Raw genomic sequence first — 127,250 nt, forward strand, 5'->3', positions numbered from 1 at the left:
AAACTTTGAAGGGAAAAGTCAGAATTGGGTAACGTTTATATAGTGTATTAAGACTTACAAAGTGCCTTATGGTATGTATATGTGTGTATAATATATATATATACATATATATATATATATACATATATATATATATGTATATATATATATCTTTTTCTACAAAATTGGTTTATCAGGGTAGAAAATTTTATTTCATGGAACCATAATACTCAAAGTCAGAAGGACCTCTGAAACCATTTAGTAGAATGCAGAATGATAAAATAATATCTCAGAGTTGTACTGGATTTTTCTTAGAGGTAGGAACACAAGCCTCCAGGTTATCAGCCCCATCCTTAATTTCTACTTCAAGGTAGCTTTGAGAGTCTTTGGAAGTCAACCTTCTAGGTCTAGAAAGATAGTAGACTGTGATAAGTACTTCATAAATATTTGTTGAATATTCATTCATATTTGCATAAACAGACCTATCCAATACTTAGTTATCTCATGGAGCTAATGATCTATCAGGAAAAAACACAAATAACTATACTATGAAATAATAAATAAAGACAATAGCAAAATGCTTTGTGACATAGTGGGAACTTCCTAGGGAGTTAACACCTGGGGTGGGGCAGAGGAAAACCTCCTGGCAAGGTAACATTTGAGGAGGGCTTTAAAGATTAGATTATGAATTGAGTCATCAAAGAGATAGAGCTATACACTCTAGTTTTGTTACCTGAGAATCTCTTCATTTTTCTAAGTCTCAGTTTCTCATTTGTAAAATGCATGGGTTGAAATAGATCACTGTTGAAAATCCTCATCAACTTTAACATGGAATTATGTTTTCCTGGAATCCTAATATGCTTATGATGGGTATTTCATTTGACTACTCTTACAATGCCACCTGCTGGAAAACTTGGGAAAAGATGACCTTCTAATCTCCTGACCTATAAACTGCAGACAGGGTGAAGGTTTTTAAAAAAGAGAGGGGAATGGGTTACTGCTAAAAAGGCAGCTGAAGATTTGTAGCTGACTTTTCATCCCTGCCAACACAAGCACTGCTATCCTGTTTTGAAATACATCCAGTTCAGAAAATTGTACTGCTTCACAAGTTAATCAGCTTTTCTATACATAGTTCCTTTCTGGGTATATAATTACTGGCCTGACTTTGTAGTATTTTAAGAGAGTGTCAGTAGCTAATTGTTGTACAGGCTGAATGCTTTGAAATTTGCTTACATAGGAATGAGACTAGCTTAGCAAATTCTTTGCTGTGAGGGCTCCATTTCCCCAATGTCATTGTTCAGCTTCATCCAGAGCAAGGTCAAGGTCCCATGGGGCAGTGGCAATCCCTAATTCAAATCTCAAAGAGCTAAAACACCCAACCAGCATCACAAGGAACATCATAAACTGCAAGTTTACAATCCCACTCTGCAATCAATGACATTTTTAGGTAACTCCCAACACCTCATGCTGAAATGCAGCTAATTAAGGTATTCACACTGGAAATACCCTCACCTAAACTCAGATGGACTAGGAATCCCCTGAGGATGAATCAAGACACCTAAGCAGCTTCTGTAAGATGATCCCACAGTAAGACCACCAAGGCCAAGTAGGAAATGCATCTAAGGAAACAGTCTGTTTTTTTGTTTTGTTTTGCCTCAAAGCAGACAATGCAATAAGAAATTGTTCAAGATTCCAGAACCATAAAAAAAATGTTTATACCTTGGGCAAGTCACTTAACCCCATTGCCTTGCAAAAAAAAGTTTAATAGAAAAAAGAAATTAAAAAAAAAGAATTATAGAGCCATAGATGAAACAAAGCTCAGCATCAACCCTACATGTGTACTTCATATAGAACATCCAAAAAATCATTCCTTAGAGTTTTTATCACCCTAGTACAGCAATAAATCCCAAAAGTGATTTTTAGCATATAAGGGAAGGAAGGACCACTTTTTCTTCTTTTTTAAATTTTTATCCATATGTACATGCATATTTCCAAGTTACAAAATTTCCCTCCACCCTTCCTTCCCACCCCCCTCCCCTCAGTAGGGAACAGTCAGGTTAGCACTTTACATAGATATTTTGTTAAACATATTTACAAATTAGTAATTTTTAGCATGAGGAATTAGGATTAAGGGAAAGAGATGCATAAGAGATACTTTTATAAAGTGTTCATCAGATTCAGCAGGGATGTTTTTGTCTGTGTGTTTTGTTTTGTTTTTTTCTTCCTCTGGTTGAGGATAAAATAGTCCATAACCAGTCTAATACAGTTGTCCTAGCTCTCTGAATTGTAGAGAGGAGTTGCATCCATCAAGATTGTTCATTTCATTATGCTGTTGATGTGTTCATTGTTGTCTTGACTCTACTCCCTTCGCTCAGCATCAGATTCCTCAAGTCATTCCATACTTCTCTAGAGTCCAACCATTTCTGGCTTCTTATAGAACAATAATATTACCATAATGTGTTTAGGCAATTGGGTGGGCATCCCAGGATCACCATTTTTAGCAGCACAACCTCCTCTCCATATATTTTACAATCCAGTTATACTGGCATACTTGCTTTTCTTAACATATAATACCATTTCCTATCTCCATGTTTCTATATTAACAACCCCCCATGCCTTCTCTCCCTGGCTTCTCTAACTTTTTTCAAGTCAGCTCAACTCCCACCTTTTAAAGGACCCCTTTTGCCGGCCATTCCTGAGATTACCTCTTAATTATGTCTGAAGAATGGATTGAGATCTATTTTCACTAAAAGGTCAGGTGCTCTGTGTACTGTGGTCCCTATCTCAGCATGAAAATTCCAATAGTACAGTGACCATATTTTTGCCTTTCTTCAAATCTCTAATACTTAGCATGAAGCCTGATGCATAGTAAGAGTTGCTGATTTTTTTTTTGAGGCAACTGGAGTTAAATGATTTGCTCAGGGTCATACAGTTAGTGTCTGAGGCTGGATTTGAACTCAGATCCTTCTGATTCTACCCACTGCCATTTAGCACCTATTGACTAATTTTCTTTTTTCTTTTTTTTTTTTAAGATTTTTCAAGGCAATGGGGTTAAGTGGTTTGCCCAAGGCCACACAGCTAGGTAATTATTAAGTGCCTGAGGTCAGATTTGAACCCAGGAACTCCTGACTCCAAGGCCAGTGCTCTATTCACTGTGCCACCTAGCCGCCCCCTATTGACTAATTTTCAACAAAGTTCAATTCAACAAACATTTTTTAAACATCTGCAATGTGTAAGAAACTGATAGATGCTGGGTTATAAAAATACTAGTAGCAGCTAACACATAGAGTTCTTACTATGTATCAGGAATTGCACTAAGCACTTAATAATCATATCATTTGATCCTCACAACAATTATTCACTATTTTATAGATAAGGAAACTGAGGTAAGCAGTGGTTATATAACTTGTCACAGCTAATCAATATCTGAAGTCACATTTGTACTCAGTCCTCCTGACTTCAGCTCCTACACTCTGTCACCTAAGATTGAAAACAAAACAATCCCTTTTTACATGCTGCTGAAAAATATTACTTATATGCAAAGCATATATTGATTTAACAAAACTGTTTCTCTATACAAAATGAAAATCTTAATGCTCAGGTTCTCCACATTAAATTTGTATGGGGATTTAACAGTTATTGGTGTTTTGAAATATATAGTTGTAGACTAATTAGAGCATCTTGGACAAGGGCTTCAATGAATGTGATATGAGGTCAAAACTGAGAAAGAGGAAGATATGAGTCTTCACCACATTTAGCAAAATAGCATAAGACCTTCACAAATCTCAGTATTCACTGTGACAACAGATTCTTTTATTTAAAAATTCATTTTGAACTTTACTACATTAAAGCAAAAAAAAAGAACATTTTCATTACATAAAAAGGATTCACTATAAAACAATATGTTTTACACTTTTTAATTAAAAAACTACATAAAGAAGAACAAAGAAACACTGTATACAATAACAGTAATATTGTTTTAGGAATGACTTTGAATGACCAAGTCATTTTGACTATTATAAATACACAAATTAAAAATAAGTGACATATAAAAAAGATGCTATCTGCATCCAGAGAAAGAACTGATAAATAGATGTAGGTATAAAATAATTTTACATATTGTATAAATAATATATGTATATATATACACATATATATTGAGGCAGGAGGGAAGAAGGGAAAAAAGAAAAAAGAAATCTATATGAAAACTTTATAATATAATTAAATGTTAAGTCATACATAATAGAATTGCAGTTTGATGTACAATCATCTTTTTCATACCATATTATAGAGATGCTTGTTTTATTCCATGAATTAAAAATAATTTTCACCAAAAAAGGAAAAAAATTATATAATAAGAACCACATATTGTTTTTAAAACTACTCTGCTTTCTATGCTCACTTTTAAAGAAAGTCTCTCTTCTTAATACAAAAATTGTCTCAATGATAAGAATTATGGAACACCATAATCTCAGAAGAATTAGATTAGGAAAAAAATCCAAATCAATCAACAGATATTTTAATAAGTAAATATAATAGACTAGATCTAGAAAATAAAATAATCTCTATACATGTTGAGTTTACATTCACAAAGAAGAATATGTATCTGTATATACATATCTGTCTCTATAGACTACATATTATATATATATTTTTTCTCTATACTATTTATAGACATGCTTCTTTATATGTATATATATATATATATCTGTGTATGTGTGTGCAAATATGCAGTATAAATATAAGATAAATACAATATACAAAGTCCTTAAGTACAAGGTAGTTTGGAAGGGAAGGCACAAGCATTTGGAATCAAGAAAGGTTTCATGAAGAAATTAGTGCTTGAGATGTACCTAAAAGAAAGAAGACTCCATACAGGGAAGTGGGGAAGTATGTTACAGATGAATGTAACAGTTTATATCAAGGCATGGACACAGGAGATAGAAGTCTATGTATAAGGATCATAGGGAAAGTAAGGTTGATACCCAGCCCAAAGACTCCCCTAAAAAAGCCTCTTGTAATTTGGGTAGAACCTCTATTTACAACTGACTAGGCAACATACATAATAATCACACAGAAGAAAACTTGTTGGGAAAAGGAGTTGTATTAATGACATAAATAGAGTCTTCAAAGTATCAAAGCTAGAGGGGTGGAGCCATCATGGCAGCATGAGAACAGCCTTTCCTAGGAAGCTCTCTCCAAAATATTTCAAAAAATTTAAAATTATGACTAAATTTTCAAGAGACAGAACCCACAGAAGATACAGTGAGGTAATTCTCCAGTCCAAGGTAACTTGGAAGATCATGGGAAGGCTCTGTTCCACAGGGTGGGAGGGGGCAGCAGCACAGCCAGGTTCACCAAGGGAGGGAAGGAGCTCCAGCCTTCCAGGAACAGCCCACAAGGCAGCTGGGTCCCTGGGAGCTCTAGCTCCTGGCAGCAGAAGCAGTTTCCTGACCAACCAACCCAGGGAACACCAAACACAACTTGGAAGATCAGCAGGGGGAAAACTCTGCCAGAGCAAGCAGGAAGCCCAGGCCAACTTGGCCCTCAGTGCAGCTGCGGCCCTCTGTACAGCCTGGATCCCAGGAAATGGAAGCAAGTCCACAGAGCTGCCCAACAGGGAGCTGCCTGGCAGCTGCTCCCAGAGTGCTCAGCCCATGAAAATTAAGGGAGTCCCGACTCTGACCCCAGGACAGGATTCTTGTGCTTTGTCTATATTCAGACCCTGGTCACAGTCTGGGCCCCCATACTACCATAATGGAGCAGGGACCCTCCTCAGAGCTCCAAGACAGAAGGAAGTGCTTATGGTCATCCATAGACCAAAAAAATAGGCCAGGAGAACAGTCAGAGCCTCTCATAAGACCTTGAAGGAACTGAGGTCCTTGTGGGGGTATCCCCATATATACATACATATAGATATGTATATATGTGTGTGTGCTCAATATACTCAAATAATACTCAATAATACTCAACATAATTCTCAAAAGCTCAGGAAGATCCCAAAACAAGGGCACAAATTGGAGAAATAAGTAATCAGATAAAAAGGAATCTGACCATAGAGAATTACTTTGTTCCCATGGAGGATTGAAACTCAGATGATGACAAAGTTCAGCTTCTGTATCCAAAGCATCTGACAAATATAGGAGTTGGGCTCAAGCTATGACAGAGATCAAAAAAGATTTTGAAAATCAAGGAAGGGAAATAAAGGAAAAATTGGGAAGAAAAATGAGAGAGGTACAGGAAAAACATGAAAATGAAGTCAGCAGCTTAGTCAAGGAGATCTTTAAAAAATGCAGAAGAAAATAACATATTAAAAACCAGTTTACATCAAATGGGAAAAGGAATCCAAAAAAGTTAATGAGAAGAAGAATGCCTAACAAAGCAGAATGGCCAGATGGAATAGGAGATAAGAAAACTCTCTGAAGAAAACAACTTCAAATGTAGACTGGAGTTAAGGGAAGCTGATGCTTTGCGAGGGATCAAGAAACAATAATACAATACCAAAAGAATGAAAAACTAGAAGAAAATGTGAAATATCTCATTGAAAAAAACAATTTTTCTGGAGAATAGATCCAGAAGATATAATTTTAAAATTATTGGGTTACCTGAAAGTCATGTTCAGGGAAAGAGCTTTGACTTCATTTTTGTTTTTTAGGTTTTTGCAAGGCAAATGGAGTTAAATGGCTTACCCAAGGCCACACAGCTAGGTAATTATTAAGTGTCTGAGACCGGATTTGAACCCAGGTACTCCTGACTCCAGGGCTGGTGCTTTATCCACTATGCCACCTAGCCACCCTTTGGCTTCATTTTTAAAGAATTTCTACAAGAAGATTGCCCTAATATTCTAGAAGCAGAGGGCAAAATAGAAATTGAGAGAATCCACCAATCTCCTCCTGAAAGAGATCCAAAAAAATAACTACCAGGGATATTAAAGCCAAATTCCAGAACTCCCAAGTCAAAGAGAAAGCATTACAAGCAGCCAAAAGGAAACAATTCAAATATCATGGCGCTACAGTCAGGATCACACAGGACTTAGCAGCATCCACATTAAGGGCTCATAGGGCTTAGAATATAATATTCCGAAAGGCAAAAGAGCCTGGAATGTAGCTGAGAAACAACTACCCAACAAAACTGAACATCCTCTTCCAGAAGAAAAGTTGAACTTTAAATGAAATGGGAATTTCAAATATTCCTGTTGAAATGATCAGAGCTAAACAAAAAGTTTCATCTTCGAGTACAGAACTCTGGTGAAGCATGGAGAGGGTGGATGGGAAGGGTAAATTATGAGAGATTTAATGATGATGTGTATTCCTGAATGGAAAAAGGATACTGATAATACTCATGTGAACCTTCTAATTTATTAGTGCAGTTAGGAGTTTTTATATATGAGGCACAGGAGGAAGCTGAATTTGAAGGTATATTATATTGCAAAAATGGAGTCAAAATTGGGAGAAAGAGAAAGGAGAGGTAGAATGGGCTAAGACATTTTATGCAAGTGTCAAGAAATAGTTTTTGCAATGGAGTGGAAGGGGAGGAAGGTAAGGGGGAAATGAGGGAGCCTTTGTTCTCATCAGAAATGGCTCAGAGGGGAAACAGTATACATAGTTACTAGGGTATAGAATTTTAGAGTAAAAAAAGGAGAGAAAGCAGATGGGAGAAAAGGGACAGGGGGAGGGGGTAGAGGGATGTAGGTGATAGAGGAGAGGTAGTTCATGGGAGAGGATAGTCAGATATAACAAATTCTCTTTTTTACTTTTTGCAAGATGGTGGGATTGGATAGCCTCTCCAGGACCACAGGGCTCTGGAGTGGGATATAGGCTTGGGATCTATTGGTCCTAGGGCTGGTGTTCTGTCCACTATACCACTCAGCTGCCCCACAGCACACTTTTGAAGAGGGACAGAGTGAAAGAAGAGAGAAAATATAAAAAATGGTAGTGGGGAGGAATGGATGGAGGGAATTTCAATCAGCAACAGCAACTGTGGAAAAATATGGAATTAACTTCTTTGATGGACTTATGATAAAGAATGTTATCCACTCCAGAGACAGAGCTGATGGTATAGGAACATAGACTGAAGCACATTTTTTTCTGTTCTTTCACTTTATTTCTTGTAAGGTTTTTTTATTTTTAATGGGGGAAGGGGGAATCATGTTGACTCTTACAACAAGACTGTTTTAGTAATGTGTAAATCAATTTAAAAATATAAATTAAATTTAAAAGATAAACAAATAAAAAGAAATGCAAATTTAAAAATATATCAAAACTAGATGCTTGTGAATGTATGAATGAAAATGTGTGGTCCATCTGAAAGACAACATAAAATACATATTAGCAGAGAGTTAGTCCCTTTATTCCAAATGAGTTTTATAATGCTAGAAGTCTGAAGTCTGAAAACATTCACCCACACTGAAAATTACTTGACTCACTCCCTTTCATTTCCCCCAAAACTTACATCCTACCCATGTCACACATGCCTTGGTCTCATTCCATATTTAAAATAAGGGAGGCAAACATCTAAGTCTTTCCTTTCATTTGGAGGGAACATGAACTTTCCACAGTAGAGTAATTAATTACAATTTTAAAAAACCCTACTTATCAATGTGATACAGGTGAAACAAAGAGAAGTGGATTTGGTGATCTGAATTCAAATCTTCATTTTACCACTAATCACCTATATGATTTTGTATAACCTTCTGAACTAATCTGAGTCTCAAATTCCTCATCTGTAAAATGAAAGAATTAGACTAGATGAGGTCTTGACCTGAAACAGAGGTGTACTATAGCCAGCTCAAGACAACTGATTTAATTTTTTTTTAGTTTGAGTATTTATAACTCTGAAACTTTAAAATAAAAGATGTCTGAACCTAAAAAAGTAATGGAGAAAAATATTAATAATATAGATTAAATTTTAAAATGTATAGTGGGTACTTTTCTTTCTTTTTTTCTTTTCTGCAGAAACAGATGCTCTTTTCTAACTCTGAAACTATGAATTGCTTTATAACTACTGGAAATTTTACCACTTGCATAGACCCATAAATAGCTTTATACATACATACATACATATATACACATATATAATTAACCCAACCCACTAGCTGCTGTTACCTTATAGGGCTTTTGAGGATCAACTGAGATAAAGTGTGTAAAATAATTTGTAAGCCTAAGAGCACTCTATAAAGGTGAACTAATATAATTATTGTTCTGTATTATGTTTTAATAGTTTGATAATTTAAGGGTGTGATCAAGCATCTAATTGTAAATTTCATTCCAATGACTGTTAATTGGTCATTACGTGGTAGAAAAGATGACCAAATAAATTTAATTTCTTCTCTATTGCCAAGGCAGTCACCAATTACAGACTTCAGTTTATAACTAAACTAAAATTATTGCTTTCCACTAGTTGCCATTATTCTGAACTCAAAATCTATTATGCACTGTATTTTTTTTTAATTCCACCAATCATTGAGCTAGTGATAGAAAGATCTAACCTTAATGGTGATGGCGGTGATGGTGACTGTGGCTGTTGCTCATTCATTCAGTCACTCATTCATTCAGTCATTCATGACCCCAAGAACCATACTATTCATGGGGTTTTCTTGGCCAAGGTGGTTTGCAATTTCCTTCTCCAGTGGAGATTAAAAAAAAAAAGAGAGGTGTTAAGTGACTTGGCCAAGGTTGCACAGGTAATACAGGTCAAAAGTCAAATTTGAACTCAGATCTTCCTGTCTCCTGGCTACAGTTCTAGCCACTAAACATCTAGCTGTCTCCTAGCTTTTATTCAGCTTTAAAATATTCCTTTTTTTAAATAAAATATGGTTTTTACATAAGAAAATACTTTTTTTCAATGTAAAATATAGATTTGTAAATTAATTGCTTATTTACCAACTTGAGACTTCCCTAGTTTTCTAATATCCTATGAGTGAGACCAAGGCCTTAATTAAAAGTCCCTCTAACAATGAATTTCAGTGCCTCTTAATAGCTAAACATTATCCTCTGAACATGAAAAAATGTGACTAATTAAATTAACACATTTTGGCATAACTGCTTGGAAAAATACAAAAGTAAAGCAGGTTCTTAGCCACTCTTAAGTAAAACCAGATTTAGAACTTGGAAACTTTGGGAAGTCATGAAATATTTCTTTGATACTTTTAAAATGCTTCAACAGATTAGTGATCTCATAGAGGTGACTACACCCTTTTTCACCTCAAAACCCCATTCTTCCTTACATCCTTATTACTGTTGACTGAACTATTGTAATAAACTGTTGACTGGTCTCTCCCCTTTGTGGCCTATCTTTCACTCAGTTATCAGAATGAAATTCCTCAACCACAGGTGTAACCTCATCTCTTTCTTCTGAATAAACTCCAGTGGCATTTCCCTTACTTACCCCTTTAATCATAATGTCTCTGGAGTTGTTGAAGAGAAGTAACAAAATTTCTTTAAAACACAATTCCCACTAATGTAGAAGGTTTATATAATTTATTCATTTATCTTTATAGCAATCCTAATAGCAGTGCGTGTGAGTACTATTCTCAGATAATTTTTCCAAGATTAGACTTTTTTTAGTTGTAGCAAAAAAAGGAAACTGATGGAAATAAGAATGGTTAAACTTATATGGTATATGAATATAATAGTATGATATAAGAATCAAAAAGAATTGTTTCAGAAAAACCATTCAAGTCTATGTAGACTTGTATGAACTGATGCAAGATGAAGTAAACAGAATGAGAATAATATATGCAATAAAGATTATATTGAAAAGACAAAAAAAAACTTAAAGACATGATTCTAATCAATGCAATGACTAACAGTAATTCCAGAGAACTAAGGATGAAATTTGCTACCCAAACCCTGACAGAGAAGGAATGACTCAAGGTGTTGAAGGAGGCATTTTTGGAATAAGCCAATAGCAAACTTTATTTCTCTCCAACTCCATATATTATCTCTTTTACTTTTTGTTCAGGATAGAGGGATTATAAGAGAGAGAAAATAAATGCTTATACACTAAAATTTAAATTAAAAATCAAAGTTGTTTTCTTTTACATCACTGCTGCTATCAGTTAAATTGTTCTCTTGGTTCTGTTACTTGGAAAGAAAAGGGAATAAACATTTATGTAGTATGTACTACCTGCTAGGCACTATGCTAAAAATTTTTACAAGTATTACCTCATTTAATCTTGTGACACAATTGCTATTTTATTCCTACTTTTTACAGTTGAAGAAATTGAGAGAGACAGCAGTTAAGCGACTTGTTCAGGGGTCACAAAACTATTTTTTGAATAGTTTTGAATTCAGGTGTTCCTGACTACAGGTCTAAAGCTATATCTACCATAATACTCAACTACATAGTCAACCAACTTATATATTTTCTCTACTCAGGAAATTATTGACCACCACAAAGTATCTCCTTTCCCTATGACTAGTAGGAGATATTCTAACTGTTGAGGGCACATAAGGTTCTTCTCCATTCTTTGGAGAAAAGAAGCTGACTTTTTAATCCCTTAGATCATGAGAAAAATTTATACCTAATATTATGATATTTCATATTAAAAACAGCATGGAAGAGAGTAGGGAATCCTAAACTTACAGACAGAAAGACTTGGCTTCAAAACCTACCTTTATTTTTGTTGTTGTTGTTGTTGTTTTTTATTAAAGATATTATTTGAGTGTTACAATTTTCTCCTAAACTTGCTTCCCTCCCCCCCACCCCCACCCCACAGATAACAGTCTTTACTTTGTTTCCATGTTGTACCTTGATCAAAATTGGGTGTGATGAGAGAGAAATCATATCCTTAAAAAGAACAGAATTCTCAGAGGTAACCAGATCAGAAAATAAGATATCTGGTGGTTTTTTTCCCAAATTAAAGGGAATAGTCCTTGTACTTTGTTCAATATTCCACAGCTCCTTAACTGGATACAGATGGTACTCTCCTTTGCAGACAGCCAAAAATTGTTCCCAATTGTTGCACTGATGGAATGAGCAAGTCCTTCAAGGTTGAACATCACCCCCATGTTGCTGTTAGGGTGTACAGTGTTTTTCTGGTTCTGCTCATCTCACTCAGCATCAGTTCATGCAAATCCCTCCAGGTTTCCCTGAAATCCCATCCCTCCTGGTTTCTAATAGAACAATAGTGTTCTATGACATACATATACCACAGTTTGCTAAGCCATTCCCCAATTGAAGGACATTTACTGGATTTCCAATTCTTTGCCACCACAAACAGGGCTGCTATAAATATTTTTGTACAAGTAATGTTTTTACCCTTTTTCCTCATCTCTTCGGGGTATAGACCCAGGAGTGGTATTGCTGGGTCAAAGAGTATGCACATTTTTGTTGCCCTTTGGACATAGTTCTAAATAGCTCTCCAGAAGGGTTGGATAAGTTCACAGCTCCACCAACAGTGTAATAGTGTCCCAGATTTCCCACATCCCTTCCAACAATGATCATTATCCTTCCTGGTCATACTGGCCAATCTGAGAGGTGTGAGGTGGTACCTCAGAGAAGCTTGAATTTGCATTTCTCTAATAATTAATGATTTAGAGCATTTTTTCATAGGGCTATGGATTGCTTTGATCTCCTCATCTGTAAATTGCCTTTGCATATCCTTTGACCATTTGTCAATTGGGGAATGGCTTTTTTGTTTTAAAAATATGACTCAGTTCTCTGTATATTTTAGAAATGAGTCCTTTGTCAGAATCATTAGTTGTAAAGATTGTTTCCCAATTTACTACATTTCTTTTGATCTTGATTACATTGGGGGTTTTTTTAGGTTTGTTTTTGGTTTTTTGTTTTTTTTTGCAAGGCAAATGGGGTTAAGTGGCTTGCCCAAGGCCACACAGCTAGGTAATTACTAAGTGTCTGAGACCGGATTTGAACCCAGGTACTCCTGACTCCAAGGCCGGTGCTTTATCCACTACGCCACCTAGCCGCCCCGATTACATTGGTTTTATCTGTGCAAAAGCTTTTTAATTTAATGTAATCGAAATCATCTAATTGGTTTTTAGTGATGTTCTCCAACTCTTCCTTAGTCATAAACTGTTCCCCTTTCCATAGATCTGACAGGTAGACTAGTCCTTGATTTTTCTAATTTGCTTATAGTATTGTTTTTTATGTCTATGTCCTGTAACCATTTGGATCTTATCTTGGTAAAGGGTGTGAGGTGTTGGTCTAATCTAAGTTTCTTCTATACTAACTTCCAATTATCCCAGCAGTTTTTATCAAAGAGGGAGTTTTTATCCCAGTAGCCGGACTCTTTGGGTTTATCAAACAGCAGATTACTATACTCCTCTCCTGACTTTACACCTAGTCTATTCCACTGGTCCACCACTCTATTTCTTAGCCAGTAACAAACAGTTTTGATGACTGATGCTTTATAATATAATTTTAGATCGGGTAGTGCTAAGCCACCTTCGTTTGCATTTTTTTCATTAAGCTCCTGGCAATTCTTGACTTTTTATTTCTCCATATGAATTTACTTACAATTTTTTCTAACTCATTAAAGTAATTTTTTGGAATTTTGATTGGTAGGGCACTAAACAGATAGTTTAGTTTTGGTAGAATTGTCATTTTTATTATATTAGCTCTCCCTATCCATGAGCAGTTGATATTTGCCCAGTTATTTAAATCTGATTTAATTTGTGTGAGAAGTGTTTTATAATTGTTTTCAAAAAGATTCTTAGTCTGTCTTGACAAATAGACTCCCAAATATTTTACGCTATCTGAGGTTACTTTGAATGGGATTTCTCTTTCTAGCTCTTCCTGCGGTTTCTTGCTAGACATATATAGGAAAGTTGAGGATTTATGGGGGCTTATTTTATAACCTGCAACTTTGCTAAAATTGCTAATTGTTGCCAGTAGTTTTTTAGATGATTTCTTGGGATGCTCTAGGTAGACTATCATGTCATCTGCAAAGAGTGAGAGTTTTGTCTCTTCCTTCCCAATTCTAATTCCTTCCATTTCTTTTTCTTCTCTAATTGCTGATGCTAACATTTCTAATAAAATATTGAATAGTAGTGGTGATAATGGACACCCTTGTTTGACCCCGATCTTATTGGGAATGTCTCTAGCCTCTCCCCATTGAATATAATGCTTGTTGATGGTTTCAGATATATACTGCTAATTATTTTAAGGAACAGTCCATTTATTCCTACACTCTCTAGTATTTTTAATAGGAATGAATGCTGTATTTTGTCGAAAGCTTTTTCAGCATCTATTGATATGATCATATGATTTCTGATAGGTTTGTTATTGATATAATTGAGTATACTAACAGTTTTCCTAATATTGAACCAACCCTGCATTCCTGGAATAAATCCTACTTGACCATAATGTATTATCCTAGTGATGACTTGTTGTAGTCATTTTGCTAAGATTTTATTTAGGATTTTTGCATCTATATTCATCAGGGAAATAGGTCTATAATTTTCTTTCTCTGTTTTAACTCTTCCTGGTTTAGGTAACAGTACCATATTGGTTTCATAGAAAGAGTTAGGCAGAGTTCCTTCTTTCCCTATTTTTCCAAAGAGTTTATATAGGATTGGAACCAATTGTTCCTTAAATGTTTGGTAGAATTCACTTGTGAATCCATCTGGCCCTGGAGACTTGAATTTCTTTTTCTGAGATAGGGTTGTTTAGGTATTTAATCTCTTCTTCATTTAACCTGGGCAACTTATATTTTTGTAAATATTCATCCATTTCACTTAGATTATCAAATTTATTGGCATAGAGTTGGGCAAAATAATTTCGAATTATTACTTTCATTTCCTCCTCAATGGTGGTGAGTTCACCTTTTTCATTTATAATACTAGCAACGTGGTTTTCTTCTTTCTTTTTTTTAATCAAATTGACCAGAGGTTTATCAATTTTATTGGTTTTTTCATAATACCAACTTTTGGTTTTATTTATTCATTCAATAGTTTTTTGCTTTCGATTTTATTAATTTCTCCTTTAATTTTTAAAATTTCTAATTTGGTATTTGATTGGGGATTTTTGATTTGTTCTTCCTCTAATTTTTTTAGTTGCATGTTTAGTTCATTGATTTCCTCTTTCTCCAATTTATTCATATAAGCATTTAGAGCTATAATATGTCCCCTGAGAGTTGCTTTGAATGAATCCCATAGGTTTTGGTATGTTGTTTCATTATTATCATTATCTAGGACAAAATGGTTAATTCTTTCTGTAATTTGTTTTTTGGCTCACTCATTTCTTTAAAATGAGGTTATTCAGTTTCCAATTTGCTCTGGGTCTATATCTCCTTGGCCCAGTATTGCATATGACTTTCATTGCATTGTGATCTGAGAAAGATGTATTCACTATTTCTGCCTTTCTACAGTTGATCATTAGGTTTTTATGTCCTAGTACATGGTCAATTTTCGTATAAGTTCCATGTACTGCAGAGACAAAGGTATATTCCTTTCTATCCCCATTCAGTTTCCTCCATAAGTCTACCATATCTAATTTTTCTAACAATCTATTTACCTCCCTAATTTCTTTCTTGTTTGTTTTATGATTTGATTTATCTAGATCTGATAGCGGGAGGTTGAGGTCTCCTACTAGTAGAGTTTTGCTGTCTATGTCTTCCTGTAATTCTTTCAGCTTCTCCTCTAAGAATTTGGTTGCTGTCCCACTGGGTGCATATTCATTCAATATTGAAATGACTTTATTGTCTATGGTACCTTTTAGGAGGATAAAGTTTCCTTCCTTATCTCTTTTAACGCTATCTATTTTTGCTGCTGCTTTGTCTGAGATAAGGATTGCTACCCCTGCTTTTTTTACTTCAGCTGAAGCAAAATATATTTTGCTCCAACCTTTTACCTTTACTCTATATGTATCTCTCTGCTTCAAATGAGTTTCTTGTAAGCAGCATATTGTAGGATTCTGGTTTTTAATCCACTCTGCTATTTGCTTACGTTTTAAGGGAGAGTTCATCCCATTCACATTCAAGGTTATGATTACTAATTCTTTATTGCCCTCTGTGCTATCTTCCCTCTGTTTGTATTTTCCCCCTTTCCCCCCTTTTATCCATATTCCCCAGTATTTTGTTTTTGAATATCACCCCCTTCAGTATGTTTGCCCTCCTATATCACACTCTCCCCTTTCTTTCCCCTTTCCCCTTTTCCCTTTTCCCTTCCCTTCCTTTTGTTATTTCCCCTTATTTCCTCCACTCTCCCCTTTCTTTCCCCTTTCCCCTTTCCCCTTTTCCCTTCCCTTCCTTTTGTTATTTCCCCTTATTTCCTCCACTCTCCTTCCCTTTCTCCATCCCCCCTCCCCTTTTCCCCTTTTAATACTTGAAATTCTAGATGTTTTATAAGTTAACTGAGTATGTGTAGGTTGACTTTAAACCAAGTCTGATGAGAAGATTCAGGTGTTTCTCCTCTACTCCCTTCTTCCCCTCTATTACCATAGGTTTTTTGTACCTCTTAGTGTAATGAGATTTGTCCCATTCATTCCCCTCCCTCCTCCCATCTCTTTCCTGTCCCCCCTTTTAGGGAGGTAGTTATTTTTTTAGATCATTCTATCTAGGTCATAGAAAATTCTGAGTGTCTGTCCCTTCTAGTTCAGTATATTCTGTTGGATAGAGTCAACATTCCTGAGAGATATTAGAGTCTTTCTCCCAAGTGGGGTTAAAGCTAGTTACATCCCATTAGATAGCAGTCTCATGGATAGGTCATGGATGTCCATCATTTCTGGCTAGGTGTATTCTCTCTGTTACAGTTACTTTTCTCAGGATTTATGAGAGTCTCTCCCCACCCCCATGCTGGAATATAGCCAGTTTCAATTTACTGGATTGCATTTTTTTCCTTTTACCACCCCTTTTTTTCTTTTACCTTTTCATGTGTCTCTTGAACCTCCTGTTTGATATCCAAATTTTCTGTTTAGCTCTGGTCTTTTCATCAGAAATTTTTGGAATTCTTCCATTTCGTTAAATGTCCACCTTTTTCCCTGGAAGATAAGGCTCAGCTTTGCAGGAAAGTAGATTCTTGGCTGCATTCCAAGCTCCCGTGCTCTTCGAAATATCTCGTTCCAGGCCCTTCGATCCCTTAAAGTTGATGCAGCCAGGTCCTGCATGATCTTTACTGTGGCTCCTTGATATTTAAATTGCTTCTTTCTGGCTGCTTGCAGGATTTTCTCTTTTATCTGATAGTTCTGCAGTTTGGCCACAACATTCCTTGGTGTTTTCCTTTTAGGATCTTTTTCTGGTGGGGATCGATGTACTCTTTCATTAACTACTTTGCCCTCCGATTCCATGATATCAGGGCAATTTTCCATCACTAGATCCTGTAATATTAAGCCCAGGCTTTTTTCTCTTCAATGTTTTCAGGAAGTCCTATAATTTTCAGGTTGCCCCTCCTCCATCTATTCTTGAGGTCAATGGTTTCGTTGATGAGGTATTTTACATTTGCTTCTATTTTTTCTATTTTTTGATTTTGTTTAACTGACTCTTGCTGTCTCATGGAGTCATTAGTTTCTGTAGACTCCGTTCTTTTTTGGGGGGAGGAGTTTTCTTCATTAACCTTTTGCAACTCCTTTTCCAATTGGTCAATTCTACTTTTGAAAGAGCTTTCCATTTGACCAATTGAGGTTTTGAGAGAATTAATTTCTTTTTGCATTTGCTCATTTGAGGATCTGAGAGATTTATTCTCCTTTTGTGTTTGTCCAATTGTACTTTTTAAGGTTTTGTTTTCTTGTTGCAAGGTATTAATTGTCTCTCCCAAATTTTTAAGCTCCTTCCTTATTTCTTCAAGGAAGTCTTTCTGTGCTGGAGACTAGATTGTATTCTCCTCAGAGGTTCCAGGTCTCTCTCTGAGTTGGGGTCTTTCCCTTCCAGGAATTTTTCTATGGATCCACCTTTCTGCTGACCCTTCTTCATTATGCTAAGACCTTGAGTTGGGGGGGGGGGGGGCTGGTTCACCTGGACTTGGGATTGCTGAAGGCTTTACTGAGGGCAGTTTCTCTGGCTGGCCAGTAGGAGATGCTGGTTGCCTTCTCTGGAGTGTCTGTGACCTTGGTTGGGAGGCCTTCTCCCTTTGCCGGAAGGGAGGAGTTGGAAGTATTGAATTCTTTTGCCTTCAGTCAATTGTGGGCTTTACCCTGGCCTGAGGTCATTCCTCAGCTGGGCTGGTTCTTCTGCTCACACACCTGGGCCTGAGGCAGAAGCAGTTTGCATTTGTCTGGGAGGAGGCTTCTGTGCAATGGAGGCGTGGACTCAGAGTTTCTCAGACCTGAGGATCCCAGGGATGGTGTCCGCAGCTCTCCTGCACCAGACCTCTCCCCGCAGCCCCTTCCCCAAGCTCCAGGGGGACAGAACCAACACCAGTGTCTCTGCTTCCCCGCAGACCCAAGCCCCCTTCGTACAGCCCTACTGCTGATCCAGCAGGTCCGGCTCTCAGGCCCTCAGACTCCTGGCTCCAATTCAGCTGTTAATCTGGCTGATCCCGGGCTGATCTTCCCTCGGAGCCCAGACTCACCTGCCGGTACTCAGCCAAGGCTGCTGCGGGAGACAAATCCTGAGGTAGATTTTCCTCTCCTGGCTTTTCTTTCTGGGTTTCCTGGTTCAGAATTCTTTTAAGAGGTTTGTTTCATGTGATAGATGGGGAAGAGATCAGGAGACTTTAGAACTGTGCCTGTCTTCTCTCTGCCATCTTGGCCAGAAGTCCAAAACCTACCTTTAACTCTTAGGAGCTATATAATAGTGGTCAAATAATTTAAATTCTCTAATCCTCAGACAACTAACTCATTAAAACTATAAGCTAGAGACAGGTTACCATTTTCATCAATAAAGAGAACTTGTCATCCTTTGGTTCCCTTCCAATTGTTTTCAAGTTCACCTTTCTAGGTTTCTGCTGCTTGTGAAAAGATTAAGAACTGGTGTGTGATTTATTTTTAGAACTCTATTCTATCTAGATTTCAGCCTCGGATTTGATATTGTATAAAAAAGTCCATAAAGTATGGAAGTTATAGGGTGATGGAGCCAGGATGGTGAGTACCAAGAGACAATGTAGGAGAGTTTTCATCCATAATTCTTCTAAACAGGTAGAAAATGCATTAGACAGAAAACTAATGAGGAAATCCATAGAAAGTGATAGTGAGTCCAGCCCAGGTTAACTGGAAAGATAGAGAAATCTTGTTGACATTGGGGTTGGGGTCAGGTCAGGAGAACATTTTAGGGAACATCTCAGTGCTCAGCACCAGGGCAAGAAGAGGTCCAAGAATCCTATTTAGGCACTGTGATGGGTGATGTGGATTCTCTACACTTCACCATACCACCTCTTCTCATAGACAGTTAATATGGTCAAGAATCCCAGACCTAAAGGGAATCTACAATCCTTCCTAACTAATTGATAAGGATTGAGTCTAGCAGCAGTCTAATGTTGATCTAACTCCTCATACAAAGTCAGTAAGGACTTTCTGGGGCGGGGGGGGAGCAGTTTATTGGACCTAGTATGAAAATGCTAGTCATCCCCAGAGAACGAATTGATGGAATCTGAATACAGATTGAAGCATACTTTTTAAATTTTCTTTATTTTTCTTGGTTTTTATTATAGTCTATTTTTTAAACGAAGAATTTGCAAAAATGTTTTGCATGATTACACATATATAGCCTATATCAAATTGTTCTCAATGAGGGGGGAAGGGAGGGAGGGAGAGAATTTAGAGCTCAATTTTAAAACTAAATGTTGAAAATTACTTTTACATGTGATTGAGGAAAAATAAAATATTAAATTATTTTTAAATCATCTTTTCTTTTCTCCAAAGAGCAGCAGCCCAAGCATCTCCTGGCCATAGAGATGAGATACTTTGTGGTGGGTCAATGATTTACCAAGTAGAGATGATATATGCTAATCAGTTATGCAACTGGGTGGTATGGTAGATTTAGCACTAGGTGGATCAATGTTAAATGGAAGGAAGCTTTGTTACCTACTACCCATTTCTGGGTCACAGACCCAGGGTAGATTGAGGAGGGAACTTGTGCTATTCTCCTGTATGGAAATCTTACACAATGTATCAAGAAAGGCAAGAGGAATTCAGAATCCAACAGCATCAGTTTGGCTCAGACCTAGAAGCAAAATGGGATCTCAGTTCCAGCATCTGACCCAGTCTACAGAAGAAAAACCAGGGCAAGAATCCCAGACCAAAAGGAGCCTGCAGTCTAGTCATATGAACCAGTTTCCTAACTGACTGAGAGTCTAATGTTGCTCTAACTGAAACTCAGGTCAGGAACTTACAAAGCTCAGGACAGGAGAGCAGCAATGAGGCATTGCCTAGAATCAGACTACTTTAAGAGTACTGAAAGCTTGTAGGTCTCCAGTCTGTCCCTGAAATCAGGAATTATTATATAACAATAAATACTGCAAAAAAAATCTTCCCTTCAATAAAGCCACAGAATCTGGCCTTACTAAGTCCCAAGAAAGGATGTAGGCTGGAAGAATGAGCAAACCTTAAAAGAACCTCACCATAACAGGGTTTTAAGCCAGTAGGGATGATCAAGATAGAAATGCAGAAAAAAATTATTGAAAAGGATCTACAAACAATGCCTCAAAGAAACACAGCTTGGATAGAAACACAACTAAAATCCCTTAAGGAATGAAGATGTTTGTTTTAAAATTTTTTTATAAGCGAATTGAGAGTGCTTGAAGAAAAAAAAATTAAATGAGAGCTATAGAAGAAAGATTTGGAAAATGAAATAACAAATTGGAATGAAAGGTACATAGCTTTGCCAAAACAGCACACTTGCAAAAATATTAGGTAGATCAAATAGAAGTCAATGACTCCAGGAGACAACAAGAAATATTAAAACTATGTTGAAAGTCTGAAAAAATAGAAGAAATCTTAAGGTATCTCAGCAAAAAAATCCAGAAAACAAGTCAAGGAAAAAAGTTTCAAGAATCATTGAACTAGTTGAATGCCATTACCAAAATAAAAACCCTAGATATTCAATTTTAAGAAATCCTAAAGGAACATTATTCTGATCTCTTAGAACTAAAGGACAAAGTGGAGATACCAGACACTTCCTGAAAGAAACTCACAAATGAAAACTTTCAGGAGCATCATAGCCAAAATTCAAAACTTCAGAATAAAGAAAAAATACTCTAAACAGTTAGGAAGGAAGAATTCAAGTATCAAAGAGCCACAGTAAGGATCACACACAATTTAGCAGGCACTGCTTTAAAGAAACAGAGAACTTGAAATGTGATATTCCAGAAGACAAAGGATATATATATAATATATATATATATATATATATATATATATATACACATATATATGCATATAGATAGATAGAGATAGAGATGATATAAAGATAGAGATATAGAACTAGAGATAGAGATATAGAGATATAGAGATATAGAAGCTTACAACCAAGAACAACTTCCCCAACAAAACTAAGTATAATACTACAAAGGGGGCGGTAAGGTGGTACAGAATGTCAGGTCAAAGGAGAGGAAGATTTATCTTCCAGAATGCAAACATGACTTCAGACACTTAGTAGCTGTGTGATCCTGGGCAAGTCATTTAAACTTTTGTCTCAGTATGTCATCTGTAAAATTAGTTGGATAAATAAACTACAAACCACTCAATCCCAAAAGGGGGCAAAGAGTCACATACAACTAAAACAATTGAACAACAATGAGGAAAATGTATCTTTAATGAAATAAAGGGCTTTAAAGCATCTTGATGAAAAGATTAGCTATACAGAAATTTTGAAGTTCAAATAGAGAAATCTAAAATGGTAAACATGAAAAATGATAATTGATAAACAAGGATAAAATGATTACATTTTAATATAGGGAAATGATATATATATATATATCACCTCTGAGCCCTATCAGATGATCAGGGATCACAGAAGGAATCTAATTAGAAAAGGCCTAGGTGTGATCCTACTGCATCTTCTTTTCCCCCCCCAAGAAAATGGGGTTAAGTGACTTGTCCAGAGTCATACAACTAAGCAAGCATTAGATGTCTGAGGCCGGATTTAAACTCAGGTCCTCCTGACTCCAGGGCTGGTGCTCTATCCACTGTGCCACCTAACTGCCCCTTCCTACTATAATCTTTATGATCTTAAGATGTGAATGGGGGTGGCTAGGTGTTGCAGTAGATAAAGCACCGGCCCTGGAGTCAGGAGTACCTGGGTTCAAATCTGGTCTCAGACACTTAATAATTACCTAGTTGTGTGGCCTTGGGCAAGCCACTTAACCCCCATTTGCCTTGCAAAAACCTAAAAAAAAAAAAGAGGTGAATGGAAAAAGAGACACTGAAGGGGAGGAGGGAAAGGAAAGTTGCAGGAAATTATCTCATATAATTAGAGTATGCAAATAGACCTGTTCAGGTATAAATATATTATTAAACAAGTAGACTTGTATAAAATTTAAACAAGGAAGGGGGGGAGGTGGTGAGAAGTTAACATTTCAATCTCACTCTCCTCTGAGCTGGTTAAAGAAAGAATACACACACATTTGCATACTGAAATATATTTCATTTTCAACAGGGAGGTAGAAAGAAAAGGGAGAAAGGAGAGGAGGAATTAAAGGAAGAATAAATAAAGGGAAGGATCAGTCCTAAACAAAAGAATTCTAAAAATATTTAAACATTTATATCTCTTTTTGAGATGACAAAGAATAGAAATCTAAAGTATCTATAAACTAGGAAATAAATGAACAAATTATGGTATATTAAATATGATAGATTACTATTGCGCTGAACTCTTATCAGCAAAAATAACAAACCAAGAGTATAGAAAACCATGCAACTCAGATAGCACCTCTATCTCCTGATAGAGATGTGAAGAATTCAGAGAGGAGAATGGGACTTTTTTTTTTGGACACTGACAATGTAGAAATGTGTTTTGACTAATTACATATGTTTGTAAGGTGGTTTGTTTCTCATTAGGTCTCAAGGAGGAGAAGTTGGGATAAATGAGTCTGAAAGTAGATATTTGCCTATTAAAAATATAATTTTAAATAATTGAAATGTTAAAGAGATGGCTATAGAGAGGCAGATTTGTACTCAAGAAAGAACTGGGAAATCTAGTTGTTCAAAAGTGGATAAGGCTGGGGCAGCTAGGTGGCACAGTGGATAGGGCACTGGCCTTGGAGTCAGGAGTACCTGAGTTCAAATCCAGCCTCAGACACTTAATTACCTAGCCATATGGCCTTGGGCAAGCCACTTAACCCCATTGCCTTGAAAAATCTAAAAAAAAAAAAGTAGATAAGACTGTCTTGAAAAATACTGACTATTTTGGACCCTGAAAAGACATTTGAATAACTATCAGGAATAATAAAAGAAAAGATTTCTACATTGAATTGAAAAGTTCAACTAAATTATTTCTAAGATTCTTTTCTGTTCTCAGATTCCATAATTCTCTCAAAACCCATTAAATGCAAATGTACCTTCTACCAACTGCTGACATAGATATGACAGGGGAATTTTTCATCATAGTTCTCACCAAGTCAGAAATTCGGTCTTATAAAGTATGGTTATATCTGGTGTTTTCTTCTTGATATATCATGCTGGATACTGATTGAGTTTCAGGGACTAAGGTTACTTCCAGGATGAATGTCTGGCTAGCATGCAAAAGGCAGTACTTCTGGTCCAAGGAATTACCTCTGTGCAAAGCTATAAAAGTGAGCCTTTTGATGTTTTGGTTTTTTTTTCCTTCTTTTCCCTCTCAAATAACAGAACAAATCCAAGTCAGTAGACCTGTGGGAAGTAGGATATGAAGGGGGAAATGAAACTTATACATATAGACACAATCTTTCCTAACACCTTCCCAAGAAACTTTGTAGATGCCTTGGGACAGAAACCCCAAAATCCATAGGAGCCATGTGAGTTTATCCATGACTAGAACACAAGTCAAAAACTGGAAATAGGTTAATGGAATTTCCCAGCCTAAGGGAAGGCAGAAGTCAGAAGAATAGTAGAGTTCCTGAAGAAGCACATGACAAAAGTTGGCCCACTCTGACTGAAAGAAAAGTTAGTAGACAATGTTCCAGAAACCAATTCTATTATGTAGAGGAAGAGGGAATTTAATTTCCTATGCAACATGGTCCCTGAATTTAGCCTACTAGCCAAAAAAGACAGATACACTGGTGAGCAAAGTCCCATTGTTTGAGATTGCCTTGAGGTTAATTTCAAATTCAAGTTTCTGGAATCTAGTCTTATAGACTAGATTGTGTGTGATCCTAAGAGCTAGCCTTCTAACTGCAGAAAGGGAGATTTTTTTTTGGTCACTGTGCCTCAAAATTATCCCAAATTGGACAGTTCAGTGACCTGATTTCTAGAAAGAGAAAATTTCCTGAGTTTGTGCATCTCTGGGGAAAAAAAAAAACACAACATTGAGCCCTGTTCAAGGAGTAGTGAAAGAGGTCCATTACTTGGGGAAGAAACAGGTCTGGGCCTTGCCTACATAATCTCACTCCATCAAGATATTATAATGAATTACTCAAAAAATACAAGTCTAGCAGCCCTAAGGTGTGTTTTGACTTCTAGGTGAAGAATAAAATTCAAGGGACACTATGAATCTGGGGGCTAAAGAAGAGGGTGGGCCATGAGAATGTAACAATAGAAAAATTTGGATAGATGTCAAATTATACCTGATAAAGTTTTAGCAAAACAAAAACTTGGTTACAAGTCATCAGGGAGAAAAATAGCTAAAGAAAACTGTCAGGTTTGTCACAAAAGAGGAAATTTAACAAAATAAATATCCACTTTCTCATTATGGGAACATTGAGGGCCTTTAAGGGGTAGAGTTTCTCAGCTTTCTATAGTTATGTCCACAAATAATCTTTCTCCTAATTTTGGGGGAAATTTCTTTAACATTTCTAGATCATTCCACTTTTTTGCAGCTGTAGTAAATTTTCATTTCAACCATTTATCCACAGTAATCCACAAATACAATATAAAGGCTATTGTAGGATATCTATCTATCAAACAGGCCAAATCTTACTTTAATCTTTAGATTGACTCAACCTTTATCTTTTGCTTACCTTTTCCTGGGAGATTTTTGCTCTGACTAGAATAAAAATGCATTACTACCCTGGAGTTGAGCTCAGGAAGAGGATGAAACCTACATCAGAGGATTTCAGTGATATTCTAAATTTGACCTGAATTCTTGAAATAGGGAGTTGCTTTAGAACAAGGTTTTAAAATAATCTATGAATCTCCAAGTTTAACATTTCCAACCAGGTCACATCAGTCATGTTTGGATATAAATGGCAAAAGTGACTTATCTTTTTTGTCCCACTGCCCCCTTTTAAAAAGTACATACTCCTTTAGAACAAGGGCATAAAGTATTGCTACTTCCCTGAAATTACATAGATGTCGCCTCTTTGCAGGTAGTGGTTACAATGGTGTCCATTTGATCCACATGTTCTGCCATTTTTTGTTTTATGTGACTTGTTTAATTCTCGTTATTCCTTTCTTTATTTGGTTGCTGCCAAGCAGGATCTCTGGCACAATTTTTCTATCCAACTTTCTTCTAAACCAGCGCTATTGAAAATAAATTTTTTCAGTCATATATATATATATATATATATATATATATATATATATATATTTCCTGACAGGCCCACCCCCTCATCTTTCTTTCTGAATCCTTGGTTAACTATCCCAGATTCTAAGTATTTTGTGGGTCACAATCCTCTCTAGGTCATAGGTCAAATACATCAATGGATATATTTTATACCACAATCATAGGAGTTATTTAGGGCATAACAAAAAGATTTAATTAAATAGCAATATAAAGTAACAATAATTCACACACACACATTCATTTTGAACTGGTTTTTCCCACAAGTACATACACTGTGAGTGAAAAGAGTGGATGGTTTAGCAGAATTCCACACATGGGTAACACATTTGGCCAGGGTACATGGATGAAGAGATGCCCAAACAAGGAATATAAACAAAAGACATCCAAGGAGAGACAACTTGTACCAGGTTCGGGTTCTCCCAATGTCAGGGTTCCTACTCCCCACCAACTGACATCAGGGCCACTCCCCAGATGCTTTGCCTCCACTCTGCTAGAATGTTAAAGAATTCTTTCCATGATTTCCACCATCCACTAGGGTGGAAGAAGGTTACTGTGGTTCCTATACCTCTCAGTCAAACAGAAAAGGCTTGCCTGCCCCATGAGCCCATTCAGTCTTTCAAACTCCTTTTAAGCCTCACTATAATCCTTATCTGAGGTGCTGTTTTCTAATCATCCATCTACTAAAGGTGCTGCTAGTGTCTATCTTGAAGTTAAAAAAAAAAAAACCTCCTCCTGTCTTCAGTCAGAAGTCATAGCCAATAATCACATAGCTTTTATGGAGTTTTCTTCACTCAACAATGAAATTTTCTTCCATCTTCTCAACCAACCTCAATTATTGGCCATGAAAGTCTCCTCTCAACCAGGCTATATCAGAAGAGACAGAAACTTAAGCTGCCTTTTGAAGTCCTCTTGGAACTGTTTTAATTCAATTTAACATTTATTAAAGATCTATATAGTGTGCCCAACACTGTTCTGTGCTGCAGATAGACAAAGAGGAAATAATCCCGGCAGTCAAGCAATTTGCATCTCACTTGGGGGGGGGGAGGGGAAAGCAGAAATGTATACAGATATGTAAATTCAAACAATATACAAAAGTTACACTGATGGACTTCTCTTTTATTTTGTTTTTCTAAGGTTTCCCCTGAGTAATGCAATTTGATTTTTTCTTAACATAGGGAAAAAATATTGAATTGGTAGAGCTTCCTTAGCAAATATCCTGGCTGAAGGAAATCTCCCAGGAGCTTTGCTTCCTCAAATGGAAAGGGAACAGAGTGACACCAGTGTCAAGAAATGGTTTTCAGATCACCCCATCAGCCTCTCTATCCTTTGAATATAGCTGTGGCTGTGCTGGCCGAAGAATCCTGAAAAGCCATTGTGCTTTGTCCCACTTCTCCCTAGCAACAGATCTCACACACACCCCTCCCTCCCTCTCTCCCTCCCTCCCTCCTCCTTTCCCTCTCCTTCCCTCTCTCTCCTCCTCTCCCCCAACTACATGTGTAATGCTTCCCTGAACTTTATATGTTCTGCTGAAAAGCTTGCATCAGACTGCTTCCAAATTGTTTCTGAAGTCTTCTTCCATTTAATCTCAAAGCATTATTAACTGAAATATAATCTCAATTCTTTGTTCAAATTAAGTTCTCCAAGTAATCTAGGAAAGCTTATTTTTTATAGTCAAACCAAATTTACTTGGCTGAATCTCACTGACGTTCTGATTCCTAAATCTTAGGATATTTGCCAGAGCCAAAGCCAAAGCAACAGCAGTCACATCACTGAGGTAAGCTTATCTCAACCTAGGGAATGGTGATGTGAGTCCTATTCCTACATTGTTACCCTTATGAAATTTCTACCTTAGAAAAATCACTCACAGGTTATGAAGTAAAAAAGATATATTCTGTTTTCTTACTTCAGAGTTAAAGAATTTGCAGTATTGTAATTGTGAATTTTGTTTTAACCAAACAGATAATTCAACAAATACAGACAAGAAACAAAGTGCATTCATGGAAAACAGTTAAGCAAAACAAAACACAAGCGTGATTGTGACCAACTATACATGGAATTCTATATTTCTGTTACAGTGTTTACAATTAGTCAAAAAACAAAAACCAGGAAGACTTATGTGCCTTAATTTTAACAAGGTTATATTTTAAATATGAGTTTTGTGGTTATGATTATCCAGTCTGACAATGGAAATTTTTCTGATCTAGAGTTAGAGAATGTCACTTTAAATCTCAACTATGACACTTACTACCTTTGTAATCTAGGGTAACCCCTCTAATACATTTAAATTATTTCTTGAAAGAATGAATGATTATAAAGCCACTTAATGGGAATTAATTCTTAGTCTCTCTAAATTGAAACATTATCAAATAACAAGTATTAATTAGCTGATAACCATTGAATTTATGTAATTTTGATCATTATTAATATCAATTAACATGAAGAAATATCAAATAAAGGTAACACAAAGAGATCATTATAAGTTCCTTAAGTGTCACATATCAAGATGAGATGTAATAGAACTAATCTAACTATAGTTTCCTTTAAGTTTATACTGGTAGGGAAAAGCCTCTCTCCAAAACAGCAGTTTTTTTTAAAATAATTAGAACCAGGAGACATTAGCATTCATGGGATTAAAAGAGATATGTTTGGAGTAAGAATTCATAACCTTTTTAGGTCTTGGACCCTTTGGAAAGGCTAGTGAAACCTGTAGACCTCTTCTCAGAATAACAGTTTAAAATAAATAGTGGAAATGCTAAAATTTGGCTAGAGATTAGTGAAAATAAAAGTGTGATTTTTTTTCATCCAATTTCAAAGAACCCATTCAATATATCCTTGTGGAACTATGGGCTCCAAGTTAAACACTTCATGTTTTCTCACCCTTGTTCTTCCATAAATCCATCACAGAAGAGATGTATAATGTGTTTTTGGCAAAGATGGCAACATTATCATCACCATGATAGTGCTTTTTTGTTTGCAATGTACTTTTCAAATATCTCATTTTATCCTCACAACAACCTTGGGAAAGAACTATATGGAGCCTGAATGCAAATCACAGCATATTATTTTCACTTTTTTAATTTGTTCTTTTCTTTCTCACAAGTTTTCCTTTTTGTTCTGATTTAACTTTCACAACATAACTAATATGGAAATGTGTTTAACATGAATACCTCTGTCAGATTGATTGCCATCTTGAAGAGGAGGAAGGAAAGGAAAGGTAGAAGAAAAAATTTAGAATTCAAAAATCTTACAAAAATGAATGTTGAAGAATACCTTTACAAGTAATTGGAAAAAAATGTTATTAAGTGCAAAAAAAGAAAGTAAATAAGAAAAAATAGGAATGTGCTGAGGAAGCTGATGAAATGGATGGAGAATTAGTTTTACTGGAAGAGAGATTTTAAGGGGAGTAATATTAAATATGACTGGAAATATAGGCAAGAAGTACAATAGAAATATATCAAGAAGTGCAATGGAAAAATCTTGAGATTTGAACTCAAGTAGATTAGGTATAAATCCTGTCTCTATCACTTACTACACATTGTATGATCTTGAGTAAATCACTTACACTGGACTTCAGTTTCCTTCCTTGTAAAATCAGTAGGCTAAACTAGTATACCTCTAAGGGTTTCCTTAGGATATAAGTTTCTGATCCTATTACCAGGGCTGAAATTCCACCTAACACATACCCAGGGTCAGTCATTTAAATTAAGTACCACCAACCAGGAAATTCTCTAGGACTATCCCTTGCAGAATAGTTGTAAAAGAGTTCCGCCCCCTGGAGAAATCAAATCACATGTACCATGAAGGACCCTATGAAAGTGAAGAAAAATATTAGTTACAAGTGCAGTAGTTATTTCTAAATCAGCTTTAAGTATGCAATCAGATCAAGTGGTCAGAGCAAATGTCAATTTATAGCAAATTAGAAGTCATGAAAATTAGTTGCTCTGACTTGTCCTGTTTAAACATATAACCAACTCTAAAACATAAAAATCTATAAAGAAAAGTCACTGACTATCATCACATATTTTAAAATTTTTAATCAATTCAAAGTAATCACTACTAAAAAGACCGAAAAAATGTCCCCAGTCAACTAACTGCTCTTTTTATCAAGGTAAGGGATGAGGGAAATCTGGAGTCACAGTAACCAAGACAGCCTCTGTTTATTTTAAAAATTCACAGCCCAAACTTTATAGAGGAAAATGAGATTATTAGCAGTATTACCTCTTAAAACAGTAAAAAAAAAACTGAAAAGAAAAACTTAACTCTAAATAATTTAGTAGAAGATCCAACTAAGCTGCAACATCCTCAAATATTTGTAGATGATACTAGGTGGAAAAATAACCATGAAATGAAACAGATCTGCCTGGTACATCCCTTCTCATCCAAGAATAATGAATGATTCTTGTCATTCATATATTGGAACCATCATATTTGTGGTCACCTCAATATCTGAAATGAGGAAGCAGTAACAAGTAACATTTGAAGATTTACAATGCATTTTCTTACAAAAATACCAAGGGGCATTTACTGCAAATAATCTTACCTTTATTTTACACATGACTGAGGGGTCAGTTTAAGGTTCAGTTGAGGGCCAGGATGAATACCCAGGTTTCTCCTGATGCCCAAGTCCTGTGCTCTTGAGCTGAAGTCAGGTAGAGCAATTATACAGGATCATACTTAGAAACTTAGATATTTTTAGATCTGGATATATTACCTTATTGGCATAGATATATCCTTGATTGGTGGAGATTGTATCCACTCTAACCCTTCCTTCCCATCTTCTGTGATTTTTATCCCTGTCATTCTATAAAGCTTTGCAACCCATTGAAAGTCTTTCTCTGGTTGTATTACTATCTCAAGAGTATTCATATAACTTTGTACATCTGTTGTCTGTCTCATATTGACCCGTCCAAATCTGTATATATAAAAAGACATACATGTTGGAGGAGACGCAGTCCTAAAAGCAATCAAGGACTCATTTTTAAGATATATCAAACAGAGAAAATTCTAAAAAAAAATGGAAAAAGTACAGTGGTCAGAAAAAAAAAGAAATGGCAAAAATATAACTAACCACCCAGATCTATAAATACTCATGAGAATAGTCCTTAGGCATTGTAAGGTTATCCAAGGTGAAAACAAGATAAGGATGGGTAGACTTTCACAACTGATTTGCATTATGGTTTTATTTATTTTGTTAAATATTTACCCAAGTACATTTTAATCTAATAATATCTAGAAATGTCATAAAAATAGATTCAATTTATAACCACAACAAAAAGCACTAAACATTTAGAAATTAACGTAACTAAACAAATTATCTTGTTAAGGATACACAAATTTGTAATGAAGAAAATAAAGAAGGTCTAAATAATTGGAAGAGCAGACAGATTTGGTCATGATGGTGAAAATTACAAATATTCCCAAAATGTTTGATGCAATAACAAATAAAATATAAAGTTTATAGAACTAGATAAAAATCATGGAAAAATATGTGTGGAAAAATTAATAGGCAAACTTATCAAGGGATACAAAAATACTTTGAGACTTAAAACATTATAAAATATTTACCATCAAAACTACATACTGTTATCTAATCTAAAACCAAAAGCTGGCATCAGATCCAATGAAAATACACTAGAACCCTTTTTTCCAATAATATGGAATTAAAAACAAGATTGCCTACTCTCCTCATTTTTTTATATTGTTTTGGAAATGATAACAATAAGACAAGAGAAAGAAACTAAATGCAGAAAGGAGATAAAACTCTCTTTGCTAATGATATAGTTTATTTGACATAAAATACCAAGACAAAGGACATTTGGCCTATCCCTGAGGACTATAAACACTGCCTATCCTTGGGCTTAGAAATTAAGGCTGACCATCCCTGGATCTCCAGTTTCCCATATTCAGAGGCCATGGTATTGGCACACTTCTCCTCTGGAACTGGAAAGCTGTGGCAACAGCTAGAGAAATTAAAAATCCTAGGGAAGTTGTAAAGATAATAACAGAGACAATAATGCCAATAAAGTCGTAGGCTACAAAATAAACCCTCAAAAATCAAAAGCATCTCTATACCAAAATGCATCAAACCCTTGGAGATCGATTTATCAAGGTCACAAAATACTTGAATAGATTCAATTACAAAGTGCTTCTTAAAGAAATAAGGAATTACTTAAATAGCTATACCAATAGTCTATGCTCATGTCTGGGCCAGGTCAATATGAACACTCTCAATTTTTTAACTCATAATTTTAACACTATACCAATCAAATGATCAACAGGATACTTTATAGAACATTATGAAATAATAGCAAAATGTATTTGGAAAATATTTGTAAGCAATACTTCTAGTTATGCCTACCATTTGGGAATGCACAATTTGTGGTATATAAATTACTGAGCTATAAAAAAAAAAAGACAAATGTGTTTAATTCAGAGAAGAATGGAAAGAGCCACATAAACTGATAGAGGGAAGTAAGCAATGATCAAAACTATATACAATGATTATAACAATGTAAATGGAAAGATCATTCCTCTCCACACACACACACACACACACACACACACCAAGATTATTATGTCACAAAATTACAAGGATGGTTTGAACTTTGAGATATGAGAAGACACCATCACCCAAAACCATTGAAGAGATGAGAGGTCTACAAATGTACATTGCACATATTTTTTAACTTTGTGTTGATCAGTAATATTGATTTTTTTTCTCATTTTTAGTCTTAATAATGATGCTTTTCACATGGAAATAGCACTTTGGGAAAAAGGGAAGAGAAGATTTGGGAAAACAATGGTTATTAGAAATAAACATAATACTTCAGAATCTTATTTTGGAAAAACTGCAAAGTAATGGTCAAAAAAAATTAAATGAAAGAAAATAAATATTCCAGAAATCAGACTAAATAAATATAAAATACTATTGTTTGAAATAAAGAAAGTGTTATTTAATAAAAGCAATATAGAAAATAAGTTTACAATATGACAGAAAGGAGATATAGCTCTATATCTCATCCCATAAACTCCTGGTGGATTATTATTTAAATAAAAAATGATTTTTCAAACATTGAAGCAAATAAATTAATGTATCTCAATTATGTAAGTAAAACAACATCTTCAATAGATACTACTTAAAGCATAAAACTTACAAAAGAGGAAATATAAATAGCTAATAATCACTTGCAAAAAAAAGGTTCATAATAAATAAATGCAGATTAAAGCAACTCTGAGTTATAGCGTTGTCTCATATTCCTAAAATTGGCAAAAAAATAATTTTTTTTGCTTTTTGCAAGGCCATAGGGCTAAGTGACTTGCCCAAGGTCACATAGCTAGGTAAGTATTAAGTATCTGAGGTTGGTTTTGAATTCAGGTTCTCTTGACTCCAGTGCCAATGCTCTATCCACTGCTCCACCTAGCTGCCCCTGTAAAAAATAATTAAAAGCAATAAACTTCAATGTTAAGGAAGGAACAAGTAAAGAAACCAATATAATTTGTACATCATTGGTCTAACTCTAAACCTGCAGAAACTTTTTAGAAAGCAATCAGACTGTACTTTGCAAGGAACAAAAACTTTAGACCCAATAAGTTCATTGCTAATACCATACAGGTTCAGAGTCTATGATCCCAACTTCTAGTCACTCTGGATCTCCAGAGGACTGCTACTACTTTTCCCCTGAGGGGCTGGGGGTTTCTTTTTTAATGCTTATAAGCCCATATGAGAGTGCTTCCACCATGATTATAAGTAGATATCAATAAGTCAATGAATTTAATTAGTTTTTACTAAGGAATATTTACTAATATGGCATGATGAAAATCATTTACACAAACTATTCTCCACCAAAAGTCTGGGGAAAGTGGGTTTAACTTTAGAAGTGTTGATCATTAAGAGTGGCTGGGTGTGCCAACCTCCTGGAGGGAAAAGATTCACATTTGTGGAGGTCTTGGCATAACTGATAAGGCACAAGGATTCCTGAGTTTGTGAGGAGCCATCCCTCCTGGCAGGTCCTCCTGGTCATACCTCTTAATCTGATATTCAGCCCCATCCTAAGTTAAAGACCAATCCCTTCCTTAATGGAGAAGTAACTTTTTAGATCCCACCTTCTAAGAGTAAATTTATATTTTAAAAAAAGAAAAAAACTTTCAAAGCTGTATTCTTGGGAGTTTGGCTTTCTAGTCAGACCCTCAAAGACATACAATACAATAAGCTAAGAGAATGTTAAGGCTAATTCTATTTTGGTTTTTTTAAAGGCCAAACCCTGACCCTTCTTAGGACAAACTCTGAAGGCTAACACATTTAATTTATTATTTTTAAAGGCAAACTCAAGGAGGACCATCCTTAGAAGGCACATGTGGCAAAGGAACTCACAGTTCCTGCTTGCTAGAAGCCTTTTCTGCTCTCATGAGATATTCATAAGGTTTCCCTTAGGCATGATGTATGTAGCTTCTCTTCTGGGATTATTGTAGAGTCTTGACATTAATGTTTCTTAGTATGCAGGGTTTGTCCTCAGTTCCCTATTTGGACACTATTTCAGCTGTTCCTATTAAGATCAGGATGCCTATGGAAGTCCCTAAATATTCTGGTTCTTCAAAATCTGTAAGATTATCTTGCAGTTAAGGGGCAGGGGGAGGGGGAAAGTTAGAAGACCAAGAATTTCTTGTCTCTCCCTCCACTCTACCTTGCTTGCAAGAACAATTCCTCAAGGAGCTTGACTAGAACGATTCCTAGGGATCACAGGATGCCAAATATTAAAATATTTCCATTCCATTGAACCTTACCAATTTTACATAAGCCCTCCTCCTGGGTATCACACCAAATCTCTTTAATCAGTTTCAAAGACTTCTTATAATACCTATTTGAAATACTTTTAATCAATTGATTCAGTATTGTTATTCTTACCTGAAGGTGTTAACAGGGCTAAGTGGTATTGATTAAATTGACTCAAATTTCCCACCTTTATATTAGAAATGTATTATTTAATAATTTAACAAAAAGATGAACAAAGATATATTCAAGATATGTGGGGCAATATTTGCAACTGCAAAAAAAGTAGCTAGATATAAATGTTCAGTCATGAGTGAATAAGCTGAATGAATAAATTGTGATATAAGAATATAAAGGAATAAAATAGTTATAAAGAATATAAAGAAAAATGGAAAGACTTTTTGAAATAATGCATAGCACAAAAAAAACCCCAAAAGCCAATGATGATTAAGGGATAAGCCAAATTAGTTGTTGAAATCTATGTCATGGCAGTGAAACATGGCCATTAGCTCAGTTAAGAAAGAAGATACCAACAAGGGTAGCTGCTAAAAACTGCTCATCCTAGGAACTTACTGACCTAGGTGAAACAAATAAATATTTAGCTTATCAATAGTATTTAGGCTTCTGCTCCCAGCTTCAATTTTTTAATCCTTCATTCTAACCAGGAGAGTGGTCTTCTAATCCTGGCTTCCTTCAGAGTCTGGATTTAGGGGCCTCCTTGTCCCATTCTCATTCTTGCCTCCATGTATGAAAGTATCACCTATTCTGCCCAGTTTTAATGACATGAGAAAAAAATAGCAATTTTATAAACAGAGGACCCAGAGACCAGGTATCTTAGGGCCAGAATCCCCTAAAGACTATCACTTCAAATACCAGTAAAAATCAGGAGCCAAGTTCATATTCCATAAGTAGAGCAGGTACCCTAAGGTATGCATCATTGTCTCCATTTTAGGGTTAGGCAAAATAACAGGTACTAATTGTGAGTGCAGTTAAGTTCCTGGGACTCCAATCATCTGGTACTTAATTCATACAACTCAACCCTTCCTTTCCTAGTGTTTCTAGAAAGAACAAACAGATGCCATCCTCTAGAATCATAAAAGCCTAAATCTAGAAGCCCCAGTCAACTCATGTTTATCCAATTCATCTCTAGAAATCTCCCACATGATCTAACCCTAATTCTTTGATTTAGAGTCATTTTATGCTAAAATGGAATCCTCTTTCCTTCATTCTCTCATCTACTTCAACCCACCTCTGCCCAGGTTATATGCTTTTCTCCTCTCCCCTTTCATTGTGCTTTCTGGAAGTCTATTATTAACAAACATTTCTTAGTACTCAATCTTTTTCTTTGACATTGTCTTCATCATTTTACTTTCATTCATGGAAGTCTAATTACCTACAGAAGTCCCTGGGTGCTCCTTTTCTTTATGTTGATTGACCACTGTACCAGGAGGAGGAATAAACAGTCATTCTCTTCACTACCACTGTGAATCCTTCCTTTTCTATTATTACCCACAATCTCCCCTCTTTTGAGGTTCATTTTGTCTATCTATAATCCACTGTTTAGATCTTTATTGCTTTTAGCCATCAACTCCCATGTCATTCACCCTCCTTTCTCAGGGTGTCAAGTACTTGAACAAAGAATTCTTCTTAATTACAATTCCTGACCTAATATTCAGGAAGTTCAATATATAGTTCATTTGATATGATCACACAGATGACAAGGTTTTTAATATGGCAATGAGATTAATACTCATTTCCCTTATGAAATAGGAATATCTTATATGAAACTAAAGTTGGACAAAGGCAAAATAATTGGCCATGCCCCTGCAGGCTTAGAGACAATAAGGAAATTGGAAAATTCAAGACTATTGAAGAGAGAGCAATTCTACATATAAGGGGAAACTAACTCTTCACCTATTTGTGAATTATATCAAGCATCCAAAGAACTTAAATAGTCCAATATTATATAAAATGTTAGAAAAAAAGAAAAAATGGAATCCTACCAAATTCCTTCAATGATACAAATATCATGTTGATACTTATAAGGCAAATAAACCTAGAAATAAAACTATAAAACAATATTCCTAAAGGACCTTGACCAAAAAAAATGTTGCCTGCTTTGAGTTTGTTTTGTTTTGCTTTGTTTTATTTTAACATTGGCAAAGAAACTTCAGCAATGTATCACACACTATGGCCAGGTTAGCTTTATATGCTAGATATATATTCAATATTAGGAAAATATCAACAAAGTAGACTATAAATTTGTTTTTGTGGATTCTTTTTTCGATCCCTTTGGTATCTTGGTGAAGTCTATGTATGGGCTATTCTTAGAATGAAGTCTTTAAATAATTAAAGAAAATAATAAATTTCAGTTAGAAGTTAATAAAAAAGATGCAGTTTTTTTCTGGAGTGCTTGATCTAGCAAAAAAAAAATCCTTGAGGATTTAAGGAGTCCTTGTATGAAACCCCAGAGTTCTTGCAGAGGCAAGATGACAGATTATTAGGATATAGTACAACAAATTTTTTATTCAACCAATTCCTCCAAAATCATCTAGAAAATATAGGGGGTCAAATCCTGATGCAGTAATCCAAAGAAAGTCATAGGGAGTGATTTCTCCAATCCAGATGAGCCTAGGGAGATAGACAGAAAAGTCTGTAACTACTGGAAACTGGCTCTGGTCAGCATAACACACACACACACACACACACACACGAATACTCCAGTGCCCAGGAAAAGGCTATGACCAGGGTAAGACAAGACTAGACCTATATCAATCACTGCATTGGGGATAGGTCAGGATTGTCTACTTGTTTCCTATTATTCAGTTATGGAACCTAGAGCAAGAGGAACTATGACATTCAGATAGCCTCTGGGCAAAATATAATGAGAACAAAGAAAGTTCAAAAGTCAACAGGAGAAATAGGAAGCAGTAACAACCATGTTATAGCACAAATCCCAGGCACCTCCAAAACAAAGCAGTCTCATTACTAACATCTAGCCCAGCATGCAGAGTAATAATCAAAGTGGAAAACTCAGACTAAAGGAGATCCTGCAGTTTTGTTACTCTGCACCAATAAAGTTTCCAAGTCAAGGAGCTGATTACAACAGTACACTAAATCCAGGTAAAGAACTGGTAGACCTCAGACCATGAAACAGCAATCAGTTCCCTAGTGTGTCCCTGAGATCCTGGAATAACACAATACTAATAACACAATACTCAAAACTCCCAAGAAAGCAACAACAGAACCAAATATTTCTATCAGGAGTGCCACAGAACCCAATCTTAACATCAAGATCCAGCCAGGAAGGCTAGAGAATGGACAAACAAACAAACAAAAAATTACACCATATTGAAGCTATTGTGGTGGCATAAAAGATCAAAACACAAACATAGATGAAGAGAATGACTCAAAAATATCTACATGTAAAGTCTCAGAGAAAACTACAACTTTGACAAAAAAATTCCTCTGGAATTCTTGGAATAGCTGAAGCAAGAGTTTAAAAATGTTTTTATAAGTGAAATTAGAGCACTTGAAGTAAAAAATAGAAAAGAAATGAGAATTATAAAAGAAAGGATTGGAAAGATAATGAATAGCTTGGCAAGAAGAGGTACAAAACCTTGCCCAAGCAATACCCTCCCTGAAAACTAGAAAAGCCAATATTTATTTATTTATCTATCTATTAATTCATTTAGAGTTTGGATCTCTAACCAGATGAAGTTTTTTGTTTTCTCATAACCATATCTCAATATTAATCAGTATGGAAACTAACTTATTCTGTTTTTCCAACTTGGGCAAGAGGCAAAGTATCCCTTCTTTGATATCATTTCCACTAATAAAATTCTATTAGTTTCTGATGTTGAACCATTTGGCAATGCTAAGGTTTTGTGTGGCAAGAACATTCTCCTTTGTTATTCTGATTGCATTCCTCTGGAAGCTCTCTTTCAGTGTTCTTCCTAAAATGTGGAGGCCAAACCAGAACACAATACTCAAGAGGGCAAAGGACAAAAAGACTAGCTCCCCTCTAATTCTGGATACTCAGTCACTGGCAATGCAGTATAGGACTGTAGGAGAATTTGTGGCTAGTATATCAGAAAGTTGACTTATACCAGAGTTCCAGAACATTAAAACTTCTGAATCTTTTTCAAAAGTGTTGCTTAGCTACACCTTCTTTATATTTTACTTGAAGTTGACTGTAAGACTGTTTTTAATCCCTAAGGAATTCAGTCTTTTTAGATTTGACTTAATGTTCCAGCCTCTCAAGAATGTTTCGGATCCTGACTCTTTCATCGTAAGCATTATAAATGTAATAATAATATTATATTTACATAACATTTATTTAAAATTAGAAGGAAACTTTTATCAGTTATTTAGTTCAGCTCTCACTTTAGAAATTGAGAATCTGAAACAGAAATGGTGTCCAAAGTTACATAGTGTACATGTGGCAAAATCTGGATTTAAATTTCAATCTTCTAACTGCACTATTCATTCATTCATTCATTCATTCATTCATTCCCTCTGAAGAAGAGACCGAATTTCTGATCAGAAGGTTTGAAACCTATTTTTAAAAAAAGGTTTGAAACTATGTTTAAAACTTGATAAATGCTGATAAATTTTTAACAATCATATTCCTAGGGGAAGGAAAAATGCATGATATTTTAAATTGAATACGTATCATTTACCTTTTCTCCATCACTTTAAGTGTGAAAAATCAATAAAACCATAAATCAAGTCTCTATTGTAGCATCTGCTGATTTCCAAGCTGTAAATATACACATTGAAAACTTATCAACACTTGTAAGACTGTTCAACCTTACTCCTGCATAGCTACACTTATGATCTACAATTATATCTATACTGCAATGATTAGTTATTTATTTCAAAATTCCTACTTTATCTTAAACTTATGAGTTTAAAAACCTAAGTCCCCCCAAAAATTTATTGCAGTAATCTTGGGAACAATTTGTTTATTCCAAGATAAAACAGCAATAGGCAATAGCTGAAAAAAGACTACAAATTAAAAGGTCCTCATTTCATTCTTTGGACTGTTTCATTAAAAGCAGTACCCTTAAAATGTTTTCAATGCATCATTTCATTTGACTATTTTCTCCTAACAACACTCTGGTGAAGTAGGAATGGAAAGAATATTATCTCCATTTTAAAGATTAGCAAATACACCCAAGGAGATGACTTGACTGCCTTAAGATTTCAGAGTAAGTTACAGAGCTAAGATTAACACCAGATCTCCTGAGTCCTAAGTCTTGCCCTGTTTCCACTGCAGCCTGCTGTCATGTGTCCATTAGTCTCAATAATTCTTTTTTTAATTAAAGATTTTATTTATTTTGAATTTTACAATTTTCCCCCATCTTACTTCCCTCCCCCCACCCTCCCACAGAAAGCAATTTGTCAGTCTTTGCATTGTTTCCATGTTGTACATTGGTCCAAATTGAGTGTGATGAGAGAGAAATCATATCCCTAAGGAAGAAACATATAGTATAAGAGATAACAAGATCAGACAATAAGATATCAGGTTTTCTTCTAAATTAAAGAGAATAGTCCTTGAACTTTGTTCAAACTCCACGGCTCTTTATCTGGATACAGATGGTATTCTCCAGTGCATAGTCTCAATAATTCTAAACAACAACTAATGATACCTATTCTTTAGGGGCAGGTTGATATTTCCATTTTCACATGCCAGATAGCCTTGAAAAAGAACAACTTCACATGGAGACTATATTGAGACTTATAAAGGTGATTCAAAGGTTAGGAACAGTCTCTTTAAGAAAAGGTTAAAGAAATTAAAATGGTTTCTTACATAGAAGTTTGATAAACAAACCAATAGTGAACAAGTATACAAGGGATTATGATTAAAAGACAGTTTCAATTGCTCTCAGCAAGAAATATTATTTCCACAGTAAACTATATGGAAGGATAGGCCCCATTCTAACTGCAATTCATTTCTCCCAAATGATAACTTCTATATTACTTAAGAAACTGACATGAATTCATCATCATCATTATCATCATCATCAGTAGCTAAATCAATCAATTAATTAATCAATCAATTAACTTATTTATTTATTAGATTTTTCAAGGCAATGGGGTTAAGTGGCTTGCCCAAAGCCCCACAGCTAGGTAATTATTAAATGTCTAAGGTTGGATTTGAACTCAGGTACTCCTGACTCCAAGGCCAGTGCTCTATTTCACTGCGCCACCTAGCCACCTCAAGTAGCTAAATTTATAATAGCATTTTAGAGTTTTGCAAAATATTTTACATATATTCTGTTATCCAGAGGGAAAAAATTCTAGGTATTGATTTGGAGGTGCTGAGTTCAGGTCAAGTCACTTTATTTTGATGTTTCCTCATTAGTATTCCTCACATATTCAAATGAGAAAACTAGGTGGTGACTTTACATAGCCCTCCCTCATTTAAATCCAATTCACTTGCAATTCATGGTATCACCTTCCTGATATCATGGAGTTTTTTTTTCTGGAAGCATAAACAATAGGTCTCATTTGTAAAATGAAGGGATTGGACTAGGTAACCTATAAGGAAAGCTCCTCCCAGTTCTAAAGTTATGATCCTATGATCTTCTTACAATGATCATTTGGTTTGGGAATTCTAATCATCAAATGACCAGCCACAGAGGACTCTGGATGAAAAGGTGATGGAATCAAAATGCAGACTGAGATTTTTTTAACAGGATAAATGCATGAATTTGCTTTGCTTGCCTGTACTTGTTTTGTAATAGGGTTTTGTGCTTATTTTCTCAATGGGAGTCTGGAGGAAGGGGGGGAGGGAGAAAAGACAGATGTTTGTTTAAAAATAAAATAAAATTTTCATCACTGTTGACTTTTGAGGGTAATGAAGTTAGAATATAAAGGAGTATAACGAAAACAAAATGTTGGCTATGAATCTGGGGTCAAAGAACAGAATTTGGCTTCCTGGACCATGGCTTAAGAAACAGGAATAATGGGCTTTTAGCCAAGCATTGAGCACATCTAATGAGGACAAGAAAACATCTTGGTTCCTTAAGATTTTTTGCTGATCTGTTCCAGGGAGATTTTAAAAAGAAAAGCAATCAAGGAGAAAAAACTGCCTTCAGACAACTGTTGAATTAGATACCAAGAGGGCCATACATATGACACAGAAAGAACTGCAATAGAAGGTTATAGTTATTTGTAGGAGAAAATAACAGGACGGATCAGCATTCCCTGACTAGGTCCAGCTCAGATAAAATTCAGCAGAGTACTCAGTGGACAGGGTATTCAAAGATTTCTCTAGTTGTGTCTCTAAATATTTCTGGCACAACTATGAGCATCAAATTTCCACCAACAACCCATCCACTTTCAGTCAAGGTATCATCTCAGACAGTACTGGTGGTCTGAAAATTACCTCCAAAAGGAGTTTCTTAGCATTAACAATCACCTCTTAATGCTCTTTATCCTCCAGTGTTCATCAGCCTGATTCTTTATTTCTTTTTTCTAATTGATCAGTTGATTCCTCCAAATCTGTGTTTAGGTTCTACTTGGAGGGAATGTTCATTTTTATTAATTTGCAGCAAGTAGGATCCATTCAAGAGTTCCTTCTGATTTCAGCTATGCTTCAGCTCCAGTTTCCAGCTCTCCAATTCCTATTATATGGGTCATTTAGCAGACCCCTGTCATCCTTACCTGCAACTGTCAACCCCCAGCTTCTGCCTGAGGCAAGCAGTTATTTAAGTGACAAAACAAAGCAAGTAGGCTTCATGTCAGATGATCCTCTCCTCTTCCTAGCTATGCCCTCCTGATTCCTGAAAATACACCCTTCCATTGCCATCAGTTTCTTTTAGTTCCAAAATTCTTTTATCTAGAGTCCATGCACTTGAATTTTGAGGTTTGTTTTGTCTTTTAAGAAATTTGATATTGAGCAGAGGATAGTGTACCAGGTACATAGTCAGGAGGATCTATCTTCAAGAGTTCAAATCTGACTTCAGACTCTTCCTAGCTGTTTGACTCTGGGAAAGTCATTTAACCTTGTTTGCCTCAGTTTCCTCAACTATAAAACGAGTCAGAGAAGGAAAGAACAAACCACTCCAGTATATTTACAAAGAAAACCCCCAAACAGGGTCAAAAGAATTAAACATGACAATTTTATGTGACTAATTTTCTACATATTTTATTTATTAAGGCATAGAGTAACATAATGGATAGAGTGCTAATACTGGAGTGAGGAAGACCTGATTTCAATTCCATTGGATATATTTCCTAAGTGTGTGACCCTGGACAAGTCACTTAGCCTTTATTTGCCTCAGTTTTCTTATCTATAAAGTGGGGAAAAGTGTATAACACAAGGCCTAGCACATAGTAATATATAAATGTTATTATTATTACGACTACTACTATTATTATTATTATTTTATACAATTAGAAACATCATCCTAAGAAGGATTGCACAGATTTCACCAGACTGCCAAAGGGGTCCATGACACAAAAAGGACTAAGAATGCCCTAGTTTGAGCATGGTCTTTACCACAGGAGTCCATATCAGTCACCTGGGGGTGAAAGAGCCCTCTACCCATAACCATATACCTATTATCATCAAATGGTTATATAAGAATGAGTTTAAAACCATTCCAGCCCCATTTTTGCCCTGATACATTATTAAGTGAGAATATACCAATCAATAAATCACAGGCCTTACAAGATTGAAATGCTATTTGAGGAAAACTTTTGAAAGTCATTTAATGAAGTGAAATGATGCTAGATGGGAAGTCTATTCCAATTGGCTGATTTTGTTACATCCTCTGGGTCCTTTATTAAAAAAACTAAACTAGCCAAAATCCAGAAAGTTCCATCAAGAGAGGGACCAGGAGTTTGAAAGGTTGAACAAGCTTAGCATTTTAGCAAAACCCCTGCAAAGGTACTACTTAAAGAGGAAGGAGAGGTCTTGACTCCAGCCTAGATTTGTTTCCTTCCTGACCTTACTCTTCAGACACTTGAGTCTGGAGGACTGAGGATTTCCTACTTTTCCATCAGCAACCTAATATCAATTTCCTTTTTAGAGGTATATGTTGATGGGGCAATAATTCAGGGAAGAGGGGTGTAGGTCAAAGATCAAAAATGAGAAAATTAAAGACTTGTAGATGAAGAGCTGCAAGCCCAAAAGACTTAATCCTTTCAGGGTAGAGTGGAAGCTCATTGACATCATCTTCATAGCTTGGACAAAGGGGATGGGTATGTTAAAGTAAGGTCCATGGTCAGTTGAAGAGGGAACAGATTAATTAAGCAACATATTTCTCCATCCAATATTTCCTCTACTATAACTGGTCAGGCTTCACATATTTCTACTGACCATGCAGTCACTATTATTGCTGGAAAAGGAGAAAAGCCTTTTATCCAATCTGTATTCTGTTTCCTATAGAACACAAATTGGGAGGGGTATTAGGAGAAGCTTCATGTAGGAGATAGGGTTGGCTTTGAGTCCTGAAAAAAGTATGGGATTCTATGAATGAAAATGAAACTGGAGCACTTTTTGGACACAAGGATGACAGATGGGTGATGAAGTGTCATTTAGGAGATAGAAGGCTAGTTTTGTTATATAAGCTAAGATGAAATTTAGCTAGCCTTTCTGATCCATTTCAAGTCTGACTTTACCCTGGATTTACTCTTTTTATTGAGAAAGAAAGGAGAGAAGTGTCTAAAGATACCAATGCGACTACACAGGAAGCTTATTAAAGAGCTCAGATTTTAAAAGGAAATATAGAAAGGATGACAAGGGTATATAATTCAATATCCCCCCAAAATGACATAGTCCTAGAAGAATAGCATCTGTACTAGTAAAAACCAGAATGAACTGAAACTTAAAATAAGGGTTAAAAATAGCCCCAAATGGCTTTTTTGAAATTATTCTGTGGTAAAAGAAAAAAAAAATAAAGAGACAGAACCACTACTGAGGTTGAATAGGACAATAAAATATAATAGAAAAAGGGGGTATATTGACTTCAAATTTTATTTCAGTTTTAACAAGTTAGAAAAATGATTTTCTTTAAAGGAAGTAAAGAACCAAAATGATACCATCAAAATTTAAATCCAAGATAAGTGAAGAGATAATTAAGAGAGAATCTGACTGTCCTCTATGAATTTAAGTTACCTGGCACAAATTATGTCACAATATACTAAAGGAGAGGATATTATAACTGAATACAGTATGTATTTCCTAAGAAATTATAGAAAACAACAGAGGTTCCCTAGGAGAAGAAATGGACAAATGTATTTTCAAAACAGGAAAAAAATTGAGCTGGCGAGCTTGACTTTGATTTCTATAAAAAAACTCAGAATTATTAAAATTATAGTTTGTGAGTAATTGGAAAGAAAAGCATAATCAAATGAGCCAGCATGGGTTAATTAAAACAAATCATGTCCCTGGGTGTTGTGGCACACACCTATAATCCTTTGCAACTAGGAGAGGATGAGGCTGGTAGATAACTAAGTTCAGGACTTCAGAGCTCCAATAAGAAGAGCTAAAGTCAATCAGAGTCTGGCACTGTCAAGCACTAAAAGAAGGAGTCACCAGGAGGGTAGCCACCAGGCTATCTACAGAGAGGCTGGAGAACCAGCTCTGATGAGAAAAAGAACAGGTCCAAGCTTCTGGCTGATGAGCAAGGGGCTTGGGAGAGGCTTAAGGGAGGAGACAAGTGGTTGCTACATTTCCAATCTGTGTGAGATAGGAAGATATAGTCTCAAAACAAACAAACAAACAAATCATGCCAACGACTGTAAGACATGAGACAATGGCACAAGGCTGTCATGCCAACATCAAAAAAAAGGCATTATATTCTATCAGTGATTCAGAATTGCAGTAGCTCAAAAGAAATGTGAGATGCGCAAAATTAAAGACACTCCAAATGTTCATATGGATATATTTGTGGCTTGACCAGTGGTAGTCTTTGGTGTTTATATTGGTCTGATCAGTGACAGTTGGACATTCTGTACCTTGAAATCAACACAATGATATCATTTTGGTCCCTTTCAAGAACAAAGGACAATATGACAAATCATCTTCACTGTCTTTTCTCCCTAAAAGTTTTTTTATATTTGTTTTGTTTTTAAAATTGATCTGTGAATTCACCTTTGTGGAGAGTTTCTGGCAATTCTGTACAAATATAATCTTCACCTTTTCTATCTACATCAAATAAAATCAAAGAATTCCCTAAGACACTAGAGTGTGTCCATAAATGTTTAATAATCTACTTTCTCCAAAAAATGTGGAAGGACACATTTTTAAATTTTCATTATTAACATTTTCTTTATCACTTATATAAGTCTAGACATTCAAGAAAACAAGTGCTGCTTTGTTGTCAGGTATAATGCTCACACTGAAATTTAACAATTCTCAGACCCACTTCAAGCTGTATTCAACACAGCCCATAGTGAAAGGTTGTGACTTTCCTGGTATCACACAACCAATACGTGTACAAGGCAGGAGAAGGATATTGAGCTAGTGGTATAATAGTTTTAGAGTCATTATGAATAGTTAATAAAGGATCAACTTAGAGTTAGCAAGACTTTAAGTTCAAGTTTAATCTTTGACAAATGCTATCTATTTGACCCAGTGTCAGCCTTTTTAACCCTTTGGTGACTCAGGCAACTCTTAAGTCTTTTATTTTTTTTAGGTTTTTGCAAGGCAAATGGGGTTAAGTGGCTTGCCCAAGGCCACACAGCTAGGCAATTATTAAGTGTCTGAGAACGGATTTGAACCCAGGTACTCCTGACTCCAAGGTCGGTGCTTTATCCACTATACCACCTAGCTGCCCCAACACTTAAGTCTTTAAGTCAGAAAGATGTGGAAGAAATTCCACACCAAAAAGTAGTCAACAAAGATGAAATTACAGGTTCTCAACAAATTAAAAAGAACAATAGATGGCTTTCTCAATAATCTACTATTACTCAAAAGAGATAGAACTAATTATAAAAGAAAAACATGAATGAAAAATGACTATGGTCTAGAAGATGCTCTGCATGCAACTGGATAATTCAGTTTATTAAGTATCATGCATATGTGAGGGATGAGAACTTAAGTTGAACAATTAGTTGGATCTAGAATCTATGTATAGTAGGGAGAGAGTGGATTTGATTTGTGAAATTGTGAAAAATACTTAACAATCCTAAGTATAAAAACAAATTTTTTCCACACAAATGCTACTCCAGTGATGCTGTTGTGGTTTCCAATCTTGAAAGCAACAATTTGACTTTACTTATCAAGTATTTATTGGTACTTTCTATTTGCAAGGCACTGCTGGGAATACAGACAAAAGCAAAATAGTCCTTGCTCCTTGAGAGCTTCCATTCTAATAGAGATTACAGAAAGGATTGTTGTGAGGATTATACTTTAGAAATCTTAAATATTAGTTATTTATGCAGAGAAAAGAGCACAATACAAATACAAGAATTTGATAAAAGAAAAATTAGTATCTAAGATCAGGAAAGAATTTCAATTGAAAAAAACTTTGAAAAAGTTAAGGATTCTAAGAGGCAGAAGTGAGGGGGGGGATGCATAACACCCCCCCAAAGTCTTTGCTAAGACAAGAAGATGGGAGATGGAATGTACCCAATATATAACAGCAGTAAACCAATTTGGATGGAACAAAAAGTGTGTAAAAAAAAAGAAGAAATGTGAAAAAAAGATTAGAAAGGAAAATGAGAACTGTATTGTAGAAAGCTGAAAGTATGAGGATTTTGTATTTTATTTTAGAGGTACTGTAGAGCCTCTCGAGATTTCTACATGGTGGAGTGTCTTAGGACTTGTGTCTTAGCTCTATTGGGGATGGAAAAAAAGAGAAAAGAGAGTTAGTGGTAACAAAGAGACAAAATATGAGACAATTGAGATTGTCCAACAATCCATGAGAAAGTTGATAAGGATATGAACTATACAACCAAATATATAGAGGGAAGGGAAGAGTTGCAAGAAATAGAAGTACAATAAACAAGAGTTGACAACTGGCTGACTATTGGGAGAAGAGAGTAAAATTTCAAGGTTTTGAACCTGAAAGACTAGAGGAAAGATGATGGTCTCAATAGAAATTGGGAAACAATGAGGAAGGATGGAATGTGGAGATATGGGGGAAGTACTGAGTTTGGTTCATGCAAGCTATTTGCTGACATGGGAATGGAATTCAAAATGAGACTAGAGTTCAGGAGAAAGATTAGGGCTGGATATACAATAGATTCATCTGTGAACTGATGATAATTGAATACACAGGAGCAGTGGCAATAGAAAGAGTATACAGAGACAGGAAAAGGTCAAGACAGAGCTTTGGCAGACATCCAAGGTCAGTGAATGAGAGATGAGTGATAATCCAAGCCAAGGAGACTGAGAAGCACATGGTTAGAGATGTAGGAAAATACAGTAGTGTTGTGGAAGTTTAAAGAGAAATAATATAGAAAGAGGGGGTCAATAGTTGTGATGAGAGCTGTAAATAAATCAAGTGAAAGCAGGAGGACTTAGAAAAGGTCATATAATTTCAATTAAAAAGAATCTTAGTAATTATTCTTAGAATGGTGGTATCATTATTATATTAATTGCCCCTATTGTGTCAGATTAAAAGATATTTAAGAATAAGTGGAAGATATTAGAGAAGTATACTTAAAATACAGAAAGATATATTTTTGAACATGACTAGTATGTGAATTCAGTATGCATATTTATTATCAGGAGTTTTTTTCCCTATTTTTTAAATTCAGTTTTGGAGGGCAGAACTAACTCAATTGCTTCATATTTAGTCTCCTCATTTTCACTATCTTTTATCTTCTATAGTTTATCTTATCCATCTCCTACAAAGCTGCCAAATCAATATTCCTAAAACATAGATTCTATGAAAATAAAAATGTGAATTTGGCAAAAAAAAAAAGTAAAATGGAAGAAATGGATACAATTTTAATAGTTCTATATAATTTATTACATTTATAATTTGTTAATTTAATATTAATAAATTTAAGTGATTTGTTTTATTAACTTTATTAAAGGGAGGAACAATGTAGAATGAAAGCTTACAAGGTTGATTGGGTCAAGTGAAGGTTTTCTAAGGAGTGAGATCAGTTGGGTATGCTTGTAAGGAGCAGAGAGAGGAATCAGTAGATAAAAAGACTGGAGGTAGGTGAAAAAGAGAGTCATTAAAGGAACAGGCTCCCAAAGGAAATAAGAGAGGATGGGATCAAATGTATTAAGTAGATTGACTTTCATAAGGAAAGGGCTACCTTGGGCGGCTAGGTGGCACAGTGAGGGCAGCTAGGTGGCACAATGAGGGCGGCTAGGTGGCACAGTGAATAGAGCACCGGCCTTGGAGTCAGGAGTACCTGGGTTCAAATCCGACCTCAGACACTTACTAATTACTTATCTGTGTGGCCTTGGGCAAGCCACTTAACCCCATTGCCTTGCAAAAAAAAAAAAACTAAAAAAAAAAGGAAAGGGCTTCCTCTTGCTCAGAGATTTAAACAAAAGGGCAGAATGGGGGAGTTCATGGAAAATGAATTTTACTACTCAGGAAAGTTAGAATAAAGATCTTTAATGGAAAGAGGGAGAGGAAGTGTCTTGTAAATGTCTTGAATTAAAGGAAGGTTTGAAATAGTCAGTGCTGGGTGTATGACTGAGAGTCAAAGAAGAAAGATTACTATGCAACAATGAGAGTTACCCTTTTGCCCCATGTGTTCTAAAGCTAGTATTCACTTCCCCTTGGATTCTGAATGCACTTGTATGAAAGTGTGTCATCAGCTTTGAATGGATGGTTTTGTACCAACTTCCATTTGTCACAAATGGAACCACTTCCATCTGTATCAATACAAGTCATATTCCAACTGCTTCTACCATCCCAATTTCCCAAACAGGATTTAGAGAACCTCTAATTCAAAGAAAAGCAACTCTCCTTTATACTCCTTTATACTTCAAGTCTCTCATTCCAACTCTAACTGGCTTTGAGGAAAGAGAGTAATGCCCTCCACCCAGTGCCCTCCTCATCATACCCAACACAACTTAGAACACCTATATATCATCCAAATCCTATTCTACACTCCCTACCAACTTATTTATTTTTCCCCACCCAAAAGTTTCATCCTAACTCCACCTAACTCTTCCACTGTGCCCTTTGGGATTGCTTTTCCATAGGTAACATACTCCCCTTCATCTTAAATCTATTTCTCTTCTCTTACCCTCACTGGAACCTGGCTTCCCTCTAGTATTTACTTCACTTCCATTTATTCTCCCTGGTCAAGACAAGAGAGTTGGAATACTTCTTGTCCCCCATATCTACATCCAGTTTTTCTCCTCCTTTCACTATGACCGCTCTTCTTTTGAAGTTCATGTTATCATAGCCACCTCTCAATCAAAATACTAGCAGCTATTGTCTACAACCTCCAGGTCATTCCCCAACCTCCCTCAATGAGTTTAATATTTTACCTAAATTTTTCTCTCCTCTCTAACTCTTGCCCTTCTACTAGGAAAGTCCAACATTCATATTTATTTTCTCTCAAATACCCTAACAACTCAGTTCTTCAAACTACTTATCTCCTATGAGCTAGCTATTCCTCTTCCCCCCCCCCCCTTAGTCAGACCTGAAGATAGTCATACCTTTGATCTTGCATTTCCAACAAATATACCACCTCTGTGTTCAAGAACTCTGAAATCCCCTTTGTTGTTCAGCTGTTTTCCAGTCATGTCCAATTCTTCATGACCCCATTTGGAGTTTTCTTGGCAAAGATAATAAAGTGCTTTGTCATTTCCTTCTCCAGCTCATTTTTAACAGTTAAGGAAACTGAAGCAAACAGGATTAAAGTGACTTGCCCAGGATCACTTAGCTAGTAAGTGTCTGAGACCAGCTTTGAACTCATAAAGATGAGTCTTCCTGACTCCAGGCCTAGCACTCTTATCTACTCTGCCACCTACCTAACTTTAATCTGATTGGCTTTTCACCTCTCCCTCTTTCTTTCTTTACAAAGCCTCACAATGCCCTCCAAAACCTTGACCCCTCGATTCTCTCCTAGGCCATCTCCCCTGCACTAGTTACTCTCTTCACTTCTCCCCAAAATAATTCCTTGGTGAACCAATTCAACTTCACATAGTCCTTTACTCTTATATTCCTAGCCCTGACTATGCTGATTAGGTCAGCCTTGAATGATTCCTACCATTCATTGTCTTCAACCACATAGATGTGTTTCTGAATGAAGGTAGAGAAAAATCACATAAATGTTGGAACTGGGTCTTAACTGCTGCTAGGCAAATCTATTCTATCCTTCCTTATCAATTCACTATCCCACTCTCCATAGTGGTTCTTATAAACCTTTTCATTCTTCCTCAAACTTCCCATGGTTCCTTCTCCCCTCAATCTCTCAGATGAGAACTATGTTTTTTATTTTACAGAAAGTTTGAAGTTATTTGCATTGAACTTTCTCTTTCTTATCTTCATTTCCTCAGGTGCCTTCTGCTATTATCTCCTCCTTCATCTCTGTCTCACATGATTAAATGGTATTACTCCTTAACTAGACTATCCCCTCTTTAATGGATACCATCTCCTCTACCAAATTGTTCCTTGTCATCCACTTTTTCCTTTATTTTAAATGACTAATTTACAGGTTCATGTCCTACTACCTACAACATGCAGTCTAAAATAGGTAGAGATACTTTCCTCTCATTCTTTCCTTAATCACAATCCGACTTCCAATGTTATCTATCATTGCTCATTTCAAAATTTCTAATGATAACTTACTTGCCAAATCCAATGAATGACCTTTATTCAGTCCTCATTCTCCTTGACCTCTCTGAAGCCTTTGATATTGCTGATTACTCTCTCCTCAATACTTTTTAAGTTTTGGAGACACTACTCTCTCCTGATTTTCCTCCTACCTGATAACTCTCTGTCTCCTTTGCTGGATCCTCTTTCAGATAATGTTTCTAACCCCATAGCTCCCTCAGAGTTCTGTCCTAGGATCTAATCTGAGTTCTAATTCCTCATCAACAACCACTTAGTGGACATTTCAAATTAAACTCAATATGTCTAAAACAGAATCCATTACCTAGCTCCCCAAATCTATTTCTTCTGAACTATCCTATTTCTCTCAAGGATACTATACTCCTAGATATTCTGAGGCTCTCAGTCTCAGAGTAATCCTATCTCCACATATCCTATCAATTCTACTTCCATAACCTCTCTCCCACCCTTCCCCTTCTCTTTACTCCCTCAGACACCATCTTCCTTCAGTCTGTCTTCACCTATCACCTGAACTATTGCAACATAGCCTCCCAACTGGTCTCCCTGACTCCTCTCTCCTCTCTCCAATCCATTTTTCACATCACTAAAATGATTTTCCTAAAGCACAAATTTTGACTATCACTACCTTACTCAGCAAACTCCTTTGCTCCCTAAAAACTCTAGGATCAAATTTGTACTCCTCTGCTTGGCATTTAAAGATCTTCATGACTTGGCTCTCTTTTATTTCATATTACTCTCATCTATTCTTCTGGTTAGACAAACTAGTCTTCCAATTCATCACACATTTACAATCTGTCCCCTATCTCTCTGCTTTTGCTCTGGATGTCCCACTAGCCTATCACAAACTCCCTTTCTCCTTAGAATCTTTCATTTCCTTTAAAGCTCAGCTCAAATACTATATTTTACATGATGCCTAATTTTATATTTATTTTATTTGCATCTTATATGTAAATTTTTCTTCCCTAATAAGACTCTAAGCTCCTTGAGGGCATGGACTGTTTGTCTTTCCTTGGGTTCCTAGCACCTAATATAATGCTCAGAGGAATTTAACAAATGTTTATAGATTGTTTGAAGATCAAATCATTAATTTATCAGTAAATATATGCCCACTAAAGTATTCTCCTGTATCATGGAGAATGCTCTAGACTAAATGGTATAAGGATCCCACATGGATAGTAAGATTCACCAGATGCTGTTTGCAAATGACATTGTACTTACTGCATCCAACTGGTGTGGTACACATGTTTCATCTTTAGTGAGAAAAGTGAAAGAATTTGGTTTACTAATGAATATTGGATTCAGACTAGACAAAACCAGGCATATGAAGAATGCAGAGTCCCAGATTATGAAATGCATTTAAACAATCCATTAAGTTAGCTTTATATACTTATATATTTATAGACACTGTATGTGGGCAGTAAGCGAAGTCCAGAATTGAAGATAATAGTGGACAAGATTGCACTTGGAAACTACATAAACTTATGTTTGTTTCAAAGACGCATCTAAGCAGATGAGTTGCACATTCTGAGTCTGAGGGTCCCCATCCATTACCAAGTGCCTTTGGGACAACTGGAAGGAGACAATGTCCATGCAAGAGTAGTTTGTGATTTTGACCAGTGCAGCTTGTATGATAGACAGGATGAAATGTACCACAAGTGTGGTCCAGCAGCTGCTGCTTTATCTGTCACGGGTCACAAGTGCAGACAAATGTATCCATGGTGACCTGCCTGACCTAGTGAGGGTCGGAACTGTGGGATTAATGACATACCATTACAGGAGCAACCACAGTGAAGAGAACAGCTTTGACTACTGTAAGTATGTCTAAACCTCAAAAGTTAGACAAAATAAAATGTAAGTTTTTATCCCATGTCCAAGAAAAAGTTAGGAGGCAAAAAGAGGAAAAGCCCAATACCCTTTCTTTCTATGAATAATCCAGGAGACTTCTTTTAACCCCCTAGAGTCCTATCATTTTTAGACTTTGCCTCCCAAGAGTTATGTTGTAGACACCCTAGAAGAAAAGGAGAAGGAATTGGTTTAGAGAACTTGCTAAATATAAAACAAGCCTTAAAGAATGAAGAAACATCATTCTTCACTTCTCTTTTACATTAATTTGTATAAGTAAGTTTAGGAATCTAACAATACATTGGAGAAACTATGATGAAAGTCAGAATCTGGATAAAAATGTCTGAGATTTTACAAAAGACATAGATTTTCACTGTGTGACCTGTACAGAAATCTTGAACATGGTAAAAATGTTTGTGGGTTATTTTTGTTTGTTTTTGCATATAGGTGGTTCAAGTGAAAAACCTTTCCAGGACCAATGTATGCACACAGCTGTTTTCCGTGAACAGAATCCTTGAATCACCAGGTAAGACAATAATGGTCAAATTTTGGTTTAATTCTTTCCCCAATACCTTCATTAACACTAGTGTTCTTTCATTTCTCATGTATGGTGCTAAAAAATATTCCCATGTCTTCCCCGCCCCCAAAATGTAAATAGTAGAAGTATTGCTAAAAATAAATTTAGGCTTCTTGTAAAGGAAAACTTAAACTTAGAGCTACCCATAAGTGGAATGGAATGCCTTAGAGAAGCTAGTACCTTTCTTTTAGGATGTTATCACAACTGGTCAGATATTCTGTAGAGAAAATTTTTTCAGGAATGACTTGAACAAGATGGATGCCAGGGTGTCCCATTCAAGTCCATTTCACTTCAGTTTTCTCTACACTGAAATTGGTATTTAATGTTTGTTGAAACAGAAGATCAGTTCATGTTAGTAGCATACATGTATTATGTATACACATATATATGAATTCTGCCTCAGAATAGCTGTATAACCCTGGGCCAAGTCACCAATTTTTAATTCAGTTTCTTCATTGCTAAAATGGGAAGATATTACCCCAGAATGACTGTGTGAGGATCAAATAGGTAATATATGTAAATATGAGCTATTATTATCACATAACATTTTATAATTTATAAAATCCAATATAAGAATCACCTTCATTGTATAATGTTCAAAGATTAGAAAAATTAAGTGACTTATTTGGCATTGTCAGTCCATATGTTTGAATTCTAACTTTAAATATAAAGTAACTTTAAATATGAATCTAAGTAACTTTAAAGCAAGATTTCTACATATTTCTCTTTCTAAAGAGTTAAGTTTTAAATTGTTGATAATGAGGATTAAATTTCTCTAACCGCTCTTCTAAACTCTCTAATTTAAAGAGATACTACACATGGTATTGAGAACAGCATGTCAATTAATACTGTCAGTACTGATCAGTAATAAAAATAAATTTTCATTTGATGCATGGAGGTAAAGGAGGCAGATCTGTAGAATCATCATTGTAGGATGCTCCTGGTGAGAAATGTCTACCTATCAAATCAGCACCTCCCCCCAAATCTTAAAAGTTGTCTGAGACACTGAGAGTTTAAACAAGTTACCAAGATCATTCAGTATGTATCAGGAGCAACATTTGAACCTAGGTTGTACTGACTCCAAGATCAGCTTATTATCTGTCTAGTAACTATATGATGCCTCTTAGTTTAATTTATTTTAAGCACACTATATGGGATGGGAGGAGGTTCTACTTTCCTCAGATCAGACATGGTAATCTCCTCCCATCCTACATATATTCAATTAATTAATTGGACAACTTTTGAGCTCCTACACAACCTAAAGCTGGATGAAAACTTCAGAAGATCTGATTTTAGTGTTGAGACTGAGGACCAGAGAGGTTAAATGACTTTGTTTCAAAGTGACATTCATTGCAAACATTATTAACAAAATTTAGACTTGAGACCCCTCACTCTAGAGACACCGCTCTTTTTCATTTTTTAATCATATGCTTTCAAGTCCTAAATCTGACTATAGTGTAATCTAGAAGACATTATAATCTAGATAAAATTCTGTCTTAATAAGATACACACACACACACATACATATATTGTTTTTAAAACTTTTTTATATTGATTTTTTTAAAGTACCAGGACCGATCTGCTATTGGCTTTTTCTAAGTGTATTTGTATTTTAGGGGAAATTATTTGATCTGGGCTCTTATCAGAATTCATGTAACTAACAAAATGTTACAAAGCAGTCTTAATGCAGTTTTTGTTTTATTATCCCATGTGCCTTTAAATACTTTCAAAATACATTTATTAATACTTTTCCCTTAATATATAGGGAGTATCCAGATTTGCTAAGGACCTGTTGTTTTCAGAACTCTTCTAGGGCCTATGGGAGAATCAACATTTAAATAAAACAAGGTCCCTGTCCTCATAGAGTTTGCAATCTCTAACATCATAAATGAAACTTTAATATGCAACAACATAAACACAACAAGAGTTTCCCCACAAAGTGTGAGTTCAAGAAAAAAAGTGATTTGATAAAAAATTTTTGATTAAAAAATTTGACAAAATTGTACCTATGTGACTGCATAAATATCATTTAAGGTGTCTGGGAGCTAAGTTTTTCATCTATAAAATAAAGGGAAGTTTGGGAAAATTGGCTTATAGAATCCCTGCCAATTCTAATTCTATGATTCTTTGGGGGTGGGTGGGAGAAAAGGGAACAGAAAAAAAGATTAAATATAAACAAAAGTAATCAGATATATATATATATATATATATATTCATAAGTTGAGAGTATTTTTGCATTAACAATGCAAAATTAACAATTGCATTGTTAAGACCTCTAAGTCATTGTTTTAATTCTATGATGGCATAATATTTGTGAGGGTTACATGTAAATCAATTATGTACAAGTTGCTGATAATTTAATATTGCTTTTTAGTCAGTAGATCTTACTGCTTTGATTTAAAAAAAACAACATAAAATTTAGGAGTACCAAAAGTTGTCTTAATTCAATTTTAATTGTTTTGTTTCTACTTTATCTTATTACATACTGAAGTTCTTTCAACTGGATGAGGGAAAGTTTATCAACTTCATCACTGGTGCATTCTTTGAATTTTAAAAAATACATCTCTGGATTCAGAGATACAAAAAGAGAAATGGAAGAGAGTAGGTCTAAAGTTTTATTTAATACTACACTACAGACTTAATATTACTGGTTCACTACTCTGGTTTCATTAATACGCATACTAATGAACTCGCTCTGAAAGAGACACTGGGTAGGTGGAATTAAAGAGGATGACTTATTTGGAGTCTTCACTTTTTATGGACTTGTACTATAGTTGTAATACCAACTATAGGAAATAAAGTAGGAAGACTTGATGTCACAATAACACTTTATGCTTCCATAAGAGAGGGAAATTTTGTGTCACTGTATCTAAACAGTTAACCTAGTTGCTACTATAATCTCTTAACTAAATGAAGAGGAAAAATAAGATGAATGAGTCATCTCTGAATCTTTAAAAATAATTGTAGTTCAGGAATGCATAGAACAAGTAAGGTCATAATTCTATTATCCTTATATTCTGAATAATCCTAATTATACAGGAAAATATTCAATAATTAATCCTAGGTCTTTCAGTTCTCTAGGAAAAATCATCCAAATCTGAACCTTGTTTAATGTTATTTTTATTTCAGATGAAGCCACAAACTAAAGGTTTAAAATATATTTAAATGAATAAAATCAACATTAAGATTCAATGATAAAAAGATAGTCATTCTTTGACCTGCTCCATTTAACATGGTCAAACCTATGGTCTTGTTTTTGAAAGGTCAACAAATCTGTCTATGTCAAACCAGGAGGAGAAGGGTATTCCTAAGCAAGGAACTCAGCTCAGGAAGTACAGTACCATGTCTCCAATCCCCTGAAATTCAAGTGAAAATCTGGAAACATAAGGATAAACTGCCATAAGGTAAAGAATTCCAAATTATATGGGACTATATCATTGGGGAAAGTGAATATGCCAAATTTAGAATGACAGCAAGATAATCTTTGTATACAGAACTCCGTGTTCTTTTACCAGGACCAGTCAACAAAAACAGCCCCATGATGATCCTACAGTCAAAAAAATGTTCCATTCATTTACCTTCTTTCATCATTTGCACAAGTTTGATATAACATTACTATTCAATGAGAAAACATGTTCAAAACTAGAATTGAGTTTACCAAATTTGGAGGCTAGATCTGTATTAAACATTTAGTCTGTAAGACCATACAACAGGGTTCAAAATAACCACCTACAGATAAAATGAATTTAATATTTCATTACATCTATGAATCATACTATATCTTACAAGACATAAGAGCAACAAATCAATTTATTACAATTTTTACCCTCACATTAATCTTAGCGCACAAATCCCCCTCCTTGTTTGGGATGCTTTCTTGGCTCTCCTTTTCAGAGGTACATTTGAGGTTTCAAGTGTTTGAGGTCACATTCGAACTCTCATCCTTCTGATTCCAATGCTCCATCCACTCTGCCATTTAACCATTGTGTGCCCTCACGTGAGTCACTTAGCCCTGATGGCCTCACATTTAGGCATTTCCAGTCCGGATTCATATCTGAGCACTAGACCCATATGGCTTTGGAAGAAAAAATGAGGCTGGTGACTTAGAATAGCACCACCCCTCACTCAAATCCAATTCATGCACTTGTCAAGGTATCATCTCCCTGATGTCATGGTCTACTTCAAGAATGAAGGACAAAATACCAAACATAATCATTATCTTAGGTTTGAACATTTTTTAAGTTGCAAACTTTGTAATTAGCAAACTACTTACCATCTAAATCCAACAAACCTTAAAATTGAGTACAGTTCATATCTTTGAAACTGCTCTTATACAGTTAGGCTTAAGAGGATCAGAACTATTGCTCAAAAGGGAGAATCTTTTATCTATAAGCAATAAACATTTTGGGCAGCTAGATGGTGCAGTAGATAGAGCATTGACCTTGGAATCAGGATGACAGGAGTTCAAATCTGGCCTCTGACACTAGCTGTGTAACCTTGGGAAAGCCACTTAATTCTAATTGCTTCATATCCAGGGTAACCTCCAGTTGTCCTAATTCATATCTGGTCACTGGACCCAGACTGCCCTGGAGGAGAAAGTGAGGCAGATGACTTAGCATAGAATTTCCTCACTCAAATCCAATTCATGTGCTTGTCATAGCATCACCTCCCCTGATGTCATGGTCTTCTTGGAGAATGAAGGACAAACATAATTATCTAAATCATGATTGCATTCTAGGTGCTGTTTTCCTACTTAGAATTAGGGTGGGGTAAGGATTACTTAGAAAACTTGGAAATACAGGGAAGGAAAACTTGGAAATACAAGATTGCCACACTTAATGTCCTTGAAGAGGCTAAATGTCTAAAACAACTCAGACTAATGTTCAAAGTAATGCAAAACATCCTTCATAATCAAATTCTTCATATACCAAATCATAGAGGATTTTCTTTTATTTGAGTTTACATAGAAATTAGCCTGTTTAATATTAACATGTGGGTTAAGTGGGTTTCAACAAACATACTCATATGTACATTTGACATATATATTCATATGTGTATGTGATACATATAATAAAATCTTTTACAAAGTCACTTGCTTTAAGAATCAGCAAGTCCTTTTATTAAAAATTATCTGTAAAGTTGAATGCAAATAAAAATTTCTATAAAAATGAATACTATTTCCCATTGACTGTTTTTATATAAAATCTGAGATATATTTCCATAATTGGAAAAATGTCTAATAAATTAAGCATTTTGGTGCGATAAGATTTATTAGCTAACCCCATAAAATTTTTAATTGCTATTATAAATATTAGTACTCTGATTAGCCTGGTTATGCTATACCCATTGGGAAAGTGTTCTAGATTTCCTGACAATCTTTACACTGTCAGTCACTTTCTCTCTCACATTAAACCTGCCATTCGTTAGGGTCACATGATTTTGTCATGCTTGAGGATCTTATTCTTCCACACTTACAATCTAAGAAATTTATTTCCTGTTGTCTTAAGTATTTATCAAATAGGGTTAAATTTAGGTTACTTTGTGATTTTACAGTTCACCAGTAGGTGACACCACCTAATATGAAAACTGATTTTTTTAAAAAGGGTGATGAAAACACCCTTTAATAGAAATAAAAATCTCTTCATTCTGTTTTTAAGAATTGTTTTTAGCTTTAACATACTGTTTATCAGTGTAACAGTCAGTATTCATGGTTATAATTAAACATTTGAAAATCACATGCAAGTGTAGCTAAGTGTTGATACTCTCATCAGTTTCTACATTAAAAACTAACATCCTATTGATGTTAGAATGTAACTGCCACAATGTAACTGGGCAAGTTTTCTAATCACTTCATTTTATTTCAATGCCAATTTACTGCTCAAACTTCACTATAATCTTCGAGTTTTAGAGAATTTAAAAATTAATTTTAGCATGCAGAACTTCCATAGAACATTTTCCACAGAACACTAACTCTACCCTATTCCTCTCATAAGCAAAAAAAAGTACCCATACCCAGAATTAATGGAAAATATCTATTTGATGAACTATCAATAAGGGAATAATTATAAATCACCTGAAGAAAAAGTGACTAGCATTAATAGGGCCCTATATAGGATTCACTCTAGAATGGCTTTTAAAATACATTTTAAAATAAATTTTTAAAATAAATTTTTATTTATTTTTTAAAAATAAAAATTGCTACATTCTGACATGGTATTCATTTTCAAAATTTGATTTTATATATATGCATATATATATATATATATATATATATATATATATATATATATATACATACGTATATGGTTTTTGCAAGGCAATGGGGTTAAATGGCTTGCCGAAGGTCACGCAGCTAGGTAATTATTAAGTGCCTGAGGTTTGGATTTGAACTCAGGTACTCCTGACTCCAAGGCCAGTGCTCTATCCACCTAGCTGCCCTTAAAATATATTTTTTTCTTGAAATTACAGGTGTCCTGGAAAATCTGAGCTTATGTAACCATCATAGTAGAGAAAGCCGTTAAATCTTACTACTACCAGAGGGGCCACTAGGTGGTGCAGTGGATAGAGCTCCAACCCTGGACTCAGGAGTACCTCAGTTCAAATCCAACCTCAGGCACTTAATAATTACCTAGCTGCGTGGCTTTAGGCAAGCCACTTAACCCTATTGCCTGACAAAAACTTAAATAAATAAAAGTAAATCTTACTACTGGAGTTTTTCTCTTATAAGAAGCTTTTAAAATTCAAAACATTGGGGAAAAAGTAAAAATATTTAATAATTCCTTAAAATTAATTCTATATGCTTATTTAACATGATTACTGAAAAGAAACAGTTCTGTGTGGCCTTGGGCAAGCCACTTAACCCCATTGCCTTGCAAAAACCTAAAAAAATAAATAAGAAAATAAATCTTACTACTGGAATTTTTCTCTTATAAAACGTTTTTAGAATTCAAAACATTAGGGGGGGAAAGTAAAAAATATTTAATAATTTCTTAACATTAGTTCTATATGCTTATTTAACATGATTACAGAAAAGAAACAGCTCAGTGGGTCTGGAGAGCCATCCTCGGAGTCAGGTAGATCGGGAAAACACTAATCAATACAGGTTGTCCGACTGAGGAAAAAAGCGCTCATTGACCCATCAGAAAACTGCAAAACCAATAGGTTTAGAGAGCTCTGCCAAAGTCCACTAGAGAAAGGGATTTCCACACTGAGATTTCCCATGGTGTTGATTCACAGGTTCACAGGTCCATCCCAGAATCGAGTCCTCCAACAGCACATCTTTGCCAAGATTCACTCTTTCACCTAATTTCCATCTCATCCCACTTTTATCTATATAAAATAGGAAGTAAGCAGCCATTGGCTACCCAGTGTTCGGTGTATTAGCTCCTAAAAGCAATCTTTCTTCAATGGGACCACTATGCACTTATACCCCCTACCCCATTTGAATGACCATCGAGTTGTTCCTGTGCTTCGAAAGCAGGCCCTACCCTCCTGCGCACAGGGCTGCCACTGTGTGTAGACTGATTTATTTGATCACATTCCTTTTTGATGGGAATTTATTTTAAAACAGTCCATTTTCTTGCACCAAAGCACTGGAGCGGAGGCTCCCAGAAGCGGGTCTCCCCCACCTCTGGGTCTGTCTTCCCGAGGCCACTTGCCTTTCCTAGCCCCCGCAGGGCGCAGTCCAGAAATTAACGCGCGGCTGGCCGGCCAGGGCAGGGCACCGGGGGGCGCGGCTGGCCGGCCCGGCCCAGGGCTCCGGGGGCGCGGCTGGCCGGCCCGGCCCAGGGCTCCGGGGGCGCGGCTGGCCGGCCCGGCCCAGGGCTCCGGGGCGCGGCTGGCCGGCCCGGGCAGGGCTCCGGGGGGCGCGGCTGGCCGGCCCGGCCCAGGGCTCCGGGGGCGCGGCTGGCCGGCCCGGCCAGGGCTCCGGGGGGCGCGGCTGGCCGGCCAGGGCAGGGCACCGGGGGCGCGGCTGGCCGGCCCGGCCAGGGCTCCGGGGGCGCCAGGCCACGTTGGCCCAGGACCACCCCGCCCCGCCGGGAAGGAGGCCCTTCCTAGGCTCTCCAGGAGCCCGGCCTCCAGGATGACAGCCCGCGAACATCCATGCCTTTGGCCGGGAGCCTTCGCGCGGTCCGGAGGTGGATCGGGCGTGCGGCCCCGGGGGGAGGGACTGGCGCGCAACGTGGTCACATTTGGCGGGAGAGAGGGCAGGCCGCGCGGGAGGGGTGCGAGGAGCCGGATCGGACCGGGCCTGGCGGGAGAACGTGACTCACTCCCGGACTGGGGAGCCTGAGTCAGCGGTGCCCGGGGGGGCCCTCCGGCGGGAGGGGGCACGTCGAGGGCCGCGTCCCACCCAGCTCCGGTCCTCCGGCCTGGGAATCCCGGGCTCCCCCGAAGCCGGGGGGAGGGATGAGCGCGGCTCGCGCCCGAGTCCGCCACCAGGGACCGCTCCTCTCCCCGCCCCGCCGGGAGCCCAGCCATGGCCTGACCGCGAAGCTCTAGTCCCCCCCCCCTCCCCCGGCCCCCGATCGGCCCCGCCCGCGCCGCCGGTGACGCCCGCAGGACGGTGGGGTGCGCGGCCAATCGGCGCGGGCCCGGCGGGGAAGCCCGCCTCGGCCTCCAGCCCGCCACCAATGAGAGGCCGGCGGCCGCGGGTGAGAGGTCGCGGGGCCCCGCCCCCGGCCGCTCCGCCCCTCCCGCGCCCCCGCGCCGCCGCGGCTGCCGCTGCTGCTGCTGCTGGTGCCGGCGGCTCGCGTCCCCTCCCCCTCCCGCCGCGAGCGCTCCCGCCTCACGGCCCCGCGTCTCTCCCCCTCCTCCTTCTCTCCCTCTCTCTCACGCTCAGCGCAATGGCGGCGGCGGCGGCGGCGGCGGCCGAGCAGCAACAGTTTTACCTGCTCCTGGGGAACCTGCTCAGCCCCGACAATGCGGTGCGGAAACAGGCAGAGGTAACCGAGCCCGTCCTCGCCCCCCCCCCCCGATCTTCCGGGCTCCCCGCGGCCCCCCACCCCGGGCCCGGCGGGGTCCTCGCCTCCATCGCACGCCGGCCTCCCGCCCGGCCCGAGCCGGGCCCGGACAGGCGGGCCGGCGGGGCAGAGGCGCCGGCCCGGCCCGGCCCACGTGGGAGCCGCCGCCGCCGCCGAGGACTTCCCGTCCTGGCCCCGGCCCGGCCCGGCCCGCCTCGGCAGTTGCCCCTGCCCCTTCCCCGCCCCCCACCCCGGTACCCGGGGCTGTGATGCATGCACACCGCCTGCGGGGTGGAGGAGAGCCCCGACCCTGGCCCTGCAGATGGGGGTGGGCAGCCCTGGATCACTCCTCCCCTCCCCCCCCGCACGGTGTGACCTTTCCCATGCCCCCCCTGCCCCTTTTCCCGCTTTCTCCTCTCCCCTCCCCCATCAGCCTCCTGTCTCCACCTCTCCCCTCCCCCTCCCATGCCACCAAATCCCATTCCCCCTCTTCCCCTCATTCTTTTCCACCTGGTACTTACTGTCCTCTTATCCTTCCGCACCTTATCCATCCCCCTGCCTTGCTCCCTCTGTGGCTGTCACTCTTCCCTTCTGACTCATTTAGCCTCATTTTCCTCATTCTTTTTCTCCTCCCCAGTCCCTAAGCTGAGGGAGAAAAATGTTTTTTTCTGGTATTCTCTTTCTTAAAAGGCGGCCCTTTTCTAAAGCACTGTCCACAGCCAGCTGCCCAAGCATTATGTATCACGTCCTTCTGGGGGTGGGAGTCAAATTTTCTCCACTCCAGGGAGCCATGTGCTCTCATTTTGTGACACATGAGGGACGTTAAGGGGATTTTGCAGGATTCCAGGGCCCGATAGCACATGTTTCAATGAGTTCTAAAGGACAGAGAAAGTAGAATTAGTATTGGACTACATGGTGACCTGTTTGATCAAAAACTCCATCACGTTGGTCACCTGAAGTAACTGAAAGAAATGATCTTCAGCAATGTATAGCTTGAACTATATTTTTATCTTGATTACCTATGCATGGACTTCCTTGCCCGAACTTTGTGGAAGCTGAGGAATGAAGAAAAGCTCTTGCGAATTGTATTATTGTACTGTGTACCAGATATTATCATGGAGCAAAGAATTGTTTTGTTTTTGCGTTGCCATGGGCAAAGGTGTGTGTGTGTGAGTGTGTGTGTGTGTGTGTATACATACATATATGCATATATATATATACACACACACACACACACCCCTATATCCAGGAAAGCTTATTTGACATCTTTGTTGCCCCCCCCCCCAAGGATGTGTAGTGAGTTTCTTCAAAATCATAGTGATTTTGATAGTTGTTTTGAATAGAAATTATAAAAGTGGATGACTTCAGGGTTTTTTAAAAAACATTTCAGGGCTGGAAATTGGTTCTTGGAGAAAATATTTTAAAGATACTTTTGCCATGGTACTTTTTGGTAGCTGATTGTTTTTTCAATGAAACACTTGCTCTCAGCTAACTCTTCTGAAGTAGAACTTTTCTTGTATTTCAAAGAATGGTATTATAATTAGTTAGCTAGGTTAATTCTCCTTCCTCCAGTTGCTTAAATCTCTATTGTCAAGCTTAGTAGGGAATCTCTCTTCTATTGAAAAATACCAGTGTCTGTTAAGCATGAATTCCTATTGGTGGCTGTCTTTGGTCTTTTATCCCTTGCATCACTTTGTTGTGAGTTCAGCACATTCTTTTCATTAGAAACAATTGGGGGAAAAGCAATGTTCTCATTAGTTTCATAAAGACTCAGACCCCGATTATTTTTTTTTTTTACTTAGTGTCTGTTGATATATATTTTTCTCACATCATTTATTTTGTCTACCATTTTTGAAAAATTGGCAATATGGTTAAAAGACATTCTATCACTCTATAAGAAGTTAGCTTTAAGTCACATAATTTTTGTGGTTTAAGTGGTTGACAATAACTGTCAACATCTGAGATTCAGTAATAGGAAGAATAAATGCTAATGTTACATTAAATCATACTTATAGATTATAGCATTCATTTTAATAAATCCAGCTAAAGATAATTTAACACTACAGGTTATTATGATAAATATAAATTATTTTCATAAATTTCTTTGAACTAAATTGAAGAATGATGTTTAGGAAACACCTATGTATTATAATTTCTAAATAAAGCATACTTTGTTGACACATGAATGCCAAATTGTTAAAGTAAACTTTGTCTTGTATACAAATGTGATCAAGTACAGTAAATGTTTTTCATTTGTATCAAACTACAAATTCTGTTTTGAAAATGTTCTTGAGTGAGATGTTACTCTTATTTCAGGCATGTTTGTTTCCTTGTGTTCCCTACAATGTGAATCTTTAATCACCAGGCCTTAATATTTTTTCTCTTTCTTTGTATTTAAAAAAAAGGATAGGTAGCATCAAAATCCTCCTATCTGGGTGAATTTTCTTGTAAGCAAAATTTAGTTTCACAGTATGAAAAAAATTTATGAGGTTTTTTTCCCCACTTTATTCCCAAAGTGAATCTTTCTATTTTGGAAGGACAAAGTAAGAGTACTACAATGAAGTGATCTTTATAAAAGAGAACAAGTAATTGAAATTCAAAGTATTTGTTGGGAAATTGTAGCTAGAATTCTTAGTATAACTTAAAGTCAAGTTTTTCTTCTGAGTGGATTTAGTATTTCTGTGAATTGTCCTCAAAGTTTGTGGTATCTTTGGGGGCTTTTTTTCTTTTATCTGGGGGAAAGGGAAAAAACTTCATTAATATCAATAGAAGTTGGATGAAAGGAAGAGACTAGCTCCCTTGAAATGTATTTAATAGTCTTAGTCAAACAGATAGAATTTGTTTTTTCCCATTTTGCTACTCACAATTTTAAATATTAATAACATCTCTCAAAATAAGAAGCTACAAAGGTTTTCCCTAACAGGGACAGAATCAGATATGACCACAATATTGGTGGATTTTTTTTTTGCCAGTTCTTATGAATTGATAAATGTCTGGTAAATGATCTAGACTAGTGCTTCTTCTATTGAAGAAATTATACTGAATGGTAGCCTCAAATATGCATGATAATAATGCATTTTATGGAATTACATTTTCACCTCTTTATATTGTATAAAATGAAGAACCCTTAATTTCAGAAGTCCCTGCCAGAAAAATGCAAACTCTAGCAAGTCCTGCTAGGGCTGAAAGGATTCCAGTAATGGATTTGTGTTATTTCTGCTGTCCAAAGACCAGCTTGGCTAAGTTCAGAGAGACTCATCACCAATTTGGCTGCTGGGCAATCAGAAAGGAGCATCTGCTAAATTGTTCCAAGAGGTCATAATTTTCATCAGTGGAAGAGGTGCATTGTAAGGAAGATGCCACAGGTCCTTGAGTTAATAAATAATACAGAGCTAGTTTTAGCAGACCATCTAGAAGCTCCGTGTTGGTTATATCACCAATCACAATATTATCCTGGTTCACAGATCTGGAAGGTGACCTTTGAAGTCTTCTGGTCAACCTAATTATAAAGATGAGGAAACTCAGACCCAGAGGAAAAGTGATTGACCCAAAGTGACAGAGAAAGTGACAGAGAAAATTGAACTTGGGTTTTGTGACTCCAAATCTACAACTTTGCTCAATACTCTTGGAATTAATTGAAGCCAGCAACTAACAAGATCATTTGGATTCTATTGGTATTATAGTCTATTAATAGGAAATATAGAGTGCTGTACTTCCTTCTGAAAGAGCACATTGAATTGTAAGAACCATAATGGGGGGGGGTAAACAGACATATTTTACATCTTTATGTATAATATGGAAGGAGAACTAAGCTTAGAAGCCAAGAAGATCTGTTTAGCTCTGGGCAAGTCACTTACCTCTCAGTGCTCCTGCCTTTCTTAAGACAAGTTTGCAGAAAAAATGACTACCTGAAATGGTAGACGTTTCCTCAAATCATTGATCCAGGTGATATCCCTATTAATCATGGCTTGAAAATTTTAAAAGGATCCCAAAAAATCATCTGAATATGGGTATTTATTGAAAGTTAGAACTAGAAGTATTGAATACTCAAAAGATTAGATTTGATAATCTAATTAATGAGACAGGTGGAAAATTTTAAAAATCCCACTTCCTAGTGGGAGCAAATATTCCAAGAGTATATACTCCATTCACTGCAAATCTGGAAAAGAATATAATCAGGTATTTTGACCTTCATTTTTAAGATTATTACTAGAATAAACATAGGTATAATATAACATGCAGATATACCCTATAGGGCTTAGAAGCTGGTAAAAGGTTGACATAGGCATTTCAAAGAATGCTGGGCTTAAAAAAAACTTTACGGACTAGAATTTCACCCTAACCTTCATAATTAGATTTGATTCATGTATGCCAAGGAAATGAATGATAACTACATGGGATATTTTGTTCTTGAATGTTTTCAAATATCTTTTTATATTATCTTTGAGTAAGCATAGAATTAGTAGACTTAGTTATAAAATAATTAACAATAATAAAAAGATTGTAATAAAATAATACTGTTCTGTATACTTTTTTTTTTTAGATTTTTGCAAGGCAAATGGGGTTAAGTGGCTTGCCCAAGGCCACACAGCTAGGCAATTATTAAGTGTCTGAGGCTGGATTTGAACCCAGGTACTCCTGACTCCAGGGCCAGTGCTCTATCCACTTTGCCACCTAGCCACACCCTATATACATTTTCTAATGTCTATGCTTAAAGATAAATGATACATGGGTAGGTGGAGAGGAGGGAGAGAAAATTTTGCAAAAATGAATGTTGAAAACTGTAATTGAAAAAAATAATGAGATTTAGAAAAGAATAAATGAGAGTCTCAAAACATTCTGGGATAGGATTTATACTTTTTCATCTAATAACATTTAAAGAAATATCAATTCCCTATTCACACAGTTTTTTCTTTTTTAAACCTGAATATTGTATCCTGCCTCATTTTATAGAAGAACAAACTAAAAATTCAGAATAAGTGACTTACTCAAGTCTCATGACTTGGTAAGTATTAAGAGCTGGAAATTAACTCAAGTTCTGACTCTTTAAGACCAGTTTAGTGTACTTTTCTCCATTTCATCTTGCTGCCTTTCATCTCATCCTATCTGATGATAGTTTGTATAATACTGTATTTTTTATACTCTGTATTTACTAATATTAAGTGTAAATTCCAAAAGAATCTAAAGATTCAAAAAAGTTTTAAAAGACTAAGGAGTTAAAAGGTGTCTACAAAAGTTCAGGGTCATTCAGAGCAAGATAATAAATATTGTTCAGATAGGTAAACCATAAATGCACTAAGCATTCAAAATTTTATTTTTAATCTTAAATTTAAAATTATCCACAGATGACTTTTCTGATTTCGAGATGTGCAAACTGCATTCACCAGCATCTGTAAAATTCTGCAGACATCATGATCACTTTGCATTTGTGGATCTGACCTGTTATCCAAAAAGAAGCTTAAGTTTACCAGAAACATCTCCTTTCCCTTCACTCCCAAATTTAGCTGTTTTTCTTCAAGGAAAAATGTGACTGTGTTGAGAATGTTTCTTATAAGGGAAGAAAAGAATCAGGTGATAAAGTATGAGTAAAGAGATACTGAATTGGGACAGACTTACATTCAAGTACCAAGCAGCTTGATTTGTTTATCCTGGACAAGTCTTCTGTTTCCTAAGCCTCAAAATGGAGATATACTTAGCCTTCCTTCCTTCACCAGAGCATATGATCAAACCAGAGAATACATTTGCTCTCTAAATTATTGCAAAGTTATCAGCCAAACAGCAAGCTTTACCTTGGCCTACAGTACTAAGTCTTTCCCTTGTATTAGTGATGAATTGGATAGTAATTAAAGTTAGGGGAAAAGAGTAACATTTTGAGAAAAATTAACTCTCATCCAGAGAAAAAAGGTAGCGGACTGTGAGGTTCAGTCACAATTTAAATACAGAGGTACCTTTGTTGAACTCAGTCTGTGCATCCATATCAGTTTAAGTCTTATGATTTTTGAGACTTAGTCTTCTTTGAATGGTAGATATAAGTGTTTAAGTATCTGGTCAAAATAAGGAAAATGTAGCTCAGAAAATGGTAGATAGTCTTGTCTTTCCACCTTAATTTCTCATTCCAAGTCAGTTGTAGCTCTGTGTGCCTTCAAGTCATTTAAAGCAATTCTGGGTTATCTTTGGTGTCTAGAGAATTACAAAAGAAATGATCTTTCTTGGATAGCCTTGTTCTTGGGGGGGGGGGGAATTGGCATAAAGTTGAAGTTCTCTAGGCCTAAAAAAAGAGGGAGATAAACTAATGATCCCAACCTGTGGAACATGAAGTTAATATACATATACTCTGAAATATATTTATTAAAATATTATTTTGATATCTAATTCTATAAAAAGACAGGAAAAGAAGACTTAGGTTCTAGTACTATGCTATTTCTAAGTATTATGCTCATAAACTCTTGACTCTAGTACTTTCTATAGTAAGTCAGAGTTTCCTTATTTATAAAGTGATTACTTTGGACCAGATGATTTCTAAGGTCCTATCCAATTCTAAATTTATAATAAGTCATCATCTCTTTTGTAGGCTAAATTATGTAGGTGTTGTGACTAATAAAATATAAAATCATTTAAAAGTTAACTGATTTAAATTTTTTCTATTGAGTAAATACCAATAGTAAAACAACTATGTAGGGATCCTCAAAAAAGATTTTAAGTGCCCTAATACTTTTGAAAGGGTTAAGTAACAACCCAACTAGGTCACTGTTTCTCATGAGGCTCCTGAGAACTCATCTTTGAAACACTGTTACAATATATTTTCATTCCATGTTTTTAACTCTTGAGAGGGGAGGAAAGGAAGGATAGGGAAGTGGGAGGGGCCGGAGTTACAAATAGTGACAACCCTGGTTGAAAAAAGGATAACTATCTAATGTAGGGGAAAGGAATGGTCAGTCAGGAAAGGGGAAGAATTCGGAAAAATAGGATTGAACCACAAACATCCCTGGCATAGATTCCTGTCCCTTGTCCAAGTATAAATGTGTCTCATATTTTGGGGAGCGCTAGACTCAGTGACCTTTCCTGCCTTGATTCTTTATCATCCCTTTTTTAGTGTATCCTTATATCCGTTCTGTCAACAATAACATATCTACCTCTGTATTTTCTAGAGTCATTAGCTTCTGGAGAACTCAACTACAATCTTATCCTGTGAGAATCTTGTCTTTCTGTAAATCCTGTGAGGTACTATGGAGCGACCTCTAAATCTTCAGACTCCACAGACCTGAAGGAAATGTAGATTACATGCTACAAAATCCTAATACTACCTGGTTACTACCCTCCTTTTTCTAGATATCTCTTTCATGATAGTTTTTTTTTGATACTTTATAATTCACATAATCATTCAGTAAGCATTTGCTCATTTCTTTGTGTTGTGAGTTGGGAATTGTACTTGGCCTGAAGAATCCTTCCTCAGATATTTAACTAGCCGTGACCCCGTTTGTCTAAGTTGTCTCAATTGCAAAGTGGTGATAATAGTACTGAGATATTGAATTGGTACTGAACAGTACCTACCTCCCAGGGTGGTTGTGAGGATCAAATATATTTGTAAAGCATTTAGCTCACAGTCCTGGCACATAATAGTTGTTATGGAAATGCTACCTATTGAATGGGGCATTCTGTTGGGGGGGGGGGGGGGAAGAGAATGGGATGTACAAAGAAATATATCCAAGGAATGAACAAAATCTAAAAAGTTATAGAGGCAGATACAGATACCTCCTTGTGGGATAATTTGTACAGAGTTACAGATGTGGTATGCAGAGAACAAGTAGACCAGTGTGACTAGAAACCTAAAAGTGTGAAGGGAAGTGACATGTAGTTGTGGTAAGCCTGGAAAACCAGTCTAGAGTGAGATTTTGGAAGTGTTTAAACTGCTGAAAAGAAAAGCTGTCCTGTCCTAAAGTCAGGACAGAGCCATTTAAGTCTTTTGGAGAATGGAGCTATTGGGTCAAACCTGTGCTCCAGGAATATGATTGGCAGTTCTCTGGAGAACTGATAGAGTTGCAAGATTAACTAGAAAGCTATTATAATAGTCATGGCTATAATGGTCTAGATTTGAAAGAATGTGTAGTGACTGAAGGCAGAAAAGTATGGAGAGAGATGTAGAATCACTTAAGATTTGGGAAGTGGTTGAATAGGGAGGGGCAAGAGATAATGAAGAGCTGAGATTACTAATCTTGGTGGACAGTAGGATGGTTTAGGGGAGAGATCAATTAATGTACTAAATCTTACTAACTTTTTTCCCCCCTTTTCTTAGGAAACCTATGAAAATATCCCTGGACAATCTAAGATCACATTCCTCTTGCAAGCCATCAGAAATACATCTGCTGCTGAGGAGGTATTAAAGCATCTGAAAATAACTTTATTCTCTAAAATAATCAAATTGAATTATTGTTAAAGCAGGAGTAGCAGAAAACTTTAGTTAAGAGCTTATACATACCTCTATAGCTATATATCAGATCTACCCTAAAAGAATATAATTCAACCCCTTTATTAGATAATCTGAGAAAACTGAAATGTAGGGAAAAAAGTTCTAGAACTGAAACAGACATTAGAAATGATCCAGGCCTTTAATTTACAAATGAGGAAACTAAGATATAGGATGAATCTATTTTCCCAGGTAAGTAGCGATCAAGAATTAAAACTCATATTCTCTCCTTTCCAAATCCATCAAGATCACCACAATGCTGATTCTATTTATTATATGATTAAATAATTGATTAAATCTTGAATAAAACTTAAGTTCATGTTGTTAAATCATCAGAAGGTAAGATGTCTTTGATTTTTGCTAGTTGTACTTTGTAGTAAACATTGGTAGTGCTATTTATCAAAACCATTTCCTTTTTTTGGGGATATATTCACAAATCGGAAAAACCCTTAAAAATCACTGTTGTTAGCTTTTTGTATATGAAAACAGAGTAACTTGGGAGTCCAAGAACCTAAGATTAGGTCTCACCTCTCTTGATCTTGCTAGAAAAATATTAAGGGCTTTTATTTTATATTTTTATACACACACACACACACACACACACACACACACACACACACACACATACTTGGGTTAAGGTCACAATTCAATTTGAAGGAGTATGCTTTCAGATACACTTTTGGGAAACAATTATCTCAAAGCAAAATCTTCATTTAAGAGGTCAAGAAAACATGGAAGAAATTCTGTTTACCTAGTAGGAAAAAAAATCTAATATGTCCTTTAGATGAATAAAAGAATTTTCAGATTAGATTTTGAAAGTACATATATGATGCATATTTTACTTAAAATATAATACAGTGAAATAATAAAGGTAAAAAAAATTTTTTTTTACTACCAGTAAGGACAATTAAAATTAAGGTATGAACATCTTAATGATTTTAAATTTGTCTCATTTGTTTAATGCTCCAAAATGTACTTATTGGCACATAAAAAGTTTACATTTCTTGTGAAGGGGCAGATAGAGAAAATGTTTTATTATGTGACCTACAAGAGGCAGCATTAGTAAAATGGATAAAGACCTGGTCTGTAAGTCTGGAAGACCTTTGTTAAGATTGACCTCTGACTCTGTGGCCCTAAGCAAGCCTCATATTGCAAAGCAGTTACTAATCTACATTATTAGAGAGTGCCTTCCTGGGAGCTTGCACTAATGATCATTTCTTTCTTTTCTTTCCCATCCTCAGTTAAAAAAAAAAGAAAGAAATTGTAAAAATGGGATGTCTTGTGAATTCTGTCTCAGTTTATGTGTCATAATCCATTTTTACAGGCGACAATATAAAGACTTGTTCCACAAATTATATAGTTATATTACTTTAGAAAATATTATAAAGCATCCCTTATTCTTTTCCTACATTCTATTCTCAATACGCTGGATATGATAGTTAGGTGTGGAGAAGAATGACAAGGTATAAAGAATAGGTAATCTTCCCATTTTGTCTCCTGATCTCCCCCCCCCCAAAAAAATTTCAGATTAACTTGTTTATCTTCTTTTGTTTGCTACTGACCAGATTGTGTTGTCTACATTTCACAACTGACCTAATGGAATTTCTTTTGTGTGTTGTCTCTGGCCTTCAGATTTACTATATAATACTTACATGACTCCTCCTTTGCTGGTGGATTGGATGCTTAATTGTTCTGTTTGTGATCTAGACTTGTTATCTAATATCTAGTATAACTTTTTTATAATATTTTAAAATTTTGCCAAGATATCAAATGTGATATGTGCTCACCTAATCATAGAATTTTAGAGCTGGAATGGGTCTTTAAAATTATCTAATTGTCCCTTCATTTTACAGAATAAATGAAACTGAACCAAGAGATATGAAATACATTATTGAGGTCTTATACTCACTGATTTGTTCATAGCTATAAAGAAGACAAAGCATGGAGGGATTGTTACCTAGATCAGTAGCATAACTACCTACATTGATGAGATCACAGATCAAAGTACAGATTTGCTATAAGCTATGTTTTGATATGTTAGGGATATGACAGATTAGGTAACATTCTGAGCATAATCTTAAATTTATTTCTACTCAGTTTATTCCTTGAGAAATGACAATGCAGAAAACTTCACAGTAACTGCCAAACTGCATCCTGCTTCCACTGTCAAACATCAGTTTTTGTTCTAGATGAAGTACCATATTTTGTGTATACCCTCTGGTGCTGTAGGCACTATGAGTCAAGAAGGACTTGTCCTCTGCATCCTTCTTCTTCAGTCATGTGCCATTAAGTTTTTTAACACTGTCCTCCATATTCCCCCATAATTCCTACGAGTTTTAATTCAGTTTTTGCTTGGCTTTAAGGAAATTAACTATAGAGACATTTCACTGGATCTGTAATATATACTGCCCTCTTCTGGCTCACTTTGTGGGTCTTTATAAATACATGACAGAAGATCTAGTACCTATAACACTGGAGCCGCTGTTAGAATGTTCTATGGATGCCTGGGTAACAGTTGGACTATGATTGTCTGTTATCCTTCACTATCACAATATAACAACTGGCTCTGTTCTTCTGATTATACTTGGTCTTAAAAACAGTATTTTTATGGCATTTCTCATGCTTGAGTGATCATTATCACTTAAAGCATACTTAACACCACTGCTCTCCATTGGCCTTTGGGTCATCTGCAGTTTTTATTCTTCTGAAATCATAAATTATAGTAGTGTATGAGAGAAGTATCACAAATATTCTCATTTTACAGCTTAGGAAATAGATTTGGAGAGTTTGCTTGGGCACAAGCTCGAAAGCATCACCAACATCTGTGGCCAGGTTTTCTGGTATTTGAGTTGAATACTCTTTCTCCTTGTTCTTTTCTCCTTCCTTATTAGTATTGTGTTGGGCTATATATTTCTTAACTAGCAGAATTTAGTTCAGCACTATTTATTTGGCATATAAAATATTTTGATTTTATGGTTTAACTTTGCCATGGGCATGATGTTTGGTTCATCTGTTAGCTCTTTGCTTATGTTTCACAAAAATTACACATAACAATTCTAGGGTACTGTGAGTACTAGTACTTGGATTGTTTTAAATCTTTACTAATATTTGCATTATGTTATCAATATGTATTTGCTTTTACAGAAGAAATTGAATGATAATATGAGTTTGTGATTAAATCTCACCTCTGCTATATATTACCATTGACAAGTGACTTAACCCCTCTAGGTCTTAAGTTTCCTCATCTTTAAAGCAAGAGGATTAGGCAGTTAAGACCCTTTAAAGTTCTTGATCCCTATGATGATACATTGGTATCATGAAAAAGTTAGAATTCATGTTACCCTAGTTTGATTGTATTTGACTAATTGGCTTTTTATTTAAAGAGCCGGTAGTATAAGGATGAGTTGGACCTAAATATGATAATGTTTCTAATAACTTAGCTTTTGTATAATTTTTCAAAACATTTGTCTCATTTGATCTTGACAATAACCCTCTACAAATGCTTTATTTTTCCAGCAACTTAAGATAGTTTTCAGCAGTTGGGGGGGGCAAGATTTTGAGCTTCACATTCTTCCTTTCCACTTCATGACAGATAGCAATCTAATATGAGCTTGTACATGTATTACTGTGTCAAGCATATTCACATTAAATCCAGTTGTGAAAAAAATCAAATCAAAGAGGGGAAGGGAACCATGATAAGGGGGGAAAATATATAAGGAAAATTTTAAAAGTTGAAAATAGTATGCTTTGGCCTGCATTCAAGCTCCATAGTTCTTTGGATGTGGATATTTTCCATCACAAATCCTTTAGATTGTCTGATTCTTGTACTGCTGAAATGAGCAAGACTACCCTTTGATCATTACAGTGTTATTAGTGTGCACAATTTTCTTCTAGTTCTGCTCACTTCACTCAGCAGAAGTTCATGCAAACCTTTTCAGATTTCTTAAGTCCTGCACCTCATTTCTTACAAAACAATAATACTTAATCATATTCATGTTTCACAATTTGTTCAGCATTCCCCAATTAATGAGTATCCCTTCAATTTCTAATTCTTGTCCACTTTGAAAAAAAGTACTAGAAATATCCTTGTCCATGTGAGTTTTTTTACATTTTTTTTGTAATCTCTTTGGCATCGAAACTTAGTATAGTAATACTACTGGATCAAAGAGTATGCACAGTGTTATTGCCCTTTGGCCATAGTTCCAGATTGTACTACAGAAAGATTGGATCATTTCACAATTCCACCAGCAATGCAGTTTTCTCCACATCCTCCAACATTGATCATTTTCCTTTTTAGTCTTTTTGACTAGTCTGTTAGATAAGAGATGGTACATCAGAGTGGTTTTAATTTGCATTTTTCTAATCAGTATTATCCTCATTTTTATAGATGAGGATATTGAAGCTCAGGGAGTTTAAGTAACTTACCCAGGATCACAGAGCTAGTGTCTGAGGTAGGATTTGAACTTAGGTCTTCCTCACTCCAGGTTCCACGCTCTATCTCCACTTGTGTGAGCTAACTGCCTTACCAGCAGCCATCTAACAACATGGATGAGAACTAGAAGGTACATAGTATATGAAAGGAAGGCCGTTCAGAAGAGCACCCAATCTGGAAGGATAGATGATTATGTGGTCTGAAAGTTTTTGATGGTAAGAAAGGAAAGAGAAAGAAAGAGAGAGAGAGAAGGAGAAGCATTTGTTAAGCCCTTAATGTATGCCAGACATTGGAAAATGGAACATGAGTAGTATCGGGTCTTACGTTGCCATATAAGAATTAATTGAATATATGTAGAATGTTAATGTAGAAAGTTCCATTATCTGTCAACTTGGAAAATTAGAATATCATTTTAAGATTCAAACCAGAGATTGTATTGTGATTTCTGAGATTCTTTCCAGCCAAGAATTTGAAGATTTTTACTTAACCTATGAGAATTAAAAAATTTTCAAAAAATCAGTTATGATACATTCAAAGTAATTTAAATCTTGAGACACTTGAGCTTTAAAGATCATTAAAAGGGCAGCTAGGTGGCACAGTGGATAGAGCACTGGCCCTGGAGTCAGGAGTACCTGAGTTCAACTCTGGCCTCAGACACTTAATAATTACCTAGCTGTGTGGCCTTGGGCAAGCCACTTAACCCCATTGCCTTGCAAAAGCTAAAAAAAAAAAAAAACCATTAAAAGTTCAAGGTACTAGTGAATAAAGAAAATATATTCTGACAGAAAATTCTTATTTTCTGGAATCCAGAGTTATTGGTTTATTTTAGGAATTTTAAACATAGCACATAGTAACAATTTATTATTTTGGTCAACTAGGCCTGGTGTTTTATATGCAGACCTGAGACTTCCAATTGAATTTGACATATAATTGTTTAAGCACCTTCTGCATGAGGATAATACTATTTTAGATGCTGAGGATACAAAGATGAAGTAAAAAAATAGTCCCAAGACTGTGGACTTAGAAATGTAATCTGGGGGTAAAGATTAGATAACATTGATAAGAATATAAAGTTAAATTCATATGAGAAGTCTGAATAATTTGGTAGTAAGAGCTTATAACAAGAAGTAGAATCAGATGAAGCTTCATGAAGGGAGGTAACAGCGCCTGAGTCCTTGAAGAAAAGAAATGATTCCAACAAAGTGGAAGAGACATTAGAAATGGATATCCAGGGGGCTCGTCAATACTGTGTTTATTTGTATAGACAATAGTTGAGGAGTAAAATGGCTTGAAAGCATTCCCTCAAGTTACTTATAAAAGGGCAGCCATGCAGAATGATGGGCAAGGGCTGCAGAACTGTTTAATGTGGGAAGATGAATTTAAAAGGAGCATAATTTAATGGTTTTCCATAGTGTTGGACAGCAATCAAATTTTACCATAAGTGAACAAAAACGGAAAACTTTGTTATACCTTAAATTCTCTTTAGGAGGTGGGAAGGTGTCATCAAATCATATCAGTAATTTTCTGATGAATTTTAGAAATCAAAAGAAAATCTAAATATGTTAATGTGTAGAATGAAATTAACTTAAGAATTTTTTCTCCACTAATAAACAAGGTAATAAAATTTGTTTGCTGTTTTAGGCTAGACAAATGGCTGCTGTCCTCCTACGACGTCTTTTATCCTCTGCTTTTGAGGAAGTCTATCCAACTCTTCCTTCTGATGTTCAGAATGCCATCAAAACTGAACTGCTCTTAATTATTCAGATAGAAACTCAGTCTAGCATGAGGAAAAAAGTCTGTGATATTGCTGCTGAGCTGGCCAGGAATTTAATAGGTAGGTATGAAATGAAAATGCAGTAATAGAAAATGTACATACATATCATGCCCTAAGTTATCTTTTGGAGTGATTTATCATGGTTTGCTTTTTTTTTTCCATTCTAATTTTTTACATTTTAAGGAAAGTACCGTAGTTCTTAAGACTGATGTAGTATTTTTGCCTCCTACTATCTGCAAAGAGGTAATTAACTTCTACTACTTCTATACAATTATAATTTTTAGAGTAAAATTAGCAAAAAAAATTCAAATTTTTGACAGGTCAAACTTGGTAGACCACTTTCCTCTGGCCCTAGCTTACTTTAGAAACACAAATAAAATACAGACATGTTCACATAAGAATGGTTTCTTAGAATCACAAAGCAAAAAACCCCAATGAGTTGGTCATTAGATACTACAAAGGTATCCAATGGGACAGGCTAGATTTGTAAAGTATTCTGAGTGATTATTTTGGAGTAAAATTCTTTAGCATGAGTTGAGCTGTACCTATTTATGATGACCCTTCATTTTTCAGGAAGTGAAGTCAAGTGATTATTTTCTAACCACTATCTTTCACTGATTCCTTTGTTTTTAGTTTCAGAAAAGATAACTGTCTCCAGAAGTGATAATACCTGATTTTTTTTCTTTTTAAAAAACAGTGGGGTTTCATCTTATTTCACCTGTCCTTACTCATTCCAAATATAAACTTGATGCACAAATTCTCTGATTTTTCCTACTTGAATCATACTTAAATTTTCAAAGCAAACACTGGTTTATCTGGTTCACTTCAGAGAACTTTTGTTCTTTGCCAAATAAGACTTAAAGAGTTGAGATTATTGTGAGGTCTTTTGAATAGTCTCTGTAATGTACAAGTTATGCTTTTCCTTATACAATAATTTCAGATTTCCAGTGCTATAGCTGATAATAAATTATGCATCAATTAGTGTATATGCCTAGTGAGATCTGTTTTATATTTTTTGTAAAGCCAACTTACTGAATATTTAGCACATAACTCACTTTGTAATTAAGAAACATCATTTTACCTATCTTGTCAGTGTTTTACCTTTAGTTTGGCAAAGATTTAGCAGTACAGTCAAATCAGTAGTAGAACTACCTATTATGCCAGAGAAGCTGTACAAAATACAAAATGGCAATTCATTTTTTAAAATCTTTTGGGATTGAATATGGGCTTGCCTAATGTCTGAAAGTTCACAGTTGATAAATTTGAAGCCCCAGTTAAAAAGTTGCCCAGTTTTATGATTTTTTTTTTGTTGTTATTGATGCTTTTCTTGTCTGAACTTTCCTCATTCACTCATTCCATGATAAAAATAAATGCTATTACATCTGATAGAAATCACTGGTTAGTCACATTTTCCTCCATTTGGTTCAAAGAGCTTACTATGGTAAGTTCTGTTTCAGTTTCAGTTCCCTCTAAATCCATCATCTTAAATGCTAATAATTTCAGCTTTAGTAAACTCAATTGAAATTTATTTCAGTTAGCATACTGAGTATTATACTAGAAAAAGTTGATTAAGGCAAGAACAATGTTCACATTCCATCTCTGTCTCTAGCTGTGCAACCCTGGGTATGGGTACATCACTGAACTGCAATTAACTCATTGGCACTTTATTACCAGTTTTACTTTGATTCAGCTAGTAGTGTTGGGGAGAGTCCTATGCAAATTATTCTCCCCTTTTTTGGGATCCTTGACCTCAGCCTAGTCATTCTTTCAGAAGGACATTTTCTTTCTTTGTTTTTCTTTTTTTTTTGGCAAGGCAATGGGGTTAAGTGACTTGCCCAGGGTCACACAACTAGATAATTATAAGTGTCTGAGACCAAATTTGCACTTAAGTCCTCTTGACTCCAGACTTCAGGTCTGGTGCTTAATCCACTATGCTGCCTGTCTTCCCCAGAAGGACATTTTCTTTTGAAGTTTCTTTCATTATCCCAGGACAATCCTCTTCCTTCCATTTATGCCCCCCCCCCCCCCCCAAAAATCCTATTTTTGACCAAAATGCAAAGGGATTATTTCATCTACAACCAGGAAGAAGGCCATGAAAATAGACATTAAAAACTAAAGCCATCAGCTTCAATAACAGTGGTTCTCAGTTTTTAGATAGAGGACTCTCTGGGAAGCTCTAAAATTATTTCAAGAGCTACCATTCCTTCCTTATGTGCATTTTGTTATTTATTTAGATCCAAAAATGAAAGTAATAAATATGACTTTAATTTCTTTTAAAAGCAGTTATCTTGAATAATGAATGCTTTGCACATATGCATTGCAGTTTCTCATGTTTATATAGAGGTTTTATAAAATACCAGTTACATTTAAAAAACTAAGTAAATTTGCAATATATACTAAGATGGATTCTACCAATATAATGGGGGTCCATAATTCCTATGATTTTAAAAACTAGACTTTTAAATATGAATATCTTTATTCAGTTTTATTTCTAAGTAAAACAACACTTATTTTGTACTATTTTCCAATACATATTGTGTTGGGTGTTTTAAAATTTTTTAGGCTAGAGAACTATAAGCATTATTTCTAGGGGAACTGTATCTTAAACTCCCAACACCAAAGTTGTAAATGAACCTTTAGAATGCAGCCCATTAATAATTTGAAAAATGTTATTTTCTGAGTGCTACATAATTCTGTCTTTTTCCCCTTAAATCTTTGCAGTTTCCTCTTATCTACTAAGTATTCATAATTTGTTTTTTAAATAGTAGAATTTGATTCATTTAGGTGATACTTGAATTTCAGAATCATTGACTTGATGATAATACAGCTGTGTGAAGCACAGTTGATAATTCATTACATTTAATTAAAATCACTTTTAATTCATTCTCCAAAAACAAGTCTAAAGTATTTTGAAGAAGATTCTTTTAACATTGAACTCTTTATGCAAATTATGTCAGTGCTGATGTAATTGAACTTTAGTTATCTGAAGCTTCTGCATCATCTATATCCAAAAATGATGCTTTTCATCCCATGTACTCAAATTTCAATATGGACTTTTAAGTAACTGAAGAATATGTATATACATATAATTAATACTTTAAAGGACCTTAAACTGGAAACATCTTACCAAGTACTAAAAATTGATGGAGACTTTAATGACTTTTTTAACTCTATGGATTGTTAAAAAGTCAGCCTAAGAAATAATTTCCTCTGTGCTATAAAACTATAAAATTTACTTTAAAATGTAAGAGAAATTCAAATAGTTTTGAGTCCAAGTAAAAGTGATACTAGAGGTTAAAATTTATATAGATTTTATGACTATTTTTTTAAAATGTAAAATTCTTACATATAAGAAACATTTTGTTAGCCACAAATTTAATATTAAACCATAAACATCCTGTGCATAGGTTGACCTTTTCTGACTATTAAACTTAACCTTTTAAATTTATTTTACACTATTAAACTGTAATAAAATAATTCATTGACTTCATTTTTTAAAATATAAATGAGGAGTCATCCTTTAAGAAACTTCAGTTTTTAAGTCTACTTATACATTTACTGCCTGAATTTTTCTGCTTCCAGATGAGGATGGCAATAACCAGTGGCCAGAAGGTCTGAAGTTCCTTTTTGATTCAGTCAGTTCTCAAAATGTGGGACTGCGGGAAGCTGCCCTTCACATTTTCTGGTACATTCATGGATTTAAGTTACTGATGTAATTTTTGGAAGAAAATAAAGAATTTAATATTTGTTTTCAGTCCCTGTCTAGGAACTCTGAACTTAAATGGTCCAACTTTTTAATGGCCTTTAAAATACCTTTCATTGTGTGTATGTATATATGTACATGTAAATGCTCTTATATTTTTATATTAAAGATAGACAGTAATGTCTTATATATATATATATATGTTATGTTTTCTGGAATTCTAACATCATTATCTTACTTTTCTCTTAGGAGCCTAAATGTTAACAAATGAGTCTTTCCCTTTCCTTCTTTGACAGTAGTGTCAAGTTTGTTTTTTGTCTTTCTGTATTTCCTGGTTTTTAAAAACAATAGTGTCCCAATTTAAGAAAGTAATTTTTTTGCATGTATTTGACATGTATATTCAAATTAGAAAATTAGAGATACTTAATCAACATTACAAAATGGATTATTTTTACTTTCTGGGGTTATTTTACTTCCCTAATTATAGTTAAGATGATTTGATTAACACACCCAGAAACATAATCTATGTTCACTTAAGTATGCTTTTACTTTCAGTTAACATTTATAGAGAAAAATATGTAGGTATTTGATAAGCCTGTTTTTATTTTTCTGGTTTGTTTTAATTTGTGTTATCTTGACCACAAGACCTCAAACATCAGTAGTTAAATTCAGTTTTACATTGGCTTGAATATAGAAGAATTTCAAATAAGCTAGATTTCTGGGAGTAGGATCTAGCATTCAAAACCCCCTCCCTAATCATCATTCCTGCTTCAGATTTGATCACTGTTCCTATTTTCCTCTCAAACCAGAAGCAGCTTCCACCTAGGAACCAAAGTGATAACAAGGTAAAAACAACAGGGAGAAGTGGCCCTAGGCCAGCCTAAGGCACTGCTTTTGTGGTGTTGCCTTTACTTACCTTTTCCACCCCAGCCCAAAATTATATTTTTGAAAGTGGTAGTCAAGATTCAATGGTAATAAGAGATAATTTGAATTTAACATGAGCACCTGACATTATATTTTTTGTAACATTTTTAGGAACTTTCCTGGAATTTTTGGAAATCAACAACAGCATTATTTGGATGTCATCAAACGGATGTTGGTTCAGTGTATGCAAGACCAGGAACATCCAGCGGTAATGAAAATTTATATTTCTCAATATTTAGTTTAACATGGCCTCTTTTTTAGTAAAGAAATATATTTAGCAAGTATTTCAAGGTATTTTTCACTTTCCAATTGATTAATAACTAAGGCTTATTAGTAAAGTACAGTTTCTAAAGCAGTATCTCAGTATTGGGGAATTTGACTTTAGAGAACACAAAAAAATAATTTTTCCTCACCCCGCACTGTTTTACTCTTTACAGATCAGGACATTATCTGCAAGAGCTGCAGCTGCATTTGTGCTTGCAAATGAGCATAATGTTGCATTACTCAAACACTTCTCAGACTTACTACCTGGAATCTTACAGGTAAGAAAATACTGTTGCAAAGATGTTACAGTCCACATTTTTTTTGTTTAAATATATAGCTATGTACTCTATAAAATGTGCCTTGAGGAGTTTAAAATATTACAAGTGTAGGGTTTAGTCAGGCTACTTTTATAAAGTAGAAGGATATAAATCATATGCATATAAATACACATAGATAAATCTTAACTAGATTTAGTTCTGTTAGTCCTAACTTCTTTTTTTTTTTCTGGTAGCCTTTCAATTTTTTAAGCCTGAGTCATATTGTCTCCATATCTTTCCCTTTGCCTAACTTTGCACTGAAGTGACCAAATATCAAAGTCTCCATCGGACTTTGTAGCATTTCTCAATCTCTGTTGTCTCCACAAGATGTGGGTGTTCATATATACACAAAAACATAAATCACACTCACTTCATTTATCCTAATATGGTCATTCTATTCAACCCCCAAGGAGCTCTGATTGTAGATAACCAAGAGCCTCATGAAATGGTCCTTTTGACCTTAGGAAAGAACATGATAAAATATTTTTCTTACAAAATATTTTCTTTCTCCTTTTTAAGTGGAGGGAAAGAAAAGGAGTACAGAACAGTCCCAACCATTTTGCTCAGAACTTTTCCTAGCTTCCTTTTTTGGTTAATATTGATTTAAATGTTTAAATAGTTTATTGGACAAAAGCTTACATTAGAGGGATGCCTAGTATGGAATACCTTCTTTAATGCTGCTCTATTGTCACCATTAGAGAGAGGGGAAGCAGAATGGAGCTATTAAGTAATTTAAATTTTCTTTATTAGGTTGCCATGTCCAGAAAACATCATGTAGTAGTGAACCTTATTTGTATTCTCCATACTTAGCTTTTTAAAAGTATCAGGACCATAACTTTAAACTTAATTCATACATATATATACATACATATATACATATATACATATATATATACACACACATATATAGACATACATTTGAAAATTGATACATTATTCATGGTTATCCACATTTTGAAATAGAATCTTTATCCTTCAACAAAGTTAGCTAAGTTAATTGTTAAATTTTACTAGTCCTCCACCAATATATCACATGAAAATTCTTTATAGTTGAACTTGTTAGATTTTTGATGGCATAGCCTTTGAGAATTCCATGTCCCTTCTTCATGGTGATGAGACATTATAGTAGGATATTATGGAGTTAAGTCAATAAGCTCTTAATCAAAAAGTGATAAATATGACTGGCACACATCCCTCAAAACCCATAAGTAAGAAAACAACAAATCACTTGGTTATCGCTTGAATAAAACTGTCAAGAATAAGCCAGATGTTCACACTGTTGTTCACAGTAAGTACAAAATTATATTTAAAAAGGTATAAAGATGAGAATATATGTACAATTGCAAGATATTCAGCTTGAAATTCAAATGAACTATTGAAGCTCAAGAAAAGGAAATGGAACAGGATACAGATACACACATACAGAAATCTTGTTTATTACCATTTCCTGCAAAAGTTTGATTTGTCTCAGGCATAGGTCCTGAAGATCCACACACGCACACCAGCTAATACTTAGCTTCACAGCTGGTTGCCATCTTGTTTTCCTTGCAAAGGAGAAAGACATGGCAGCCAAAAGTAACACTGATTTGAAGAGTTGGAATTGAAAACGCCTGACTGATAGGGAGAAAAACAGATTTATTGCTAATATTATTGGCTCCAGAGAATGTTGATAATCGTATCTGTGATCAGTTTCTGCGATGTTGAATTAATAGGTTATATATATGACAATGCATATAGGTGTGGACAAAACAGTATTACTTAAAGTATGCCTTCATAGGTTGGGAGTGGTACCGGTGATTGTTGAATTGAACATAAGAGAAATAATCCTGGTAGTGATAAGATTTTTATTTGACCCTGGTTCCATGTTTAACAAACAATACCAGTTAGACACTAGAGAACCTTGGCTTTAGATGTCAGTTCAAACACCAGTTGTCTGACTATGAACAAGTCAGTTAATCTCTCTGAGGTTAACTCTTGAGAACCCTCTGAGCTCTTCTGTGAAATGGAGATGATAGTAATATAGTACATAGAATATGGTTGTTGGTGAGAAGCCATTGTGATAATGAATGCAGTGAACTTGGGTAAAAACAGTATATAAATGTCAACTGTTAGAGGAGGAAGCTCAAAATGATGACCTGAATAGGCACAAGTTTAGGAAAATTGGATTTTGTTTTAATAGGATTCATTGCACGGCATCTCTAGCCTAAAAGTGGAGCTTAATACCCAAACTAGTGCTTAACTAAGAGCTGTCCTTGTCAGAAATGGACAAACTGTTTTTACACAGAAGAAAAATTATTTTGAGCTGAGAGTTGCTGTATGGATGGAATTTAATGGACAGAACTCTAATAGAACAACATTAATGGATAGAGTAATCTATAGTTTTGACAAAAGATCAGAGATTTAGAAGAGACCCACCCTAGTGGTTATTTAGACCAGTCCCTTCATTTTACAGATAAGGATACCAAGTAACAGAAAGATTCATTGATCTGTCTAACAATACAGATGAATTATTAGAATCTGTATTTGAACCTCTGTTCGACTGTGTCTTAATATGTAAATCTACTGTTTTTTCCTCTGCATTAGTCTCCCAACATACATTTTCCATTATAGCAGCACAAAGGAAAGCACAAATGACAAAAGCTGGTTAGAAGAGAATCTAGAACCTTATATTTTGGTCATTATTATAGATCAGGATTTTTTTAATTATTATTTTTTCTGATTATCAGTGTATCAAGCTTTATTCTAAAGCAATGGTTACTGAATGAATAATTATGTGATTGAACTTTTTTTTAAAAAGTGGACATAGTAATAGTTATATCCATTTACCTGACAGGGATGTTTTGAGAAATAAGGCACTTTATAAATAACAGTTTTTCTGTTCTATATCTCATAGGCTGTAAATGACTCCTGTTACCAGAATGATGACTCAGTCCTAAAATCTCTTGTTGAGATTGCAGATACTGTTCCAAAGTACTTACGTCCCCACTTAGAAGCTACTCTACAATTGAGTCTAAAGGTAAATCTCGTCGCTGTGAGAACATTTTTTTCCTAAATATTCTTTCCTTGTAAATATATTTAGATCTTCTTGTTTTATAGTTGTGTGCAGATACTAGCCTCAATAATATGCAACGTCAACTTGCCCTTGAAGTAATAGTGACCCTGTCTGAGACTGCTGCTGCTATGCTGAGAAAACATACAAATATTGTTGCACAGGCTAGTAAGTAAACGTTTTTAGTTTAAATGATATTTGAAAGTTGATACTCTTGAATAATTTCTTCACTTAAGCACCTATTAGAAGTTTGGTTAGTTTTAAATATTAACTGAATTAAAAGTAGCTCATTTCACTTTACATATTGCTTAATCAGGTCACTTTAATCTCTTTTGAGACTCAAATCTCCCCATTTCCATGGATTTGGAATCTTGATTTTAATGTTTAAATCTGTGAACCCTTTTCTTCATTTAGTTACTCTGTAAAATTCTTGGTTATGGGGGTTCGAGCTATCTTTTATTCCTTGAAAGCTATCCTACTTAACTGTAGAAAAATGACAGATCTTCATGAAATCTTAGATATAATATCCTCCCAAGATTCTTGACTTTTTAACTTTAATAGACATTTCTTAATATTGATAAGAATTAGGGCTACACTTGGTCCAGTTTTTGAGGAAGGAAGATATATTTCAAGCAAATTAAATAGTTTGTCAGCTGATTCTGCTTTTAAAAGAAAAAAAATCTGGCACTGATGATGAATATAATGAGAAATGTATTGGATAGAGCGTTCGAAGATTTAGGCTCAAATCCTAACTGCTACTTGACAAGTATGACCTTAGACAACTGATTCCAACTTTTTAAGGATCCTCTTATCTGTAGAATAAAGGAGACAAGGTGACTTTTAATACTTAGTTTGGATTCTGATCGACTTGAGAGAGGCCTTCTTATGCTCTTAGCCCCAGGGGAATGGAAAGGAACAACCTGTTAGGGGTATACTACTTAGTCTTTTTGGTTGGGTAAACTGAATAGTAAATGTTGATAAAGAGTTCAAGGCACACATCACCTAAATTTATATAACTTTATATTTGTTTTTTTAACTCTCTCAAGCATTTTATTTGCTCAACCAAATAGAAGTGAAACTAAAATTAGAGCACATTGAATTTCTTGTGTAAATCAAAAAGATGGGAAGAGTTGTAGAATGTTTAGGCTCAAATGGAAATTAATCTCCCGAGGAGGTCCAGAGAAGTTTAGGGCCTCTTCCAAGATTATAGAGCTAGAAAGTCAGGGAATTGGATAAAAAAATCTCTTGTGAAGTTGTGACTTTTTTTTCCTACTACTCATCCTGCTTTGTGAATTATTTACTCATTATTTACAAGAGTGTGCTGTTAAGACTTTTCATTATTTTCATTAGAAGTTAGACATGTGGTAACATAAAGTTATATACAAGTTCATTTTCAGTATTTTAGTGAGTGCCTAGTAAGTATTTTATGATGTTAGATGAAATACAATAAATGCTGAAATATAGATGAAATAAAATAAAAATTCAGTTTGGGGCCATAATAATATTTATAGACTTTTTCTACTTAACAAGAACTTAACATTGTTATTATGTTTTATCTAAGTGCTACCCTAATTTCATATCTTATTGTTATATAGGTTTGGGTGCATATTGGGTAATTAATTTCTCAAAACAAAATTGTAAAATAGGATTACTGCTTTTTAAATACACCAAAATAGTTGGTAGAAAGATTTCTTTACATTCTAAACTTGGAAATGACCCTATATATTGTCACAAATATCTCATCCCCTTAATACCCTTATTGTATTCTGAAGGATTCAGGGGCCAACTTCACCCAAATACCTTTTGCAATTCTTTCTTCTGAGAAGTTTTGGGTCCTATATACAATTCTTCAAGCTCTCAGTTCTACTTTAACTCACTCACAGCTCACCTTCCTGCTAAGCCAGAGTGAATTCAGGGGATCACAAGTAATAGTCAACAGCCTGGCAGCAATCCAGATAGCCAAATTGTTTGCCATCTTTCCTCACTACATTCCAAGTGGAGTCTGAATTTTCTCTTGTCAACAAGTCTAACTCCTCTTCATACTTTGATAACAGCTTTCCTTGAGGTTAGATCCATTAACAATATTAAATGAGACATTCCTGTATTTCTCCATACTATGTTCCTTTGCTAATTAAGACAACATTTGAAGCCCCATTAACCAAAAATTAACTACAAATCCTTTATGTGATCATTATGAGTGCTTTACTGTATTCTCATGGGGAGCATTGCTTAAGTGTTGATCTCTTGAACTATTGCTTTGTTTTTAGCTAAATGATGAATATTTTTTGAATTGATGTTTACAGCTATATACTTCCTCTTTCAAAGTTATAGACTCATTTTAATAGCCAAAAAAATTGATCTCTTTTTCTTGAAAGTAATAATAAAATGGAATTATTGTATCTGTTTGACAAAGCACTAAACAGGCACCTCAGTTGATGGTCGCAACTTTTTAAAATAGTTTTACCTGTTTTTCTTCTATTACAGCTGAGATTGCTATGGCTCAAAGAAATTAAGTTTATTTGGATACATGGTCTCAGCTTATAAATATCAGGCAGGATTCAAACCCAAGTCTCCACTGAATCCTCCTCTACTAGAAGTCATTCCACTATGCCACATTCCCAAAAGAATATTTGAATTTGATCAGAGATCTTTTCAGACAAAATTTTTTACTTTTCTAGTTTGTATTGGAAGGAGGGGGAAATCTCAAATTAAGAAACCTGTTTCTGTAAGTAGGAAGTAATTGTTTTGTATTTAGTTCCTCAGATGTTAGCAATGATGGTAGACCTAGAAGAGGATGAAGACTGGGCAAATGCTGATGAGCTGGAGGATGATGATTTTGACAGGTAATTTGCTCAGAGAAAATTCAAAGCACATGACCAATAAAACTCAAGACTTGAAAATTTGTGAATTCTAATTCTAGTTCAACTCAGCTTCTGGTGTGATATTTGCACCATTTACTTCTTTTAAGCATGTTTGAGGTTTTTTAAGTTATAGGCATAGTGGGAGATTAGAATTTGTTATCTAACTTGAGTCTAGAATATCTATGATTACCCTCTGAATCAATACATTTTCTCCAGCTTAGTCCTTTACTATGCCCTATATTCTTTCTGATCATTTCATTAAACTTAGACCATATAGTCTCTTTTTCCTTCTGCAGCATACATCTATCAATAGCATGAAGTCTTTTCTGATGTTCCTTTGCAAACCAGGACTTCTGGAAATACTGACTTGAAACATTTCCTATAACTTCATTTTTAATTAGTTTTTTGTTTTTTTGCAAAGCAATGGGGGGTTAAGTGGCTTGCCCAAGACCACACAGCTAGGTAATTATTAAGTGTCTGAGGCTGGATTTGAACTCAGGTTTTCCTGACTCCAGGGGCTGGTGCTCTCTCCACTGAGCCACCTAGCCGCCCCTCATATAACTTTTCATTTGATCTTTAAATTGTACATAATTTTGAAGGTGAGTGTTTTGATTATTAAAATAAACATTAGGTAACCATATAGGTAAAGGTCTGATAGTCATGTCATTCGATCTTGTCTGAATGAGCAAGGAAAGCTGTTAGGAAGTCAGCTTTCTCTTCCAGAATATAGTGAATAAATATAGAAGAGGCTGCGTAATCAAGTTGACATTTTTTAAAGATGAATTTATAGCTGAGGTTTTTTACTAGGTTGTTCCTGTAATGTTTTACTTGACTAAATTTTTAAGGTTTTTCCCCCCTCATCTAAGAGGAACCACAGAATTATTTCCATAATCTTTTACCATCTCTTTTATTAGTATCATTCTCTCTGTTTGTTTTTACTTCCACCTATTATCTCATTCATTGAGCTTATTGATTAATTGAAAGGAAAAAAAAGAAAGCCTAGTTGGAACTCTTCATTTTGTGATAAGTTCCAAGTTCCTTTGTCCAATTTTCTTACAGTCAGATTTGATTATTAAGTGAATTCTCTTTCCCACAGGAAAGAGGATTTCATGTAGCAAAATTCCCATTACTCACTGATTAAACATGGTTTACTTGGGCAAGGTAACCATTCTCATGTAGCACTAAGTATATATTTTGTATATCCTATGTAAATAGCTAAATTCATTATTTTATAAAATATGGTAATGTATTTTAAAAAGAACTTGACATTTTCTTCCTAAGACTTGGGTTTTATTCCTCATACCTACACATAATTTTTTTGTTTTTGTTTTGCAAAGCAATGGAGTTAAGTGACTTGCCTGAGATCACACAGCTAGGTAATTAAGTGTATGAGGTCATATTTGAACTCAGGTCTTCATGACTCCAGGACCGGTGCTCTATCCACTGTACCACCTAGCTGCCCCCACATAGTTTTAACAGTTAGTGCTTTATTATTTAAGATATGTACTTCTTGCACATTTATTTGCAAGACTATTTTGATTTCTGTAAAACCTGGTACACCAACAAGTAAAATAGGAGATTAAGAAATAAAGGTATTTTTAGAATACAAAAAAGACAACTATATTCTAGGGAAAATGAGGTTTAGCTGCAGCATGTGATAAAGGTAATTTTGTTAATTTTAGAAATCATGACATTATCTTGGGGGCAGAGTGATCATTTCATTGGCAAGATTTAAAGTGTGCTATCATTTTGCTTTCATGGTGGGGGGAAGAATGTCCCTTTTTGATAGTCATTTGCAAATTCAGAACAGATCCTAAGGACAAATTTTTAGACAAAAGATGGAGTTAAATATTTGAATTGGTTGTTGAAGAAGGTGGAAACATTTTCTAGAAGTTCTTGAAAGACAAAAATCTATATTGCAAAGTATACAGGTGTGGTTTGGGGTGTAGCATTTTCAAATGCTACCACAGAATTCAACAGTTAATTTGAAACCAAATAATGTCAGTACCTAGTTTATTATCCCTATCAAAATCTGAAATCCACACTATGAATCCACGTGAAGAAAACAGTGTGTCTGTTTTATATCAGAAGTCTTAAGGTTACTGTTTAAAGTTTAACAAGGTTTTGCAAACCAGTATTTGAAACATCACTCCAAACCCCACTATCCTTTGTTTTCTCACTAAAACTCTAGAGCCATATTAACTGGTAGAGTTAATATATCATAGAGTTAATATATCATAAACATTATATATTAAAAAATATTAGGCTTAAACTTCTGATTTTACCAATCTTATAATTTCTGTTACATTTTTGAATAAATATCAATGCATCATTTCTATGTTTAGCAATGCAGTTGCTGGTGAGAGTGCATTGGACAGAATGGCTTGTGGTCTTGGTGGAAAACTTGTTTTACCAATGATCAAAGAGCACATCATGCAGATGCTTCAAAACCGTAAGCCATTTTTTTCTGATATTAATTATGTTAGATTTAATTTTCACCCTTTATATACCAGTTATATCTCAGGATATCATCTTAGAACACTATAGCCCTTGGCCTCAACACACTTTAGTTTAATATGATGAGATATTCACAAATAATTATAATACAAATTAAAATATGTGATTAAATAAGATAAATAAAATATGTGATTAAATCAAATTAATTGAAAAACCTTTGGGGAGGTGGGGTTGTTGCATTTGTTTAGCAAGGGAATATTATCTGTATGGTACATTTTGGAAGACTTCTTTGTCACTAGTTGCAAAAGATGATTTTAAAGTGTAAATACTAAAGGTAGGAAAAGATAGTTTAGGAGTCTTTTTTCATTTATCTGGGTATGATGAGAGTTGGCAGTGGGAATAGAAATGAATTTTTGAGATAAAAAACAGTAGGCCTTATTAGCAGACCTGATTATATTAATGGGAAGAATAAAAAATAATTCCTGTGTTTTAAGCCTGAATGATTGGGAGAATAGTAATACTCTTATCACAGAAAAAAAAAAATTAAGAGTTAGGGCTAAGTTAAGAAAAAAAATGTGTTTTGCTTTACAAATGTAAATTTTGAGATATTGTTAGACATTCCAAGGTATTTGGAATTTAAGTCTGTTTAGGACTTTAAAGTGTTACCTACACTGGAAACTATGGGAATAAATGTCTAAGGACTAAAATAAAAGTAAATATAGTATGAAAAATTGTCACCAAGTGGCATTCCAGAGGGTGTAATGGAAATATGTTTTGAAACCACTCAATCATGATTGTTATTTGTAATCCTTTTCTTTCTTCCTGCCCTCCGTGTGTGTGTATACATACATGTTTCTTTAAAAAACCATGAAAATGGTATGATGAACAAATAACTTATCCCACATTAGCCTTGTTATTATGGTGGTTATGAGTTTATAAATCATATCTTCCTTAAATGACTGCTCCTTTGAGTAATCTCTAAATTTTAAACACGTTATATATCAAGAATTAGGCTATTGTCTAGAATTATATTCCAGCATTTTAAGTTTAAAGACAGTCAAGAGGAAAATGCAGGTGTATTCATTTTCCAGTTAGACTAAAGTCAACATTTATTTTAGAGTTAAAAGACTGAAGTTAATAAGGAGCTTGAATAATGTGCTTGGATATGGCTAAAGTAGTGTTATACAGGTTGAAAAAACAAATGTTAATGTTAAAGTGGCCGGTTTTACATTGAATCAGTATAGATTATATTACATAAATAATAAAGATGTCCATGTGACATTTTATATGTAGTCAAATTGTTATTGCATTCCAACCCAGTTTTATATCTAAAAAAGAAATTGTATTGTATTTACATTTCATTTGCACATAGAGCAAAGAAAAGTTAACTAATTCTAATAAGCCAAAATTGGTATGCTTTATTAAAGTTAAAATTTATCATTTGAGATGAACTTTGTGAGTGTTTCAAAATAGTTCTAAAAATCAGCTAGCCTATTCTGTAGAAAATTTCAGCTATTAGTCCTTTTTCCTATAAAAACAAAATAATCAATCATATACCAGATTTTCTATAAAAATCAAATGACCGGTCTATTATTAGTCTTGATAAGATCTATATGATGATGAATGAGATGTCAATAAAGAGTTTTCTTTAGATAAATGCAATTAATACTGATTTATTCTATTTGTTTCTTCTCTTACCTTAAAATTGAAGATTTAGCATACAGTATTTAATAGTTTTATTTACTTTTTAAGTAAGAACATTTGTAAGAATATGAAAGCCTGGATTTTGGGATTTTTTTAATACTTAGATCTCACCTTTTTTCACCTTATTTCTGTAATCATTTTTATTTATCTGATAGTCTTTTATTTATTTATAATGTGTTTTTTTTACAGCTGATTGGAAATACCGGCATGCTGGATTAATGGCTTTATCTGCCATTGGAGAGGGTTGTCACCAGCAAATGGAGGGGATTCTAAATGAAATAGTTAATTTTGTTTTGCTTTTTCTTCAAGATCCTGTAAGTGCTATTACCTATTTGGTACTATTTATTTCATTCTCCCTTTCTTCCTTTTTGCTAAATTCACTGCAGCTTTGATTACTATGCATTAACATATTTGCATATGTGAAAATATTATTCCAGCATCCAAGAGTGAGGTATGCTGCCTGTAATGCAGTTGGACAAATGGCAACAGACTTTGCACCTGGTTTCCAAAAGAAATTCCATGAGAAGGCAAGTAAACTCTCAAACACAAAAGAAAAACAAAATTGCAAAATGGTCAACAATTTCCTAAAAATCTTTATTCTGTACAGGTGATTGCAGCTCTTCTACAAACCATGGAAGACCAAGGTAATCAGCGTGTTCAAGCACATGCTGCAGCAGCTCTTATTAATTTTACTGAAGATTGTCCCAAAACACTGCTTATTCCATATTTAGACAATTTGGTGAAACATCTTCATTCCATAATGGTGATTAAACTTCAGGAGGTAGGTCAAGGGTTTTTTGGTTATTTTTTTAACAGCACTTTCAATTTGGCTAAAAAAATTTGTTTGAGAAAATTCATGTATAACAATAATAATAATTATTAATTGATCCATCTAGTATAATTTTCAGGCTGAGGTCAGTGATTGGATAATAATATGGGTTTTATAGTATGGAACTAAAAAAATTAATGAGAATTAAAAATTGTAAAAGAAAACTTCATGCCTGAGATATTGATTGGTCCCTTTTGATCCATTTTTTTTTCAAGGCAGTGGGGTTAAGTGGCTTGCCCAAGGCCACACAGCTAGGTAATTAAGTGTCTGAGGTCGGATTTGAACCCAGGTACTCCTGACTCCAAGGCCGGTGCTCTATTCACTGCACCACCTAGCCTCCCTGATCCCTTTTCTTTACAAAGAAAAGCCAGTATTCTCTTTTGGGTATATAGTTATGTCAATAGAAACAAAGATTTTCAGTTTTTTCTTCCCTCATTGACGGGTCCCAGGGACTCATTTCCTCACGTATAAAATGACAAGTTAAACAAGAAGGCCTCTGATGTTCTTCTACTCCTATGTGTCTAGTCCTGTGAGCAGCTTCTTCTATTATAAACCCTCCCATTCCTTATGTCCACTATGTGCTATGCCCACAAAAGAATTATAAGACAAGAAATACTTGAATGCATGGTCAAAGAACAGGGTTTAGTAATGAGAGATTTTTAAGGCTCAGCTGTCCTCTTCATCAAAGTGGATCTCTCCTCTGTCCCTCTTCTAGCTTGGCCCACTCTAGTTATTTAGTCAGTTCTACAATGAATTCAGTCTAGACATCTCTTAGCATATTTCATTTAAGTCTTTTTTTTCTTTTATTTGTCCAATTATATGCAAAGGTAGTTTTCAACATTCATCATTTCACAAGTTTATAGATTTGCACTTTTTTTTTTACCACCCTCCCTTCCCTTTCACCCTCCCTATGGCGACAAACACTTTGGTAAAAGTTGTACATGTGCAATTGTGTTTAACATATTTCCATGCTGGTCATGTTGTATTTCACATAGCCTTATTATGTTCTTTTTCTGAACACTAGTTGCCAAATCGTGCTGCAGCAGACCAGGAGAGATAATGGATCTTTTTCGGTTCTACTTCTCCCTTCTCTAGGTGGTATATATCTGAATATGGCATATTATTATAAATTCAGTAACAGGAAATTATACATTGAACACATTGCTTCCCTCTCTTCCAAATAAGTGAACATGATTATCTACTATAGATTTATTAAAGATTACTGAGCAGTAGTTAAAGCCAAATTCACATGGAATGTCATAATGAACTGAATTTTTATGGTGTTTCTCAATAGCTCATATTCATATCGTTCCTTACATTTTACACTATACCATACTCAGTAATCTCTGAAGCAATGCTAAAATCATTCAATTTTTACAGATGGGAAAATTGAGAGTATTCAGAAAGTAATATACAACTAGTACTTATTGAAACTGGGATTCACTGCCTCATAAAAGTTTGATAAAGGATCCTAAAATTCTCGAAAATTCTTAAACAGGTACAGGTCAAACTAGATAGACTTGAAGGTCTTAAGATCCTTTAATGACAATTTATCCTCTCATTTTATATTTGAGGGAATTGTAATAAAGGTAGAGTGATTTACCAAAACTCAGACACAGTGAGATTTTGAACTCAGGTCTTCTGATTACAAATCTAGTGCTTTCTCAGTATTTTTCCAGGGTTGTTTCTGAATCTTGAGTAGGAACATAAACTGAACACATAGTCTGAGAAGTTCCAAAGTTACAACACCTCTAATGTGGGATTTTGGTTTGACTAAGCATAATTATGCAAAGTAATAGTTTAAATTAATGGTAAAGATGTGACGGAAGTAACTGATCCTGTGGTCCATTCTGAGTAAAAAGCAATATAGTTAGAGACTTTATTTAGAGCAAGGTGTAAGTAATGGGTAAGAGAATAGTATCAGACTGAAGAGATGGCACCATGTATGAGGTGTTGGGGAAGAGTTATACCAGGTCTCTGGTCCATTCATGTGATTAAGGTTAAAATTGTTTGAATTCTAAAACTTAAGTAAAGCAGTTCACAGGTTTGACTTCAGTATGTTAAGTCAGAGGGATTATGAAATGTAAGGTAATCAGAGTATATCATGAGAGCTTTCAAGGTGACTGGCATTTGAGGCATGGAGGATTTTGGGGAATGAGTCATTTTGGGTGAAGGTCTTTACCTGAAGAGTGAAGCTCAAGTATCAGTGACACAGGGAGTGACTCAGGCACAAAAATAAGCCTGGCTTTCCCATCCTCTTGAACCATGAGGATGATATGTAGCCCTGGACTATTGGAGGTTCAGATGAGGAAGCTGGCCATGTAACATAATGCAGTGAAGAAGGCAAGGATTTCTACTTTGAAAGTAATCCACTTAGTCTTTGTGTAAACAGCAGGTCCTGGTCTAGACTGAAAAGGCCTTGAGTATACACAGTGGACTTTTAGTAGGAGGTCAGAGCTGAATTTAAGTTAAATAGATGATTGCAATTAAGAAGATAAATGAGGTGTATAGTAAGATCAGGGTGGGGAGAGGCTGAGGAAATGCCTAGTAGAAAGTATTGTATCAATGAAATAGAAATAGAGGGATTTGGTAGACAAAAGTACAAGACTTAAATCTTTGGTGTGCCGAGTAAGAGAGGTGGCATAATGATTGTGGCTGTGGGCACAAATATTCAGACATACTCCCTCCTTTCACCCCAAATTAGTGGTCTGGCAAATTATTCCAAGAAAATGTCTCACTGACCTTGTGGTTCGGGAGGGGGAAGGGAGGAAGGTTCTGGATGAATTAATAATTGAGGCTATAGTACCAGATTGAACTATTTATACCACTTCCCTTTTTGTTTTTGTTCCTTATTTTCTTTTTTCTCTTGTTTTTAACCACTTTTAACATAGTGGGTATTTTTTTTATCTTTTCATCACTTATTAACAATTTTAGATCCTCCACCCCTCAGAGAACCATCCTAGATAACAAAAAATATAACAGAAAAAGAAAACAGTTCAGTAAAACTAAACAACATGGGGGGAGAGTGTTCTTATGCCCATAGTACCCAACTTTCCTAGAGAAGTTGGAGAAGTTGCTCTCTCCTATTTATTCTTTGGGGGCCAAATTTATTATAATTTCACAGCTTTCAATTTTGTTTTGTTGATCTTCCCTTTTAAACTGTTATAATCATGTTTATTATTTTCACAGTTCAACTTCACAACCTCATAAAAATGTTCTGTATCCATCAGATTTGTCAATTTCTTCAGCATAGTATTTTTCATGTATTACAAATTATCTTTTTGTGTGTGTGTGTGATTTTTCTTTTTTTTTTCTTTTCCAAGCTGATTCAGAAAGGCACCAAATTGGTTTTGGAACAAGTTGTGACTTCTATTGCATCAGTTGCAGATACAGCAGAAGAAAAATTTGTCCCATATTATGATTTGTTTATGCCATCTCTAAAACACATTGTCGAAAATGCTGTTCAGAAAGAACTCCGACTTCTGAGAGGAAAAACTATTGAATGCATTAGTCTTATTGGTCTTGCTGTTGGGAAGGACAAAGTAAGAATTATAAAATATTTTGTATTTATACCTCAGTAATTCAGAACAAATCAAAGTCATTACAACCTACTCTTTTCTTTTAGTCTGAAATTTTGAGTTTCTAATACAATCTGTGTATTCCTAGAGATAATAGTGCTTGATCTGGAAAGACTTGAGCAATTCATACACGTTAGTTCCTCTGCCACTATCTAAAGAGAACTTGTGTTTTCTTAACTCTGTTTGCCAACTCTTCTGACATATTTACCTAGCCATTAAAGCTTCAAAAGAACTTAGGTGGCAATAGGCTATGAGTAATACTGTAATTCAACTACTATATGGTTTTAATCAGTATTTTTAGCCTCCCTAAAGAACCTTATGATGATTTATAATTGTTTCTAAACATCTGACTTTAAAACAAACTAAAGTATATTGTCTGCAAGATCTTTAAAAGCATTGTATATAAAGAATTCAGTTAAAGCTAATTCCAGGATACAATCTAAAATTTTTTTGTCATTCTGGAATTTTTTGGTATCTTTAATTGTGAGACATGCAATAAGTTATGTTGTGGTTGTGGTTTATCAAAGTAACCATAAAAAAGTTATTTAAGGGAGCAAGTTTCTAAGTTTTCTGATTTGTTTTAGTAATATTTTACTATTTCATCTTTGAAAATATATATATATATATATTTTTTTTTTTTAGTTCATGCAAGATGCATCAGATGTGATGCAGCTGTTGCTGAAAACACAAACAGATTTTAGTGAACTGGAAGATGATGATCCACAGGTAACCAAAATGATACTACTTCATTGTTTTTGTATGTAACAACTTTTAGTATTTTTTTTTACAATCACTGAAAACAAATAGAGCAGTAAAATAATTACTGCTCTTAAAGAAAATAATGACTTAAAGTTGAAATTTTTGTTAATATATTTTATGAATAGGAGCTTTTGAAGCAGATAATAGATCATTTTGATAATTTGGACTAAGAAGATAAAATTTTTTCTTATATTTAAACTACTAGCAAGCCAACAGCTATAACAATTGAAAGTATGTCTACATTTGAAATCACCAAAACTGCAATTTAGAACTGTTGACTTCATTTGACTAATATTTAAGTTGTTAGTATCTCATTTGTTGTTATCTTTAACTGGGTCTGGAAAGTAGTGGATCCAAAAAGAACAACTGAGGTACCAAGTTGGTTTTCCTGGAAGTCTTATTCTTTTTTTTTTACATACATCAGAAAATCCTCTACACAATCATGTCTTGTCTTGTTCCACATTGGATTCAAGCCTAATGTGATACCTCTGAGCATAAGAAATTGAGGTGTGTTCTCCCTCCCTCCCCCACCCCTACCCCGCCCTGTATATATTTTATTAGAGTTTTGTGAAGATCTTCACCAGGGCCTATCCTGCCTACCTTGAAGGAAATTCTAATTTAGAACTTTTGTTATCCCAATATGGAATTTTAGTTGAACATTTTCTGTGATGTCTATGTATGTGCCCAGTTTTTATAAATGTGATCTATGTGGTAGCAGTTGGTAGCTGTTACTATTATTTTATCATGCTTAGTGACAAAGTCTATAACTAAAGATCACAAGAGGTTCATTTTTGGATTATTATAGATATAGCATTGATTGAGCAAAACATGTATGTTTTTTAAAACCACACATTCTTCTTCCTTATATCCAGTTCATTACTAAATCTTGCTATTTCTACTTTGATATCTCTTGTAGCAGTTTTTTAAATTTATTTATTTTATTTTGTAAAAATGATATTTTATATATTATTAAAATATTCTTGTTTAAGAATAAGCATAATACCCCTCCCCCAAAAAATATAGACCCTCGTGAGCAATAAAGTAAAAGAAAGAGGAAAGAATTAAAATTAAGAAAAATAATAATAGGGGCAGCTAAGTGGCACACTGGACAGAGAACTGGCCCTAGAGCCAGGAGCACCCGAGCCCAAATCCAGTCCCAGACACCCAACAGTCACCCAGCTGTGCAACCCCCTGGCAAGCCACCCAACCCCATCCACCCCACCCCCGAAAAAAAATGATAATAAAAAATGTGCTTCAGTCTGTGTTCCAACACCACTGGCTCTGTTGCAGGTGGATCACATTCTTTAAGGATATGTCCATCATAAAAGCTACTTCCATATTTTTCCACCGTTGCCATTACCAATTGCAACTCCCTCCATTCGTACTTCCCCGCTACCATATACTATATTTTCTCTCCTTTCACTCTGTTCCTCTTCTTAAATGTAGGGTAGCTGAATGGCACAGCAGACTAATCTCTGGCCTTGGGGTCAAGAGGCCCCAAGCCTACCTGCCACCCTTAGGGCCCAGCAATCACCTGGCCCTGTGGTCCCAGACAGGCCATCTGGTCCCAGCCCCTTGCAAGAAGTAAAAGAGAAAATGTTGTTATATCTGACCACTCTCCCCCCCATGGTCCACCTTCTCCATCACTAACATCCCCCATCCCTCTTCTCTCCTTATTCTAGATGTCTATACCCCATTGAGTATATAATATATGCTGTTTGCTCTCTGAGCCATCTCTGATGAGAGCAAAGGTTCCCTCATTCCCCGTTGCCTTCCCCCCCTTCCGTATCATTGCAGTAGCTCATTGTAATAAAAAAAAATCTTATTATATGAAATATCTTAACTTATTCTACATCTTCTTTCTCTTACTCCCATTAAATTTCCCTTTTAGCCATTGACTCCATTTTTACAATATATCTTCAAATTCAGCTTTCTCCTGTGCTTCATCTATAAAAGCTACTTCATATGAGTATTATCAGTGTCATTTTTCTATGTAGGAATACATTCAGTTCATTATCATTAAGTCCCTCATATTTTACCCTTCTCCACACTCTATGCTTCACCTGAGTCCTGTATTCGAAGGTCAGACCTTTTGTTCAGCTCTGGCCATTCCAACAGGAACATTTGGAATTTCCCTGGTTCATTGAAAGGTCATCTTTTTCCCTGGAAGAGGACATTCAATTTTGCTGGTTAGTTGATTCTTGGTTGCATTCCAAGCTCTTTTGTCTTCCGGAATACTATATTCCAAGCCCTACGAGCCTTTAATGGAGTTGCTACTAAGTCCTGTGTAATCCTGACTGCAGCTCCACGATATTTGAATTGTGTCTTTCTGGCTGCTTGTAATAGTTTCTTTTTCACTTGGGAGTTCTGGAACTTGGCTATGATATTCCTGTGGGTTGTTCTTTTTTTTTTGGATCTCTTTCCAGAGGAGATTAGTGCATTCTCTCAATTTCTATTTTGCCCTCTGCTTCTAGGATAATCTGGGCAATTTTTCTGTAGGTATTCTTTAAAAAATGATGTCAAGGCTCTTTTCCTGATCATGACTTTCACATAGCCTAATATTTTTTAAATTATCTTTACTGAATCTGTTTTCCAGATCAGTTGTTTTTTTCAATGAGATGTTTGACATTTTCTTCTAATTTTTCATTCTTTTCATTTTGAAGTATTGTGTCCTGACTTCTCATAAAGTCAGCAGCCTCCTTCAGCTCTGTTCTAGATCTGAAGGATGTTTTCCTCCAAGAACTTTGTCTCTTTTTCCATCTGTCCAGTTCTGCTTTTTAAAGTATTCTTCTCAATAACTGTTTTTTTAAGGTTTTGTGTTTTGGGTTTTTTTGTTGTTGGTTTTTTTTGCAAGGGTTAAGTGGTTTGCCCAAGGCCACACAGGTGGTAATTATTAAGTGTCTGAGGCCAGATTTGAACTCAGGTACCCCTGACTCCGGGGCCATTGCTCTATCCACTGCGCCACCTAACTGCCCCCCCCCCCCCCAAATAATTTTTTGAACTGTTTTATCCATTTGGCCTAAGCTGGTTTTTAACATGCTATTTTCTTCAGCATTTTTTTGGATCTCTGTAACTAAGCTGCTGCCTTCTTTTTCATGTTTTTCCTGCATCTCTCTTATTTCGTTTTCCAATTTTTCTTCAGTCTCCCTCGCTTTTTTGAGCTCTGTCTCATAGCCTGAGCCCAATTTCCGTTTTTCTTGGATTCTTTTGATGCAGGAGTTGGGGCTGGGATTGGATGAGTATTTTGTTGGGATTGGGATTGTTGGGCTGGGATTGACTGAGTATTTTGTTCCTTCTTAGGATCATAGACAATGTAGTTCTCAATGGTGTTCATCTTTTTTCTCTGTTTACTCATTTCCCCAGCCTGTACCTGGTCTTGGGTGCTTCCTGGGCTTTTGAGTATTATTGGGACAACCCCCCCCCCCCCCCCCCCAAGGATCTCAGTGTGTGAAGTTCTGTCCTCCCTCCTGCTCTGAATGACCATATGTGCCCCCCCTCTGCCACAGGGCTGAGGTGGGGGTGGGGCCTAGACTGCGATCAGGATCTGAATGTGGTCAGAATCCCAGAGTCCTGTTCCAGGGACAGAGGACAGAGCTTGGAAGTGTCTCTCTACTCCCCTTACGCTAAGTACTCAAAGCTGAGTTGTCTGGGGGCTCCTTCTGATCTTCCAGGTTGTGCCCGGTGCTCCCCGGGGTGTAGGTCAGGAAAACTGTCCCAGCTGCTATGAGTCACAGCTCCCAGCGAGACTGAAGTTCCTTCACTCTGGTGGGCCGCCCCTCTAACCCCATGGAATAGAGTGTTTCTGCTATTTTCCAGGTTACCTTGGGCTGGAGAACTGCCTCACTGGATCCCTCTGTGGGTTCTGTGTCTCAAAAATTTAGTTAGAGTCCTTATTTTTTATAAGTTTTGAGAGAGAGCACCTAAGAGACTCTTCTGTCACCATCTTGGTGCCGCCCCCCTCTTGCAGCAGTTTTATTCTCATTTCTCAAACCTCGGTCTTTCCACAATAATCCATTCTCCATACAGCTGCCAAAGTGTTATTCCTTAAGCTATCTCCAACCTATCCTCGTTCTAACTTGTTACTCTTTTTTCTATTTTCCTACTTTTTCTTATTTTTTTCCAATTATATGTAAAGATAGTTTTCAACATTGATTTTTTTAAAGATTTTGAGTACATTTTTCTGCCACCCTCCCTTTCTCACCTACCCCATAACGTCGAGTAATCTGTTGTAAGTTATATATTGTACAATCATGCTAAACATATTTCCATATTAGTTATATTTAGCCTAACTAAAGGGGGGGAAAAAACACAAGAAAGGGGGAAAATTTTAAAAAGTAAAAATAGTATGTTTTAGAAACATCTGCATTGAGACTCCATAGTTTTTCTCTAAATGTGGTTGGTATTTTCCATTTCAAGTCTTCTAGAATTGTCTTTGATCATTGTAGTTTCTCTTGGTACATTGCAATCTAGCCATATTTGCTTCATTTTGCACATTTCACACAGAGAATCTTCCATCTCCCATTTCCATGCCTTTGCACTGGCTCTCCCTTGTACCTGAAATACTCTGCTCTCTCTGTGACCTTGTAGGGTTCCTCACTTTCTTTAGGGCTCACTTTAAGTACTTCCTTCAATTCAAATCTGTCCCCCCTTCACTGAGCAATTCTTCATTTTGTTATATATATGTTTTATATTGTTTCCTTTGAACAATTAGAAATTCTTCATAATCTTTGTGTTCTCAAGAACTTAGTCCCCTGCTTGGTACATAATAGGCACTTAATAATTACTGTTTGGTTGATAAGTTATATAGAATATTATTTTTGTAATGATTATTTGTTAACATTTAGTTCCATTCATACTTAAATCAAATTGTTGCAAGGTTTTTCCTCTTTCAACCCCTTAGATATCTTACATGATCTCAGCTTGGGCTAGAATGTGCAAGATACTGGGGAAAGAGTTTCAGCAGTACCTTCCTGTGGTTATGGGTCCTTTAATGAAGACAGCATCAATTAAACCTGAAGTGGCTCTCTTAGACAGTAAGTTTTCTGATATATTATTTTGTGATAAATTTTCTCTTCATTAAAATTACCTTTGTCTAATCTGTTTTCTCTTCCCTTTAATAGCACAAGACATGGAGAATATGAGTGATGATGATGGCTGGGAATTTGTGAACCTTGGAGACCAACAGAGTTTTGGAATTAAAACAGCAGGCCTTGAAGAAAAATCAACTGCTTGCCAGATGTTGGTAAGATATAGGAACCAGGAACTCCCTGTATATTTTATTATCTTAGGAAATTTTACTTCATAGATGCCATTAAAATTATTTTACTCCTTTAAAAGAGGAAATGTGTCATGTAGAACAGTGGTGTTCATAGGTACATGTGCCACTCTAAGTGTGATCCAAACCAAATTAAAGTGTAATTGGAAAATTATATTTAGATTAATACTACTACTACTATTCTATTAGGTTAAATTTCTGTTTTCTAAGCCAGTATGCAGCCTGCTTATTTTTGAGTTTGACATCACTGATCTAGAATAAAGCAAGTGTCTGAGGCCAGTTTTGAACTCAGGTCCTCCTTACTCCAGGGTCAGTACTCTATCCACTGAGCTACCTAACTGCCACCCGCACCGCTGCCCCCCCCCCCCCCCCCCCAGTGTCTTATTTAAAAGCTGCTTGTGCTATGCCATTTATCTCTTTACTCCCTCTACCATTCTTTTTCTATCAGATGCTAGGGCAGGGGGCGTAGTATCCTTGCGGCTGGAGATCAGGAGGGGAAACTGATTGAACAAAATAATTCTTTGCATCTCCACACTTTGGAACTCTCCTAAACCACACAGAAATGATTATATTAAATCTTCACTGCCCACTACACTTCTCTGTTCACTGTGTTCCATTCCCTTCATTGGAAACTCTGATATCCCCTGTCTGACCATAGTCTCCCAATATCTTGTCTCTCCCTGTATTTCACCTCTTCACCTATGAGACTTGTATGCTCTGAACTCTCAAGACTTCTTGGGCCTACACTGTTCTCTCTTCATGAATTCCTTGGTTTCCTTGACCCGGGTTGCTTTTCTCTTGCCTAACCTCAGCTCAGAATTCCCACTTGCTAACTGGGCATATTAGAAATTCATGTCATCCAGCATCAGCTGGGCCCTCACAGTCCTTTGTCTTTTTTATTTTTGTGTATGTATATATATATATGTTTTTATTTATATCTATATATTATATATATATAATATATATATATTTTTTAATTTAAGGCAGTGGGGTTGCCCAAGGTCACAAAGCTAGGTAATTATTAAGTGTCTGAGGATGGATTTGAACTTAGGTCCTCCCAACTCCAGGACCGTCACTCTATCCACTGCGCCACCTAACTGCCCCCCTCACAGTCCTTTGAGTCCCTCCCCTTCCTTAGAAGTGATATTAAACCCAAAGCCCTGGGTCTGAAGTTGGGAAGACCTGATTTCCAATCCAGCCTCAGACACTTAGTAGCTGGGTAACCCTTGGCAAGTCACTTCACCTTTCTGTCAGTTTCCTTAGCACCTTCTATCTCTTAGTGATGTTGTGAGGTTCAAATGTGATAATATTTGTAAAACATTTTTCAACTCTGAAGTAATACTATATCAATATTAGCTGTTAATACTTTTCTCTAGCCTTTCCCGTTTCTTTTTTCTTTTAATACTTATTTTATACAAATAGTTTTTTATACATTAATAAAATATTCTTGTTCAAGAGCAAACAAAATACCCCCTCCCCCAAAAAAAAACAGCAATAAAGGGGAGAGAAAAAAACCAAAATTAAAAAAATAATAGTAATAATTGTAGGTATGGCCAGGTGGCACAGTGGATGGAGCACCAGCCCTGGAGCCAGCTGCACCCAAGCCCACATCCAGCCCCGTACACCCAACAATCACCCAGCGGTGTACCATGCAAGCCACCCCAACCCCACTGCCCTGCAAAATCCAAAAAAGGAGACCCAAAATAAAATAATAGTAGGGGTGGTTGGGTGGTGGACAGAGCACTGGTCCTTGAGCCAGGAGCACCCAGGTCCAAATCCGGCCTCAGACACCCAGCAATCACCCTGCTATGCAGCCCCAGGCAGGCCACCCTGTCCTATTTGCCCTGCACCCCCCCAAAAAAATAATAATAAAAAATGTGCTTTAGTCTGTATTCCAACACCAACAACTCTGTCGTAGGTGGATCACACTCTTTATGATAAGTCCATCATAAAAGTCAATTCCATATTTTTCCACCATTGCCATTGCTGATTGCAACTCCCTCCATTCATACTTCTCCATTGCCATATACTATATTTTCTCTCTTCTTTCACTCTGACTCTGCTGTAGGGTAGCTGAGTGGTGCAGCAGACAGATCCCTGGTCCTGGGGCCAAGAGACCCCAAGCCCCTACACCATCCCTTAGGCCCAGCATCCACCTGGCCCTGTGGTCCTGGATAGGTCATCCAATCCCAGCCCCTTGCAAGAAGCAAAAGAGAAAAGAAAATGTGTTATATCTGTTATAACTCCATGTTATATCTCCACCACCCCATGGTCCATCCTCTCCTCCATCATTCACATCCCCCCCCCTTCCCCCTGTCCCCCTTCTTACTCCAGATGCCTATACCCCATTGAGTATATATATATGCTGTTTCCTCTCCTAGCCACTTCTGATGAGAGCAAAGATTCCCTCATTCCCCCTTGCCCTCCCACCTTCCATATCATTGCAATAGCTCATTGTAATAAAGAAAAACCTTATATGAAATATCTTGGCCTATTCACCCTCTCCTTTTTCTTTCTCCCATTACATTTCCTTCTTTTTCTGTTCATGTTGCTAGCTGTGTGCCCTGAGGGCTGGGTTTCACCTGCTTGCTCTGGCAGAAAGTGCCCCTGCTGTTCCCTCAAGTTGTGCCTGGTGCTCCCTGGGGCATAGGTCTTTCCTGACCGCTGCTGTGAGCCACAGCTCCCAGCGCTCTCGGACTGCCTCCAAGAGGTTGAAGTTCTTTCACTCTGGCAGGCCGCCCCTCCAACCCCGGGGACCAGAACCTTTCTGCTCTTTTCCAGGTCACCTTGAGTAGGAGAACTGCTTCACTGGGTCTCTCTGTAGGCTCTGTCTCTTTAGAGTCCTTAATTTTAGAAGTTTTATGAGAGAGCGCCTAAGAGACATCCTCTCTTTTCACCATCTTGGCTCCACCCCCCCATTTCATTTTTCTTGTCTGCTTTTTAACTGTATTAGAAAAAAAAACCCATTCATTAACCTTATTTTGTCTATTGACAATATTCTGTTTTTATCTAGCTCTGAGAAAGTAGTGACCCTTTTCCTTGCCAACACTTAACTCTTCCACATATGCATATGCATTTGAGCTATCTTTCCTCTCCCAAATTTTTGAGCAGATTACATCTTCAGACATCTCCCCCTTTGAATCATTCACTTTTTTCTGTTAATGAGCTTCTTTCCAAAAGACATCCCATCCTTCAAACTACAATTCTTTATCTCTTCTCTCTTTCTCAACCAAACTCCTTAAACATGTTTTATAACCACCCTGTTTCCACCACTTTTCTAGTCCGCTTTTTGCTACATCTAAAAAATATGATGGTCTTCTTTCAGTTCAGTCCTTTTCAATGTTTCTGCTGCATTGGAGACTGTTAACTACACTTCTCTGAATATTCTTGCCTCTGATTTTCCCCTCATTTTATCCTTTTCAGTCTCCTTTGCTGGCTCATTATCAACATCACATCCTCTTGCTGTGGATTCTGTCCCAGGGCCTCTGTTAAACCCCTCAATTCCCATAAACTAGCATCTCTGTGCCAGTAATTCTCAGTTCCTTGTGTCCAGAACATTAGATAGTTCAAACTAGATGTCCTGAAGAGATTTTTAAACTGAACTCTTATCTTCACTCCTAAAATTCTTACTCTTTCCACACTTGGCAGATTCACATGAATGGACCACCTTCTTTGTAGTTTCTTAGATTTAGAGTCACTCATTAGCTCAGATTTTCTTCCTCTAACCTCACATATTCTGTCAGTTGCTAAATCTTGCTATTTCGTTTCTCAGCCAACTCCAATGTTTAAAGTTCTATCCAGTCTGACTCTTGACATTCAACCAAGTTGGCCTTCTCTATTCCTGACAGAAGATGCTCCATCCCTGATATGTCCAGGCCTCTGCCTTGTAAAGAATGTTTAGAATGCCCTTCCTCAACTCTGCTTCAGAGTTCCTCTCTTCCCTTAGGATACCACTCAAGCAACTTCACAAAGCCTTCTCTTTTCTCCTCTAAACTGCTTCTCCATTTCTGTTCATATTTGCCCTTTATGTATTTACACATGTACTTATTAATATCTCCCTTGTTAGAAGATAAGCTCATAGCACAATGCCTGACAACCTAGTAAGTTCTTCATAAAAGAATGAAATGAAATCCTGTAGTTAAATTTTCTTCAGAATTATAATCCAGTATTACATGTTTAGGCTTTTTTAGTTTGTTCTTATGAAGCTTGAAAACTATTTTCAAAGTGCTTTTGACATGAACTATTTCCTGTGAAAAGCAGAAAATTGAAACTGTTAATATAATTTTTATGAAGGAGAAAAATGGAGGATAAGTTCAGTAATATACATTTTCAGAGTTATTGTCTTGGAGCACTGGACTTTCAACTCTGGTCATTTTTTTCTCTTGATTCCACTGCCCTTAAAATATTTCAGTGTTTTCACATTCATAATGTGTTTCTTTTGAGATTCATGAATGCAAGTTGTACTTCTTTCACTTTGCAAGGTTCTAGATGTTCTTATTCATTATCTCTTTATTTATTCTTTTCATCCTAAGAGTTAAATCTCAGAAAAGTAGGATAATGTATAGATTGCCACCAAAATTTAGAAAACTTAAAAAGACATTGAATGACATTACTGCATTTTGTCTCCAACCTGTAGAGATGAAAGAAATTCTTTTGACATCGAAAGAATTCTTTTGACATCGAAAGTTTTCACATAAACACACGGACAAAAAAAATTGTTTCTTGATGTTTATCATTTGGTGGGTCTGAAACTGAGAACTTTTATCATTTTCTGTTGGAATTGTTATATCAATACTGAAGCAGAGCACTACTATTGACATTTCACTATTTGTCTTTCAGGTTTGCTATGCAAAGGAATTAAAGGAAGGATTTGTGGAGTATACTGAACAAGTTGTAAAGCTGATGGTTCCCTTGTTGAAATTCTATTTTCATGATGATATCCTTGTGCCCTTTAAACACAGATTTCAATTATGGAAGATAGTTTTTTTTACCTGTTTAAGGTTTATCACCCCAGGACAAACTTGTTCTTTTAAGACAAGAGCTTTAAGTAGAAGTTGTAAGTCCACAACAGTACACTGGTTTGTTTATTATGTGTAAAAAGTAAAACTTGGCTTCTTAGAGATGAAGCTTGCTTGGTATAGTGTATGGATTACAAGCTGCAGACTCAACAAAAAATTACCCAAGCATAATATTTTTTTAAAAAACTTAGGATGCAAAAGCATCCTACTTAAAACAAATTTGAGTTGAGCTACAGTCTGGTTGATACTTGTTCATCTTTTTTATACAATATAAGCAATCTTAAGGATTTTGGGGGAGTTTTTTAATGCCCAAATATTTCTGGAACCACCTATCAATAGATTCATCAATGCTTTGTATGCATTGAAAATTATGACTCATATACTTAGCAGCTTTGAAAATAAATTTATTTTCGTTTTTTTTGTTGTTTTTTTCTTCTGGAGTATAGAACCAATTCTGAATAGAAAGTCACTGAAAACCAAAGTAAAGAAAGTTGATGACATCCATTTACATTCAGACCATTTCATTGAAAATTGAGTTTTGGGCTGTCACAGAAATGGGACAGTTGAACCCCTTCCAAGATTTCACTACAAAGGAATGACAAACATTCATTTAAGCATGTGTATATGGTTTTGAAAAACTGCCACAAACTCAGGTTTAGTTTGGTTAGAGTGCCTTTTTTTAAAAATTGTTTTGGAGTTGTTTTGTCCTGGGCCATAAAACAAAAGCCTAAATCAGATGAGCTCAGTTTACAGTCTTATTTGTCCTAGTTACCTTGATATCATTTGGACATGATTGCTTGGCCTGTTTCTCTTCTCTTGGCACCTCCTACTTTTCATATTGATTGATGAGAACCAAAATTGTCCAATTTTAATTTGTTGGCCTTTGATTTAGATGAATTTATTATTTCACATTTTGTACTATAGCTCTCCATAAACAAAAGTTGTCAAGAGATGAAGGGGAAAGGATAACATCTGTTTGGAAGTCTGTTTTGTCCCAATTATTCTCTTTCCTTAACAATGAAACGTGTCCGAGTGGCAGCTGCAGAATCCATGCCCCTTCTCCTGGAATGTGCAAGAGTCCGTGGTCCTGAATATCTCACCCAGATGTGGCACTTCATGTGTGATGCCCTTATCAAGGCTATTGGAACAGAGCCAGATTCTGATGTCCTGTCAGAAATCATGCATTCTTTTGCAAAGGTAATTGGTTTTCATTTTTCTTGGAGCAAGTTTGTATTATTTATTTTCTCATAAACTTAGATTTTTTGCATCCAACTGGAAATAAGTGAGTTGAGCTACAGTCTGGTTTATACTTGTTCATCTTTTTCTTTGTACATTATAGGCAATCTTTTTTTCTGTTATTTAGATTTTTTTCTCTTTAATATTTATTCTCATTTTGTACAAGTAATGTTTTTTATATATTAATAAAATATTCTTGTTTAAGAGTAAACTAAATACCCCCCTCATAAATATAGACTCACTTGAGCCATAAAGTAAAGGGGAGAGAAAAAAAATTAAAATAAAAAAAATAATAGTAATAATTGTAGGTATGGCCAGGTGGCACAATGGATGGAGCACCAGCCCTGGAGCCATGAGAACCTGAGCCCACATCTGACCCCATACGCCCAACAATCACCCAGCCATGTGACATGCAAGCCAGCCCAACCCCACTGCCCTGCAAAAACCAAAAAAAGGGAAAAAAAAGACCCAAAATAAAATAGTAATAATAGTAGGGATGGCTGGGTGGCAGACAGAGTATTGGCCCTTGAGCCAGGAGCACCCGGGTCCACATTGCTGATCGCAACTCCCTCCTTTCATATTTCTCCACTACCATGTACTATATTTTCACTCTGTCTCTGCTGTAGGGTAGTTGAGTGGCACAGCAGACAGATCCCTGGTCCTGGGGCCAAGAGGCCCTGAGCCCCCATACCACCCCTTAGGCACAGCATCCACCTGGCCCTATGGTCCGGGACAGGCCTTCCAATCCCAGCCCCTTGCAAGAAGTAAAAAAGAAAATGTGTTATATCTGACTACTCTCCCCCCATGGTCCATCCTCTCCTCCTTTATGCACATCCCCACACCTTCCCCCTGCTCCCCCCTCCTTCTTACTCCAGATGTCTGTACCCCATTGAGTATATATGCTGTTTCCTCACCTCTGATGAGAGCAAAGGTTCCCTCATTCCCCCTTGCCTCTCCCCTTCCATATCATTGCAATAGCTCATTGTAATAAAGAAAAATCTTATATGAAATATCTTGCCTATTCCCCCTCTCCTTTTTCTTTCTCCCATTACTTTTCTCTTTTTTTCTATTGACTCCATTTTTACACCATATTTTATCTTCGAATTCAGCTTTCTCCTGTGCTTCGACTATAAAAGTTCCCTCTACCTGCTCTGTTAGCTGAGAAGGTTCATATGAGTATTATCAGTGTCATTTTTCTATGCAGGAATACATGCAGTTCATCCTCATTAAGTCCCTCATATTTTCCCCCCTCCAATCTCCATTCTTCACCTGAGTCCTGTATCTGAAGATCAAACCTTCTGTTCAGCTCCGGCCATTCCAGCAGCAACATTTGAAATTCCCCTGGTTCATTGAAAGTCCATCTTTTTCCCTGGAAGAGGACATTCAGCCTTGCTGGGTAGTTGATTCTCGGTTGCATTGTAAGCTCTTTTGCCTTCCGGTATATTATATTCCAAGCCCTACGAGCTTCCAGTGTAGTTGCTGCTAAATCCTGTGTGATCCTGACTGCAGCTCCACAGTATTTGAACTGTGCTTCTGGCTGCTTGTAATATTTTCTCTTTGACTTGGGAGTTCTGGAGCTTGGCTGTAATATTCCTAGGGGTTGGTTTTTTGGGTTCTCCTTCTCCGGGGGATCGGAGGATTCTCTTCATTTCTATTTTGCCCTCTGCTTCTAGAATATCAAGGCAATTTTCCTGTAGTAATTCTTTGAAAATGATGTCAAGGCTCTTTTCCTGATCATGACTTTCAGGTATTCCAATAATTTTGAAATTATCTTTCCTAAGTCTGTTTTCTATATCAGTTGTTTTTTCAATGATATATTTCACATTTTCTTCTAATTTTTCATTTTTGTGGTTTTGAAGTATTGATTCCTGATTTCTGTTAAATTCATCAATCTCCCTGAATGCTATTCTTTGTCTGAAGGATTTGTTCTCCTCAGAGAGTTTTCTTATCTCTTTTTCCATCTGGCCAATTTTGCTTTTTAAAGCATTCTTCTCCTCAGTAACTTTTTTGAACTGTTTTATCCATTTGACCTAAGCTGGTTTTTAGCATGCTATTTTCTTCAGTATTTTTTTGGATTTCCTTGACTAAGCTGCTGACTTCATTTTCATGTTTTTCCTGCATCTCTCTCCTTTCTTTTCCCAGTTTTTCTTCTAACTCCCTCATTTGATTTTCAAAGTCTTTTTTGAGCTCTGTCATAGCCTGATCCCAGTTTCTGTTTTTCTGGGAATCTTTAGATGCAGGAGCTTGTGCTTCCTCATCTTCAGACTTAATGTTTTGATCCTTCTTGGGCTCATATGTGAAATATTTCTCAATGGTGTTCCTCTTTTTTCTCTTCTTGCTCATTTTCCCAGCCTAAGCCTGTTTTGGGGGTGCTTCCTGAGCTTTTGGGATACTCCCACAAGGGTCTCAGTGTATGAGGCTCTGTCCTCCTTCCTGGTCTGTGAATGACCATATGCACCCCCCCCCTCTACCACGGGGCTGGGGGGGGGGGGATCAGGGTCTGAATGTGGACAGAGCCCCAGAGTCCTATTCAGGGGCAGAGGACAGAGCTCTGCAGTTTCTCTTTACTCCCCTCCCTAGGTTCAATGGGCTCATGCCCTGGGGGCTCCTGCTTACCTGCTCTGCTGGCTTCTGTTTCCTGGAACTCAGCTCTCTGTGTGCCCTGAGGGCTTGGCTCCACATGCTCGCACTGGCAGAGGTGCCCTGCTGTTCCCCCAATTTGTGCCCGGTGCTCTGCGGGGTGCAGCTCAGGAGACTTCCTCCGCGGCTGTGAGCCGTGGCTCCCAGCACCCTAGACCTGCCTCAGGGAGGTTTAAGTTCTTTGGCTCTGGCGGGCCACCCCTCTGGTTTGCTGCCCCTCCAACCCTGGGGAGCAGAGCCTTACTGCTCTTTTCCAGGTTACCTTGAGTAGGAGAACTGCCTCACTGGGTCCCTCTGTGGGTTCTGTCCCTTGAAAATTTAGTTAGTCCTTAGCTTATGAGTTTTATGAGAGCGCCTAAGACAGGATCTGTTCTTGTGGCCATCTTGGCTCCGCCCCCAATATAAGCAATCTTAAGGGTTTTTAATGCCCAAATATTTCAGAAACCATCTATCAGTACACAGATATATTGGTTAAATGATGTTCAGACTGGTGGTAGACTTTCAAAATATTTTTGTACCAAGCCCTTTCATTAGTAATTGTTGAACAAAAGACAATTCCCCAGATGCAGATGCATAATATGTAAGTCTGCCACACACTTTTAGTTCAAGGGAAACCAAAGATTTCAGACCAGGCTACTGTTACAGTTTTAATTCTTAATATTTTGTAACACAGCTAACTAAGGCCTTTGTGTTATTGTTTTCACATTCTCTTTCTTTTTGTTCTGAGTACAAACCAGTTTCAAGCATAATTCAATAATCATTAAAAGTCTTTTTAGTTCACTAGAAATTAGTTTTTTATTTTTATTTTTAAGGTGGGTTTTTTTTTTTCATTTTGACTTCCAAATTCTCTTCCTCCCCTTGTTGAATAGGCAGGCAAAAAGATATTAGTTATACATGTGATGTCATACAAAACATCTAACCATGTCGCCAAAAAAAAACAAAACAAAAGCAAGAAACAAAGTTTTTTTAAAAATGTGTGCTTTGGTCTGCATTCAGAGTTCATTAGATAGCATTTTTCATCATGGATCCTCTAGAATTTTCTTGGACCATTACTAGATTAACCACGTGTTTCATAGTTGATCATTGTTACAGTATTGCTATTAGGCACAATATCCTTCTGGTTTTGCTCATTTCACTTGCATATGAGCTTATATGAGACTTCCCAGGCTTCTTTTTGAAAACTATTCTGCTCTTCATTTCTTATGGCACAGTACCATTCCATCATAATCATATACCACAACTTGTTCAGCTATTCCCCATTTGATGAGCATCCCCTCAATTTTCAATTGTTACACTTCAAAAAAAAGCTTCTCTAAATATTTTTGTACATAATAGGCCCTTTTTTGCTTTGATCTCTTCCTGGGTCAAAGGGTAGTTTTATAGTACCCTAGACTAGTTCCAAATTTTCCAGAAAGGTTGGAGCTGTTCACAACTTTACCAGCAGGGTTTATTCATATATATACATATATGCATATATATCTTTTTTTTAACATCCCCTCTAGAATTATTTTCCTTTTCCATCATATTAATCAATCTAATAGTTGTAAAGTTGTATTGTTGTATTGGTTTGGATTTCTTTAATTATTAGTGATTAGATATTTTTTTTTCATGTGACTACAGATAGCTTTTTATTTCTTCTGAAAACTACCTATACATATCTTCTGAGCATTTATCACTTGGGGAATGGCTTTCTGCTTTTTTCACTTTGATATTAATGATTCTTTAGAATAAAGAGGTGATGGGAAAATCTGTTTTTAATACTCTTAACAATATAATATATAGTGTGGTGAGCCTTGACTATGTAGTAATTTGTACTAACAACTGCTAACCTCAGATGAATTTTTTGGACTTTTATCTTCTGTATAGTAATCTTCTGTATAGTAATCTCTTATTCTAATTATTCTGTCTAGCATGCTCTCTCGGGACTTTTCATAAGCTAATCATCTCAGAATGAGCTGAATCTCAAAAGATTCACTTATGGTCACTTTACTTATTTGGTTTATTCTCAGGAAGGAGTAATTGGGATTTATCTCTTAGTAAAATTTTGATTGTAATTTTAATATTTTGTACCAAATTAAGCATTAAAAATAGACATTAAACAATTCATACTTTCCAATAAACAAATAGCATAACTATGTGTATCTCTTCAAGTAATATGTAGTGTACTACTGAAATAATAGATTGACCACATTATGACCTTTTTAATTAATATTGGCCTTCCCAGGTCTTTAGTAAAATCAGTCGCATTTTAAAGGAGGGATTATTTTCTTTAAAATAAAATAAATTGGGGAGGCTAGGTGGCATAGGCGATAGGGCACCGGCCCTGGAGTCAGGAGTTCCTGAGTTATAATCCGGTCTCAGACACTTAATAATTACCTAGCTGTGTGGCCTTGGGCAAGCCACTTTACCCCATTGCCTTGCAAAAACCTAAAAATAAAATAAAATTGAGCCATAAATTTTTGTCTCACATTAAAATATTTTAGTGCATTGAAGTCATGGGAGATGGATGCCTTAATAATGAACACTTCGAAGAGCTTGGAGGAATACTGAAAGGCAAACTTGAAGAACACTTTAAAAATCAAGAATTAAGACAAGGTAAGTTACTTGCTATTTTTATTTCCAACTTTAATCATTGAACACTATACACTATAATTCCAGTTCCTAATATGGATATATTAGCAATGTTTAGCTTACATTTAAGAAGATTCTATTTGAATTTATTGTTTTAGTTAAAAGACAAGATGAAGACTATGATGAACAAGTAGAAGAGTCCTTACAAGATGAGGTAACTTATTCCCTTGTTAGAATTTAGATCTTTTTTTAATATTTTTCCCAGTTACACAGAAAGGCAATTTTGTTTTTTAAAATTTTGAGTTCCAAATTCTTTCCCTCCTCCTTTTCCCTCTCCCTGAAATGGTAAGCAATTTGCAAAATCATATGAAATATTTCCTTATTAGTTGTATTGTAAAAGAAAACACAGGCACCACTCCCACCCACCAAAGAAACCCCCCACCAAAGAAACCCTGAAAAAAATAAAATGAAAAAATAGGATGCTTCAGTTTGCATTGAAACTTCAGTTCTTTTTCCAAAAGAGGCTAGCATTTTTTATCATGAGTCCTTGAGAATTGTCTTGGATCATTGTATTGCCAAGAATAGCAAAATCATTCATAGTTGATCCTCATATAATATTGTTGTTTCTGTGCACAGCGTTCTCTTGGTTCTGCACACAGAAAGAACTTAGATCCTTTTAGATTATGAATATAATCCATATTTAACTGATCATTTTAATGTAAAGCCAGACTACACACATCTCTGGCCAAAAAAAAATGTTTTAATCATTTTTCCTAAGCTTTTTGCATTGAGTGCATTTGATGTTTAGGTTTTGTATTAATAATAAATAATGCTGGTAATTTATTTTTCCATTTTTACTTATTTCCTTCAAAGGATATCATATGTTTGATTTCCCATTATAAAACTTGTTTTGCCATGAAATAATTGACCACTTTTAGGGCTCAAAATGCAGAGCTTGTGATGAAATTTAATTATATTCTTTTGTTCTATATTTACAGTGTCAATTTCTATTAGGAAGGCTTTTAACAGAAATTAGAAAAACAACTTTTTTTATTTAATTCTTAAACCAAGTTAATACTTATACCATATACATATGGAAGCTTTTAAAAGTATATTTATCCTTTAACTCATAAAGGACATATGAGCAGCCAAACTGAAATAGTTATTTAGTTTTAATGATAAAATCATTAATATAGTTCAAGACATAATAGCAGAACCAAAATTTTTTTCTAATTGGTTAGCCAAAACTGAAATAGTGAAAATTTACGAGTATTGACAAAGATAATGCTCTGTAAAAGTTATGTAAAGTTTAAACTCATGTTTTTTTCATTTTTTTTAGGATGACAGTGATGTTTATATTCTGACTAAAGTGTCAGACATTTTACATTCAATATTTAGTAGCTACAAGGAAAAGATACTGCCATGGTTTGAACAACTGCTTCCACTAATTGTCAATTTAATTGTAAGTATTTTCTTCTTGTTTAGGATCATGAGGTTAGCTTTAGACTAATAGAGATAAGAATTTAAAAATAATGGGTTCAGCTAAAATCATAATATGTTAGTAGTAGAAAGGACCTTTGTGATCATCTGATAAGCAAACTAATATCATAGAAAAAACTCCTAAACCATAAATCTTTCTTGTAGACTCTTTAAATGTCCCCAACATAATTTTAGCTCTCCAGCTTTTTTTCTTTTGCCTTTGATGTTGGACACTTCCAGCCTTACTGATTATGTCCACTCTGGGTTCCTTGATTGGTATCACATTTTATTGGCCTAGCTAAATAAGAAGTTATGGGCTGAAAAGTAATTCATTTCAAAGGCAAACAAAATTATCTTCCATTTTAGTTTCTCCATGCCAACATAATTTTTTATGCTACATGAAGAATTTCTTCTTATTTTCTCAAATAGTTCTGAAATATTTTTGAGAGGAGGAGGCAATTATATATGCTACTTTTGGTTGTAATTATAATACCTGAATTCATTTGTCTACTTTGAAAGATCTTTACTCAAAAAAGTTTGGGAAAATTTTTTTTTCTATTTTGTAGTGTCCTCATAGACCTTGGCCAGACAGACAGTGGGGATTGTGCATCTTTGATGATGTCATAGAGCACTGCAGTCCATCTTCTTTTAAATATGCAGAGTATTTCCTAAGGCCAATGCTACAGTACGTATGTGACAACAGCCCAGAAGTCAGGCAAGCTGCTGCTTATGGCCTAGGAGTTATGGCACAATTTGGTGGAGAAAATTATCGTCCTTTTTGCACAGGTACTTGTAGTTTTTAATCACTTTTTCATTCTGACAATGTAAGGCACTATTTTAATAGGCTGTCCTTAACATGTTCCAGATTTCTCACTATATCCTTTTCTTTCTGATGCTCAGTCAGAGATGATCTGCTTCTGTCTCTTTACTACTCTACTTCTCTCCTACAACCTTTAAATTCACATTATAGATTGGAGGTCTCAAAATGGAATCATTAGCAGGTTTTTTTTGTTCTTCTTTCATGGGCTTCAGAAATTTTGTGAAGATTTTTACATGCATACATATATTTGTATGTATATAAAAAAAGGAAAGCCATTCCTGACTGTTGGCTTTCTAAGGAGAACCTTGAGCACAGCAATACAAAACATAGTAACTATATAAAGTTAGGTAGCTTGGTTGTCATTAGCACTAGAACCAGAAATTGAATATTTGTGACTTTCTTTAAAACCCTATATCCTCTGAGGCAGCTAGGTGGTGCAGTGGATAGAGCACTTAATAATTAACTTAGCTGTGTGGCCTTGGGCAAGCCACTTAACCCCATTTGCCATGCAAAAAACCTACAAAGAAAAAACAAACCCTATATCCTCTTTGACTATTAAACCTGTTTTTAAGATGTGGTTTACATAAATGTTTATTTTAATAATTAGCATATATTTATGTTTTTAAACATATGTGCATGGTTTTTCTCTCCTTGAAACTATTAAAATTTAATCAGTCTTTTGTGTGTGTGTGTGTGTGTGTGTGTGTGTGTGTGTGTGTGTGTGTGTGTGTGTTTTTATTTTTTAGAAGCACTTCCATTGCTGGTAAGAGTGATTCAGTCCACAGATTCTAAAACCAAAGAAAATGTTAATGCAACTGAGAATTGTATCTCTGCAGTAGGGAAAATTATGAAGTTCAAACCTGACTGTGTTAATGTTGAAGAAATCCTTCCACACTGGTTATCATGGCTTCCACTTCATGAAGATAAAGAAGAAGCAGTTCATACTTTCAATTATCTATGTGACCTAATTGAAAGGTATGATCAAAGTATATTGTTTATTAAGAAAGGAAAAAAAACCCATATTTTCAGCATAATATGTTCTTTTTCATTGTGATATTTTGATTAGAATTAACTATTTTGCATTTTATATATATATATATATATATATTATAAATGTATGTATATGTTTAGAATTTTTAAAAACATAATCTTCCGGAGTTATCTTTGTTGTTCTTACTAAAAGATGACTCAGGGGTGGATAGGTGGCTCAGTGGATAAAGCACCGGCCCTGCAGTCAGGAGTACCTGGGTTCAAATCCAGTCTCGGACACTTAATAAGCTGTGTGGCCTTGGGCAAGCCACTGAACCCCGTTTGCCTTGCAGAAACCTTAAAAAAAAGATCACTATATAATTAAATCTTTGTGGCATAAGAAAGGTATACTTTGTCCTGAAATTTGCAAAAAATACAATTATGAGAAAAAAATCCCTTGTAGTTTCCTTTTTTATTTATAAAGAAATACGAACATCATTTTAATGCTGTTTATTGTAAACTTTTATGGAAATCTCTGATATTTTGATTACAGTGCACGAATGAACCATTTGGCTCAGCAATAGCCTAATACAGGGATTTTTAACCTTTTTTGTGTCATGGACCTTTTTGACAATCTGTTTATGGTCCTTTTCACAGATTCATGTTTTAAAATAATTGAAGGAAATTCTAATTTTTTTTAAGGTTAGTGAAAATAAAAATACAATGTTTTCCCCATACCAAGTTCATTAGACTCGACTCTTTGTTCTTGGAGCATTGCTTGATAGTAGAGATCTAATTTTCTAGTTCTACCTTTGTTACCACCATTAATAATCTTGAACATTTCACCTCACCTTTATTCAAAGATAAGGAAAAGAAAATATAAAAATTCCTTTTAGTTGTATGTTTTACTCAATGCTTTACTCTTGCCAGCATTATCAATGAAGTATGAGGCTAACTAATTTGATAGGTATCCAACCATATATGCCCAAGTATGAACATACATGCATACATATCTCTATATTCTGAATTGCATTGTTTCAAATCCATACAGGGCTAAATATTGTCTCCAAGCTGATACTTATTGATTATGTGTTGCATGGTCATTATCAGATTTTCCTTGAGGACACTAAAATCATCTCTTTTTACTGATAGTACCTCATTGATCAGGTTGGCAGCCTGTTTTGATGGTCCAGATACACAAGCCACACTACTAAAAAGAAACAATCCTGAGTATTCATTGGAGGAAAAGGGCCATGTTAAATGGGGATATTTTATTTTGGTTGCTCAATTGTGATCATGTCCCATAATGGGGTACAAAAAGGTTACCTTTCCTCGGTATTGTCTGTGTATATCAGGCATATAGTAAAACTTATGTGGATTGCAGTTTTGTTCTAAATGTTATTTTTTTTATTATTTTTTCCTTGATTTTATTTAAAAACAATTTTTAACATTAGTTGGATTTTGTTCCAAATTCTTTCCCTTCCATTACCCCTCATTGAGAAAGCAAGTAATTTTATCTAAGTTACACATGTGCAGTCATGCAAAACATTTCTATATTAGTTATTTTATGAAAGAAAATGAAAAAAGAAAAAACTTTTTTTAGAATTATGCTTTTTATCTCTGAGGTACCACCTCACACCTCTCAGACTGGCCAATATGACCCGAAAGGACAAGGATTTGTTGGAAGGGTTGTGGGAAATCTGGGACACTAATACATTGTTGGTGGAGCTGTGAACTCATCCAACCTTTCTGGAGAGCATCTGGAACTATGCTTAAAGAGCAACAAAAATGTGCATACCCTTTGATCCAGAAATCCACTACTGGGTCTATACCCTGAAGAGATGATGAAAAGGGGTAAAAACATCAATTGTACAAAAAAATCCATAGCAGCCCTGTTTGTGGTGGCAAAGAATTGGAAATCAAATAAATATCCTTCAATTGAGGAATGCTTTAATGTATGTCATGGAACATTATTCTATTAGAAACCAGGAGGGACGAAAATTCAGGGAAGCTTGGAGGGATTTGCATGAAATGATGCTGAGTGAGATGAGCAGAGCCAGAAAAACATTGTATACCCTAAAAGCAACATGGGGGTGATGTTCAACCTTGACAGATTTGCTCGTTCCATTAGTGCAACAATCAGGGACAATTTGGGGCTGTCTGCAATGGAAAATACCATTTGTATCCAGATAAAGAACTGTGGAGTTTGAACAAAGACCGAGGACTATTAACTTTAATTTAGGAAGGAAAAGAAAAGATCTTTTTTGTCTGTCTGATCTTACTATCTCTTATAAGAACTTTGTTTCTTCCTTACGGATATGATTCTCATCACATTCAATTTGGATCAATGTATACCATGGAAACAATGTAAAGACTGGCAAATTGCCTTCTGTGGGGGGTGGGGAGAGGGAAATAAGATTAGGGGGAAAATTGTAAAACTCAAAATAAATAAAATCTTTTTAAAAAATAAATAAAATTATGCTTTGATTTGCACTCAGACTCCCTCACTTCTTTCCCTGGAGGCAGATAGCATTTTTTCATCATGAATCCATTGAAATTGTCTCGAATCATTGTATTGCTAGGAATAAATTGAATGATCATTATACAATACTGTTATCTGCATACAATTTGCTTTTGCCTCTGCTCATTGCACTTTGCATTAGTTCATGTAAATCTTTCTTGGTTTTTCTAAAAACATACTGCTTGTCATTTCTTAATCACACCATTGTATACCACTACTATCAGTAACATAACACAATTTGTTTAGTCATTCCCCAATTGATGGGTATCTCCACAAATTCCAATTCTTTTGCCACTAAAAGTTTTCTCTTATTCTTAAAAAAAACAACAGTGTATGCTTTTGAAGAAAGCTGGAGTTTTTAACCAATCCTTGTTTTTTCCCATAGGATATTGCTATAAAGTTTTCATTGATTATAGAAAGGAAAATCCATTGTTTAAAAATTTGATAGATAGATGGTTTCTATTCATAAGTATCTGTGATTACATAATTTTTTTCTTTTCCATCAGTAATCATCCAATCGTTCTTGGTCCGAACAATTCCAATCTGCCCAAAATATTCAGTATAATTGCAGATGGTGAAATTCATGAGGCTATTAAACATGAAGATCCTTGTGCCAAACGTCTGGCTAATGTTGTTCGCCAAGTACAGGTATGCTCAATTCTGTTATTGAGAGAAAAGGAATATTTCTTAATGGGGTTAAATTTCAATTTTATGATTCATGTTTGTGAATTATTTCCATTTCTTTTGTTTCACTCTTGTTGTTTAAAGGGAAATAATTTCTAGACTTAAGATTCTTCCATACTTAAAATGAATGCTTTCAATTTCAGGAATATTTTTAAAAATATATATATGTAAAACCAAAAAACCCTCAATTCTCAAGAAACTGGCATACTTTACATAAAATCTATCATTTTTATACAAAAGTAGCATACCATTATGTAATGAGTGTTGGATTTGGGATCTGAAGTTTTGATTTTTGGATTACTGCGTATTAGCTGAAAATCTGAAAATCCTTGTAACATAGTTAAAAGTTAACTCCTTATTCTGTATGTTTCAGTTTAGAAAAGAAAAAATTCAAATAAACTCAGGGAATATTTGTTGGAATTTTAACATGTTAATCATTTTTTAGTCTTGATGAAAATATTTTTTTTCCATAGACCTCTGGAGGATTATGGACTGAATGCATATCACAGCTCAATGCTGAGCAGCAGGCGGCTATACAGGAGCTCCTGAATTCTGCTTGAAGGGCCTTAATATCACCTACCAGAAAAACTAACTCCAAATAAACGTTTACCCTTTTGTTTAGGTTTCTTTGTTTTGTTTTTGAGCACAAAAGAACTGTAGTGCGTGTAGGCCATTCTTCTGCAAAGCGGCCAGGAAGAGAAGCGCTGGGTGTCAGAAAGGTGTTCTAACTGTGGATGCCCATCCTAAGACCGAAGAAATTCCCTATAAACCTTACTGTAGCACTGAAGAGTATTTTTCTATCGGTATTTGCCACCTGTGGGAAGGTGAAAGGGAAACAATGAATTTTCTCATTAGACATAATGAATTTAAGAAAAACAGCTTTAAGACCAGTTATTCAGCAGTAGATGTGCATTTTAACAGAAAACATTTCTATACATCTAGTGTTAATTGTATTATTAATTGGAGTGTGAGTCTTTTGTTAGGGTAGAAAGAAGCCTTCTACCCAGCACACCAGTAGATCAAAAAAGTAAAAACTGAAGACAAAAACATCAAGCATGAAGATCTCATATTGATGTCACTTTTGAGTTCTTTTTTCCTAAAAGACTTGTGTAGTGACTCAGTGTGGGAAACTATTCAGCTTCTGGCCCTTAAATGTGAAGTGTCTTTGGCATGTCTGACAGAGTCTCATTCACTCCTCAATAAACAACATTGAAATACAAAAGAAGCTTGTGTACAAATTCAGTGCTGTGTGGCTTTTCTTCATTTAATTATTTTTAAAAATATAACAATAACTTAATAATCTTTAAGTCACAGCTTGGCTTGTATGTTTGTCCCCCCCAGTACAATTTGCCTTGTGCAATTCAAATTTTAAGCATTTTCTGTTTTTCTTTTGCCCACTGATTTTAATTAGCCATTGCTGTAATAGTGTTAACTCTTTCACAATTGATGATCATATGTTCCTTGAGATTTCCATATCTCAGCTAATATAATGTTTTAATTAGGTTTATCCTGATTAATTGGCTATTTCAAATTTTAAAAATTTGGTTAATCTGATTTTAAATTGCAGCTACTAGAATGCCACACAAATTGCCAATCTACTGACATTATGGGATATTATGACAAATATTTAATTGATAAATTCAGCAAAAATTTCATGTGTCTGAATGTTATTTCTTTTTGTATTTATTAACCTCATAGCAGTAAATAGGTTACTGTTGTTTCTTTGAATATAGAATTTTTCTAAGGGATCTTATAAGATTTCTGTTGAAAGCTTCAGTGTTAACATTTTATAGTTTGTACTAAACTTAACCGTGATATGAAAATGAACTTTATGCTTAGACCAGAAAATTAACTTTTCAGAATTAAAGATTTTTCATTAAATGATTTGCATCACTTTCTTAAAACAAACTCTAAATGTACTGAAGTGCTTGTTATATTTTTAAGGTCTCCCTGTTGTTATTTGAAGCAGTTGCAGATTTGAGCCACAAAAGCTATTAAAGTATGGTTTTCAGTAGCTGTATCCAAACAGGACATCATTCTACCCTTCATTAGTTTTATTTTGAATTATAGTCAGTTAACTTATGGGAATTCACTTAGCTTTTTGCAGTGTGTTAAGTGCTATATCATTTGATTTTTTTTCCTTGAGTATTTTAATAATGAGGTTTTATTCTAAGATTGGTCGTTTGAAGCTTGTATAACTTTCAGGCCTAGTAAAAGTAAAGTCTTGAGGGAAAAAAACTAGTGGGTTTCTTTCAGTTGTTGGAGGTCCACACTTGATAATGTAACATCTGCCACAAGTAAAGCTAAAAACACTTTGAAGCATGTCCTCAGTTTCTTCTGAAATCAGTACATACAGTTGATTTCAAATTGGGACAAAGTAAAGTATTGATTTGCACAGTAAGTCTTACGATTTTTTATATCTTTAAAAACATTTTACATACTCTGTCCCCTTTTAGTTGCAGTATTTGACATTATTTACACCAAGATTTTGACATGATTCATTACAAAATCATAGTTTATCTCATTTTTGGATATTAAGTAACTTTTGAATAGTCCGTTTTCCAAGTCTAGTGAGTTCTCAGGCAATTAAAGCATATTCCTCTCTCAGATAAATTTCTCAGCTTCTTACAGCTTGTGGTGTGAAACAAGATCATGTTGCAGAATCTATTCCCAATTTAGGAATTAAAGAATTGTGGAACAATTCTGCTTTTGGAATTATACAAGTGTTTTATCGTGCCCTCAGTAATATGATATACATGTTAAGTCTATTGGAAGTAAAATTTCCCCAAGACATTTTTTAGGATATTTTGGTCCAATAAAATCTCTACATCTCACAAATTCATCTACATGTTCTCTGAAAAGTTTTTATATAATATAGCTTTGAATGAAGAAGTGGGTTTCACCAATAAAATTTTTACAGTCTTCAGTACTTGAGTCTATATATGTATTGTCTATGACAAGTATTCTTCATGGCAACTATGAGCAGCTGTATGTGTGTTTGTTTTTTAACCACTCTGTTTCTCCAACTTCAAGAAACTTTAATCACTGTAGAGGAGATATCACTGATGAACCCTCCTTAATAAATACTCCCCACATCAAAAGCCACTGCAATATCACTAATTAAAGTGTTCTTTAAAAGCTGAAACTTTTGCATGTTTTTTTGGGAAAATATTCTTTACATTTCTGGCCGTTTATCACAAAAATGAGATTAAGAATTTCTGCTTGTTCCAATTATTGCTTTCTACCCTTCCCTTCCCCCCCCCCCGCCATTCTGTTTCAGAGGCAGTTTGAAAATAACTGAAATATTTAGTTATAAATAATTGGCAGTGATTATGTAAGCTTTAGTAATGTCCTTATGTAGAAACTACACTGATTCAGTTTCTATATGTTCATTTCTTGGGATGGCCTTGGATGTACTTTTACACATTTCAGTTAGTGTTTTATTGAATTTTAGTAAGTTTAGGAGTATGGTGATGAGCTGAATTTAAATCCTGCTGTAGATAATTTAGTTGATGTCCTAAAAGACAAATGGGAAATTCTTTGAGAGTTTTGCAGAAGTCAGAGACATGCAAAAGCCAGCAGATGCATTAGAAAAAGTTTAGAAAGTCAGAAATGCATAAAATATGTATAATGTTGGATATCAGTATATTTTGTCTTCTATTGCCATATTTAAGACCTGGTACAAAGGGAGGGCCAAGAAATTGTATGTGATTTGCAGAGGCACTGTAACCCTTATCATGTGGAAGGGATAACTAATAGCTGTGACTGACTTTCTCATTTCATTTCTAAAAAATGGGAATAGTAATATTGCCTACCTCTTCATATTGTGAAAATCAGTTGAGATAAAATGTAAAGCATCTGCTGGTTATTTCATGGATTTTTCTATTTGATATGGCCTTATTTGGTACATGAATGATCAAAGTAATTTAGGGTAATCTCAAGATTACAATCTGGGAGATTTTTGCCCTTTTACTCAGAAGGCTTGTTAGGGCAAGAACTGGACTTTTTATTTGTGACCTTTAGGTCCCCAAAGAATTTGAAAATATGCAGGTTTATTTGTTTTAGATATATTAAAATTTTTTTCATAAGGGTTATTTGGTAGTAAAGTCATCTTTAGTGATAGACAATTATAAGAACAAAATTGGCATAAAATCACTGCTAAAGTGCCATTTGCCTGCCTAAAATCTCCAGATACTGCTAGAATTAGCTAACATTCTTTTCTATAATAGGTCCTTTATAGAAACATTTTTGTGGGTCAAAAAAGAAGAGGAATATGATGAAAACAAATGATCAAAGTAGGAAAAATTTTTCCTGTGGAAAAAAGGCAAGTAGTTGACCCACTCAGCATTCTCAAGTTGCCAAATGGTGGGGAAAGCTTCATTGCAAGAAGAGTAGCTTCTGACAATCAAGAGAAATTGTCATGGTCATTCCAAGAGTACTATTCACAGTTCCATTTTCAATAGTTGAAAATGTAACGGGGAGGAAATTTAAAACCATATTGCTTATGTAGCAGACAAAGGAGCAAAGGAAGCAGACTTTAAAGGAGAATAATGTGACTTAATGCTTTGGGTCTACTTGTGTGGATATGTGGAAAAGTTGGAGCAAGCTTTGATAATATTTGAATCACTTTGTGGCTTTGTATGTATATCAATTTTTTTCAGAAGCATTTAAGTAGAAGGTAACACTGCCGAGTCAGCAGTGATAAAATGCAGAGCATAGGTAAAGTGTTTACTACATTGATGAACAGTTACATAAGTAACTGGAAGATGACAAATGGATCAATACTCATATTGATTGCCCTATGGTATGTATCTCCTGATTTTTAACAATGAACCTGCCAATCGTCTAATATTGAAGTATCTACTGTATGTAATGCCTTAACTTTCTTGCCCTTAATTGACAGACTGTCATAAGTACCGTTTAAATAGTATGTAATTCGTATGTGAGATGCAGCCAATTTTGTACGGAGACCTGGGGAAGGGGCAGTTATATTCACTTTATAAAAGAAAAGCTATTCATACTGTTATCTTTTCATAAGTTAAGAATGCCAGAGTGGAATAAAACATTTTGAGATTGAATGATAATGTCCTTTTGACAACTGACTTTTTTTAAAGAAAGTTCTTCAAGATACAGTAGTTGTTGAGGATTATAAAGTACATGGAAACAAATACATGTTGCTTAATAAAGATGTCTTCTATGATTCAACTCTAGAATTCCTTAAAAATCCTAAAAATTGAAGTTTTTTCAATGATGCATCTGAGTAAAATTTCATGTCAGATACTACATAGATAAAATACAGAGAAGCTAAGGAACTTTACAACTCAAGTAAAAACTTCATTAAGGCACATTTTCTTGCTTTTGAAAGGTCTTTTTAATCATTGATTCAAAGGAAGAAGTGTTACAGCATGTCATATTTTCTATTTATTACCAAATAAGTGGTTCCCAGTATAAGTGGTAGATTTAGAATTATAGGACCTTGGTTCAAATCCCCAGTCTTCCACAGACTATTACTGTTAAACTTAGGCAATTCCTTTAATCATGGGTCTTTTTCTCACCAACCATAGATGGTTGGATGGACTATGATTTCTAAGGTCCTTTCCAACTCATAATCCATAATCCTAAAACAGAGAAGCTTAAAGAACCCAGCCTCTTCATCTTGCAACTGAGTAAATCTGGGCTCAGAAAATGTCCTTTTTGTAAGAAACATTAAGAGGGAAAGAAATTGTGAATCAAAAGGATTTTTTCATCAAAGACTTCTGTTTTTTGTCTTTGAGGAGCATAAAAACAAGTCCAGAAAATGAGATTGCATAGATAAGTATTTGTCAAGGTTTCCTTATATCTTTTTCTTCCCCTCAGATCCTTTTTGGAAAGTGATGCCTTACAGATCTGTTTGGCATTGAAGTATAACCAATCAAAAGGGCTTCTTCAGTTCTTAGGTTTTTAAATTTCTCCCAAACTGACCCCAAAAGTGCAAAATTCTTTCATGTGTAACCTACAGCTACAAATATAACGAAAGCAAAGTGACAAATTGATACCACAGTTTCCAGTAATTCTGGAAGAATATTCCAGAGTTCTGATTCTGCTCACTTCCTGCAAGTCTTCTGAAGTCATGATTTCTTACAGAACAAGAGTTTTCCATAACATTCATAGATCATAACTTGTTCAGCCATTCCTCAATGACCATCACTTCAATTTCCAATTCTTTGCTACTACAAAAAAAAACTGCTATAAATATTTTTGTACATGTGAGACTTTTCTCCTTTATGATCTCTTTGGGATACAGACCTAGTAGTGGTTTTGCTGAATCAAAGGTTATGCAGTTTTATAGCCCTTTGGGCATAGTTCCAAATTGCTCTCTAGAATAGTTGAACAGTTCAGAACTCCACTAACAGTGTCCCAGTTTTCCCACATCCTCTCCAACATAAATAATTTTTTTGTCACTTTAACCAATCTGGTAGGTGTGTTGGTATCTCAGAATTTAATTTACATTTCTTTAATCAATATTGATTAGGAGAATTTTTTTA

At 35.7% G+C, this 127,250-nt stretch overlaps 1 protein-coding gene across 2 annotated transcripts; it reads left to right on the forward strand.

The window, feature by feature from the left end:
- Nucleotides 1-52,765: 52,765 nt before the first annotated feature.
- IPO5 (importin 5) lies at nt 52,766-121,347 on the forward strand. Of its 2 annotated transcripts, XM_074191928.1 has the most exons (29): nt 52,766-52,827; nt 53,306-53,384; nt 56,699-56,839; nt 62,278-62,380; nt 70,692-70,772; nt 76,936-77,128; nt 80,651-80,753; nt 81,807-81,903; nt 82,133-82,237; nt 85,170-85,292; nt 85,373-85,493; nt 88,081-88,168; nt 90,532-90,638; nt 92,537-92,661; nt 92,785-92,874; nt 92,955-93,128; nt 96,500-96,718; nt 97,397-97,480; nt 102,414-102,546; nt 102,634-102,755; nt 107,628-107,724; nt 108,831-109,003; nt 114,166-114,277; nt 114,412-114,467; nt 115,593-115,715; nt 116,299-116,518; nt 117,299-117,527; nt 120,549-120,690; nt 121,200-121,347. In XM_074191928.1, exons 4-29 carry the CDS (start codon nt 62,282-62,284, stop codon nt 121,284-121,286), a joined length of 3,303 nt encoding a protein of 1,100 aa, XP_074048029.1. In that variant the 5' UTR covers nt 52,766-52,827; nt 53,306-53,384; nt 56,699-56,839; nt 62,278-62,281; the 3' UTR covers nt 121,287-121,347. The 2 variants fall into 2 exon arrangements, with proteins under 2 accessions (XP_074048029.1, XP_074048030.1); XM_074191929.1 differs by lacking the exons at nt 52,766-52,827; nt 53,306-53,384 and adding an exon at nt 56,401-56,422.
- The last annotated feature ends 5,903 nt before the right edge of the window (nt 121,348-127,250 follow it).

Source organism: Macrotis lagotis, chromosome 6 (genome assembly GCF_037893015.1).
Source record: "Macrotis lagotis isolate mMagLag1 chromosome 6, bilby.v1.9.chrom.fasta, whole genome shotgun sequence".
Taxonomy (NCBI): Eukaryota; Metazoa; Chordata; class Mammalia; order Peramelemorphia; family Peramelidae; genus Macrotis; species Macrotis lagotis.

Excerpts from the sequence above, each read along its gene's own strand:
- IPO5 (XM_074191928.1), top strand. The coding sequence starts at position 62,282 with ATGGCGGCGGCGGCGGCGGCGGCGGCCGAGCAGCAACAGTTTTACCTG. Across the intron at positions 70,773-76,935 it reads ATACATCTGCTGCTGAGGAG|GCTAGACAAATGGCTGCTGT; the intron begins GTATTAAAGCAT and ends TTGCTGTTTTAG. Across the intron at positions 102,756-107,627 it reads CAACTGCTTGCCAGATGTTG|GTTTGCTATGCAAAGGAATT; the intron begins GTAAGATATAGG and ends TTTGTCTTTCAG.